The following is a 140,339-nucleotide window of genomic DNA, read 5'->3' as shown; positions in this document are numbered from 1 at the left end:
ACGTTTATCATGATTACATAAACATGATAACATATTATGTTCATGTTTATGTTTATCATATGACATATTATGCTTGTCACCAGAGATTGTCACTAGATTTTGATTCTCAGTTTTTCTGTTGCTTAGTTTCGATTACTGATGGTTAATTTTTCAACAGATAAGTGATTATATACAGATATATAGAGATATAGATATTTTAACAAATATTTATATGTATAAGCTTAAGCCATTCACTTAGAACAATATAAAGTAAAAATATCCATCTGGTCCTCAATACTGCCCTTTGCTCTCCAAAATGGTTAACAACAATGAAGGGCTCTATCAGCATACACCTACTTTATGATGATTTTAAAAAAATACTCACTAGTAGCTGAGCACGAGCAACTCAGTATCCTAACAACTCAGGAGGCTGAGATCACAGTTCAAAGCCAACCTGGGCACGTTCTTATCTCCGATTAGCCAAAAAGCCAGAAGTAGAGCTGTGGCTGAAGTGTCAAAGCTCCAGCTTTCAGAGAGGAAAGAAAAGGAAAACCCAATAATATTGCCCAGTTCCTGAGTTCAAGCTCCCAAACTGGAAAATAATAACAGTACTAATAAGCATTATTATATTTATAAAAATGATAACCACATGCAAGGAAATACTTTGATAAAAAATTATACCTTCATTGGTTTTCAAAAACTGACTATCTGCACTTATGTTGCTGTAATCAATAGTCTGTAAACTTTATATGTTTTACTCTCTGTTCATTACAGATTTGTAATAAACTTGCTCACTTATGGCTTAATACTCAACCTCCAGAACTTGGGAAGTAATACTTTTCTGCTGCAGATTCTCTTTGGTGCCCAGAGCATCCCAGCTAATTGTATAACACTTATTGCACTGAATCACCTGGGCCGTCGAATAAGTCAATTTCTTTTCATGTCCTTTATGGGGACCTTCATTCTGGCTACTGCGTTGGTGCCTCAAGGTAAGGAAAACACACAGAGTAGATAAGAAATATCTAACCAATTTTCTCAAGGGTTCCTAGATGATGTATTTCTGTAATTGTAAAAATAGAGTTCCAACAATTCCCAGCGACCAATCTAGGCATTTAGCTGACATTCTGACATTCAACAGCAGGGAGAGATTTCCTTCATTACAGCTGATATGTATGTAGGTACAGCTGACATTTCTGCCAGCTTTCCTCTAGGCCAGCAATAGACATATTAGGTCTACATCTTGTATTTGGGTCCTACTAAGACCACACTACACTGTCCCTTCCTCTGTCCAGCTCTGTCTTCTTACTTGCTCTTGATTGACAATTCATATTTCCTAAACTCTGTTTATCCACTTATGAATATCATCACAGGGCACTATTTATGTAAATTCAGTTTGCAGAATTATTTCGTGATAAAGTAGATACTACTTGTCTACAAATAAAGAAGAAATACAAGTCACAGTTATGGATCACCTCAGACTACCTTAGAGTCAATTTTACAAAATCAAGTGGACATATGTAATGAGAAAGAAAAGTGCAGGTGGTCACCATGTTTTTCTGAACACATAGAATAGTAGTGTGTTTTGTAAAATCCCAAAACTGATAGGCTCAGATCCTCTTACATGTCAGCCTGGACTTCAGTGTGCTGCTTTGCCTCATTAATGACTCCAATGTCTCATGCTCTCCTTTTGTGAAGAAAACTATGAAATTTCCATCCATTGTTTCTAAAATCTGAAATTCTTACTAAAAGAAGCCTTTACTCAAGATTCTTGACACATAATATAGGTCTAGCTACTCTCCAGGCTTTCCATCCGTGTAGGACTTGCACAGTACTAACCCCGGGTTGTGGGCACATGGGTCATGGCTGTAAACTCCTTGAGGGCCAAGATAGATCCTGCACACACCCTCAGCAGTTTCTCACATGACAGTTCAACATTATGCTTGAAGGGCAGAGGAGACACTGGGCAGAAAAGAGAAAAGTGAACTGTGCTTCAATTCGTCAACCTCTGTCCCTCTTTAGCAAATGTCAGAGATGCAAGGAGACTGAGTACAATCGTTCAGAATCAGTGATCCATCCTAAACCAAACTGTGTAGACAAAGCACATTTCTCACTTGTTATCCACTGCAGGAACTCTGCCTCTGTTTAGTTCCTCTGTGATACACTTTAACGCTGTACACAATTCCAATCAAGGTGTTTGTCATTGTGAGCAGGGAATGCTGATTGTGGCAGCTGGGACTTCCTGACTCTCTCTGGTTCTTCCTCTCCAGAAATGCAAACCCTCCGTCTGGTTCTCTCAACTCTGGGAAGAGGACTTCTATACGCTACCACTACTTGTTCTGTAACCCATGGACAGGAACTAGTCCCCACCGTAATCAGGTACAGAACCTCATCTGTTTGCTGTTAGGATCAGACCTTTCTCAGCACCTTCATTCTTCAAACTAAGTTAAAAAATAAATAAGTAAAAGAACGGGATATTTTGCAAAGGCAAATCATTGCAATGAAAACAATTCCAGCCACAGTTGAGTGAAAGCTTACTTTTGCCGAGGTACTGTGAAATCCACTGAATGTATCGTTCCTCTAGGCCTCTTGCAATCTTGCTGTTGTTTAGATTTTTTTTTTGGTCAGTTGTTGGGCTTGAACTCCAGGCCTGGGCACTGTCCTTGAGCCTCTTTGTGCTCAAGGCTTAGGCTCTACCCTTGAGCCACAGTGCCACTTCCAGTTTTGTGTGGTTAATTGGAGAGAAGAGTCTCATGTGGACTTTTCTGCCCAAGCTGGCCTTGAGTCATGTTCCTAAGTAACTAGGATTAGAGGCATGAGCCATTGCTGCCCTACTCCTTTAATCCTTGGAATCACTTAAAAGTAGATGCCATGAAGAATGGCATTGCTAAATGATACACAGATGTCTATGTATGCTGTGAGGAAATGCTAGCAAAGCAACAGGAATTTCAAAGGCTAGAGTCAGTCCACAATCTCCATATGTCTAAATACACTGCTTCCTCAATCCCATAACATAAGAAATTCACAAAGTGCCACAGTCCACATGAGTATTTCTAACATGTTATTTCTGTATTGTGCTTTGTGCTCTAAGGGCCACAGCTTTAGGAATCATTGGATTTGCTGGTAACCTTGGGTCCTCACTGGCTCCCCTGTTGATGATTCTCGCAGTTTATTCTGCTCCCTTGCCCTGGATCATCTATGGTGCCTTCTCTGTTCTTGGTGGCTTTATAGTCCTCCTCCTTCCTGAAACCAGGAACCAACCACTGCCCGACTTCATCCAAGATGTGGAAAATGAGTGAGTTAAACTTCTGGGTGTTCCTCAGGAAGTCCTGTGCTATGGGTCTGGGAAGAGGAAGGTCAAACACCATTGAGGGCCATGGTTTCCCAAGAGACCTAGAGAGGCTCTTTCTAACCAGTCAGTGCCATTGGTACAGGAAGTATCATATCTATTATGGTTTAGTTTCATCTTATCCATTTATGTGTTTTGTGTTAGGAGGCTTTCTAGATTACACAGAGCGTAACAGCAAGACAAGTACTAAGTAAGGGAAATTTCCTTCTCCCCTATACATCCCAATATGACCCTATCCATTTAGTGTTGGAAGCACACCCCTCCAGTGTCACAAAATGAATAGATAACCAGAAGATAGAGTTTGTCAAGGCATTTTACTTTTGTGTACAAGGGTGATCTGCCACTCTCCCCAGAGCTAGGCCGGTGCCCTGGGCAGAGTGGCCAGCTCAGTTTGGCCTAACCCAAAGGGTAATGCTGCCCCTTCTCCTTTTTGCTAAGGAGTCAGGCTCACATTTTCTTTACAATCGGTTACCAGGGTGATGGGGTAATAAATACAGGAAGTTAGAGAACACTCTAGGCATCAGTGAAAGAACGCTGCTAGGGAATGGGCAAAGGTATACATTGTTCTCATCACAGCTGGCTGGAAATAGGGTTGGGAATAGGGACACTGCTGATGGGCACAGTTGGAGGAGGCTGGTAAGTCAGCACAGAGTTCCCACGTTAAGGAAGAATGTCTACTCTTCAGCCCCATTGGTAAGGACTCCTACTTTTGACATTGCTGGCTGTTTACAAACAGAAGGAAGTTACAATTGAAATGAACAAGTAAATAATTCCAGAATATATTAGTATATAATGGTGACTGGTTATAAGATGGTGACTGGTTATAAGATGGAGACATTTTAGTGTGATTGCAGAGGTTGCTTTTCTCACACTAAATATGGTACATTCAGCAGATAACAAACATTAGCACCCTATAGAACCTTCTAGACACTGGAACCCCTCATCCTAGCAAGTGGTGATAAGATGCTTGCAGTCAGCATTTCCTGTAGCTTCAGATCTGCTCCATCACTTGGGGCAGATCACAGAAAGCTCTAGAAAACCTCTGGCAAGTGACTATGTAGAGTTGGGGAAAAGTGTAATTGTGTTGTCTGTGCGATTCATTGTGAATGAAGGTATTCACAAAAGAGAAGAAGGGAGTGGTAAATAAAGGGTTTCTTTGTTCTTGTGCTTGAACTCAGGGTCTTGACACTGTCCATGAACTCTTTTGCTCAAGATTTGCACTCTACTACATTGAGCCACAGCACCACTTCCAGTTTTCTGGTAGTTAATTGGAGCTAAGGGTCTCAACAACTTTCCTGCCCAGGCTGGCTTTGAAATGCGATCCTCAGATCTCATCCTCCTGGGTAGGTAGGATTATAGGCATGAACCACCAGCACTCAGCTATAAAGGTTTTAAAAGTGAAGAATGAGGAGGATTTTGACCTTGGTATACATCCCAATTTCCCCACACACCCCACTCCTCTTGGACTATGTGAAAATGTATACAATTTGTAGTAGAAATGACCAGAACTACCTTTGCAAATACTTCCAGAGAGACTGGTTTCGAATATTTAGGCAAGGCATTGATATGGCCAATGCCGAGAAATGAAAGATAAGCTTTTCCTAACGAAGGCATGAGATATGTGTTTTCTTGGTGTCTTTTCATTTACATGTGGCCTTGCTGTTTCTCTTGTATCTTTTCCAGGAGGAAAGGCTCAAGACAAGCAAAGCAGGAAGATACCGTCATCAAAGTAACACAGTTTTAAGCAATTCTGGTAATTGTCCTAGATCTACTGAAAGAGCAAGAAAAAGGAAAAACAAAATCAGTATTCTTCCCACATACTAGTACATTTTTTTTTAATGAATCGACATATTAGAAAACATGGATCACATTTAAATGTTTGACACTGAACTACTGTCTATATAATAGCTAGTTTAATCAGAATCAGACAGTTGAAGGAAACTGGAATGTCTTGAAAGGAATCCTGATAGGAAACAGTTTTGTAGCTATATATTGTTTTTACAGGTGAGGTGCCGTTAATTCAGCTTTGTGTGGCTGTGACAAAGCACCTGGGAAAGCACACTGAAAAGGGGCAAAGTGTTATTCAGGGCTTTCAGTCCATAGACCCTTGACTCTTCAGGCCCTGTGCAGACATCTCCCCCCACCCCCCTGCATAATCCTCCGCCCAGTGTCTGTGTTACCTAGGTAACTGGAATACTTGGTAGTATCTGACCTCTGAGGTCACATCCTGGGCTGCCGAGGTCATGCCTACTTTTAGAATGTGAGTGAGACCCAGGCCTTGAGTTCTTATCCAAATCCAGAGTTTCTACACCTTTCCCACTCCTGGCCACATCTTCCCCTGCCCCCCAGTCCCCTGGCCTAGATAAGTCCTGGCCCTGTGGTGGCAGGCCCCTTTTCAGCCCTGTGCTTCTCCACCATGCATATGGGGCAGGCAATTTGGAATAAGTAACTTCTCTTCCTGCCTGGATTCCACAGTGGTGGCATCATTCATTGGGGGCCTACTTTATTTTACCTTACAGTTATACTGCTTCAGAGCTTTGGGGAGGTTGTACCTCATAACAGAAGGGTGTCCTGGAGAAAACCTGTTGAAATCATTGTGGGCAGGAAGGCTAGAAGTAGAAGGGCCGGGAAAGGGAAAGAGAGAGTTGGAGAGAAATAAAAAGAAAGAGAGATTGCAAGGAAAAGAGAAAGGGGAAATACAAAGAAAGAAAGAAGGAAGGAAGGAAAGAAAGAAAGAAAGAAAGAAAGAAAGAAAGAAAGAAAGAAAGAAAGAAAGAAAGAAAGAAAGAGGAGGGAGAGATAGGCAGGGAGACCGCAAAGGAAAGAAGGAAGGGAGGGTGGGGAGAGGCAGTGAGAGTTGGAGGGAAGTAAAAAGAAGGGGAGATTAAAAGGCAGAGAGAAGGGATATACAAAGAAAGAATAAAGAGAGAGAGATAGAGAAAAAGGAAGGGAGAAAGACAGTGCAAAGGATGGAAGGGAGGGAAAGAAATGAAAGAAAAGGAAGGAAGGTAAATATGTGGATGTACAAAAATGTAAACCTCCTTTTATAATTAATATAAAGAAATGCAAAATTAAAAAGTTTTCATGTCTATGTTCATCAGAAGTGTTGATCTTTTTGTGTTGTGTTCTTAAACAGTTTTGCTATCAGAATAATCAGTCGCATAATGGGCCCGTAGCTTATCCCCTTCCTTTTTTATGAAAGGGACATATCTATTAGCTCTTTAGAAGCTATTATAAATCTGCAGTGAACCTGCCTAAAAAATTACTATTGGTTCCTGTTAAGAATGAAATTGACGGCCAGGTGCTGGTGGCTCACGCCTGTAATCCTAGATACTCAGGAGGCTGAGATGTGAGGATCGTGGTTCAAAGCCAGCCCGGGCAGGAGAGACTAGGAGACTCCTATCTCCAATATACCATCAGAAAACCGGAAGTGACGCTGTAGCTCAAGTGGTAGAGCGCTCGCCTTGAGCTGAAGAGCTGAGGGACAGCCCCCAGGCCCAGAGTTCAAGCCCCATGACCGACAAAAAAAAAAAAAAAAGAATGAAATTGAAACATAATAGCTGTTACCAACAGATAGCAATCTGGACAAATTCAACCTTGTGTTCAATAGTAATTTGTAATTATAGTATAAACTTGATTTGTTAATTATTTCCTTTCTGTAATACTTCAAAACTTTCTGGATTTAGAGAACAGCATGTGCCAGATTCACAAACTAAATTCCAAAGTCACTAGAGACAAACACATCCAAAGAAAAGAGAGAGATTGGAGGCATTCCAGTTTGCCATTCCTCGCTTTTTATTCTTTGAGATGGTAGTCCTAGTCATAAAGTCATGGCCTCTGTTTACATCTTCAGGTATTTCCCTCTAGTAGTTCTAAAGTTTCACAGCAAAGTACAAAAAAGTTTCAGATCCATTTTGAATTGATTTTGTTGTTTGTTTGTTTTTTAGTACCAGTCCTGGGACTTAAACTCAAGGACTGAACACTGTCTCTGACCTTTTGTGCTCAAGGCTAGTAGTGCTCTACCACTTTGAGCCTCAGCTCCACCTCTGGTTTTTGAGTTGTTAATTGGAGATGAGACTCACAGGGATTTTCTGACCCAGGGGTGGCCTTGAATGGCAATCCTCAGATCTCAGCCTCCTGAGTAATCAGGTCTCAAAAAACACAAAATGTTTTGGACGTAGAATAATGGGTCACATGTAAAGGAATTGTTGAGAAAATAAAAACTCCTAGCAAGGAGTCCTGTACAAGTAAATTACTCTCCTGGTGTAGGATGGGTTGCTAGACCCTTCTATAGACTTCTGTTACAAAGGAATATAGGAGAGGTGCCCTTCCTTTCCCCAATTCTCTTTACAGACCCTGGAGACTGAGGCCTTCTAGGAAATGGTCAAAGGTCAATTCATAAGCTAATATATCTTGCTAGCTAAGTTGACTAAACATATTCTGTTCTTGGTTATCTCTAAAAGATCCTGGTTGTTGTTGGCAACAATTTTGTGTTTTGTTTTCTATTTGTGTTGCTTAGTCTTTATTTTTCTAGCGATAACCACATTATTCTATTATATTGGGCAAAACAATGTCATTTGCCACTGGAGATCCAGAAAATGTACACAGCCAATTTTTTTTTCTTTTAAAAAAATTATTTTTTTTTGTCAGTCGTGGGGCCTGAACCCTGGGCTTGCTTGGGTGCTGTCCCTGAACTCTTCAGCTCAAGGGTAGCGCTCTACCACTTGAGCCACCTTGCCACTTCCAGCTTTTTCTGCTTATGTGGTGCTATGGAATCAAACCCAGGGCATCATGCATGCAAGGCAAGCACTCTACCACTGAGCCAACTTCGCAGCCCCAATTTTAAGTTGTAAAACCTAAGTGAGCCTTAAACCTCTTGTAAACAAGTATATGTATGTGTGTGTGAACATGTTCACAAGTGTGTGTATGTGTGTGTGAACATGTCCAAATCTGACATTTTAATATATAAATGTCATGGTGTGAGAAAAATAGTCTTTTCTATCTTTTTCTATGTTTTATGTGATTAAATTTTTAGGTATTGGTGAGTCCTGGAATTATTTACTGTTATGACAAGCAACCAAACAAGGAGAGTGACTCTTGTGTGGATAGAGCTAAAAGAACAACCAAGCCAAAGAAGTAAGAAAGCAGAAAGGATAGGAAAGGGGGCTGGGGATGGGCCATGGGATTCAGAACTCACTGCCAGCTTCTGAGTCCTGATATCCCGTTATTATTTTGGGTGGGGTGTGTTGCGGTCATGGGGCCTGAACTCTTGGCCTGGGCACTGTCCCCCAGCTTTTCAGCTCAAGGCTAGCGCTCTACCACTAGAGCCACAGCGCCACTTCCAGCTCTTTTATTTTTGCTTATGGGGTACTGAGGAATCGAACCCAGGGCCTCAGGCATGCAAGGCAAGCGCTCTACCACTGAGCCACCTTCCCAGCCCTCAATGCATCTTTTGAAGTTACAACCATTAAGGAGAAATGGTTTTCATAGAAGTGTTAAGTGACCCCCGTTATTTTAGGAAGCAAAAGGGAGCAATAAACACTCCAACAGAGACTTTTATCTCTAAAGTCTTAAACTTTTGGTACCCAAGCAACTCATACTTAGGGTAGAAAGTTGATCCTTTGTTTTGCTTAGACATTTTTAAAAATCTTTCCAGGGCCCAGCTCTCAGCCTTCTGGGTACTGTTTGAGCTGGCCTTCCAAGCTTTGAACTCTTTCCAGGTCTCACAACTCCACTCTAGAGTTCCCTACAAATTGAAGCATGTAGTGTTTAGGGCTTGCATTGTATCCATTTCGCACAGGATGGTCCCTTCTCTTGTGTGTGGGGTCTTTCACATTAGGATATTTCTCCCTGGTCTCGATGCATCATAAATGTGATGTTAAGACATGAGGATTGCAGGAATCTTCATAACTTGGAGGAAACAAAATTCCTTTGTTTGTAAGCAGAAAAGAAGTGTGCAGTTTTGTTTTGTTTTTTTTTAATGTCACTAAGTATCTTAAAAGCCTATTTCAGTCAGGGGGCACCAGTGGCTCATGCCTATAATCCTAGTTACTCAGAAGGCTGAGGTCTGCCTTATTAAAGTTTCTCATGCTTTCTGGATCTGCCTCTGAAAGGCAACAAGCTTCAAATAGTAGAAGAAGCTCACTCTGAAGCTTTAGCAATGATTCTTGACACGTGAGCTGTCCAACCCCAAACCCAGTAGGTTGGACTGACAGAAACTTTTTTTTCTTTTTTTTCTGTTGTGGGGCTTGAATTCAGGGCCTGGATGTTGTTGCTGAGCTCCTTTTGCTAAAGGCTAGCACTCTAACACTTTGAGCCACAGTGCCACTTCCCATTTTCTGGGGGTTAATTTGGAGACAAGGGTCTAAAGGACTTTGCAAACCATAGATCTCAGCCTCCTGAATAGCTAGAATTACAGGTGTGAGCCTCCAGTGTCCAGCACAAACAGTTTTTAAAAACAAAATACTAGCAATCAGAATGAAACAGCTTATTACACATTATGTACACCAAGTGAGATTTGTCCCAGCCTTTCAAAACAGCTCAACATATGCAAATCAGTAAGTATGACCAATGTCATCAACAGATTGAAGAACACAATATAAAGGAGATCTCAGTAGTTACAGAAAAAAGCAATCAGTGAAATTATAATTAAGACTCTCACTAGGATGACATTGTGCCCAAAAAGAAATATACTCATTACCTGACTTAGGAAATAGTAATGCCTCTGTTCGAGGTCCAAACAATAATACAATTATATTTTTTTAATTCTCAACGAATTAGGTACAGATGGAATACAATGTAGGTAAAGTGAGTGCAGATGGAGCAGAATTTATATAATAAAATACCAATTGATCTTGAAACATTGATAGTTTTTTTTCCCTTAAGATCTGAAATGTGGAAAAGATGAGCACTCACCTCTTTAGCATAAAATGAATATTCATAGCTTGGGTAATTAAGAGAGAAAAGTAAAAATACAAGTTTAGGAAGCAAAAAGTCAAATTGTATCTATTTGTAGATGTAATGTTATATACAAGAAAACATAATTTTTTCAAATCCTCTGAGAACTAAAAATCACTTCTCTTAAGTGAAAGGACACAAAAAAATCAATCTATAAAAATCAATGCAATTTCTCTACACCAGCAACAACCTACCCAAAGAATGAATCAACAAGGCAACAGCTGTAAAAATATAAGATATTTAGGAATTAACTTGACTAAAAGGTAGCACTTCTATGATAAAATTGGTGAAACACTGATGAATGAAATGAAGAAGATTTTATAAGATAACCTGTTATTCATGAATTTGAATTACACCAAAATGTATTGATTTGATCCTAACCCCTCTAAAGGTTTCCTTGGTTGGAGAAACAACAAGAAAATCTAAATTCCAAAGTCTCTACAAAAAATCTATTAAATCAGAGGTAGCTATAATTCAAACACTATCCTTGAGGGTTATAAAAGCTCATGGACAGGAACAGCAACTACACTCTGAGTTCAGGCCCCAGGACCAGTGTGCACACATGCGCGTACACACACACACACAAACACACACACACACACACACATGCACACCTTTCAGAGAGTTATTTGTAAAACAATTCTAGCTAATGGAAATATAATTGTTAATAGATGTTTAGTCTTTTTCAATGACATTTTCTACTGTATTTTATCACCAACTCTTTCCAGTCCATTCTGCATTGAATATCATATATACATACAGACATGTAATATATACTCACATGTATACACAAATATAAACATACATAGATATACATGTGTATAAATACATAGATGTATGCAAAAATATTTATAACAGAATAATTATGTATTTCATTACTTACTAAATTATGAACTTCTTAAAATGTGTCTTAGCCAAGTGCCAATGGTTCCCGCTTGTAATCTTAGCTACCCAGACAGTGAGAGTAGAGAATCATAATCCAGTGTCAGACTGGGTAGAACACTATGAGGCAGACTCTTACCTCCAATTAGCCAGAAAAGGCTAGACTGGAAACCATGGCTCAAGTTGAAAAGGACCAGACATGAGCAAGAAAGCAAGGTGAATGGATGAACCTAAAATACATCATAAATGCAGTAAACCAAGCTCAGAGTGACAAATGGTTTTCTCTCATATGTAAAAGCTAGATATATCTAAAATATACTGAGCCACACAGTGAGATCAAAGGAGAATATTCTTAGGTACAAAGCCTATGTGCCTCTGATAATGAAAACAATATTTATTGAATGAACTCCAAGAAATGAAAACAAAAGTTTTTTCTTTGTTTTTGTTTTCTTATTGTCATGTTTGTTCATTTATCTGTATTTGGGAGGTTAAGGGGGAGCACATAAATGGGGGGACAAAGGGTAAACAAATACAGCAGTGGTACTTACTAGATGCTATGTTGAAAATGAGCTATACAATTTATGTGTGGGGATGGGAGGGAAAAACTGGGAGAGAGTGAGGGAAGAGATGACATTGTCCAAAAAGGTATGTACTCTGTACCTGACTTACATGAATGTAATACCTCTGTACATCACCTTTATAATAACAATTAAAGTATTTATATAAAGAAAGCCAACGGTTTGGGAAGGTGACTCAGTGGTAGAGTGCTAGCCTTGCATGCATGAGGCTATGCGTTCGATTCCTCAGTACAACATAAGCAGAAAGAGCCAGAAGTAGTGCTATGGGTCAAGTGGTGGAGCGCTAACCTTGAGCTGAAGAGCTGAGGGACACAGCCCAGCCCCAGAGGTCAGGCCCCACGACGGACAACAAAAAAAAGAGAGAGAGTATGAGTCCCTGAATTTAAGCTCTACACAAAACAAAAAGCGTGTCTGTAACTTACTCTATTTATGCTATTAGAACAGAAACTGAAATTACTATTTGAATTGATTAATAAAAAAAAAACTATGCAGTTAGAATTGGCTAACTTCTGGCATCATCCAATATTACCACATGGGGAGAAACATAATTTCAAAAAAAAATTTTTGCTATGGTTTGACCAGAAGCAGAAAGTAAGTTATCAATAGGGAAGGAATTTTTTAAATTATGTATTTATTATCTTTAGTAGTATAAAAGGATTCAGCATGTCAGTTTCTGAGTATAATTCATCATGATCAGTAATATTCCTTTCATCATTCTCTCTCATCCCTCTCAACCTCATCCCTCCCCTCCATTTTCCTAGTTTCCTAGAATATGCATTAAATATGATGAATGCATTCTCTCCCACTTCCTGTGTGACTTTATCGACCTCCCTCCCTTTGACCTCTCCCATACACATCTCAAGTATTAGCTGTCTGGTATTCATTTTGTTAGACTGTGAGTTAGTGGTTCTAAAGCGTTCCACCATTTCCATTCTCGAAAATCTAGTTATGTGTTTGCGTACATGTGCATATGATCCCATATGTTTTCCCTTAATATTTACCAATCAGACCTAGCTTCCATATATGAAAAATAATATGCACCCTTTGTTTCTCTGGACCTGACTTATGTCACTCATCATATTTTCCTTTCTTTTTTTCTACAGACTTTCCCTGTTACATTTCTTCATTCCTAGTCTTGTTTAGTGTTTTCCTCTGCAGATTTTCTGAGCATTCTTTGCTCTGCACTGAGACTTTCTTCCTTCCTGTTCTTGAAAGTGGCATGTTGTTCACGGCCAAGAAATCCAAATTCAGCAGAGGATGATTCTGTTGCCACTCATGAGAAAAAATCCCATGTGTTGTTTCCCCAGTGTTCCCATTGCTGTGGTCAAGAAATGTACAGTCCTAGAGTTCCACATCTGATTTTGATACTTTATTGTGTAGACAATATGATAGGCTAAGTCCATGTATTTAAGTACCTGTATTAAATGTATTAGAAGTTCCAGTACTATAACTTATCTCCTGTGGTGTAAATACGAAGTTAAACTACTGTTTACCAATGGGAGAAGCGTCTTTGGTATACACAGGACAGGTTTACGTATATGAAGATCTGTATGGGTTTTTTACCCAACTTCGTTGAGCCTCCTCTATTTTACCTGCCAGTACTGTTTGTTCTGTTTCTGAAGTCACACAAAGAAATGAGTGAGGAGAGTACAATTCAGATTTGAGCAAGAATAAAAACAAATTTCTTGAGTCTCTCATCCCAGGATCCCTTAAGAAAGAGGAAGAAACCTCAAACCTGTGTATAGAGCCTCACTTTGGAAAAGCCTCTGGGAATGGATCAGGATTCAGCCATTCCTAAGGGTTTTAACACTCATTAGAATCCTCTCCCTCTGTGGTCTACATGACCTCAAGCTCTAAGTGCTGCAGAACCACACTCCCCTACACCTAGGAGACCACACCTTTCTACTGTCTCCATCCCTCTATGGTCCTATGGAACCAGGCCCTCTATGTCTTAAGAGACTCTTCCCCTTCTCCTTCCCACAGAGCCACGCCCCTATGTCTTACAAGGCTTCTTCCCTCTACATCCTACATGACTACTCCCTTTCACCTTCTATGGAACTCCGACCCCCTACATCCTCACTAGACTCCCTGCTTGAGCATCGGTTCCATTGGGGTGCCACCGGTCACGCTCCAGCCAGGACAGTCTCTTGGGATGTCTCCTTCTCTTTAGATATTCTACTCAAGCCAAAATGTCTTATAGGGTAGAAAATTGGTCTTAATGGCCCAGTGTTTTGGCTTGTGCCTTCTAGAATGGAACACAGGCTGGATCCCAGGTACCACACCCCCTCTAGGTTCCCTCTCAAAGGCTAGCAATTTCGGGTTGGAAACCAGATCTAAAATCAAAAGAAAAGTATCTGCTTAGAAATTTAGTCTCAGTATCAACTGGACAGTATCAAAGCAAACAAACAAACAAACAAAAACCTAAACTGCTTAGAAACTTGGCCTAAGTACCAATTTAATGAATGCAATCACTGACCCAATAGGTGCCAGGGACTCATGCCTGTAATGCTAGCTACTGAGGAGGCTGTGATCTGAGGATCATGATTCAAATCTAGCCCAGGCAGGAAAGGCCAGGAGACACTTATCTCCAGTAAACTACTCAGAAAAATCCAAGTGGCACTGTGCCTCAAAGTGGTAGAGTACTAGCCTTGAGCAAAAGAAGCTCAGGGACAGCTCAAAGGCCCTGAGTTCAAGCCCCAAGGGCAGCAAAAGAAAAAAAAAGGGTATAAACAGTGCCAGCTGAAGGATGTGTCAAATACAATTAGCCAGGTCTCCCAGGATTATCTCTCCTAAGCCATGAAAAGACAACAAAGAGCCATCCCCATGGCTTGGAGTATTGTGGTTCAAAGCTAGGCAGGCAAGAAGGTCCATGACACACATCTCCAATTAACCAACAAAAAGTCAGATGTGACTCAAGTAGCTTAGCATTAGCCTTGAACAACAACAAAGCCATTGCTGTCGGTTATTTCTGATTATTTGTAGTGTTAAGAAACGTTGTGTTTCTTTGTGCAACAGCTGTTCCAGTTCCCACCATCTAAGCTTTGTCTTTTCCTCAGGTTTGGAAGGAGGCTAATTATGATCATCTGTGTGTTGAATTTGGCCATTGCTGACACATGCGCAGCCTTTGCTCCCACCTTCCTCCTTTACTCTGTCCTGCGCTTTCTGGCTGGTATATCCATCTCAGTCATCCTAACAAACAGTATGGTGCTCGGTAAGTACCTCTTCCCACCATGTGCATTTTCCTCACCTTGAATGTGAACTTAATACTCTACTTTGGTTTGAGATGAAAATTCACTGGTGCTGTCTTTCAGGTGTAGAATGGACAGGACGCAAATTCCAAGCCATAACCGTGCCCTTATTATTATGTTCAGCTGGCTTAGGACAAGTATTGTTGGGAGGCCTGGCTTATTTTGTTCGAAATTGGCAGAACCTTCAGCTTGCGCTGTCTATACCTGTCTTCTTCTTACTTCCATTCACAAGGTATGAGCTTTCTTTTAGAAGAGATCTTGAATGAAGGACATAAGAAATTCATTTGGATCCTTGATCAACTTCTGATATTGTGCTCTCCTTATTCATAGCAATGTCTGACTTGAGCAATGGGACAAAAAGTGTTGTTAGGTAAAATTGAGGAAATTGAATTATGTTTGAAGTTACTATGTCAGCAAATTGCAACAGATGCAGTCATACTAAAAATTATTTATGGGATGAAATTCCAGTTTAAAGGAGGGTTCTAGGACTAACATTGTGTCTTAGTGGTAGAGTGTTGCCTAGTATTTATAAGGCCCTGGGCTCAATTCTTCAATAACACATAAACAAAAAAAATTAAAAAAATAAATACAGGAGGGTTCTGTACTAGATAAAATATATCTCACAATATTCAAATTAGAGATTAAAACATTTTTAGTGTAAGCACATACAAAATTTAGTATCGTTATAAAAAATAGTATAGGCTATTTGAATTTCAAATGTGAATGTGTTTACTCTAATTACTAGAATAAGTAACTGTATGACGCAAAAGTGGCTATGAATCGTCTCCTGAATGTTACAGATCTTCTTGGCTATCCTTGCCAGTAGACATAATTGGTAAGATGGTAATAGAACTTTTGCAAATGTATTTTCCTTCATGAAGAAAACATTTGAGTATGGTATTTCTTTGTCTATGGTTTGCATTTGTATGTACGGTTGGGGAAAAAAACACGATGGTTTTTGTCTTTGGAGGTGATATTAGGTGACAGAATTGAGACGCAAAAGTCCCTCTAGTGCTGTTCAATTATGGAGCAATATGGATTCCTCAGTTGAAAACCATAGGCAGAATGGACAACTTACATCCTTTGTTTTTGGATCCTCTTCCTTTCCTCTCCTTAAAGAGACTTGAGAGAGTTAAAAAGGGCTATGGTGTTAGTTCAGGACAGAAAGCCTGTTGAGTTAGGAGTGATCCTCAGAAGTGACTGTAGATTTCATTAATACTGTGAGCAAAATCCAGATAAAAAGCATGTGTCCTTTAGCAAACTCATCCATTGTAACATTTGTCCTCCACAAATCTTTGTAATTCTGTGTCCTCATTAAACTAAGGCCGGTTTATCTTGCTGGTGTTCCAAAAGTTACCACAGCCATGAGGATCAGAACTGGCTCCCATCTGAATGAGACATTTAGTAAAAATTAATAATAATTAATTGGGGTATCTGTATTTCAGGGAAATATGAGTGTCCCTCATACACCAGCTCTGTGAGCTGGGTAGTCAATTTTCACAGAACTCACCATAGAGTCAGCATGACTCCAGGCCTGCATTCCCGGAAGCCCAGAGTATCATGTGCAGAGGTCATTTCCTGTTTCCCGAGGTATGATGACACATGGCGCATGATGCTAGTTCTTGGTCCACCTGAATAAATGAAGGGATGAGAATGAAGGAGAAAGGAATCTGAAGGTTGAAGGGGGAGTGAAAGTGAGCGTGTGAGAGTTGACTACATTTCCATCATCGTCTTTGGTCAGGTGTCTGGCAGAGTCTGCTCGGTGGCTGATTAGCACCAACAAACCCCAGGAAGCCTTAAAGGAGCTGTGGAGAGCTGCGCGCATAAATGGAATGAAGAATTATAGAGACAAGCTAACTGTGGAGGTGAGTGAGATGGCTGTTGGTTATAAGACACAGGGAAGACATAGCCCAACATGTGTACTCCTTAGTGACAAAGATGAACTGTCTAAAAGCGTTGGACATGTATATTCTTATTTGAAAGAAGTTAAAAGCACTCTGACTCTCGATTCCTTTCCCTTGAATGTAATTTATGAAACACCCACCACAGAATTTTATTGTTACATTTATTTAATTCAGTTAAAATGTTTCGAGTTAAATGCAGTTGTATATGGGATGCTTCCTTGAGCTATTTTCCTACCTGCCCCTGATGTCCTCTGAACAACTTCACCCTCCAACATAATTCAATGTTTAATTGAAAGATAACCTTGTTTGTTTTTTAATTATTACAATGTAATAATATATATGTATACATTTGGCCTTTGTATTCTGAATAAATATACATGTATTGATTATCGAATCATTCAAAGCTGCTAATTGGCCCCCAGCTAATTGACCAGCAGTGCTGCTGTGTCTCAAAGTGGTAGAACACTAGCTTTGAGAGAAAATGCTCAGGGGCAGTGTATCTTATTTTTTGAAAAAAGCCACAGAGAATCTTTGAGAACAGAATGGGAAAGAGGTCTTGGCAGAAAGGTTGGAGCAAAAGGAGGAAACAGAAGAAACAGAACAAGAGTTATTTAAAACTCGGCTAAATAAACAGTAATATGGACAGAGGTCCTGAAATCTGCAAAGCAAACACACACTTAGAAAATTCTCTCATCTCGGGGCTGGGAAGATGGCTCAGTTGTAGAGCGCTTGCCTTTCATGCCTGAGGCCCTGGGTTCGATTCCTCAGCACCACATAAGTAATATTTATATACATATAAAAGACAACCGGACCCCCCCAAAAAAGAAAATACTCTCACCTCCCAGGCATTTGGTCACAACCCAACGGCAGAGAGCCATTGTCTAAGACCTTGTGTGGACATCTCAACCCCCCCCCCCGCCCCCGCATCATTTGGTGTGAGAGAACACAGCAAGGATAGTGGGGGGGGTTGTTGTTTATTTGTGTGCTGACTGGGAAATCTAACATAGCTGCACAGGAAAGCCAGAGAGGCGGGGAGCTCTGCGGGATTGGAAGCTAGTCAAAGTTGTACTGGGTGGTACAAATTGCTTCCCATCTGGGCAGTGGGCTGGGAGGAGGACACACTGCAGGCTAGAGCTCATCCCATGGGGCATTCTGCATCTCTTGTGTACAGCTCAGTTTCCCTATAACCACACACTCTGGTTGGTAGAAAATACAGGAAGCTGAAGTAGCACACATACTGACCTCACCAAACAAAGAAATAACAGTTGGGCCAGGAGCTGGTGGCTGATGCCTGTAATCCTAGCTACTCAGGAGGCTGATGTCTGAGGATCACGGCTCAAAGCTAGACCAGGCAGGAAAATCTGTGAGACTCTTATCTCTAATAAATCCCCAGAAAACCAGAAGTGGTATAGTGGTTTAAGTGGTAGAGCATTAGCCTTGAGCTGAAGTGCTGAGGGACAGCACCCAGGCCCAGAATTCAAGTGCCATAACTGACAAAAGGGGAGGAAGGAAGGAAGAAGGAAAGAAGGAAGGAAGGAAGGAAGGAAGGAAGGAAGGAAGGAAGGAAGGAAGGAAGGACGAACTGTTGGTACTAATGAAGACATTGCTCTGTGGCTCATGAGATTAGCATCCTTACAGGCCTGGAAGTCTAACACATTCTTCATCAAATTTTTCCCTTCTGTTTCTTCCTCCTTTTCCTTGATCGCTTAGTTATTTTATGTGTAAGCTGGTCCTGGGGCTTGAACTCAGGGCCTGAGTACTGTTTCCTGAGCTTTCTGCTAACACTTTATCACTTGAGCCACAGCTCCCCTTCTGGCTCCTATGTTTTTCTTTTTTCCTTTTTTTCCTTTTTTTGTGTGTGGTTAATTGGAGATAATGGTCTCACAGACTTTCCTAACCTTGACCCTCTGATTTTTGTTTCCTGAATAGGATTATAGGCACAGGCCACTGGTGTGTGGATTAATATATGTGGGTCATGTATTTTTAAATTTAGATACTTATTATATGTAAATATAGAGAGAAATATATCCCCTCTTCTTCCTTCTTTCTTCCTCTCCTTCCTTCATTTTTATTTCTTTACATGTTTTTCTTTCTCTATTTCTTATTTTAATTTTACCCTCTTACAACTCTTTATTGTCATAGTTATGCATTGTTTGCTAAGTTTTATTATTCCTTTGTTTTTCATTGTCACTTTATTCTTATTGCATTTGTCTCTCTACTTACATTTCCTTCTTCTAAGTACATTTCCCACATCAGTGGCTTTTTTTTTTCTCTCAGTTGTGGGGCTCGAAATCAGGACCTGAATGCTATCCCTGAGTTCTTCTGCTCAAGTTTAGTACTGCACCACTTTAAACCACAGGTACACTTGGAGTTTTCTGATGGTTAATTGAAGAAAAATGTCTTACCAACTATCCTTCCAGGGAAGGCTTGATTTTGAGATCTCAGCTTCCTGAGTAGCTACAATGACAGACCTAGCCCAACATCACCTGGTTATCTGTTGCCGTTTTTATTTCTCAGTATTTCTTACACTACTGAGTACTGTAATTCCTCCTAATTTCCTTCCATTCCTACCCTTATTTGGTATATTTGTAGTCTTAATGTCTTTGTTTTTTTCCCATTTAATTACTTAACATTGTGTTTCCCTATTGAGTATATCTGTCACTTGTAGTTGTTACAGCAGATAATTCTCTCGCCTCTCACAGGAATTGGGTCCTTTAACACTTGGAGCAAATGAGCAGCTAATGAGCGACACTCCTAGTCCAGTAGTAAAAAATTATACCTGAAACCTGCTATCACTCCCTACCCAGTCATTGGAAATATGTCAACTGAAAAACTTAGTGGATACAAAAATTTCCAATCTAATATGGACAAAAATGCACATCACAAAGTAGAAAAAAATTGGAAATATGAAAAATTGTCAACATGAAGCCTCCAAAAGTCAACCAACTCACAAATAAACATCTGAATGAATCAAAAGAGAACATGAATAAATAATTCCATGAAAGAAGGAAAACAAATCATCTACAAAATGAATGTAATAAAGTAATAATTCTGAAACAGCTTCAAATTTGTCTTATGAAGACAAATAAGAAACCCATTTAAGAGCCTCCATACAAATTGGATCAGAAGAATACAGATTTCCAGGTCTTGTAGATAAGTTCGTACCTTGAGGTCATTGGACAACAATAAAGAAAAACACACAACATACAAGAACTCCATTTAAAGGCCAAACAACAAATGAGCATATAACAAGGAGAAGATGTGCAAGTTGAAACCATAGAACACATTTAATAAAACAATACCAAGACATTCTACCAGTTTTGGGTAGGATGGTTATCAATGGGCAAAGGGCTTTTAGGACACCAAACAGACATGACAAGAAAAGAACTTCCTATATCATAGTGTAATTAAAGGTGTTACATAAACAAAACAAGGAAAAAATATTGAGGGCTTCTAGAAAAGAAATGTCAAACCAGGCGCCAGTGGCTCATGCCTGTAATCCTAGCTACTGAGGAGACTGAGATCGGAGGATCACAGTTCAAAGCCAACCCAGGTAGGAACGTCCATGAGACTCTTATCTCTAGTAAACCACTCTGAAAACCAGAAGTGGCACTGTAGCTCAAGTACCAGAGCACTCGCCTTGAGCTGAAGAGCTGAGGGATAGCATACAGGTCCAGAGTTGGAGCCACACAACCAACAAAAAGAAAGAAAGAAAGAAAGAAAAAGAAATATCAAGTCATTATATAAATGAAGTTCACACTTATGAATGCCTTCAGTAAAATTCAGGGAAATCAGGAATAATCTGTTGAGGAAACTCAATGTCTTGGGAAAACAAGAACAGACCAGTTCCAAAATTAGTAGAAATATAGAAAGAATCATGATCAGAGATAAAATTAATGAAATGGAAGCAATAAATATATGAAGGGACAGATGAAATACAGTATGGTGCTCGGTAAGTAGGTCTTCCCACCATGTGCATTTTCCTCACCTTGAATGTGAACTTAATACTCTACTTTGGTTTGAGATGAAAATTCACTGGTGCTGTCTTTCAGCTGTAGAATGGACAGGACGCAAATTCCAAGCCATAACCGTGCTGTTATTATTATGTTCAGCTGGCTTAGGACAAGTATTGTTGGGAGGCCTGGCTTATTTTGTTCGAAATTGGCAGATCCTTCAGCTTGCGCTGTCTATACCTGTCTTCTTCTTACTTCCATTCACAAGGTATGAGCTTTCTTTTAGAAGAGATCTTGAATGAAGGACATAAGAAATTCATTTGGATCCTTGATCAACTTCTGATATTGTGCTCGCCTTAGTCATAGCAATGTCTGACTTGAGCAATGGGACAAAAAGTGTTGTTAGGTAAAATTGAGGAAATTGAATTATGTTTGAAGTTACTATGTCAGCAAATTGCAACAGATGCAGTCATACTAAAAATTATTTATGGGATGAAATTCCAGTTTAAAGGAGGGTTCTAGGACTAAGATTGTGGCTTAGTGGTAGAGTGCTTGCCTAGCATTTATAAGGCCCTGGGCTCAATTCTTCAATAACACATAAACAAAAAAAATTAAAAAAATAAATACAGGAGGGTTCTGTACTAGATAAAATATATCTCACAATATTCAAATTAGAGATTAAAACATTTTAGTGTAAGCACATACAAAATTTAGTATCATTATAAAAAATAGTATAGGCTATTTGAATTTCAAATGTGAATGTGTTTACTCTAATTACTAGAATAAGTAACTGTATGACGCAAAAGTGGCTATGAATCGTCTCCTGAATGTTCCAGATCTTCTTGGCTATCCTTGCCAGTAGACATAATTGGTAAGATGGTAATAGAACTTTTGCAAATGTATTTTCCTTCATGAAGAAAACATTTGAGTATGGTATTTCTTTGTCTATGGTTTGCATTTGTATGTACGGTTGGGGAAAAAAACACGATGGTTATTGTCTTTGGAGGTGATATTAGGTGACAGAATTGAGACGCAAATGTCCCTCTAGTGCTGTTCAATTATGGAGCAATATGGATTCCTCAGTTGAAAACCATAGGCAGAATGGACAACTTACATCCTTTGTTTTTGGATCCTCTTCCTTTCCTCTCCTTAAAGAGACTTGAGAGAGTTAAAAAGGGCTATGGTGTTAGTTCAGGACAGAAAGCCTGTTGAGTTAGGAGTGATCCTCAGAACTGACTGTAGATTTCATTAATACTGTGAGCAAAATACAGATAAAAAGCATGTGTCCTTTAGCAAACTCATGCATTGTGACATTTGTCCTCCACAAATCTTTGTAATTCTGTGCCCTCATTAAACTAAGGCCAATTTATTTTGCTGATGTTCCAAAAGTTACCACAGCCATGAGGATCAGAACTGGCTCCCATCTGAATGAGACATTTAGTAAAAATTAATAATAATTAATTGGGGTATCCGTATTTCAGGGAAATATGAGTGTCCCTCATACACCAGCTCTGTGAGCTGGGTAGTCAATTTTCACAGAACTCACCATAGAGTCAGCATGACTCCAGGCCTGCATTCCTGGAAGCCCAGAGTATCATGTGCAGAGGTCATTTCCTGTTTCCCGAGGTATGATGACACATGACGCATGATGCTAGTTCTTGGTCCACCTGAATAAATGGAAGGGATGAGAATGAAGGAGAAAGGAATCTGAAGGTTGAAGGGGGAGTGAAAGTGAGCGTGTGAGAGTTGACTACATTTCCATCATCGTCTTTGGTCAGGTGTCTGGCAGAGTCTGCTCGGTGGCTGATTAGCACCAACAAACCCCAGGAAGCCTTAAAGGAGCTGTGGAGAGCTGCGCGCATAAATGGAATGAAGAATTATAGAGACAAGCTAACTGTGGAGGTGAGTGAGATGGCTGTTGGTTATAAGACACAGGGAAGACATAGCCCAACATGTGTACTCCTTAGTGACAAAGATGAACTGTGCTAAAAGCGTTGGACATGTATATTCTTATTTGAAAGAAGTTAAAAGCACTCTGACTCTCGATTCCTTTCCCTTGAATGTAATTTATGAAACACCCAACACAGAATTTTATTGTTACATTTATTTAATTCAGTTAAAATGTTTCGAGTTAAATGCAGTTGTATATGGGATGCTTCCTTGAGCTATTTTCCTACCTGCCCCTGATGTCCTCTGAACAACTTCACCCTCCAACATAATTCAATGTTTAATTGAAAGATAACCTTGTTTGTTTTTTAAGTATTACAATGTAATAATATATATGTATACATTTGGCCTTTGTATTCTGAATAAATATACATGTATTGATTATCGAATCATTCAAAGCTGCTAATTGGCCCCCAGCTAATTGACCAGCAGTGCTGCTGTGTCTCAAAGTGGTAGAACACTAGCTTTGAGGGAAAATGCTCAGGGGCAGTGTATCTTATTTTTTGAAAAAAGCCACAGAGAATCTTTGAGAACAGAATGGGAAAGAGGTCTCGGCAGAAAGGTTGGAGCAAAAGGAGGAAACAGAAGAAACAGAACAAGAGTTATTTAAAACTAGGCTAAATAAACAGTAATATGGACAGAGGTCCTGAAATCTGCAAAGCAAACACACACTTAGAAAATTCTCTCATCTCGGGGCTGGGAAGATGGCTCAGTTGTAGAGCTCTTGCCTTTTATGCCTCAGGCCATGGGTTGGATTCCTCAGAACCACATAAGTAATATATATATATAAGACAACCGGACCCCCCAAAAAAAGAAAATTCTCTCACCTCCCAGGCATTTGATCACAACCCAACGGCAGAGAGCCATTGTATAAGACCTTGTGTGGACATCTCAACCCCCCCCACCCCCGCATCATTTGCTGTGAGAGAACACAGCAAGGATTGTGGGGGGGGGGGGCTGTTGTTTATATGTATGCTGACTGGGAAATCTAACATAGCTGCACAGGAAAGCCAGAGAGGCGGGGAGCTCTGCGGGATTGGAAGCTAGTCAAAGTTGTACTGGGTGGTACAAATTGCTTCCCATCTGGGCAGTGGGCTGGGAGATGGACACACTGCAGGCTAGAGCTCATCCCATGGGGCATTCTGCATCTCTGGTGTACAGCTCAGTTTCCCTATAACCACACACTCTGGTTGGTAGAAAATACAGGAAGCTGAAGTAGCACACATACTGACCTCACCAAGCAAAGAAATAACAGTTGGGCCAGGAGCTGGTGGCTGATGCCTGTAATCCTAGCTACTCAGGAGGCTGATGTCTGAGGATCACGGCTCAAAGCTAGACCAGGCAGGAAAATCTGTGAGACTCTTATCTCTAATAAATCCCCAGAAACCGAGAAGTGGTATAGTGGTTTAAGTGGTAGAGCATTAGCCTTGAGCTGAAGTGCTGAGGGACAGCACCCAGGCCCAGAATTCAAGCGCCATAACTGACAAAAGGGGAGGAAGGAAGGAAGGAAGGAAGGAACGAACGAACGAAGGAACGAAGGAACGAAGGAACGAAGGAACGAAGGAACGAAGGAACGAAGGAAGGAAGCAGTTGGTACTAATGAAGACATTGCTCTGTGGCTCATGAGATTAGCATCCTTAAGGTCCTGGAAGTCTAACACATTCTTCATCAAATTTTTCCCTTCTGTTTCTTCCTCCTTTTTCTTGATCGCTTAGTTATTTTATGTGTAAGCTGGTCCTGGGGCTTGAACTCAGGGCCTGAGTACTGTTTCCTGAGCTTTCTTCTAACACTTTATCACTTGAGCCACAGCTCCCCTTCTGGCTCCTATTTTTTTCTTTTTTCCTTTTTTTTCCTTTTTTGTGTATGGTTAATTGGAGATAATGGTCTCACAGACTTTCCTAACCTTGTCCCTCTGATTTTTGTTTCCTGAATAGGATTATAGGTACAGGTGTGTACCTATATATATATATCCACACACTGGTGTGTGGATTAATATATGTGTGTTATGTATTTTTAAATTTAGATACGTATTATATATAAATATAGAGAGAAATATATCCCCTCTTTTTCCTTCTTTCTTCCTCTCCTTCCTTCATTTTTATTTCTTTACATGTTTTTCTTTCTCTATTTCTTATTTTAATTTTACCCTGTTACAACTCTTTATTGTCATAGTTATGCATTGTTTGCTAAGTTTTATTATTCCTTTGTTTTTCATTGTCACTTTATTCTTATTGAATTTGTCTCTCTACTTACATTTCCTTCTTCTAAGTACATTTCCCACATCAGTGGCTTTTTTTTTCTCTCAGTTGTGGGGCTGGAAATCAGGACCTGAATGCCATCCCTGAGTTCTTCTGCTCAAGTTTAGTACTGCACCACTTTAAACCACAGGTACACTTGGAGTTTTCTGATGGTTAATTGGAGATAAATGTCTTACCAACTATCCTTCCAGGGCAGGCTTGATTTTGAGATCTCAGCCTCCTGAGTAGCTACAATGACAGACCTAGGCCAACATCACTTGCTTATCTGTTGCCGTTTTTATATCTCAGTATTTCTTACACTACTGAGTACTGTAATTCCTCCTAATTTCCTTTCATTCCTACCCTTATTTGGTATATTTGTAGTCTCAATGTCTTTGCTTTTTTCCCCCTTAATTACTTAACATTGTGTTTCCCTATTGGGTATATCTGTCACTTGTAGTTGTTACAGCAGATAATTCTCTCCCCTCACACTGAAATTGGATCCTTTACCACTTGGAGCAAATGAGCAGCTAATGAGCAACACCCCTAGTCCAGTAGTAAAAAATTATACCTGAAACCTGCTGTCACTCCCTGCCCAGTCATTGGAAATATGTCAACTGAAAAACTTAGTGGATACAAAAATTTCCAATCTAATATGGACAAAAATGCACATCACAAAGTAGAAAAAAATTGGAAATATGAAAAATTGTCAACATGAAGCCTCCAAAAGTCAACCAACTCACAAATAAACATCTGAATGAATCAAAAGAGAACATGAATAAATAATTCCTTGAAAGAAGGAAAACAAATCATCTACAAAATGAATGTAATAAAGTAATAATTCTGAAACAGCTTCAAATTTGTCTTATGAAGACAAATAAGAAACCCATTTAAGAGCCTCCATACAAATTGGATCAGAAGAATACAGATTTCCAGGTCTTGTAGATAAGTTGGTACCTTCGGGTCATTGGACAACAATAAAGAAAAACACACAACATACAAGAACTCCATTTAAAGGCCAAACAACAAATCATGAGCATATAACAAGGAGAAGATGTGCAAGTTGAAACCATAGAACACATTTAATAAAACAATACCAAGACATTCTACCAGTTTTGGGTAGGATGGTTATCAATGGGGAAAGGGCTTTTAGGACACCAAACAGACATGACAAGAAAAGAACTTCCCATATCATAGTGTAATTAAAGGTGTTACATAAACAAAACAAGGAAAAAATATTGAGGGCTTCAAGAAAAGAAATATCAAAGCCAGGCACCGGTGGCTCATGCCTATAATCCTAGCTACTGAGGAGACTGAGATCGGAGGAACACAGTTCAAAGCCAGCCCAGGTAGGAAAGTCCATGAGACTCTCATCTGCAGTAAACCAATCTGAAAACCAGACGTGGCACTGTAGCTCAAGTGGTAGAGCACTCGCCTTGAGCTGAAGAGCTGAGGGACAGCATACAGGTCCAGAGTTTGAGCCCCACAACCAACAAAAAGAAAGAAAGAAAGAAAGAAAAAGAAATATCAAGTCATTATATAAATGAAGTTCACACTTATGAATGCCTTCAGTAAAAATTCAGGGAAATCAGGAATAATCTGTTGAGGAAACTCAATGTCTTGGGAAAACAAGAACAGACCAGTTCCAAAATTAGTAGAAATATAGAAAGAATCATGATCAGAGATAAAATTAATGAAATGGAAGCAATAAATATATGAAGGGACAGATGAAATACAGTTTTGGTTCTTTGACAGAATAAATGTAATGGACAGACTCTTGACAAAACTGAGCACCAAAAAAATGAGAAAACACATAAAAAAAATTGGAGACAAAAATGCTGTGGCTCATGCCTCTAATCCTAGCTACTCAGGAGGCTGAGATCTGAGCATCAGGGTTCAAAGCCAGCCTGGGCAGGAAAAACCATGAGACTCTTTTATCTCCAATAAACCACCAGAAAACTGGGCTCAAGCAGTAGAGTGCTAGCCTTGAGCTGAAGAGTTGAGGGACAGTGCCCATGCCCAGAGCTCAAGTTCCATGACCAACAACGACAACAACAACTAATCAACCTAAATGGATCAATAATGAACAAGAATTATCAAAGAGTGAAAAAAAAACTCCCAACAAATTAAAGCCCAAGTGAATAGAGTCACTATTTCATTGTATGCACTCATTAAAAAACTAACATCAATATTCCCGAAACTATTTCATAAAATACAAATTATTACCTTCAAGTTTATTTTACAAATTTTATATTGCTCTGATTCAAATAGATAAGGGCATAAAACAAAAGAAATACTACAGGGAAATTTCCATGATGAGTATAGATGAAAACTTGTCAATAAAATTCTTGTAGCTAGGTACCAGTGGCCCATGACTGTCATCCTAGCCAATCAGGAGGCTGAGTTCTGAGGCCTGAGGTTCCAAGCCATCCCAGGCAGGAAAGCTGTGAGACTCTTATCTCTAATTAACCACCAAATAGTCAGGGTTCAAATGGTAGAGCCCTAGCCTTGAGCAAAAATGCTAAAGGGTAGTACCCCTGAGTTCAAGCCTTAGTACTGGCACACAAAAAAATTCTTGCAAACCAAATTGAGAAACAATTTACAACATGATAAATTGTAATCAGATAGGCTTCATTTCAAAATGTAAGAATGGCTAGATAAATTTGAATTGATAAATATAATAAAGGGCATAATCAAATGCATTGTAACATAGATATCTCCACTTGGGAAAAAAGCCTCTGAAAAAATCTAATATCCTTTTCTGAAAGAATCACCAAAGAGAGTGGAAATATAGTTTCCCCTTCAATATACTAAAAGCAATGCATGATAGACCTATAATCAATAAAATCAAATCCTCTAAAACCAGGAATGAAATAATCATGACCTCCAGGCATTGGTGGCTCACACTTGTAATCCTAACTAGCTACTCAGGAGACTAAGATCTGAAGATCCAGGTTCAAAGCCAGCCCAGGCAAGAAAGTCCATGAGACTTCTTTCCAATTAACCACCAGAAAACCAGAAGAGGTGCTATAGCTCAAAATGGTAGAGTGCTATCCTTGAGGAAAAAAAGCTCAGACACAGCACTCAGGCCTTGAGTTGAAGTCACAGGACAGGTACATGTACACACACACACACACACACACACACACACACACACACACTCACACACACACACACACACACACACACACACACACACACACACACACACAAAACAAAAACAAAAAAACAAAAAGATGCTGGACATCAATGGCTCATCCCTTTAATCTTAGTTACTCAGGAGACTAAGATCTATGGATTGTGATTCAAAACCAGTCCAGTCTATGAGACTTTTTATCTACAGGTAATCATCAAAATGCCAGAAGTGGAGCTGTAACGTAAGTGGTAGAGCACTAGCTGTGAACAAAGAAGCTCAAGAACAACACCCAGGCTTTTATTTCAAGCTTTAGGACTCTCTCTCTCTCTCTATCTCTCTGTCTCTCTCTGTCTCTCTGTCTCTGTCTCTGTCTCTCTCTCTCTCTCTCACACCCACACACACACACACATAGTAGATTAAAAATGTTAATGTAAACCCATAAATTTGAAACTACTAGGGGAAAGCATAAAGAACCTGCTTTAAGATAAATTACAATTCAAATATAAATTCAGATAATTACAATGCAAACAATGGTCTTTCCTTTTAATTAGTTGAAATCTATCATCTGAAATACTTTAATATCTCAATTTTTAATTGAGTAAACAATACAAAATAACCCCAGCATGCCTTGATATATTATTCTGATATTAGATGTGTTTGAAGGCCGGACTCATATTCTCTGGAGCCAACAGATGGCCCAGGTTTAAGGTGTCCTTGGAGCCCATTCTCAAAATAATAATAATAATAACAGTCGAGGGCTTTCAAGCCCAGATGGGAAGATACCCCCGCAATTCCTCCCTAATGAATTTAGGCCCAATACTTTGTTGAAGAGGCTGTTGGGCTACAAGCTAGAAGTGTTTGGTGGTGGTAGGGTTAGAACTCAGTGCTTCATGCTTCTTTGGCATACTCCCTTCTTCTGTCTACCACTTGGGCTACCCTCCAACCTGGCTTTTTGCGGATTGTCTTCAAGATTCAGTCTCATGGGCTTTTCTTCCTAAGATGGCCAGAAATTATGATCCTGTAAATAAATCTATGACTCCTAAGTAACTAGTATTACTATGCCCAGCTCAAGAAGTCATTCCTGATAGTGTAAAAATCTAATTTAGGATAGTATCTTTTCTTTACAGTGCCTCATCAGATATTCTCTCCATGATTTAACTGTTTTATTTGTAGAGGTGGGATGGCAATGTAGCTAATATTTTGTAGCAAGCATTAACTAATAAGAGCCCTGAGCACTACTAGAAATAGTACTGATATACACTCACATCTGCAATAATAACCCTCAGAAAATTATTCTTTTTTTCCCCAAACTGAAAGATATAAGGATTTCTACAACAGGCAACAGTAGAAAATCAAGTTTATTTTTCACATCCTCGTACTTATCAAGTGTATATTGAACACTGGACTATAAAGTTTCATTCCTCATATTTTTGTCTAACATACTCTTCTTTTCGTTATCTTTTCTTTTCTTCTTTTTTTTTTTGTCAGTCATGGGGCTTGAACTCTGGGTCTGGGCGCTGTCCCTCAGCTCTTCAGCTCAAGGTTAGCGCTCTAACTCTTGAGCCACGTCTAGTCTTTCTGATGGTTTATTGGAGATAAGTCTCACAGTGTTTCCTGCCTGGACTGGTTTAAATCGTGATCCTCAAATTTCAGCCTCCTTTTCTCTCCTGCTTAGTTTTTCCTCACTGGAGAAGTTCCCTGAGCTTTCTTTACCCTCTTTGTTACCCTTCTTGCCACTTTTATGCCTGACATTTCTATGTGTGTGTGTGTGTGTGTGTGTGTGTGTGTGTGTGTGTGTGTGTGTATGTGTGTGTGTGTGCGCGGGTGTGCGCGCGCGTGCGCACGTGCACGTGTCTGTCCTGAGCTAGAACGGAGAGCCTGGAAACTGTCACTGAATTATTTTTCACTTAAGGGTCTTGAACTCAGGCCTTTAGCTCTATCCTTGGGCTGTTTTACTCAAGGCTAGCTCTCCACTGCTTTAGGCCACCGCTCCACTTGCACTTTTTAAATGGTTAATTGGAGATAAGAGTCTCACAGGGACTTTCCTGCTCTGGCTGTCTTTGATCATGATCCTTAGATCTCAGTTTCCTGAGGAACTAGGATTACAGATGTGAGCCATTATTTTCCATCTGCCATTTCTTTTTAATTTAATTTAATTTTATTTGTGAACATACTGTACAGAGGAGTTACGATCACATGGGCAAGATAATGCGTACATTTCTTACCAAGCATTGTAGCCTCCTCCTTTGTTTACCCTTCACATCCCTTCCCAGCCTTCCCCCTCCCCCCCAATCCCAATCCTTCTCCTTCCCCGCCTTCCCCCCACACCCCGAACGGACGTTGTAAAGCTCGTTTTGGACATGACAACTTGTACTTCTCATTGTTGCAACAGGTCCACCTGTATCCTTAAACAACTGGTTGCCATTTATTTTTTGATGTCTACATTTTCCCACTGCACAGAAAGGCTTTGCATTGAATTTGTCCTTTGTGAGAGCCTGGTGCTCCCTCTAATGCCCACCAGTTTCTGACAACTGAAGAGTTTCTGTTCTTGTGGTTGAAGGTGGTGAGAGCCACCATGAAGGAGGAGCTAGACGTGGCAAAGAAAAAAGCTGCTCTGCGCGACCTGCTCCATGCTCCTGCCCTGCGTAAGCGGATCTGTCTCTTGGCCTTTGTGAGGTAGGCTTCTCACTGTTCTCATTTCCAGAGGCATGATTTGTATTTCTACTGTTCAACGGCTCAATGTTTGGGAGTGGTCGATTTAGAGCTAAAAGGCAGGGGCAACATGCCCACAATTGCTATGGCTAGGTATACCCAAAGGTTTTTAGAACACCAATATAAGACTAATTACGTTTATCATGATTACATAAACATGATAACATATTATGTTCATGTTTATGTTTATCATATGACATATTATGCTTGTCACTAGAGATTGTCACTAGATTTTGATTCTGAGTTTTTCTGTTACTTAGTTTCCATTACTCGAGGTTAATTTTTCAACAGGTAAGTGAATATATACAGATATATAGAAATATAGATATTTTAACAAATATTTATATGTATAAGCTTAAGCCATTCACTTAGAAAAATATAAAGGAAAAATATCCATCTGGTCCTCAATACTGCCCTTTGCTCTCCAAAATGGTTAACGACAATGAAGGGCTCTATCAGCATACACCTACTTTATGATGATTTTAAAAAAATACTCACTAGTAGCTGGGCATGAGCAACTCAGCATCCTAACAACGCAGGAGGCTGAGACACAGTTCAAAGTCAACCTGGGCACGTTCTTATCTCCAATTAGCCAAAAAGCCAGAAGTAGAGCTGTGGCTGAAGTGTCAAAGCTCCAGCTTTCAGAGAGGAAAGAAAAGGAAAACCCAAGAATATTGCCCAGTTCCTGAGTTCAAGCTCCCAAACTGGAAAATAATAACAATACTAATAAGCATTATTATATTTATAAAAATGATAACCACTTGCAAGGAAATACTTTGAAAAAAAATGATACCTTCATTGGTTTTCAAAAACTGACTATCTGCACTAATGTTGCTATAATCAATAGGACATAGTCTGTAAACTTTTTATGTTTTACTCTCTGTTCACTACAGATTTGTAATATACTTGCTCACTTATGGCTTAATGCTCAACCTCCAGAACTTGGGAAGTAATACTTTTCTGCTGATGATTCTCTTTGGTGCCCAGAGCATCACAGCTAATTGTATAACATTTATTGCACTGAATCACCTGGGCCGTCGAATAAGTCAATTTCTTTTTATGTCCTTTATGGGGACCTTCATTCTGGCTACTGCATTTGTGCCTCAAGGTAAGGAAAACACACAGAGTAGAAAAGAAATATCTAACCAATTTTCTCAAGGTTTCATAGATGATGTATTTCTGTAATTGTGAAAATAGAGTTCCAACAATTCCCAGCGACCAATCTAGGCATTTAGCTGACATTCTGACATTCAACAGCAGGGAGAGATTTCCTTCATTACAGCTGAGAAGTATGTAGGTACATCTGTCATTTCTGCCAGCTTTCCTCTAGGCCAGCAATAGACATATTAGGTCTACATCTTGTATTTTGGTCCTACTAAGACCACACTACACTGTCCCTTCCTCTGTGCAGCTCTGTCTTCTTACTTGCTCTTCATTGACAATTCATATTTCATAAACTCTGTTTATCCACTCATGAATATCATCACAGGGCGCTATTTATGTAAATTCAGTTTGCAGAATTATTTCGTGAGAAAGTAGATACTACTTGTCTACAAATAAAGAAGAAATACAAGTCACTGTTATGGATCACCTCAGACTAACTTAGAGTCAATTTTACAAAATCAAGTGGACATATGTAATGAGAAAGAAAAGTGCAGGTGGTCACCATGTTTTTCTGAATTCATACAATAGTAGTATGTTTTATAAAATCCCAAAATGATAGGCTCAGATCCTCTTACATGTCAGCCTGGACTTCAGTGTGCTGTTTTGCCTCAATAATGACTCCAATGTCTCATGCTCTCCTTTTGTGAAGAAAACTATGAAATTTCCATCCATTGTTTCTAAAATCTGAAATTCTTACTAAAAGAAGCCTTTACTCAAGTTTCTTGACACATCATCATAGATCTAGCCTCTTTGTGCTCAAGGCTAAGGCTCTACCCCTTGAGCCACAGTGCCATTTCCAGTTTTTGAGTGGTTATTTGGAGAGAAGAGTCTCATGTGGACTTTTCTGCCCAAGCTGGCCTTGAACCATGTTCCTAAGTACCTAGGATTAGAGGCATGAGCCATTGGTGCCCCACTCCTGTAATCTTTGGTATTACTTAAAAGTAGATGCCATGAAGAATGGCATTGCTAAATGATACACAGATGTCTATGTATGCTGTGAGGAAATGCTAGCAAAGCAACAGGAATTTCAAAGGCTAGAGTCAGTCCACAATCTCCATATGTCTAAATACACTGCTTCCTCAATCCTGTATTGTAAGATAAGTCACAAGTGCCACAGTCCACGTGAGTATTTCTAACATGTTATTTCTGTATTGTGCTTTGTGCTCTAAGGATCACAGCTTTAGGAATCATTGGACTTGCTGGTAACCTTGGGTCCTCACTGGCTCCCCTGTTGATGATTCTCGCAGTTTATTCTGCTCCCTTGCCCTGGATCATCTATGGTGCCTTCTCTGTTCTTGGTGGCTTTATATTCCTCCTCCTTCCTGAAACCAGGAACCAACCACTGCCCGACTCCATCCAAGATGTGGAAAATGAGTGAGTTAAACTTCTGGGTGTTCCTCACGAAGTCCTGTGCTATGGGTCTGGGAAGAGGAAAGCCAAACACCATTCTGGGCCATGGTTTCCCAAGAGACCTAGAGAGGCTCTTTCTAACCAGTCAATGCCATTGGTACAGGAAGTATCATATCTATTATGGTTTAGTTTCATCTTATCCATTTATATGTTTTGGGTTAGGAGGCTTTCTAGATTACACAGAGGGTAACAGCAAGACAAGTACTAAATAAGGGAAATTTCCTTCTCCCCTATACATCCCAATATGACCCTATCCATTTAGTGTTGGAAGCACACCCCTCCAGTGTCACAAAATGAATAGATAACCAGAAGATAGAGTTTGTCAAGGCATTTTACTTCTGTATACAAGGGTGATCTGCCACTCTCGCCAGAGCTAGGCCGGTGCCCTGGGCAGAGTGGCCAGCTCAGTTTGGCCTAACCCAAAAGGTAATGCTGCCCCTTCTCCTTTTGCTAAGGAGTCAGGCTCACATTTTCTTTACAATCGGTTACCAGGGTGATGGGGTAATAAATACAAGGAAGTTAGAGAACACTCTAGGCATCAGTGAAAGAACGCTGCTAGGGAATGGGCAAAGGTTTACATTGTTCTCATCACAGCTGGCTGGAAATAGGGTTGGGAATAGGGACACTGCTGATGGGCACAGTTGGAGGAGGCTGGTAAGTCAGCACAGAGTTCCCACTTTAAGGAAGAATGTCTAATCTTCAACTCCATTGGTAAGGACTCCTACTTTTGACATTGCTGGCTGTTTACAATCAGAAGTTAGTTACAATTGAAATGAACAAGCAAATAATTCCAGAATATATTAGTATAAAATGGTTGCTGGTTATAAGATGGTGACTGGTTATAAGATGGAGACATTTTAGTGTGATTGCAGAGGTTGCTTTTCTCACACTAAATATGGTACATTCAGGCAGATAACAAACATTAGCACCCTATACAACCTTCTAGACACTGGAACCCCTCATCCCAGCAAGTGGTGATAACATGCTTGCAGTCAGCATTTCCTGTAGCTTCAGATCTGTGCCATCACTTCGGGCAGATCACAGAAAGCTCTAGAGAACCTCTGGCAAGTGACTATTTAGAGTTGGGGAAAAGTGTAATTGTGTTGTCTGTGCGATTCATTGTGAATGAAGGTATTCACAAAAGAGAAGAAGGGAGTGGTAAATAAAGGGTTTCTTGTTGTTGTTGTTGTTGTGCTTGAACTCAGGGTCTTGGCACTCTCCATGAACTCTTTTGCTCAAGATTTGCACTCTACTACATTGAGCCACAGCACCACTTTCATTTTTCTGGTAGTTAATTAGAGCTAAGGGTCTCAACAACTTTCCTGCCCAGGTTGGCTTTGAAATGGGATCCTTAGGACTCAGCCTCCTGAGTAGGTAGGATTACAGGCATGAACCACCAGCACTCAGCTATAAAGGGTTTAAAAATGAAGAATGAGGAGGATTTTGACTTTGGTATGCATCCCAATTTTCCCAACACCCCACTCCTCTTGGACTATGTGAAAATGTATACAATTTGTAGTAGAAATGACCAGAACTGCCTTTGCAACTACTTCCAGAGAGACTGGTTTCGAATCTTTAGACAAGGCCTTGATATGGCCAAGGCCGAGACATGAAAGATAAGCTTTTCCTAAAGAAGGCATGAGATATGTGTTTTCTTGGTGTCTTTTCATTTACATGTGGCCTTGCTGTTTCTCTTGTATCTTTTCCAGGAGGAAAGGCTCAAGACAAGCAAAGCAGGAAGATACCGTCATCAAAGTAACGCAGTTTTAAGCAGTTCTGGTAATTGTCCTAGGTCTACTGAAAGAGCAAGAAAAAGGAAAAACAAATTCAGTATTCTTCCCACGTACTAGTAAATGTTTTTTTTTAATGAATTGACATATTAGAAAACATGGATCACATTTAAATGTTTGACACTGAATTAGAAAACATGGATCACATTTAAACGTTTGACCCGGAACTACTGTCTATATAATAGCTAGTTTAATCAGAATCAGACAGTTGAAGGAAACTGGAATGTCTTGAATGGAATCCTGATAGGAAATACTTTTATAGCTATGTATTGCTTTTCCAGGTGAGGTGCCGTTAATTCAGCTCACTGAAAAGGGGCAAAGTGTTATTTAGGGCTTTTAGTCCATAGACCCTTGACTATTCAGGCCCTGTGCAGACATCTCCTCCCCTCCTGCATAATCCTCTGCCCAGTGTCTGTGTTACCTAGGTAACTGGAATACTTGGTATTATCTGACCTCCTCTGAGGTCACATCCTGGGCTGCCCAGGTCATGCCTCCGTGTAGAATGTGAGTGAGACCCAGGCTTTCAGTTCTCATCCAAATCCAGTGTTTCTATACCTTTCCCAAACCTGGCCACACCTTCCCCTGCCCCCCAGTCTCTTGGCCTAGATAAGTCCTGGCCCTGTGGTGGCAGGCCCCTTTTCAGCCCTGTGCTTCTCCACCATGCAAGTGGGGAAGGCAATTTGGAATAAGTAACTTCTCTTCCTGCCTTGATTCCACAGTGGTGGCGTCATTCATTGGGGGCCTACTTTAATTTTCCTTACAGTTATACTGTTTCAGAGCTTTGGGGAGGTTGTACCTCATAACAGAAGGGTGTCCTGGAGAAAACCTGTTGAAGTCATTGTGGGCAGAAAGGCTAGCAGGAGGAAGGGCCGGGAGAGGGAAAGAGAGAGAGTTGGAGGGAAATAAAAAGAAAGAGAGATTGCAAAGCAAAGAGAAGGAGGAAATACAAATAAAGAAAGAAACAAAGAAGGAACTAAGGAAAGAAAGGAAGGAAGGAAGGAAGGAAGAAAAAGAAAGAAAGAGGGAGGGAGAGAGAGGAAGGGAGACCGCAAAGGAAGGAAGGAAGGGAGGGTGAGGAGAGTCAGTGAGTGTTGTAGGGAAGTAAAAAGAAGGGGAGATTAAAAGGCAGAGAGAAGGGATATACAAAGAAAGAAAAAAGAGAGGGAGGGAGGGAGGGAGGGAGAGAGAAAGGAAGGGAGAAAGACAGAGCAAAGGAAGGAAGGGAGGGAAAGAAATGAAAAGGAAGGCAGGTAAATCTGTGGATGTACAAAAAATGTAAACGTCCTTTTATTATTAATATAAAGAAATGCAAAATTAAAAAGTTTTCATGTCTATGTTCATCAGAAGTGTTGATCTTTTTGTGTTGTGATCTTATACAGTTTTGCTATCAGAATAATAAGTCGCATAATGGGCCGGTAGCTTATTCCCTTCCTGTTTTATGAAAGGGACATATCTATTAGCTCTTTAGAAGCTAGTATAAATCTGCAGTGAACCTGCCTAAAAAATTACTATTGGTTCCTGTTAAGAATGAAATTGAAACATAATAGCTGTTACCAACAGATAGCAATCTGGATAAATTCCACCTTGTGTTCAATAGTAAATTGTAATTATACTATAAACTCGATTTGTTAATTATTTGCTTTCTGTAATACTTCAAAACGTTCTGGATTTAGAGAACAGCATGTGCCAGAGTCACAAGCTAAATTCCAAAGTCACTAGAGACAAACACATCCAAAGAAAAGAAGAGATTGGATGCATTCCAGTTTGCCATTCCTCACTTTTTATTCTTTGAGATGTTAGTCCTAGTCATAAAGTCATGGCCTCTGTTTACATCTTCAGGTATTTCCCTCTAGTAGTTCTAAAGTTTCACAGCAAAGTATAAAAAGTTTCAAATCCATTTTGAATTGATTTTGTTGTTCGTTTGTTTTTTAGACCAGTCCTGGGACTTAAACTCCAGGACTGTCTCTGACCTTTTGTGCTCAAGGCTAGTAGTGCTCTACCACTTTGAGCCTCAGCTCCACCTCTGGTTTTTGAGTTGTTAATTGGAGATGAGACTCACAGGGATTTTCTGACCCAGGGATGGCCTTGAATGGCAATCCTCAGATCTCAGCCTCCTGAGTAATCAGGTCTCAAAAAACACAAAATGTTTTGGACGTGCAATATAGGGCAAATGTAAAGGAATTGTTGAGAAAATAAAAACTCCTCACAAGGAGTCCTGTATAAGTTAAATTATTCTCTTGGTGTAGGATGGGTTGCTAGACCCTTCTATAGACTTCTGTTACAAAGGAATATAGGAGAGGTGCCCTTCCTTTCCCCAATTCTCTTTACAGACCCTGGAGACTGAGGCCCTTCTAGGAAAAGGTCAAAGGTCAATTCATAAGCTAATATATCTTGCTAGCTAAGTTGACTAAACATACTCTGTTCTTGGTTATCTCTAAAAGATCCTGGTTGTACTTGGCAACAATTTTGTGTTTTGTGTTTTGTTTTGTATTTGTGTTGCTTAGTCTTTATTTGTCTAGGGTTAACCACATGATTCTATCATATTGGGCAAAACAATGTCATTTGCCACTGGAGTTCCAGAAAATGTACACAGTCAAATTTTTTTTCTTTTTTAAAAAATTTTTCTTTTCTTGTCAATCGTGGGGCCTGAAATCTGGGCTTGCTTGGGTGCTGTCCCTGAACTCTTCAGCTCAAGGGTAGTGCTGTACCACTTGTACCACAGTGCCACTTCCCGCTGTTTCTGCTTATGTGGTACTATAGAATCAAATCCAGGGCCTCATGCATGCAGGGCAAGCACTCTACCACCTTCCCAGGCCCAATTTTCAGTTGTAAAACCTAAGTGAGCCTTAAACCTCTTGTACACAAGTGTGTGTGTGTGTGTGTGTGTGTGTGTGTGTGTGTGTGTGTGTGTGTGTGTGTGTGTGTGTGAACATGTTCAAATCTGACATTTTAATGTATAAATGTCATGGTGTGAGAAAAGTAGTCTTTTCTATCTTTTTCTATGTTTTGTGTGATGAAATTTTTAGGTATTGATAATTCCTGGAATTATTTACTGTTATGACAAGCAGCCAAACAAGTAGAGTGACTCGTGTGGATAGAGCTAAAAGAACAACCAAGCCAAAGAAATAAGAAAGCAGAAAGGATAGGAAAGGGGGCTGGGGATGGGCCATGGGATTCAGAACTCACTGCCAGCTTCTGAATCCTGAGATCCCGTTATTTTTGTATTTTTATTTAGTTCAGTACAGAGGAGGTGACCACTGGTAGGGGCAGAGACTAGGGTATCAATGCATCTTTTGAAGTTACAACCATTAAGGAGAAATGGTTTGCATACAAGTGTTAATTGACCCCCGTTATTTTAGGAAGCCTCGGAAGCAATAAACACTCCAACAGAGACTTTTATCTCTAAAGTCTTAAACTTTTGGTACCCAAGAAACTCATACTTAGGGTAGAAAGTTGATCCTTTGTTTTGCTTAGACTATTTAAAAAATCATCCCAGGGCCCAGCGCTCAGACTTCTGGGCACTGTTTGAGCTGGCCTTCCAAGCTTTGAACCCTTTCCAGGTCTCACAACTCCACTCTAGAGTTCCCTACAAATTGAAGTATGTAGTGTTTAGGGCTTGCATTGTATCCATTTCCCACAGGATGGTCCTTTCTCTTGTGTGTGTGGTCTTTCACATTAGGATATTTTTAGGGACTCATTTCTCCCTGGTCTCGATGCATCATAAATGTGATGTTAAGACATCAGGATTGCAGGAATCTTCATAACTTGGAGGAAACAAAATTCCTTTGTTTGTAAGCAGAAAAAAAGTGTGCAGTTTTGTTTTGTTTTTTAATGTCACTAAGTAGCTTAAAAGCCTATTTCAGTCACGGGGCACCAGTGGCTCATGCTATAATCCTAGTTACTCAGAAGGCTGAGGTCTGCCTTATTAAAGTTTCTCATGCCTTCTGGATATGCCTCTGAAAGGAAACAAGCTCTAAGTAGTTGAAGAAGTTCACTCTGAAACTTTACCAATGATTCTTGACAAGTGAGCTGTCCAACCGCAAACCCAGTAGGTTGGACTGACAGAAACTTTTTTTTTCTTTTTTTTCTGTTGTGGGGCTTGAATTCAGGGCCTGGATGTTGTTGCTGAGCTCCTTTTGCTAAAGGCGAGCACTCAAACACTTTGAGCCACATTGCCACTTCCCATTTTCTGGGGGTTAATTTGGAGACAAGGGTGTCAAGGACTTGGCGACCCATATATCTCAGCCTTCTGAGTAGCTAGGATTACAGGTGTGAGCCACCAGAAAAATTTTTTAAAAAACAAAATACTAGGAAGTGGCGCTGTAGCTCAAGTGGTAGAGCGCTCGCCTTGAGCTAAAGAGCTGAGGGACAGCGCCCAGGCCCAGAGTTCAAGCCCCACAACCGACCAAAAAAAAAAAAAAATAAAAATAAAAAAAAAAAAATAAAAAACAAAATACTAGCAATCACAATGAAACAGCATATTACTTATTATGTACACCAAGTGAAATTTATCCCAGGCTTCAAAACAGCTCAGCATAGGCAAATCAGTAGTATGACCAATGTCATCAACAGATTGAAGAACACAATATAAAGGAGATCTCAGTAGATACAGAAAAAAAGCAATCAGTGAAATTATAATTAAGACTCTCACTAGGATGACATTGTGCCCAAAAAGAAATAGACTCATTACCTGACTTAGGAAATAGTAATGCCTCTGTCCGAGGCCCAAACAATAATACAATTATAAATTTTAAATTCTCAATGAAGTAGGTACAGATGGAACACAATGTAGGTAAACTGGGTGCAGATGAAGCAGAATTTATAAAATAAAATAACAATTGAACTTGAAACACTGATAGTTTTTTTCCCTTAAGATCTGAAATGTAAAAAAGATGAGCACTCCCCTCTTTAGCATAAAATAAATATTCATAGCTTGGGTAATTAGGAGAGAAAAGTAAAAATACAAGTTTGGAAAGCAAAAAGTCAAATCGTATCTATTTGTAGATGTAATGTTATATACAACAAAACAATTTTTTTAAATCCTCTGAGAACTAAAAGTCACTTCTCTTAAGTGAAAGGACACAAAAAAATCAATCTATAGAAATCAATGCAATTTCTCTACACCAGTAACAACCTACCCAAAGAATGAATCAACAAAGCAACAGCTTTAAAAATATAAGATATTTAGGAATTAACTTGACTAAAAGGTAGCACTTCTATGATAAAATTGGTGAAACACTGATGAATGAAATGAAGAAGATTTTAAAAAGAAAACCTGTTATTCATGAATTTGAATTACCCCAAAATGTATTGATTTGATCCTAACCCCCTCCAAACATTTCCTTGGTTCCAGAATCAACAATAAAATCTGAATTCCAAAGTCTCTACAAAAAGCTATTACATCAGATGTAGCTCTAACTCAAACACTAGCCTTGAGGGATATAAAAGCTCATGGACAGGAACAGCAGCTACACTCTGAGTTCAGGCCCCAGGACCAGTGTGCACATGCACGCGCGCGGGCTCACACACACATATGTACATTCACACCTTTCAAAGAGTTACTTATATAGTAAAACAATTCTAGCTAATGGAAATATAATTGTTAATAGATGTTTAGTGGCACTGATGGCTCATATCTGTATTCCTAGCTACTCATGAGGCTGAGATCATGGTTCAAAGCCAGCCTGGGCACAAAAGTCCATGAGACTTTTATCTCTAATGAACTACTCAGAAAACTGGAAGTGGGGCAGTAGCTCAAGTGGTAGAGCGCTAGCCTTGAGCTGAAGAGCTCAGGGGCAGCGCCCAGGCCCAGAGTTCAAGCCAACAAAAAAATAAAAAATAAAAATTTAAAGCACTTCATTTTGGAATCTTATAAATTATGTATTTGTGAAAGACTACATATCAATGGTAGATCTGTTCTGGTTTGTTACTGGGAACCTGGAGATCAATGTCCACAAGTGAATGTGAAACATTGTTCAAGACACAATTATTTTCCAGAAAGTTGATCTTTAACAGATAAAATTAGAGAAAGCCAACCAGTCGAACATTTCTGTGACTTGAAAAATAATCACGAGAGGATACTCATTCTACCGCCTGGCTACAGAACAGAAAGGAAGTTGGTTCAGGACCAACCTCCCATCATGTATCCCGTGAAATGGCACTAATTTTCCTTAAGCAGTCTAGATTTTATACTTTTGCCTCCCACTAGAGATATTTATTTATCCCCCATGGCCTTTCAGGAAATTCTGGATCAAGTTGGAAGCCTGGGAAGATTCCAGATCCTTCAGTTGGTTTTCCTTATAATATGTAATATCTTGGTTTACGCTCATGTTGCCTTGGAGAACTTCACGGCAGCCGTGCCTGAGCACCGCTGCTGGGTGCGCATCCTCGACAATGGCACGCTCTCTGACAATGGCACTGGGCTCCTCAGCCAGGAGGACCTCCTGAGAATCTCCATCCCACTCGACTCCAACCTCAGGCCAGAGAAGTGCCGGCGCTTTGTCCATCCCCAATGGCAGCTCCTCCACCCGAACAGCACCTTCTGGAACCTGAGTGAGGCAGAAACAGAGCCCTGTGTGGACGGCTGGGTGTATGACCGCAGCTCCTTCGTCTCCACCATCGTGACCAAGGTAGGAAGCTTCATTTTCAGGTTAGGAGTTCAGGATTTGGGTGTTTAGAAATAACACAAATCCTTCCCACACTTTAAGGTGATTCTTCTTTCTTTTAGTCAATATTGACTGTATCTTCATTAAGTATAAGACACATATACAATGAGTCTAATGAATTTGACAGTAGATAGTAAATAGACACTATTAATACAGTGCATGAGCAACTCATGTGTTTCATTATGAATGTTAGACTCAGTCCATGTTACACAAATGTGTTTATACATTAGCAACTTCCTGGAGATTGAGCAAATCTATATGCTCACAATGTTCTTTTAGAGAATCATCTAGAGGATCTAATGTGATAGTCAGGATTCAGAAAATGCTTTAAGGTCCCCCAGTGAAATCAACATGGATTAAAGGGGATCATTTCCATAGTAAACCTATTCGTTTAAAGGAAGTTTGCTGGAGACACTTAAGTTTTAACCTAAATGAGAGAAGTCTTGTTAGGTTGAAAAAGGAAATGTGTAGGTCATGTTAGGCAGATTTGCTCAGATTACACTGAAAGACTATAAGCTCTGCTGTGCTCATTTCCTTCTCTTTCAGTGGGACCTGGTGTGTGAATTTCAATCACTGACTTCAATAAGTAAATTCATATTGACACTTGGGATTTTGTTGGGAAACCTGCTATGTGGCCATTTAACAGACAGGTGAGTTTCTGGTTCACAGTACTCTCTGTTAGAGAACATGAAGATCTTACATGGAAGCTGGGCACTGATGGTTCATGCCTGTAATCCTAGCTACTCAGGAGCATGAGATATGAGGATGACAATTCAAAGAGAGTCCAGGCAGGAATGTCTGTGAGATTTATCTTCAATAAACTACTTAGAAAAAGCCAGAAGTGGTGCTGTGGCTCAAGTAGTAGTGTGCTAACTTCAGAAAAGAAGCTCAGAGACAGTGCCCAGGCCCTCAGTTCATGAATAAGCCAAAAAAAGGAAATCTTACATGCACACATTGGAGAAGCTTCAACTCAGAGTAAATTTGTCTGCCAGAAGTTCTTATGTTAAAAAAAATCAGCCTGCCAAACCATGTCTTTGAACATTCAAAGAAACACGTGTCAAAAGTTTAGATGAACATGATCAGAAGGACAAAAGTCTTTAGTGCTCACAATGACAAGGAGTAGTCTGCAGAATAAGGTTGGTAAAGTCACAGGCAATATAAAATTCTATATCTTTGCACAATAGGAAACACACACACAGAGACACACACACACAGAGAAAACTATGTGAAAGACAGAGGATCAACATTCCCAAATCTCTCTATCATATTAACCAAATGTTTTCAAAAACAACCAGATCACAATGTATAAAGAAGAAAAATAGTCCACTCAAAGAAAACTATCCCCCAAGGTGTCTGAAGCAGCACAGACATCCAACTTCTTAGAGAAACACTGCCAAACAAGTATTTTAAGCATATTCAAAAATATAAGTGAGAAGATGTATGAAGACATAAAGACATAACAATGTATGAAAAGTAGTAATATCAATACTAAGGGAAGAATTGTAGAGAGGCATGTACTAGAATCTGAGATCAAAACTTGAAATGAATCGATTAAAATTGTCACTAGAGAGATTCAGTGGAAGCTGAGACCCAGTATAAGAATCCAGGGATAGACTTGAAAAAACAAAGCAGTAGAAATGATCAAGCAGTTAATGTTGGGTGCTGGTGGCTCATACCTGTAATCCTAGCTACTCAGGAGGCTGAGATCTGAGGATCATGGTTCAAAGCCAGCCTGGGCAGGAAAGTCCATGAGACTTATCTTCTGTAAACTATTCAGAAAAAGCCAAAGTGGTATTGTGTGGTTCAAGTGGTAGAGCACTAGCCTTGAGAAAAAGGATCTCAGGGACAGTGTACAGGCCCTGATTTCAAGACCCAGGACTGACCAAAAAAAAGGAACAGAAAAGAAGGCTAATCCACCAAAGAAGGTTAAAGGTGGCTAGCACACAAAGGACTCATGTATAGCATGAGGCTGACCTACATATATGTTATGATAGTCTCAGAAGAAGAGAGAAATGGATAGAGATTTGAAGAAAATGCGCCCTATCAGTGGGAAACCACATATAAATCCAAAAAGGCTCAATAAAATCTAAGTCAGTAATGTCTATAACCTATACTGAGATATATCATAAGCAAAAAAATATTAGAAATTAAACATAGAATCTTGAATGAGGAAAAATGCTTATATAATAAATTGTTGGCTGAATTTCCTTATCACCTAACATAGCATTCCAGCATCCTCCTGTCAAGAAGGGGTTCTTCTAGTGTTTTCCCTATGCTGTTCTAAACTAATGTGTAGTTTCTCAAGTATAGCTTGCTTTCTTTCTTGCGTTTTTATGACAGTACTGGGATTTGAGTTCAGGGCCTGAATGCTATCCCTGAGCATTATTTTTGCTCAAGGGTTAGTGCTCTACTCTTGAGTCACACCTCCACTTCTGGCTTTTTATGGTTCAGTGGAGATAGGCTCATGGACCTTCCTGGCTGAATAGGCTTTGAACTGTGATTCTCAGATCTCAGCCTCTTGAGCAGCCATAAGTATAGGTATAAGTCATCGACATGCGAATCTATACATATTTGCATTTTGACTGAAACTGTTTTGTGACTTCCTATAAGTCTATGAAAGTCAGAACTCCATTTTCCTTTCTTTTTTTCTACAGACTTTCCCTGTTATATTTCTTCATTCCTCGTCTTGTTTAGTGTTTTCCTCTGTAGATTTTCTGAGCATTCTTTGTTCTGCACTGAGATTTTCTTCCTTCCTGTTCTTGAAAGTGGCATGTTGTTCACGACCAAGGAATCCAAATTCAGCAGAGGATGATTCTGATGCCACTCATGAGAAAAAATCCCATGTGTTGTTTCCCCAGTGTTCCCATTGTTGTGGTCAAGAAATGTACAGTCCTAGAGTTCCACATCTGATTTTGATACTATATTGTGTAGACAATATGCTAGGCTAAGTCCATGTATTTAAGTACCTGTATTAGATGTATTAGAAGTTCCATTATTATAACTTATCTCCTATGGTGTGAATGAGTAGTTAAACTACTGTTTACCAATGGGAGAAGCACCTTTGGTATACACAGGTCAGGTTTACGTATATGAAGATCTGTGTGGGGTTTTTTTTTTTCCAACTTCGTTCAGCCTCCTCAATTTTATCTGCCAGTACGATTTGGTCTGTTTCTGAAGTCACACAAAGAAATGAATGAGGAGTATGCATTATCCTGCCAATGTAATTGTAACCCCTCTGTACAGTATGTTCTCAAATAAAATAAAATTAAATTTAAAAAAAAAGAAATGAATGAGGAAAGTACAATTCAGATTTGAGCAAGAATAAAAATAAACTTCTTGAGTCTCTCATCCCAGGATCCCTTAAGAAAGAGGAAGAAACCTCAAACCTGTGTATAGAGCCTCACTTTGGAAAAGCCTCTGGGAATGGATCAGGCATCACCCATTCCTAAGGGTTTTTTTTTTTTTTAATTTTTTTTATTGTAAAGATACTATACAGAGGGTTACAGTTACATGAGTGAGGCAATGAGTACACTTCCACTTCCTCTTGAACATTGTTAACCCCTCCATTGTTTTCCCCCTACCATCCCCTCCCTCCCTCCCTTCCCCAAGGTTCTTTTTTTTTTTGATTGTGATTAAGTGATTACTTAATTTCCGGAAATTCACAGTATTGTGGAATAATGATGCTCATTTAAAGTCACAAGTTCATTCTAACTTTCCTGGAGTAAATTGTCTATCACAGTCTGTAATATATAACGGTGCTCATATGTTATATACCATATATGTGATCAGCAGCATGGGGATATTTAGTAGTGGTTCACCCAGATGAGTGGGAGTTCTTTGTTTCTTAAGTCCTGTTAGTTTTGTCATATCACCTAACATTTTGGATTAATCATCCACTTATCAGGGAGACCATGTACTGTTTGTCTCTTCATTCTTGGCTTACCTCGCTCAACATGATTCCTTCTAGCTCCATCCATTTCCCTGCAAATGCCATTATTTTGTCATTTCTAATGGCTGCATAATATTCCATTGTGTATAGATACCACAATTTTTGGATCCATTCATCTGTGGTGGGGCATCTAGGTTGTTTCCATATCCTAGCTATTGCGAACAGTGCTGCAATAAACATGGAGGTGCACGTGTCCTTGTATATTGGTTCCTGTTGTTCAGGGTAGATGCCTAGAAGTGGTATGACTGGGTTGTAAGGGAGGTCAATCTTTAGCTTTCTAAGGACCCTCCAGACTGCTTTCCAAAGTGGTTGTATGAGTGTACATTCCCACCAGCAGTGTAATAGCGTTCCTCGTTCTCCACATCCCCTCCAGCATTTGTCGTTGGCTGATTTGTGGATGTGGGACATTCTGACTGGGGTAAGATGGTATCTCAGGGTTGTCTTTATTTGCATTTCCTTCACCACCAGGGATGATGAACATTTCCTCATGTGTTTCTTTGCCATTTTTATTTCTTCATTTGAGAAGTCCCTCTTTAGTTCCCTTGCCCATTTAGTAATTGGTTTGTTGGGTTTGGGAGGGATTAGTTTCTTGAGTTCCCTGTATATACAGGATGTTAACCCCTTGTCTGATATATTGCTGGTAAATATTTTTTCCCAATTAGTTGGTTGTCTTTCTAGCTTGGTTGTGATAGCTTTATCTGTGCAGAAGCTTTTTATTTTAAGGTAGTCCCATTTGTCGAGTCTCTCTCCAATTTGTTGTGACCCTGGGACTCTGTTCAGGAAGTTCCTTCCTGTGCCTATTAGTTCAAGTGTCTCTCCTACTCTGTCCTGCAGTAGTTTCAGAGATTCAGGTTTAATGTTAAGGTCTTTAATCCATTTTGAGTTGATGTTGGTGCATGGTGATAGGCTGGGGTCCACTTTTAGTTTTCTGCATGTGGCTGCCCAGTTTTCCCAGCACCAGCGGTTGAAGAGGCTGTGTTTCTTCCATTGTATGTCTTTGGCTCCTTTGTCGAATATCAGCTGGCTGTAGGCCTGTGGATTTGTTTCTGGATCTTCTATTCTGTTCCATTGGTCTTCGGGTCTGTTTTTGTGCCAGTACCATGCTGTCTTTGTTATTATAGCTCTGTAGTAGAGTTTGAAGTTCGGCATGGATAGCCCTCCCATATTGTCTTTATCCCCTAGAATTGTTTTGGCTATTCTAGGTCTTTTGTTGTTCCATATGAATTTTTGGACTGTTTTCTGTATTTCAGAGATTTACGTCATTGGGATTTTAATAGGAATTGCGTTGAATTTGTATATTAGTTTTGGAAGTATTACCATCTTTACTATATTAAGTCGGCCTATCCAGGAGCATGGGAGGTCTTTCCATTTCCTAGTGTCTTCTGCAATTTCTTTCTTTAACTTTTTATAGTTCTCATTAAATAGTTCTTTTACATCTTTGGTTAGGTTAATTCCTAAATATTTTATTTTTCGGGAGGTTATTGTGAATGGGGTTGCTCCCTTTATTTCCCTCTCTTCCTGTACATTATCAGTGTATAGGAAGGCAACTGATTTTTGTGGGTTTATTTTGTATCCTGCTATTTTGCCGAAGTGATTTATGATTTCTAAGAGTTTGGGGATGGAGTTTTTGGGATCGTGGAGGTATAGTATCATGTCGTCTGCAAAAAGGGATAGTTTAACTTCTTCTTTCCCTATGCGGATCCCTTTAATGTCTTTTTCTTGCCTTATTGCCCTGGCTAAGGGTTCTAGGACTATATTGAAGAGGAGTGGAGACAGTGGGCATCCTTGCCTAGTTCCTGATTTTAGGAGAATTGGTTGTAGCTTTTCCCCATTAAGTATAATATTGGCTATTGGTCTGTCATAAATGGCTTTTATTGTTTTTAGAAATGTTCCTTCTATTCCTATTTTCTCCAGAGCTTTTAGCATGAATGAATGTTGAATTTTGTCAAAGGCCTTTTCTGCATCTGTAGCGATAATCATGTGATTCTTGACCTTGGCTCTGTTGATATGTTGGATTACATTTATTGACTTACGTATGTTAAACCATCCCTGTGTCTCTGGGATGAAGCCTACTTGGTCATAGTGAATTATTTTTTTTATGTGTTTCTGGATTCTGTTAGCTAGAATCTTGTTAAGGATCTTTGCATCTGTGTTCATCAAGGAGATTGGCCTGTAATTCTCCTTTTTGGTTGGGTCTTTGCCTGGTTTGGGGATGAGTGTGATATTGGCTTCGTAGAATGAGTTTGGGATAGCTCCTTCCTTCTCTGTTTCTCTGAAGAGCTTGAGGAGTATGGGTATTAGTTCTTGTTTAAAGGTCTTATAGAATTCTGCTGTGAATCCATCTGGTCCTGGGCTTTTTTTTTGTTGGAAGACTTTTGATAGCTTCCTGTATCTCATTATAGGATATTGGCTTATTTAATTGGTTAACTTCTTCTTTGCTCAGTTTGGGCAACTTGTATTTCTCTAAAAATGCATCCATTTCTGCCCGATTTTCTTCTTTTAGAGAGTATAGCTTTTGAAAGTAGTCTGTTTGAATTGTTTGGATATCTTGGGTACGTGTGGTGATGTTTCCCGTGGCATCCCTAATCCTATTAATATGGGTTTCCTCTCTTCTTTTTTTAATTAATCTAGCCAATGGGCCATCAATTTTGTTTATTTTTTCAAAGAACCAGCTTTTTGTTTGGTTTATTTTGGTTATGGTTTTCTGATTTTCTAATTGGTTAATCTCTGCTTTTAATTTGGTTATCTGGCTTCTTCTAGTAGCTTTAGGTCCCATTTTTTCCTGTTTTTCTAGCTGTTTTAATTGCAACATGAGATTATTTACTTGGTCTGTCTCCATTCTCTTGATGTGGGCACTGAGGGCAATAAATTTGCCCCTCAGGACTGCTTTTGCTGTGTCCCACAAGTTTCTTTGTGAGGTGTTTTCATTTTCATTGAGTTGTAGGAAATGCTTTATTTCTTCTCTGATCTCTTCTGTTATCCAGGCATTGTTAAGGAGTGTGCTGTTCAATTTCCATGTATTGGAGAAATTTCTGCAGTATGCTTTGTTATTGAGAGCTAGCTTGATTCCACTGTGGTCAGATAGGATACAGGGGATTATGTCGATCCCTTTGTATTTGCTTAAGTTCCTTGCATGAACTATGATATGGTCTATTTTGGAGAAAGTTCCGTGAGCTGCTGAGAAGAATGTGTACTGTGTTGTTTTAGGGTGAAATACTCGGTAGATGTCAGTTAATTCCGCTTGAAGTATGGCCTCTCTTAATTCGGTAGCTTCTTTGCCAATCCTCTGGTTGGTAGACCTGTCCTTTGGTGAGAGTGGTGTGTTAAAGTCTCCTAGTATTATCGTATTGGGATCTATTTTATTCTGTAAGTTTGAGAGCATTTGTTTGACATATCTGGGTGCACCAATATTTGGAGCATATAAGTTGATGATGGTTATATCCTCCTCTTGGATTGTTCCCTTTATTAATATGTAGTGTCCGTCCTTGTCTTTCTGTACTGATTTTAATGAAAAGTTTATTTTGTCAGATATCAGGATAGCTACACCTGCTTTCTTACTGGGGGCGTTTGATTGGTAGATCCTTTTCCACCCCTTCACTCTGAGTTTGTTTGTATGTTTGGCTGAGAGGTGGGTCTCCTGAAGGCAACAGATGGATGGGTCTTGTTTTCTTATCCAGTCCTCAGTTCGTTTTCTTTTAATTGGCGAATTCAGCCCATTTATATTAAGAGAAAGTATAGAGAGATGCATTGTTGTCCCTGCCATTCCGTTTTCCTAAGTTTTTCTTTTTTCCTTTCCTCCTGTGCTTGCTCAGTTAGACTTTGAGTAACGCCTGTTTGGGGTAGGCCCCAGTTCCTGGCTGCTTTCTTCAGGTTGTGTCCCCCATCTTAGAATTCTTTGTAATGCTGGCTTAATGTTTATGTATTCATTTAGTTTTTCTTTGCTATTAAAAGTTTTCAGTTCTCCATCAAATGTGAATGCTAGCTTTGCCGGGTAGATCAGTCTGGGTTGGCAGTTATTAGCTCTCAGGGCTCGTATGGTGCTTTCCCAGGCTTTTCTTGCATTCATTGTTTGTGTGGAGAGATCTGCAGTAATTCTTTTTTTTTTCCCATTGTAGTATAGCTCCTTCTTCATTTTTGCTGCATGCAGGATTGTTTCCTTATTATTCAGATCTATCATTTTTACTATAATGTGTCTAGAAGTGTTTCTCCTGGGGTCTTGCTTGTTGGGTGTTCGATAAGCTTTTGTGATGTAGTTAAGATGGTCATTTTTGAGGTGGGGAAAATTTTCATTGATTATATTGTTAAATAGGTGTTGCATTCCCTTGCTCTGGAATTCCTCACCTTCGTCCACTCCAATTATGCGAAGGTTAAATTTTTTAGCATTATCTGCTTGCTCTTGAATATCCCTTTGGTTTAATTTGAGTGATTTTTCCATATCTGTCACTTTTTGGTCCAGTTGGTGTATTCTGTCTTCTGTATCTGACACTCTACCTTCCATTTCATTCACTCTGTTGACAGTGGCTTCTATTGTGGTTTGCATGGAGGAAATGGATCCCTTTATGGATTCAATGTTGGTTCTCAGAGTACTGATCTCACCTCTCAATGAGGTATGCATTACCTCTAATTTGGCGTTTATCTCACTTCTTACTGAGGTTTGTGCAGCTTCTATTTTTGCATGCATCTCTTGTTTGATACCCTGTATCTCTTTGGATAGTTCATCCTTGTGCTCTTTCAATTTCTGATCAATTTCTCGCTTTATTTCTTGAGTCATTGCCTCCAGCAACCCTTGGAAGTAGCCTTTGTCTTCCATTCCTGCTTTGCTCCCACTGGGACTCTCCCCTGTGTGGCTGCTGGCTTTTGAGGTGAGCTTGCTGTCCTGGGTGGTAGTAAACCTTGTGATTTTTCTCTGTGATTTTCGCATGGAGGTTCAGGAGACTGCTCTTCAATTTTGTTTTGGTGTGTCTGTCTTTGCTTGGTTGCTGATTCTGTATTGGTGGAGAGAGTCTGTGCCTGATCTGGGTTCTGTTGGGAGCCTATTTCCAGCTGCTATTCTGACTTACTTAGGATTCTCAGCTCTCTGCTGTAGATTGCTGGCAGTTCCCGCCTTTGGAAGGGTTGAGCAGCCTAGACTGCTTGTGTTTGCTCCTACGGGTGCTCTTGTGAAGAACAGATGCTCTGGATGCACTCTCCCAAATGCTGGAGTCTGCTATGGGCTCCTGATGTGTTTTTGTTTATTTGTTTTGGGCTGGTTGTGGGCTTGAACTCTAGGTTTGGGTGCTGTCCCTCAGCTTTTCAGCTCAAGGCTGGCACCCTACCGTTTGAGCCACAGCACCACTTCTGACCCTTTTTGCTTTTGTGATGCTGAGGAATCAGATCCAGGGCCTCATACATCCAAGACTATCACTCTATTGCTGAGCCGCCTTAACAGTCTGAGCTCCTGCTTACTATCAGGTGCTGGCAGCCTGTGTTGCCCAATTCCCAGTCTAGGGTATATGGGTGAAGTTTTGGTGGGGTTTGGGCTTCTCTTGTCCTGGGCCTCCAGGTCTTTTGTTGTCACAGGCGTGCTTCCCGGGGGAGTGTTGTTTCCTGGTTTTCTCCCCTCTGTTGAGGCGTATGCTCAGCTTTTTACTTCAATTGGGAGGAGTTGGTTGTGTTGTTCAGGCGCCGGATCCCCGGGCCTGGTTCCGGCCCCAGCCTGGAGCGCGCTTGTTAGGCCTGTGCTGATGTGTATACCACCTAGGTTATGCAGCCTGGAGCGCACTCGTTAGGCCTGTGCTGATGTGTATACCACCTAGGTTATACAGCCTGGGGGACACAGTTCAAATTTCTCCTACTGTTGGTAGTCTTGACCCAGGGGCGCTGTTCCTGGCTTGGGCATTTAAGCTCCCTTCCAGGGGTGCTCTTGCTCTAGCCTGGCCAGCTGAGTGTGCTCCACGGGCTGGTGGAGCTCTCAAACAGTTCCCAGTTTTAGTGGGTCCTGTGGTCCGGGTGCTGGGGTAGGGAGTCTAGGTCAGGGTCTGGGGATTCCCTCCAGCTCTGGTCTCCCTTGAGGGATACACTTCCCCTGTGGGGTACTCACCCTGGAGCTGGTTGTTTCTGTGTGGTGTAGGTCGTCAGTTGTTGTTGCAATCCGGGCTGGGTTGGGCGGTGGTGGCTCTGTGTGATTCTTTTCTGTCTCTGCCTCTGTCGAAGCTGTCGGGTCAAGAGTGTCCACGCTCAGGCAGCTTCTTCTCGGTACCTCTGGGGCCCGAGTGACCACGCCGGGTCGTTGCGATCGTGATCGGGCGGGCGGGTGGTCTGCAGACAGGACCCTTTGCCAGCGCTGCTGGCGCCGAGCGGCTTTGGCGGGATGGAACCTCTCTGCTCGGGTGGAGAGTGCTGGATCGTTGCGATCGCGATCAGGCGGGCCGGGTGGTCTGCCGACAGGTCCTTTTGTCACTCTGCTGATGCCGAGCGGCTTTGGCTGGATGGAGCCTCTCTGCTCGGGTGGAGAGTGAGGGGTGGGGGTGGGATCCTCGTGGAGACTCCTGGCTGGTAGGTTTCTCTGTTCCTGGCGATCTGCTGTTCTGCAAACCAGTACCTGATGTTCTGAAAGCGGCCCCCTGTGTCTCTGCTGTGTCTCTTGGGGCTCCCCCAGCCCCCGCCGGGCTGGCTGGCCAGCGGCTTGGCGCACTGCCGCGCGGCCAGTAAAGGTTGGGGGAGGGGTCTTCGCTTTTCTCTGTTTTGAAATTCTTCTTTTCCTCTCTTTCTTTTTTTGTTATTCTCCGCCTCTGGTTTTTCTCTGAGTGTGTCTTTTTGTTGTTGTCGGTCTCGTGGGGAGATTAAGCGTTGGAACTCGAACTCTCTTTTTGGTTGGAGAGGGCTGTGGCGTTTCCCTACTGCCCCATCGCCATCTTGGTCCCCCTCCTCCTAAGGGTTTTAACACTCATCAGAATCCTCTCCCTCTGTGGTTTACATGACCTCAAGCTCTAAGTGCTGCAGAACCACACTCCCCTACACCTAGGCGACCACAAATTTCTACTGTCTCCATCCCTCTATGGTCCTATGGAACCAGGCCCTCTATGTCTTAAGAGACTCTTCCCCTTCTCCTTCCCACAGAGCCACGCCCCTATGTCTTACAAGGCTTCTTCCCTCTACATCCTACATGACTACTCCCTTTCACCTTCTATGGAACTCCCACCTCCCACATCCTCACCAGACTCCCTGCTTGAGCATCTGGTTCCATTGGGGTGCCACCGGTCAAGCTCCAGCCAGGACAGTCTCTTGGGATGTCTCCTTCCCTCTTTAGATATTCTACTCAAGCCAAAATGTCTTATAGGGTAGAAAATTGGTCTTAATGGCCCAGTGTTTTGGCTTGTGCCTTCTAGAATGGAACACAGGCTGGATCCCAGGGACCACACCCCCTCTAGGTTCCCTCTCAAAGGCTAGCAATTTGGGGTTGGAAACCAGATCTAAAATCAAAAGAAAAGTATCTGCTTAGAAATTTAGTCTCAGTATCAACTGGACAATATCAAAGCAAACAAACAAACAAACAAAAACCTAAACTGCTTAGAAACTTGGCCTAAGTACCAATTGAATGAATGCAATCACTGACCCAATAGGTGCCAGGGACTCATGCCTGTAATGCTAGCTACTGAGGAGGCTGTGATCTGAGGATCATGATTCAAATCTAGCCCAGGCAGGAAAGGCCAGGAGACACTTATCTCCAGTAAACTACTCAGAAAAATCCAAGTGGCACTATGCCTCAAAGTGGTAGAGTACTAGCCTTGAGCAAAAGAAGCTCAGGGACAGCTCAAAGACCCTGAATTCAAGCCCGAAGGCCAGCAAAAAAAAAAAAAAAAGCAAAAAAAAAGAAGGGTATAAACAGTGCCAGCTGAAGGATGTGTCAAATACAATTTAGCCAGGTCTCCCAGGATTATCTCTCCTAAGCCAGCAAAACACAACAAAGAGCCATCCCCATGGCTTGGAGAATTGTGGTTCATAGCTAGGCAGGCAAGAAGGTCCATGACACACATCTCCAATTAACCAACAAAAACTCAGATGTGACTTAAGTAGCTTAGCATTAGCCTTGAACAACAACAAAGCCATTGCTGTTGGTTATTTCTGATTACTTGTAGTTTTAAGAAACTTTGTGTTTCTTTGTGCAACAGCTGTTCCAGTTTCTACCATCTAAGCTTTGTCTTTTCCTCAGGTTTGGAAGGAGGCTAATTATGATCATCTGTGTGTTGAATTTGGCCATTGCTGACACATGCGCAGCCTTTGCTCCCACCTTCCTCCTTTACTCTGTCCTGCGCTTTCTGGCTGGTATATCCATCACAGTCATCCTAACAAACAGTATGGTGCTCGGTAAGTACCTCTTCCCACCATGTGCATTTTCCTAACCTTGAATGCGAACTTAATACTCTACTTTGGTTTGAGATGAAAATTCACTGGTGCTGTCTTTCAGGTGTAGAATGGACAGGACGCAAATTCCAAGCCATAACGGTGCCCTTATTATTATGTTCAACTGGCTTAGGACAAGTATTGTTGGGAGGCCTGGCTTATTTTGTTCGAAATTGGCAGATCCTTCAGCTTGTGCTGTCTATACCTGTCTTCTTCTTCCTTCCATTCACAAGGTATGAGCTTTCTTTTAGAAGAGATCTTGAATGAAGGACATAAGGAAATCATTTGGATCCTTGATCAACTTCTGATATGGTGCTCTCCTTATTCATAGCAATGTGTGACTTCAGCAACGGGACAAAAAGTGTTGTTAGGTAAAATTGAGGAAATTGAATTATGTTTGAAGTTACTATGTCAGCAAATTGAAACAGATGCAGTCATACTAAAAATTATTTATGAGATGAAATTCCTGTTTAAAGGAGGGTTCTAGGACTAAGATTGTGGCTTAGTGGTAGAGTGCTTGCCTAGCATTTATAAGGCCCTGGGTTCAATTCTTCAATAACACATAAACAAAAAAAATTAAAAAAATAAATACAGGAGGGTTCTGTACTAGATAAAATATATCTCACAATATTCAAATTAGAGATTAAAACATTTTAGTGTAAGCACATACAAAATTTAGTATCGTTATAAAAAATAGTATAGGCTATTTGAATTTCAAATGTGAATGTGTTTACTCTAATTACTAGAATAAGCAACTCTATGACCCAAAAGTGGCTATGAATTGTCTCCTGAATGTTACAGATCTTCTTGGCTGTCCTTGCCAATACACTTAATTGGTAACATGGTAATAAAACTTTTGCAAATGTATTTTCCTTCATGGGGAAAACATTTGAAGATGGTATTTCTTTGTCTATGGTTTGCATTCGTATGTGTGCTTTGGGAAAAAAAACACGGTGGTTATTGTCTTTGGAGGTGATATTAGGTGACAGAATTGAGACACAAATGTCCCTCTAGTGCTGTTCAATTATGGAGCAATATGGATTCCTCAGTTGAAAACCATAGGCAGAATGGACAACTTACATCCTTTGTTTTTGGATCCTCTTCCTTTCCTCTCCTTAAAGAGACTTGAGAGAGTTAAAAAGGGTTATGGTTTTAGTTCAGGACAGAAAGCTTGTTGAGTTAGGAGTGATCCTCAGAACTGACTGTAGATTTCATTAATACTGTGAGCAAAATCCAGAGAAACAGCATGTGTCCTTTAGCAAACTCATCCATTGTAACATTTGTCCTCCACAAATCTTTGTAATTCTGTGTCCTCATTAAACTAAGGCCGGTTTATCTTGCTGGTGTTCCAAAAGTTACCACAGCCATGAGGATCAGAACTGGCTCCCATCTGAATGAGACATTTAGTAAAAATTAATAATAATTAATTGGGGTATCTGTATTTCAGGGAAATATGAGTGTCCCTCATACACCAGCTCTGTGAGCTGGGTAGTCAATTTTCACAGAACTCACCATAGAGTCAGCATGACTCCAGGCCTGCATTCCCGGAAGCCCAGAGTATCATGTGCAGAGGTCATTTCCTGTTTCCCGAGGTATGATGACACATGGCGCATGATGCTAGTTCTTGGTCCACCTGAATAAATGGAAGGGATGAGAATGAAGGAGAAAGGAATCTGAAGGTTGAAGGGGGAGTGAAAGTGAGCGTGTGAGAGTTGACTACATTTCCATCATCGTCTTTGGTCAGGTGTCTGGCAGAGTCTGCTCGGTGGCTGATTAGCACCAACAAACCCCAGGAAGCCTTAAAGGAGCTGTGGAGAGCTGCGCGCATAAATGGAATGAAGAATTATAGAGACAAGCTAACTGTGGAGGTGAGTGAGATGGCTGTTGGTTATAAGACACAGGGAAGACATAGCCCAACATGTGTACTCCTTAGTGACAAAGAGGAACTGTGCTAAAAGCGTTGGACATGTATATTCTTATTTGAAAGAAGTTAAAAGCACTCTGACTCTCGATTCCTTTCCCTTGAATGTAATTTATGAAACACCCACCACAGAATTTTATTGTTACATTTATTTAATTCAGTTAAAATGTTTCGAGTTAAATGCAGTTGTATATGGGATGCTTCCTTGAGCTATTTTCCTACCTGCCCCTGATGTCCTCTGAACAACTTCACCCTCCAACATAATTCAATGTTTAATTGAAAGATAACCTTGTTTGTTTTTTAATTATTACAATGTAATAATATATATGTATACATTTGGCCTTTGTATTCTGAATAAATATACATGTATTGATTATCGAATCATTCAAAGCTGCTAATTGGCCCCCAGCTAATTGACCAGCAGTGCTGCTGTGTCTCAAAGTGGTAGAACACTAGCTTTGAGGGAAAATGCTCAGGGGCAGTGTATCTTATTTTTTGAAAAAAGCCACAGAGAATCTTTGAGAACAGAATGGGAAAGAGGTCTTGGCAGAATGGGGGAGCAGAAGGAGGAAACAGAAGAAACAGAACAAGAGTTATTTAAAACTGGGCTAAATAAACAGTAATATGGACAGAGGTCCTGAAATCTGCATAGCAAACACACACTTAGACAATTCTCTCATCTCGAGGCTGGGAAGATGGCTCAGTTGTAGAGCGCTTGCCTTTCATGCCTGAGGCCCTGGGTTGGATTCCTCAGCACCACATAAGTAATATGAAAAAAAAAAAGACAACCGGACCCCCCAAAAAAGAAAATTCGCTCATCTCCCAGGCATTTGGTCACAACCCAACGGCAGAGAGCCATTGTATAAGACCTTGTGTGGACATCTCAACCCCCCCCCCGCCCCCGCCTCATTTGGTCTGAGAGAACACAGCAAGGATGGGGGGGGGGGAGCTGTTGTTTATTTGTGTGCTGACTGGGAAATCTAACATAGCTGCACAGGAAAGCCAGTGAGGCGAGGAGCTCTGCGGGATTGGAAGCTAGTCAAAGTTGTACTGGGTGGTACAAATTGCTTCCCATCTGCGCAGTGGGCTGGGAGGAGGACACACTGCAGGCTAGAGCTCATCCCATGGGGCATTCTGCATCTCTGGTGTACAGCTCAGTTTCCCTATAACCACACACTCTGGTTGGTAGAAAATACAGCAAGCTGAAGTAGCACACATACTGAACTCACCAAGCAAAGAAATAACAGTTGGGCCAGGAGCTGGTGGCTGATGCCTGTAATCCTAGCTACTCAGGAGGCTGAGGTCTGAGGATCACGGCTCAACGCTAGACCAGGCAGGAAAATCTGTGAGACTCTTATCTCTAATAAATCCCCAGAAAAGTAGAAGTGGTATAGTAGTTTAAGTGGTAGAGCAGTATTCTTGAGCTGAAGAGCTGAGGGACAGTACCCAGGCCCAGAATTCAAGCCCCATAACTGACAAAAGGTGAGAAGGAAGGAAGGAAGGGAGGGAGGGAGGGAGAGAGGGAGGAAGAAAGGAAGCAAGGAAGGAAGGAAGGAAGGACGAACAGTTGGTACTAATGAAGACATTGCTGTCTGGCTCATGACATTAGCATACTTAGGGGCCTGGAAGTCTAATATATTCTTCATCAAATTTTTCCCTTCTGTTTCTTCCTCCTTTTTCTTGATCGCTTAGTTATTTTATGTGTAAGCTGGTCCTGGGGCTTGAACTCAAGGCCTGAGTACTGTTTCCTGAGCTTTCTGCTAATACTTTATCACTTGAGCCACATCTCCACTTTTTTCCTATTTTTTTCTTTTTTCCTTTTTTTCCTTTTTTTGTGTGTGGTTAATTGGAGATAATGGTCTCACAGACTTTCCTAACCTTGACCCTCTGATTTTTGTTTCCTGAATAGGATTATAGGCACAGGCCACTGGTGTGTGGATTAATATATGTGTGTTACATATTTTTAAATTTAGATACGTATTATATGTAAATATAGAGATATATATATCCCCTCTTCTTCCTTCTTTCTTCCTCTCCTTCCTTCATTTTTATTTCATTACATGTTTTTTCTTTCTCTATTTCTTATTTTAGTTTTACCCTCTTACAACTCTTTATTGTCATAGTTATGCATTGTTTGCTAAGTTTTATTATTCCTTTGTTTTTCATTGTCAATTTATTCTTATTGGATTTGTCTCTCTACTTACATTTCCTTCTTCTAAGTACATTTCCCACATCAGTGGCTTTTTTTTTCTCAGTTGTGGGGCTGGAAATCAGGACCTGAATGCTATCCCTGAGTTCTTCTGCTCAAGTTTAGTACTGCACCACTTTAAACCACAGGTACACTTGGAGTGTTCTGATGGTTAATTGGAGATAAATGTCTTACCAACTATCCTTCCAGGGCAGGCTTGATTTTGAGATCTCAGTCCCCTGAGTAGCTACAATGACAGACCTAGGCCAACATCACCTGGTTATCTGTTGCCGTTTTTATTTCTCAGTATTTCTTACACTACTGAGTACTGTAATTCCTCCTAATTATCTTCCTTTACTACCCTTATTTGGTATATTTGTAGTCTCAATGTCTTTGCTTTTTTCCCCCTTAATTACTTAACATTGTGTTTCCCTATTGGATATATATGTCAGTTGTAGTTGTTAAGCAGATTATTCTCTCGCCTCTCACTAGAATTGGATCCTTTACCACTTGGGGCAAATGCGCAGCTACTGAGATACACCCCTAGTCCAGTAGTAAAAAATTATACCTGAAACCTGCTATCACTCCCTGCCCAGTCATTGGAAATATGTCAACTGAAAAACTTAGTGGATACAAAAATTTCCAATCTAATATGGACAAAATGCACATCACAAAGTAGAAAAAAATTGGAAATATGAAAAATTGTCAACATGAAGCCTCCAAAAGTCAACCAACTCACAATAATGCCAGGGAAGTGATAAAATCCAAGACTAAAAGTTCACAAGAATGATTAAAAGAAATGAAATGACCAAAAGAAATGAAAGAGCATCCAAATAAACATCTGAATGAATCAAAAGAGAACATGAATAAATAATTCCTTGAAAGAAGGAAAACAAATCATCTACAAAATGAATGTAATAAAGTAATAATTCTGAAACAGCTTCAAATTTGTCTTATGAAGACAAATAAGAAACCCATTTAAGAGCCTCCATACAAATTGGATCAGAAGAATACAGATTTCCAGGTCTTGTAGATAAGTTCGTACCTTGAGGTCATTGGACAACAATAAAGAAAAACACACAACATACAAGAACTCCATTTAAAGGCCAAACAACAAATCATGAGCATATAACAAGGAGAAGATGTGCAAGTTGAAACCATAGAACACATTTAATAAAACAATTCCAAGACATTCTACCAGTTTTGGGTAGGATGGTTATCAATGGGCAAACGGCTTTTAGGACACCAAACAGACATGACAAGAAAAGAACTTCCCATATCATAGTATAATTAAAGGTGTTACATAAACAAAACAAGGAAAAAATATTGAGGGCTTCAAGAAAAGAAATATCAAAGCCAGGCACCGGTGGCTCATGCCTGTAATCCTAGCTACTGAGGAGACTGAGATCGGAGGATCACAGTTCAAAGCCAGCCCAGGGAGGAAAGTCCATGAGACTCTTATCTCTAGTAAACCACTCTGAAAACCAGAAGTGGCACTGTAACTCAAGTGGTAGAGCACTCGCCTTGAGCTGAAGAGCTGAGGGACAGCATACAGGTCCAGAGTTTGAGCCCCACAACCAACAAAAAGAAAGAAAGAAAAAGAAGTTCACACTTATGAATGCCTTCAGTAAAACTTCAGGGAAATCAGGAATAATCTGTTGAGGAAACTCAATGTCTTGGGAAAACAAGAACATACCAGTTCCAAAATTAGTAGAAATATAGAAAGAATCATGATCAGAGATTAAACTGATTAAATGGAAGCAATAAATATATGAAGGGACAGATGAAATACAGTTTTGGTTCTTTGACAGAATAAATGTAATGGACAGACTCTTGACAAAACTGAGCACCAAAAAAATGAGAAAACACATTAAAAAATTGGAGACAAAAATGCTGTGGCTCATGCCTCTAATCCTAGCTACTCAGGAGGCTGAGATCTGAGCATCACGGTTAAAGCCAGCCTGGGCAGGAAAAACCATGAGACTCTTTTCTCTCCAATAAACCACCAGAAAACCAGGCTCAAGCAGTAGAGTGCTAGCATTGAGCTGAAGAGTTGAGGGACAGTGCCCATGACCAGAGCTCAAGTTCCATGACCAACAACAACAACAAAAAGATCATTTTCTACATGCATATGGCATAACCAAAATTAAACTAATGAACCTAAATGGATCAATAATGAGCAAGAATTATCAAAGAGTGAAAAAAAAACTCCCAACAAATTAAAGCCCAAGTGAATAGAGTCACTATTTCATTGTATGCACTCATTAAAAAACTAACATCAATATTCCCCAAACTATTTCATAAAATACAAATTATTACCTTCAAGTTTATTTTACAAATTTTATATTGCTCTGATTCAAATAGATAAGGGCATAAAACAAAAGAAATACTACAGGGAAATTTCCATGATGAGTATAGATGAAAACTTGTCAATAAAATTCTTGTAGCTAGGTACCAGTGGCCCATGACTGTCATCCTAGCCAATCAGGAGGCTGAGATCTGAGGCCTGAGGTTCCAAGCCATCCCAGGCAGGAAAGCTGTGAGACTCTTATCTCTAATTAACCACCAAATAGTCAGGGTTCAAATGGTAGAGCCCTAGCCTTGAGCAAAAATGCTAAAGGGTAGTACCCCTGAGTTCAAGCCTTAGTACTGGCACACAAAAAAATTCTGGCAAACCAAATTGAGAAACAATTTACAACATGATAAATTGTCATCAAATAGGCTTCATTTCAAAATGTAAAAATGGCTAGATAAATTTGAATTGATAAATATAATAAAGGGCATAATCAAATTCATTGTAACATACATATCGCCACTTGGGAAAAAAGCCTCTGACAAAATCTAATATCCTTTTCTGAAAGAATCCCCAAAGAGAGTAGAAATATAGTTTCCCCTTCAATATACTAAAAGCAATGCATGATAAACCTATAATCAATAAAATCAAATCCTCTAAAATCAGGAATGAAATAATGATGACCTCTAGGCATTGATGGCTCACACCTGTAATCCTAACTAGCTACTCAGGAGACTAAGATCTGAAGATCCAGGTTCAAAGCCAGCCCTGGCAAGAAAGTCCATGAGACTTCTTTCCAATTAACCACCAGAAAACCAGAAGAGGTGATATAGCTCAAAATGGTAGAGTGCTATCCTTGAGGAAAAAAAGCTCAGACACAGCACTCAGGCCTTGAGTTCAAGTCACAGGACAGGTATACACACACACACACACACACACACACACACACACACACACACACACACACACACACACACACACACACACACACACACACACACACACACACACACACACACACACAAAGATGCTGGACATCAATGGCTCATCCCTTTAATCTTAGTTACTCAGGAAACTAAGATCTATGGATTGTGATTCAAAACCAGCCCAGTCTATGAGACTTTTTATCTACAAGTAATCATCAAAATGCCAGAAGTGGAGCTGTAACGTAAGTGGTAGAGCACTAGCTGTGAACAAACAAGCTCAAGAACAACACCCAGGCTTTTATTTCAAGCTTTAGGACTCTCTCTCTATATGTCTCTGTCTCTCTGTCTCTCTGTCTCTGTCTGTCTCTCTCTCTCTCACACACACACACAAACACACATAGTAGATTAAAGATGTTAATGTAAACCCTTAAATATGAAACTATTAGAGGAAAACATAAAGAACCTGCTTTAAGATAAATTACAATTCAAATATAATTTCAGACAATTACAGTGCAAACAATGATCTTTCCTTTTAATTAGTTGAAATCTATAATCTGAAATACTTTAATATCTCAATTTTTAATTGAGTAAACAATGTAAAATAACCCCAGCATACCTTGATATATTATTCTGATATTGGATGTGTTTGAAGGCCAGACTCATATTCTCTAGAGCCAACAGATGGCCCAGGTTTAAGGTATCCTTGGAGCCCATTCTCAAAATAATAATAATAATAATAATAATGGCAGTCGAGGGCTTTCACGCCCAGATGTGGAAGATACCACCACGACTCCTCCTTAATGAATTTAGACCCAATACTTTCTTGAAGAGGCTGTTGGGCTACAAGCTAGAAGTGTTTGGTGGTGGTAGGGTTAGAACTCAGTGCTTCATGCTTCTTTGGCATACTCCCTTCTTCTGTCTACCACTTGGGCTATCCTCCAACCTGGCTTTTTGAGAATTATCTTCAAGATTCAGTCTCATGGGCTTTTCTTCCTAAGATGCCCAGAAATTATGATCCTGTAAATAAATCTATGACTCCTAAGTAACTAGTATTACTATGCCCAGCTCAAGAAGTCATTCCTGATAGTGTAAAAATCTAATTTAGGATAGTATCTTTTCTTTACAGTGCCTCATCAGATATTCTCTCCATGATTTAACTGTTTTATTTGTAGAGGTGGGATGGCAATGTAGCTAATATTTTGTAGCAAGCATTAACTAATAAGAGCCCTGAGCACTACTAGAAATAGAATTGATATACACTCACATCTGCAATAATAACCCTCAGAAAATTATTCTTTTTTTCCCCAAACTGAAAGATATAAGGATTTCTACAACAGGCAACAGTAGAAAATCAAGTTTATTTTTCACATCCTCATACTTATCAAGTGTATATTGATCACTGGACTATAAAGTTTCATTCTTCATATTTTTCTCTAACATACTCTTCTTTCTGTTATCTTTTGTTTTCTTTTTTTCCTTTTCTTTTCTTTTTTTCTTTTGTGAGTCATGGGGCTTGAACTCTGGGCCTGGGTGCTGTTCCTCAGCTCTTCAGCTCAAGGTTAGCGCTCTAACTCTTGAGCCAGTTCTGGTTTTCTGGTGGTTTATTGGAGATAAGAATGTTTATTGGAGATAAGTGTTTCCTGCCTGGACTGGCTTTAAACCGTGATGCTCAAATTTCAGCCTCCTTCTGTCTCCTGCTTAGTTTTTCCTCACTGGAGAAGTTCCCTGAGCTTCCTTTACCCTCTGTGTTACCCTTCTTGCCACTTTTATGCCTGACATTTCTTTGTGTGTGTGTGTGTGTGTGTGTGTGTGTGTGTGTGTGTGTGTGTGTGTGTGTGTGTGTGTGTGTGTGTGTGTGTGTGTGTGTGTGTGTGTGTGTGTGTGTGTGTGTTAGTGTATGTGTGTGCGCGCGCGCGTGCCTGTCCTGAACTAGAACTCAGAGCCTGGAAACTGTACTGAATTATTTTTCACTTAAGGGCCATGAACTCAGGCCTTGAGCTCTGTCCTTGGGCTATTTTACTCAAGGCTAGCTCTCCACTGCTTTCAGCCACAGCTTCACTTCCACTTTTTGAATGGTTAGATCTCAGTCTCCTTAGGAGCTAGGGTTACAGATGTGAGCCATGATTTTCCATCCTCCATTTATTTTTTGATGTCTACATTTTCCCACTGCACAGAAAGACTTTGCATTGAATTTGTCCTTTGTGAGAGCCTGGTGCTCCCTCTAATGCCTACCAGTTTCTGACAACTGAAGAGTTTCTTGTTGTTCTTGTGGTTGAAGGTGGTGAGAGCCACCATGAAGGAGGAGCTAGAGGTGGCAAAGAAAAAAGCATCTCTGCGCGACCTGCTCCATGCTCCCACCCTGCGTAAGCGGATCTGTCTCTTGGCCTTTGTGAGGTAGGCTTCGCCCCGTTACCATTTCAAGAGGCATGATTTGTATTTCTCCTGTTCAATGGCTCAATCTTTGGGAGTGGTCCATTTAGAGATAAAAGGCAGGGGCAACATGCCCACAATTGCTATGGCTAGGTGTACTCAAAAGTTTTAAAGACACCAATATAAAAATAATTACGTTTATCATGATTATATAACCATGATAACATATTATGTTCATGTTTATGTTTATCATATGACATGCTATGCTTGTCACCAGAAATTGATGCTGAGAAATTTAATCACAACTAGATTTTGATTCTGAGTTTTTCTGTTGCTTAGTTTCCATTACTCCAGGTAAATTTTTGAACAGGTAAGTGAATATATACAGATATATAGAGATATAGATATTTTAACAAATATTTATATGTATAAGCTTAAGCCATTCACTTAGAACAATATAAAGGAAAAATATCCATCTGGTCCTCAATACTGCCCTTTGCTCTCCAAAATAGTTAACAACAATGAAGGGCTCTATCAGCATACAACTACTTTATGATGATTTTTTTTAAAAATACTCACTAGTAGCTGGGCATGAGCAACTCAGCATCCTAACAACCCAGGAGGCTGAGATCACAGTTCAAAGCCAACCTGGGCACGTTCTTATCTCCAATTAGCCAAAAAGCCAGAAGTAGAGCTGTGGCTGAAGTGTCAAAGCTCCAGCTTTCAGAGAGGAAAGAAAAGGAAAACCCAAGAATAGTGCCCAGGTCCTGAGTTCAAGCTCCCAACCTGGAAAATAATAATAACAATAATTATAAGCATTATTATATTTATAAAAATGATAACCACTTGCAAGGAAATACTTTGATAAAATATTATACCTTCATTCGTTTTCAAAAACTGACTATCTGCATTAATGTTGCTATAATCAATAGGACATAGACTGTAAAGTTTATGTGTTTTACTCTTTGTTCACTACAGATTTGTAATATACTTGCTCATTTATGGCTTAATACTCAACCTCCAGAACTTGGGAAGTAATACTTTTCTGCTGATGATTCTCTTTGGTGCCCAGAGCATCCCAGCTAATTGTATAACACTTATTGCACTGAATCACCTGGGCCGTCGAATAAGTCAATTTCTTTTCATGTCCTTTATGGGGACCTTCATTCTGGCTACTGCGTTGGTGCCTCAAGGTAAGGAAAACACACAGAGTAGAAAAGAAATATCTAACCAATTTTCTCAAGGGTTCATAGATGATGTATTTCTGTAATTGTAAAAATAGAGTTCCAACAATTCCCAGTGACCAATCTAGGCATTTAGCTGACATTCTGACATTCAACAGCAGGGAGAGATTTCCTTCATTACAGTTGATATGTATGTATGTATGTACAGCTCACATTTCTGCCAGCTTTCCTCTAGGCCAGCAATAGACATATTAGGTCTACATTTTGTATTTTGATCCTACTAAGACCACACTATACTGTCCTTTCCTCTGTCCAGCTCTTCATTGACAATTCATATTTCATAAACTCTGTTTATCTACTTATGAATATCATCACAGGCACCATTTATGTAAATTCAGTTTGGAGAATTATCTCCTGAGAAAGTAGATACTACTTGTCTTCAAATAAAGAAGAAATACAAGTCACTGTTATGGATCACCTCAGACTACCTTAGAGTCAATTTTACAAAATCAAGTGGACATATGTAATGAGAAAGAAAAGTGCAGGTGGTCACCATGTTTTTCTGAACTCAAGAATAGTAGTGTGTTTTGTAAAATTCCAAACTGATGGGCTCAGATCCTCTTACATGTCAGCCTGGACTTCAGTGTGCTGCTTTGCCTCAATAATGACTCCAATGTCTCATGCTCTCCTATTGTGGAGAAAACTATGAAATTTCCATCCATTGTTTCTAAACTCTGAAATTCTTACTAAAAGAAGCCTTTACTCAAGATTCTTGACACATCATCATAGATCTAGCTACTCTCCAGGCTTTCCATCTGTGTAGGACTTGCACAGTACTAACCTCATGTGTGGGCACATGGGTCATGGCTGTAAACTCCTTGAGGGCCAAGATAGATCCTGCACACACCCTCAGCAGTTTCTCACATGACAGTTCAACATTATAATAAGGACAGAGGAGACACTGGGCAGAAAAGAGAAAAGTGAACTCTGCTTCAATTCCTCAACCTCTGTCCCTCTCTAGCAAATGTCTGAGATGCAAAGAGACTGAGTACAAGCATTCAGAGTCAGTGATCCATCCTAAACCAAACTGTGTAGAGAAGGCACATTTCTCACTTGTTATCCACTGCAGGAACTCTGCCTCTGTTTAGTTCCTCTGTGATACACTTCAAGCCTGTACACAATTCCAATCAAGGTGTTTGCCATTATGAGCAGGGAATGCTGGTTGTGGCAGCTGGGACTTCCTGACTCTCTCTGGTTCTCCCTCTCTCCAGAAATGCAAACCCTCCGTCTGGTTCTCTCAACTCTGGGAGGAGGACTTCTATGTGCTACCACTACTTGTTCTGTAACCCATGGACAGGAACTAGTCCCCACCGTAATCAGGTACAGAACCTCATCTGTTTGCTGTTAGGATCAGACCTTTCTCAGCACCTTCATTCTTCAAACTAAGTTAAAAAGTAAATAAGTAAAAGCACAGGATATTTTGCAAAGGCAAATCATTGCAATGAAAACAACTCCAGCCAGAGTTGAGTGAAAGGTTGCTTTTGCCAAGGTACTGTGAAATCCACTGAATGTATCGTTCCTCTAGGCCTCTTGCAATCTTGCTGTTGTTTAGATTTTTTTTTTGGTCAGTTGTTGGGCTTGAACTCCAGGCCTGGGCACTGTCCATGAGCCTCTTTGTGCTCAAGGCTTAGGCTCTTCCCTTGAGCCACAGTGCCATTTCCAGTTTTTGAGTGGTGAATTGGAGAGAAGAGTCTCATGTGGACTTTTCTGCCCAAGCTGGCCTTGAACCATGTTCCTAAGTACCTAGGATTAGAGGCATGAGCCATTGGTGCCCCACTCCTGTAATCTTTGGTATTACTTAAAAGTAGATGCCATGAAGAGTGGCATTGCTAAATGATACACAGATGTCTATGTATGCTGTGAGGAAATGCTAGCAAAGCAACAGGAATTTCAAAGGCTAGAGTCAGTCCACAATCTCCATATGTCTAAATACACTGCTTCCTCAATCCCATATTGTAAGATAAGTCACAAGTGCCACAGTCCACATGAGTATTTCTAACATGTTATTTCTGTATTGTGCTTTGTGCTCTAAGGGCCACAGCTTTAGGAATCATTGGAATTGCTGGTAGCCTTGGGTCCTCACTGGCTCCCCTGTTGATGATTCTCGCAGTTTATTCTGCTCCCTTGCCCTGGATCATCTATGGTGCCTTCTCTGTTCTTGGTGGCTTTAGTCCTCCTCCTTCCTGAAACCAGGAACCAACCTCTGCCTGACTCCATCCAAGATGTGGAAAATGAGTGAGTTAAACTTCTGGCTGTTCCTCACGAAGTCCTGTGCTATGGGTCTGCGAAGAGGAAGGCCAAACACCATTCAGGGCCATGGTTTCCCAACAGACTTACAGAGGCTCTTTCTAACCAGTCAGTGCCATTGGTACAGGAAGTATCATATCTATTATGGTTTAGTTTCATCTTATCCATTTATGTGTTTTGTGGTAGTTTTTGCTTGTCCCAGGAAGCTTTCTAGATTACACAGAGGGTAACAGCAAGACAAGTACTATATAAGGGAAATTTCCTTCTCCCCTATAAATCCCAATATGACCCTATCCATTTAGTGTTGGAAGCACACCCCTCCAGTATCACAAAATGAATAGATAACCAGAAGATAGAGTTTGTCAAGGCATTTTACTTCTGTATACAAGGGTGATCTGCCACTCTCCCCAGAGCTAGGCCGGTGCCCTGGGCAGAGTGGCCAGCTCAGTTTGGCCTAACCCAAAGGGTAATGCTGCCCCTTCTCCTTTTTGCTAAGGAGTCAGGCTCACATTTTCTTTACAATAAGTTATCAGGGTGAAGGGGTAATAAATACAAGGAAGTTAGAGAACACGCTAGGCATCAGTGAAAGAACGCTGCTAGGGAATGGGCAAAGGTATACATTGTTCTCATCACAGCTGGCTGGAAATAGGGTTGGAAATAGGGACACTGCTGATGGGCACAGTTGGAGGAGGCTGGTAAGTCAGCACAGAGTTCCCACGTTAAGGAAGAATGTCTAATCTTCAACTCCATTGGTAAGGACTCCTACTTATGACATTGCTGGCTGTTTACAAACAGAAAGTTGTTACAATTGAAATGAACAAGCAAATAATTCCAGAATATATTAGTATATAATGGTGACTGGTTAAAAGATGGTGACTGGTTATAAGATGGAGACATTTTAGTGTGATTGCAGAGGTTGCTTTTCTCTCACTAAATATGGTACATTCAGGCAGATAATGAACATTAGCACCCTATACAACCTTCTAGACACTGGATTCCCTCATCGCAGTAAGTGGTGATAAGATGCTGGCAGTCAGCATTTCCTGTAGCTTCAGATCTGTGCCATCACTTGGGGCAGATCACAGAAAGCTCTAGAAAACCTCTGGCAAGTGACTATGTAGAGTTGGGGAAAAGTCTAATTGTGTTGTCTGTGCGATTCATTGTGAATGAAGGTATTCACAAAAGAGAAGAAGGGAGTGGTAAATAAAGGGTTTCATGTTGTTGTGCTTGAACTCAGGGTCTTGGCACTCTCCATGAACTCTTTTGCTCAAGATTAGCACTCTACTACATTGAGCCACAGCACCACTTCCAGTTTTCTGGTACTTAATTGGAGCTAAGGGTCTCAACAACTTTCCTGCCCAGGCTGGCTTTGAAATGGGATCCTCAGATCTCAGCCTCCTGAGTAGGTAAGACTACAGGCATGAACCACCAGCACTCAGCTATAAAGGGTTTAAAAATGAAGAATGAGGAAGATTTTGACCTTGGTATGTATCCCAGTTTTCCCACACACCCCACTCCTCTTGGACTATGTCAAAATGTATACAATTCGTAGTAGAAATGACCAGAACTACCTTTGCAAAAACTTCCAGAGAGACTGGTTTCGAATCTTTAGACAAGGCATTAATATGGCCAATGCCAAGACATGAAAGATAAGCTTTTCCTAAAGAAGGCATAAGATATGTGTTTTTGTGGTGTCTTTTCATTTACATGTGGCCTTGCTGTTTCTCTTGTATCTTTTCCAGGAGGAAAGGCTCAAGACAAGCAAAGCAGGAAGATACCGTCATCAAAGTAACACAGTTTTAATCAATTCTGGTAATTGTCCTAGATCTACTGAAAGAGCAAGAAAAAGGAAAAACAAGATCAGTATTCTTCCCTCGTACTAGTAATTTTTTTAATGAATTGACATATTAGAAAACATGGATCACATTTAAATGTTTGACACTGTATTAGAAAACATGGATCACATTTAAATGTTTGACACGGAACTAATGTCTATATAATAGCTAGTTTAATCAGAATCAGACAGTTGAAGGAAACTGGAATGTCTTGAAAGGAATCCTGATAGGAAATACTTTTGTACCTATGTACTGCTTTTCCAGGTGAGGTGCTGTTAATTCAGCTTTTTGTGGCTGTGACAAAACACCTGAGAAAGCTCACTGAAAAGGGGCAAAGCGTTATTCAGGGCTTTCAGTCCATAGACCCTTGACTATTCAGGCCCTGTGCAGACATCTTCCCCCATCCTGCATAATCCTCCACCCAGTGTCTGTGTTATGTAGGTAACTGGAATACTTGGTATTATCTGACCTCCTCTGAGGTCACATCCTGGGCTGTCCAGGTCATGTCTCCTTTTAGAATGTGAGTGAGACCCAGGCCTTAAGTTGTCATCCAAATCCAGTGTTTCTACAGCTTTCCCACACCTGGCCACACCTTCCCCTGCCCCCCTGGCCTAGATAAGTCCTGGCCCCAGGGTGGCAGGCCCCTTTTCAGCCCTGTGCTTCTCCACCATGCAAGTGGGGAAGGCAATTTGGAATAAGTAACTTCTCTTCCTGCCTGGATTCCACAGTGGTGGCGTCATTCATTGGGGGCCTACTTTAATTTACCTTACAGTTATACTGCTTCAGAGCTTTGGGGAGGTTGTACCTCATAACAGAAGGGTGTCCTGGAGAAAACCTGTTGAAGTCATTGTGGGCATGAAGGCTAGAAGGAGGAAGGGCCGGGAGAGGGAAAGAGAGAGAGTTGGAGGGAAATAAAAAGAAAGAGAGATTGCAAGGCAAAGAGAAAGGGGAAATACAAAGAAAGAAAGAAACAAAGAAGGAAGGAAGGAAGGAAAGAAAGGAAGAAAGAAAGAAAGAAAGAAAGAAAGAAAGAAACAGGGAGAGAGAGGAAAGGAGACCCCAAAGGAAGGAAGGAAGGGAGGGTGAGGAGAGTCAGTGAGTGTTGTAGGGAAGTAAAAAGAAGGGGAGATTAAAAGGCAGAGAGAAGGGATATACAAAGAAAGAAAAAAGAGAGGGAGGGAGGGAGGGAGAGAGAAAGGAAGGGAGAAAGACAGAGCAAAGGAAGGAAGGGAGGGAAAGAAATGAAAGAAAAGGAAGGAAGGTAAATCTGTGGATGTACAAAAATGTAAACCTCCTTTTATAATTAATATAAAGAAATACAAAATTAAAAAGTTTTCATGTCTATGTTCATCAGAAGTGTTGATCTTTTTGTGTTGTGATCTTATACAGTTTTGCTATCAGAATAATAAGTCGCATAATGGGCCGGTAGCTTGTTCCCTTCCTGTTTTATGAAAGGGACATATCTATTAGCTCTTTAGAGGCTAGTATAAATCTGCAGTGAGCCTGCCTAAAAAATTACTATTGGTTCCTGTTAAGAATGAAATTGAAACATAATAGCTGTTACCAACAGATATAGCAATCTGGACAAATTCCACCTTGTGTTAAATAATAATTTGTAATTATACTATAAACTTGATTTGTTAATTATTTCCTTTCTGTAATACTTCAAAACTTTCTGGATTTAGAGAAAAGCATGTGCCAGAGTCCAAAGCTAAATTCCAAAGTCACTAGAGACAAACACATCCAAAGAAAAGAGAGAGATTGGATGCATTCCAGTTTGCCATTCCTCACTTTTTATTCTTTGAGATGTTAGTCCTATTCATAAAGTCATGGCCTCTGTTTACATCTTCAGGTATTTCCCTCTAGTAGTTCTAAAGTTTCACAGCAAAGTACAAAAAAAGTTTCAGATCCATTTTGAATTGATTTTGTTGTTTGTTTGTTTTTTAGTACCAGTCCTGGGGCTTAAACTCAAGGACTGAACACTGTCTCTGACCTTTTGTGCTCAAGGCTAGTAGTGCTCTACCACTTTGAGCCTCAGCTCCACCTCTGGTTTTTGAGTTGTTAATTGGAGATGAGACTCACAGGGATTTTCTGACCCAGGGGTGGCCTTGAATGGCAATCCTCAGATCTCAGCCTCCTGAGTAATCAGGTCTCAAAAAACACAAAATGTTTTGGACATGGAATAATGGGGCACATCTAAAGGAATTGTTGAGAAAATAAAAACTCCTCGCAGGGAGTCCTGTATAACTTAAATTACTCTCTTGGTGTAGGATGGGTTGCTAGACCCTTCTATAGACTTCTGTTACAAAGGAATATAGGAGAGGTGCCCTTCCTTTCCCCAATTCTCTTTACAGACCCTGGAGACTGAGGCCCTTCTAGGAAATGGTCAAAGGTCAATTCATAAGCTAATATATCTTGCTAGCTAAGTTGACTAAACATATTCTGTTCTTGGTTATCTCTAAAAGATCCTGGTTGTTCTTGGCAACAATTTTGTGTTTTGTGTTTTGTTTTCTATTTGTGTTGCTTAGTCTTTATTTGTCTAGGGTTAACCACATGATTCTATCATATTGGGCAAAACAATGTCATTTGCCACTGGAGATCCAGAAAATGTACACAGCCAATTTTTTTTTCTTTTAAAAAAATTTTTTTTTTTTTTTGTCAGTCGTGTGGCCTGAACCCTGGGCTTGCTTGGGTGCTGTCCCTGAACTCTTCAGCCCAAGGGTAGTGCTGTACCACTTGAGCCACATTGCCACTTCCGGCTTTTTCTGCTTACGTGGTGCTATGGAATCAAACCCAGGGCATCATGCATGCAAGGCAAGCACTCTACCACTGAGCCACCTTCGCAGCCCCAATTTTCAGTTGTAAAACGTAAGTGAGCCGTAAACCTCTTGTAAACAAGTGTATGTATGTGTGTGTGAACATGTTCACAAGTGTGTGTATGTGTGTGTGAACATGTTCAAATCTGACATTTTAATATATAAATGTCATGGTGTGAGAAAAGTAGTCTTTTCTATCTTTTTCTATGTTTTATGTGATTCAATTTTTAGGTATTGGTAAGTCCTGGAATTATTTACTGTTATGACAAGCAACCAAACAAGGAGAGTGACTCTTGTGTGGATAGAGCTAAAAGAACAACCAAGCCAAAGAAGTAAGAAAGCAGAAAGGATAGCAAAGGGAGCTGGGGATGGGCCATGGGATTCAGAACTCGCTACCAGCTTCTGAGTCCTGATATCCCGCTATTATTTTTGGGGGGGGGGGGTGTTCCGTTCATGGGGCCTGAACCCTGGGCCTGGGCACTGTTCCCCAGCTTTTCAGCTCAAGGCTAGCACTCTACCACTTGAGCCACAGCGCCACTTCCAGCTCTTTTCTTTTTGCTTATGTGGTGCTGAGGAATCGAACCCAGGGCTTCAGGCATGCAAGGCAAGCACTCTACCACTGAGCCACCTTCCCAGCCCTCAATGCATCTTTTGAAGTTACAACCATTAAGGAGAAATGTTTTGCATACAAGTGTTAAGTGACCCCTGTTATTTTAGGAAGCAGAGGGGAGCAATAAACACTCCAACAGAGACTTTTATCTCTAAAGTCTTAAACTTTTGGTATCCAAGCAACTCATACTTAGGGTAGAAAGTTGATCCTTTGTTTTGCTTAAACATTTTTAAAAATCTTTCCAGGGCCCAGCGCTCAGCCTTCTGGGTACTGTTTGAGCTGGCCTTCCAAGCTTTGAACTCTTTCCAGGTCTCACAACTCCACTCTAGAGTTCCCTACAAATTGAAGTATGTAGTGTTTAGGGCTTGCATTGTATCCATTTCCCACAGGATGGTCCCTTCTCTTGTGTGTGGGGTCTTTCACATTAGGATATTTTTAGGGACTCATTTCTCCCTGGTCTCGATGCATCATAAATGTGATGTTAAGACATCAGTATTGCAGGAGTCTTCATAACTTGGAGGAAACAAAATTCCTTTGTTTGTAAGCAGAAAAGAAGTGTGAAGTTTTTGTTTTTGTTTTTTTTAATGTCACTAAGTAGCTTAAAAGCCTATTTCAGTCAGGGGGCACCAGTAGCTCATGCTATAATCCTAGTTACTCAGAAGGCTGAAGTCTGCCTTATTGAAGTTTCTCATGCTTTCTGGATATGCCTCTGAAAGGCAACAAGCTCCAAGTATTTGAAGAAGTTCACTCAAACTTTACCAATGATTCTTGACAAGTGAGCTGTCCAACCCCAAACCCAGTAGGTTGGACTGACAGAAACTTTTTTTCTTTTTTTTCTGTTGTGGGTCTTGAATTCAGGGCCTGGACGTTGTTGCTGAGCTCCTTTTGCTAAAGGCTAGCACTCAAACACTTTGAGCCACAGTGCCACTTCCCATTTTCTGGGGTTAATTTGGAGACAAGGGTCTCAAGGACTTTGCAACCCATAGATCTCAGCCTTCTGAGTAGCTAGGATTACAGGTATGAGCCACCAGTGTCCAGCAGAAACACTTTTTTAAAAAACAAAATACAATCAGAATGAAACAGCATACCACATATTATGTACACCAAGTGAGATTTATCCCAGGCTTTCAAAACAGTTCAACATATGCAAATCAGTAAGTATGACCAATGTCATCAACAGATTGAAGAAAACAATATAAAGGAGATCTCAGTAGATACAGAAAAAAAGGAATCAGTGAAATTATAATTAAGACTTTCACTAGGATTGAAAGATTAAAAATTAGAATTACAGCCGGGCGCTGGTGGCTCACGCCTGTAATCCTAGCTACTCAGGAGGCTGAGATCTGAGGATCGCGGTTCAAAGCCAGCCCGGGCAGGAGAGACCGTGAGACTCCTATCTCCAATAAACCACCAGAAAACCGGAAGTGGCGCTGTAGCTCAAGTGGTAGAGCGCTCGCCTTGAGCTGAAGAGCTGAGGGACAGCGCTCAGGCCCAGAGTTCAAGCCCCACGACCGACAAAAAAAAAAAAAAAAAAAAAAAAAAATTAGAATTACATTTTACAATTGCTAACTGCTGATTTCACTTTTGTAAACTTGCTCGCCCTAGCACTAACCCCCATCCCCTTTCTGGAAATAAGGAATTGAGTAAAAAGTCTCGGAGCCCAGATGCCGGCCCCAGGACAAGGTCTGTGGGCATAAATAAAGAACAAGTAAATTCCCCAAGTGGTCAAATTGGACCCAAGAATAGGACCCAAGAATGGGACTCAAGATAAGGACCCAAGATAAGGACCACCTGGCAAGTCCAGCCAACTAGGCCAAATGTTAATCAATCACAAGCCTGTAACTATGTAAACTCCCCTAACCCTTACCTCCCAGAGTGATTACCTCCTTTAGATCACCCGCGCCAATTGTTCTATTACAAAGAGTGTTATAAACTTCCCCTAAAAAATGATTGCTGGAGTATATAGTGACCTCTAAACGGGCCAATCCGCAGACACCTTGTGTTATATGACAATCTTGGGGTTTCTGCCTTTAAAAATGCCTGTAACCGCTGCTCGGGGCTCTGTCCCTTGCCAGGGCAGAGAGACCCTTTGCGCAAATGCTGAATAAACTCCTCTTGCTTGTTGCATCTACTGGTTTGGAGTCTTGGTTTCTGGGGTGCCCTCCCTTAGACGAAAGTATCCCAGGAGTCTGGGGTCTTTCAAGATGACATTGTGCCCAAAAAGAAATACACTCATTACCTGACTTAGTAATGCCTCTGTACAAGGCCCAAATAAAAATACAATTATATATTTTAAATTCTCAATGAAGTAGGTACAAATAGACACAATGTAGGTAAAGTGGGTGCAGATGAAGCAGAATTTATATAATAAATACCAACTGAACTTGAAACACTGATAGTTTTTTTTCCCTTAAAGTCTGAAATGTGAAAAAGATGAGCACTCACCTCTTTAGCATAAAATGAATATTCATAGCTTGGGTAATTAGGAGAGAAAAGTAAAAATACAAGTTTGGGAAGCAAAAAGTCAAATCGTATCTATTTGTAGATGTAATGTTATATACAACAAAACAATTTTTTTAAATCCTCTGAGAACTAAAAGTCACTTTTCTTAAGTGAAAGAAAGGACACAAAAAAATCAATCTATAAAAATCAATGCAATTTCTCTACACCAGCAACAACCTACCCAAAGAATGAATCAACAAAGCAACAGCTGTAAAAATATAAGATATTTAGGAATTAATTTGACTAAAAGGTAGCACTTCTATGATAAAATTGGTGAAACACTGATGAATGAAATGAAGAAGATTTTAAAAAGATAACCTGTTATTCATGAATTTGAATTACCCCCAAAATGTATTGATTTGATCCTAACCCCCTCCAAACGTTTCCTTGGTTCCAGAATCAACAATAAAATCTGAATTCCAAAGTCTCTACAAAAAGCTATTACATCAGATGTAGCTCTAACTCAAACACTAGCCTTGAGGGATATAAAAGCTCATGGACAGGAACAGCAGCTACACTCTGAGTTCAGGCCCCAGGACCAGTGTGCACACGCACCCGCGTGGGCTCACACACACATATGTACATTCACACCTTTCAAAGAGTTACTTGTATAGTAAAACAATTCTAGCTAATGGAAATATAATTGTTAATAGATGTTTAGTCTTTTTCAATGACATTTTCTACTGTATTTTATCACCAACTCTTTCCAGTCCATTCTGCATTCAATATCATATATACATACAGACATGAAATATATACTCACATGTATATACAAATATAAACATACATAGATATGCATGTGTATAAATATATAGATGTATGCAAAGATATTTATAACAGAATAATTATGTATTTCATTACTTACTAAATTATGAACTCCTTAAAATGTGTCTTAGCCAAGTTCCAGTGGTTCCCACTTGTAATCTTAGCTACCGAGAGAGAGAGAGAGAGAGAGAGAGAGAGAGAGAGAGAGAGAGAAGAGAGAGAGAGAGAGAGAGAGAGAGAGAGAGAGAGAGAGAGTAGAGAATCATAATCCAGTGTCAGACTGGGTAGAACACTATGAGACAGACTCTTACCTCCAATTAGCCAGAAAACGCTAGACTGGAAACCATGGCTCAAGTTGAAAAGGACCAGACATGAGCAAGAAAGCAAGGTGAAAGGATGAACCTAAAATACATCATAAATGCAGTAAACCAAGCTCAGAGAGACAAATGGTTTTCTCTCATATGTAAAAGCTAGATATATCTAAAATATACTGAGCCACACAGTGAGATCAAAGGAGGATATTCTTAGGTACAGAGCCTATGTGCCTCTAATCATATAAAACAATATTTACTGAAATGAACTCCAAGAAATGAAAACAAAAGTTTTTTCTTTGTTTTTGTTTTCTTTTTGTCTTGTTTGTTCATTTATCTGTATTTGGGAGGATAAGGGGGAGCACATAAATGGGGGGACAAAAGGTAAACAAATACAGCAGTGGTACTTACTAGACGCTATGTTGAAAATGAACTATACAATTTGTGTGTGGGGACAGGAGGGAAAAACTGGGAGAGAGTGAGGGAAGAAATGACATTGTCCAAAAAGGTATGTACTCTGTACCTGACTTACATGACTGTAATACCTCTGCACATCACCTTTATAATAACAATTAAAGTATTTATATAAAGAAAGCCAACGGTTTGGGAAGGTGACTCAGTGGTAGAGTGCTTGCCTTGCATGCATGAGGCTATGCGTTCGATTCCTCAGTACCACATAAGCAGAAAGAGCCAGAAGTAGTGCTATGGGTCAAGTGGTAGAGCGCTAGCCTTGAGCTGAAGAGCTGAGGGACACAGCCCAGGCCCAGAGGTCAGGCCCCACGGTGGACTAAAAAAAAAAAAAGAGAGAGTATGAGTCCCTGAATTTCAGCTCTATACAAAACAAAAAGTGTGTCTTTAACTTACTCTATTTATGCTATTAGAACAGAAACTGAAATTACTATTTGAATCGATTAATAAAAAAAAAAACTATGCAGTTAGAATTGGCTAACTTCTGGCATCGTCCAATATTACCACATGGGGAGAAACATAATTTCAAAAAAAAATTTTTGCTATGGTTTCACCAGAAGCAGAAAGTAAGTTATCAATAGGGAAGGAATTTTTTAAATTATGTATTTATTATCTTTAGTAGTATAAAAGGATTCAGCAGGTCAGTTTCTCAGTATAATTCATCATGATCAGAAATATTCCTTTCATCATTCCCTCTCATCCCTCTTAACCTCATCCCTCCCCTCAATTTTCCTAGTTTCCTAGAATATGCATTAAATATGATGAATGCATTCTCTCCCACTTCCTGTGTGACTTTATCTACCTCCCTCCCTTTGACCTCTCCCATACACATCTCAAGTATTAGCTGTCTGGTATTCATTTTGTTAGACTGTGAGTTAGTGGTTCTAAAGCGTTCCACCATTTCCATTCTCGAAAATCTAGTTATGTGTTTGCGTACATGTGCATATGATCCCATATGTTTTCTCTTAATATTTACCAATCAGACCTAGCTTCCATATATGAAAAATAATATGCACCCTTTGTTTCTCTGGAGCTGACTTATGTCACTCATCATATTTTTTTCAGGTCTGTTCATTTTGTTGCAAATGATGTAATATCATTCTTCCTTATGCATGAGAAAATTCCACAAGCTATGTATACTACGTTTTCTTGATCCATTCATCCATCGAGGGCATCTGGACTTGTTTCCATATCTTGGCTCTCATGAATAATGCAGCAATGAACATGGTTGTGCATGCTGCTTTCCTGTATCCATATTTGTAATCTTCTGGCTAAAGGCCCAAGATTAGTATCAAAGGATCATAGGATAATTCTGTTTAATTTTTTTAGGAATCTCCAAACTGTGTTCCAGAGTGGTTACACCAGTTTACATTCCTACTAACAATGTATTAGGGTTCCTTTTCCCCACCTCCATGCCAGCATTTGGTTTTGTCTATGTACTTGATGATGGCCATTCTAACTGGGATGAAATGGAAACTCAGTGTTGTTTTGGTTTGCTAATTTCTCAACAAAAAGAATTGTACCCCGAGATGGTTTTCATGAGCTCTTTTTAATAAAATTCAGTCCTTTCAAAATATTTTCTACCATTTAAGAAATATTAAAAATTATTTAAAAAATTACTGGGCACTGATGGCTCATGTCTGTAATCCTAGCGACTCAGGAAGCTGAGATCACGGTTCAAAGCCAGTGTGGGCACAAAAGTCCATGAGACTTTTATCTCTAAGGAGCTACTCAGAAAACTGGAAGTGGCCCAGTAGCTCAAGTGGTAGAGCGCTAGCCTTGAGCTGAAGAGCTCAGGGGCAGCGCCCAGGCCCAGAGTACAAGCCAACAAAAAAATAAAAAATAAAAATTTAAAGCACTTCACTTTTGAGTCTTATAAATTATGTATTTGTGAAAGACTACATATCAATAGTTGGTCTGTTCTGGTTAACAAACAAACAGGGAACCTGGAGATTAATGTCCACAGGTGAATGTGAAACATTGCTGAGGACACAATTATTTTCCAGAAAGTTAATCTTTAACACATAAAATTAGAGAAAGCCAACCAGTCGAACATTTCTGTGACTTGAAAAATAATCACGAGAGGATACTCATTCTGCCACCTGGCTACAGAAGTGAAAGGAAGTTGGTTCAGGACCAACCTCCCGTCATGTATCCCGTGAAATGGCACTAATTTTCCTTAAGCAGTCTAGATTTTATACTTTTGCCTCCCACTGGAGGTATTTATTTAGCCCCAATGGCCTTTCAGGAAATTCTGAATCAAGTTGGAACCCTGGGAAGATTCCAGATGCTTCAGTTGGCTTTCCTTATCATATGTAATATCTTGGTTTCAACTCACGTTGTCTCGGAGAACTTCACAGCAGCCATGCCTGAGCACCGCTGCTGGGTGCGCATCCTCGACAATGGCACGCTCTCTGACAATGGCACTGGGCTCCTCAGCCAGGAGGACCTCCTGAGAATCTCCATCCCACTCGACTCCAACCTCAGGCCAGAGAAGTGCCGGCGCTTTGTCCATCCCCAATGGCAGCTCCTCCACCTGAACAGCGACTTCTGGAACCTGAGTGAGGCAGAAACAGCCCTGTGTGGATGGCTGGGTGTATGACCGCAGCTCCTTCGTCTCCACCATCGTGACCAAGGTAGGAAGCTTCATTTTCCAGTTAGGAGTTCAGGATTTGGGTGTTTAGAAATAACACAAATCCTTCCCACACTTTAAGGTGATTCTTCTTTCTTTTAGCCAATACTTTATTAAATCTTTATTAAATATAAGACACATATACAATGAGTCTAATGAATTTGACAATAGATAGTAAATAGACACTATTAATACAGTGCATAAGCAACTCATGTGTTTCATTATGAATGTTAGGCTCAGTCCATGTTACACAAATGTGTTTATACATTAGCAACATCCTGGAGATTGAGCAAATCCACATGCTCAAAATTTTTGTTTAGAAGAAATATCTGGAGGCTCTACTGTGATAGTCAGGATTCAGAAAATGCTTTAAGGTCCCCCAATGAATTCAAGAAGGATTAAAGGGGATCATTTCCATAGTAAACCTATTCATTTAAAGGAAGTTTGCCGGAGACAGTTAAGTTTTAACCTAAATGAGAGAAGTCTTGTTAGGTTGAAAAAGGAAATGTGTAGGTCATGTTAGGCAGATTTGCTCAGATTACACTGAGAGACTATAAGCTCTGTTGTGCTCATTTCCTTCTCTTTCAGTGGGACCTGGTGTGTGAATTTCAGTCACTAACTTCAATAAGTAAATTCATATTGATACTTGGGATTTCGTTGGGAAACCTACTATGTGGCCATTTAACAGACAGGTGAGTTTCTGGTTCACAGTACTCTCTGTTAGAGGACATGAAGATCTTACATGAAGCTGGGCACTGATGGTTCATGCCCGTAATCCTAGCTACTCTGAAGGATGAGATATGAGGATGACAATTCAAAGAGAGCCCAGGCAGGAATGTCTGTGAGATTTATCTTCAATAAACTACTTAGAAAAAGCCAGAAGTGGTGCTGTGGCTCAAGTAGTAGTGTGCTAACCTTCAGAAAACAAGCTCAGAGACAGTGCCCAGGCCCTCAGTTCATGAATAAGCCAAAAAAAGGATATCTTAAATGCACACATTTGAGAAGCTTCAACTCAGAGTTAAATTTGTCTGCCAGAAGTTCTTATGTTAAAAAAAATATCAGCCTGCCAAAAAATGTCTTTGAATTTTCAAAGAAACACGTGTCAAAAATTTAGATGAACATGATCAGAAGGACAAAAGGCTTTAGTGCCCACAATGACAAGGAGTAGTCTGCAGAATAAGGCTGGTAAAGTCACAGGCAATATAGAATGCTATATCTTTGCACAATAGGAAACACACACACAAAGACACACACACACAGAGAAAACTATGTGAAAGACAGAGGATCAACATTCCCAAATCTTTGTATCATATTAACCAAATGTTTTCAAAAACAACCAGATCACAATGTATAAAGAAGAAAAACATTCATAAAGAAGCACAGACATCCAACTTCTTAGAGAAACACTGCCAAACAAGTATTTTAAGCATATTCAAAAAGATAAGCTAGAAGATGTATGAAGACATAAAGACATAACAATGTATGAAAAGTAGTAATATCAATACTAAGGGAGGAATTGTAGAGAGGCATATACTAGAATCTGAGATCAAAACTTGAAATGAATCGATTAAAATTGTCACTAGAGAGATTCAGTGGAAGCTGAGACCCAGTATAAGAATCCATGGATAGACATGAAAAAACAAAGCAGTAGAAATGATCAAGCAGTTAATGTCCGGTGCTGGGGTCTCACACCTGTAATCCTAGCTACTCAGGAGGCTGAGATCTGAGGATCATGGTTCAAAGCCAGCCTGGGCAGGAAAGTCCATGAGACTTATCTTCCGTAAACTATTCAGAAAAAGCCAAAGTGGTATTGTGTGGTTCAAGTGGTAGAGCACTAGCCTTGAGAAAAAGGATCTCAGGGACAGTATACAGGCCCTAATTTCAAAACCCAGGACTGACCAAAAAAAAGGAAAAGAAAAGAAGGCTAATCCACGAGAGAAGGTTGAAGGTGGCTAGCACACAAAGGACTCATGTATAGCATGAGGCTGACCTACATATATGTTATGATAGTCTCAGAAGAAGAGAGAAATGGATAGAGATTTGAAGAAAATGCGCCCTATCAGTGGGAAACCACAAATAAATCCAAAAAGGCTCAATAAATTCTAAGTAGATAATGTCTATATCCTACACTGAGATATATCATAAGCAAAAAAATATTAGAAATTAAACGTAGAATCTTGAATGAGGAAAAATGCTTACATAATAAATTGTTGGCTGAATTTCCTTATCACCTAGCATAGCATTCCAGCATCCTCCTCTCAAGAAGGGGTTCTTGTAGTGTTTTCCCTATGCTATTCTAAATTAATGTGTAGTTTCTCAAGTATAGCTTGCTTGCTTTCTTTCTTTTTTATGACAGTACTGGGATTTGAGTTCAGGGCCTTAATGCTATCCCTGAGCATTATTTTTGCTCAAGGGTTAGTGCTCTACTCTTGAGTCACACCTCCATTTCTGGCTTTTTATGGATCAGTAGAGATATGCTCATGGACCTTCCTGGCTAGATAGGCTTTGAACTGTGATTCTCAGATCTCAGCCTCTTGAGCAGCCATAAGTATAGGTATAAGTCATCAACATGCGAATCTATACATATTTGCATTTTGACTGAAACTGTTCTGTGACTTCCTATAAGTCTATGAAAGTCAGAACTCCATTTTCCTTTCTTTTTTTCTACAGACTTTCCCTGTTATATTTCTTCATTCCTCATCTTGTTTAGTGTTTTCCTCTGTAGATTTTCTGAGCATTCTTTGTTCTGCACTGAGACTTTCTTCCTTCCTGTTCTTGAAAGTGGCATGTTGTTCACGACCAAGAAATCCAAATTCAGCAGAGGATGATTCTGATGCCACTCATGAGAAAAATTCCCATGTGTTGTTTCCCCAGTGTTCCCATTGCTGGTCAGGAAATGTACAGTTCTAGAGTTCCACATCTAATTTTGATACTTTATTGTGTAGACAATATGCTAGGCTAAGTCCATGTATTTAAGTTCCTGTATTAAATGTATTAGAAGTTCCAGTATTAAAACTTATCTCCTATGGTGTAAATACGTAGTTAAACTACTGTTTACCAATGGGATAAGCGCCTTTGATATACACAGGTCAGGTTTACATATATGAAGATCTGTGTGGGGTTTTTTTTTCCAATTTTGTTCAGCCTCCTCTATTTTACCTGCCAGTACTATTTGTTCTGTTTCTGAAGTCACACAAAGAAATGAGTGAGGAGAGTACAATTCAGATTTGAGCAAGAATAAAAATAAACTTCTTGAGTCTCTCATCCCAGGATCCCTTAAGAAAGAGGAAGAAACTTCAAACCTGTGTATAGAGCCCCACTTTGGAAAAGCCTCTGGGAATGGATCAGGCATCAGCCATTCCTAAGGGTTTTAACACTCATCAGAATCCTCTCCCTCTGTGGTCTACATGACCTCAAGCTCTAAGTGCTGCAGAACCACACTCCCCTACACCTAGGAGACCACACCTTTCTACTGTCTCCATCCCTCTATGGTCCTATGGAACCAGGCCCTCTATGTCTTTCAAGAGACTCTTCCCCTTCTCCTTCCCACAGAGCCACGCCCCTATGTCTTACAAGGCTTCTTCCCTCTACATCCTATATGACTACTCCCTTTCACCTTCTATGGAACTCCCACCCCCCACATCCTCACCAGACTCCCTGCTTGAGCATCTGGTTCCATTGTGGTGCCACCGGTCACGTTCCAGCCAGGACACACTCTTGAGATGTCTCCTTCTCTCAAGCCAAAATGTCTTATAGGGTAGAAAATTGGTTTTAATGGCTCAGTCTTTTGGGTTGTGCCTTCTAAAGTGGAACACAGGCTGGATCCCAGGGACCCCCCACCCCTCTAGGTTCCCTCTCAAAGGCTAGCAATTTGGGGTTGGAAACCAGATCTAAAATCAAAAGAAAAGTGTCTGCCTAGAAATTTGGTCTCAGTATCAACTGGACAATATCAAAACAAACAAACAAACAAAAATCTATACTTCTTAGAAATTTGGCTTAAGTACCAATTGAATGAATGCAATCACTGACCCAATAGGTGCCAGGGACTCATGCCTGTAATGCTAGCTACTGAGGAGGCTGTGATCTGAGGATCATGATTCAAATCTAGCCCAGGCAGGAAAGGCCAGGAGACACTTATCTCCAGTAAACTACTCAGAAAAATCCAAGTGGCACTGTGCCTCAAAGTGGTAGAGTACTAGCCTTGAGCAAAAGAAGCTCAGGGACAGCTCAAAGACCCTGAATTCAAGCCCCAAGGCCAGCAAAAAAAAAAAAAAGAAGGGTATAAACAGTGCCAGCTGAAGGTTGTGTCAAATACAATTAGCCAGGTCTCCCAGGATTATCTCTCCTAAGCCAGCAAAACACAACAAAGAGCCATCCCCATGGCTTGGAGAATTGTGGTTCATAGCTAGGCAGGCAAGAAGGTCCATGACATACATCTCCAATTAACCAACAAAAAGTTAGATGTGACTCAAGTAGCTTAGCATTAGCCTTGAACAACAACAAAGCCATTGCTGTTGGTTATTTCTGATTACTTGTAGTTTTAAGAAACTTTGTGTTTCTTTGTGCAACAGCTGTTCCAGTTCCCACCATCTAAGCTTTGTCTTTTCCTCAGGTTTGGAAGGAGGCTAATTATGATCATCTGTGTGCTGAATTTGGCCATTGCTGACACATGCGCAGCCTTTGCTCCCACCTTCCTCCTTTACTCTGTCCTGCGCTTTCTGGCTGGTATATCCATCACAGTCATCCTAACAAACAGTATGGTGCTCGGTAAGTACGTCTTCCCACAATGTGCATTTTCCTCACCTTGAATGTGAACTTAATACTCTACTTTGGTTTGAGATGAAAATTCACTGGTGCTGTCTTTCAGGTGTGGAATGGACAGGACGCAAATTCCAAGCCATAACGGTGCTCTTATTATTATAATCAACTGGCTTAGGACAAGTATTGTTGGGAGGCCTGGCTTATTTTGTTCGAAATTGGCAGATCCTTCAGCTTGTGCTGTCTATACCTGTCTTCTTCTTACTTCCATTCACAAGGTATGAGCGTTCTTTTTGAAGAGATCTTTTATGAAGGACATAAAAAATTCATTTGGATTCTTGATCAACTTCTGATATGGTGCTCTCCTTATTCATAGCAATGTGTGACTTGAGCAACGGGACAAAAAGTGTTGTTAGGTAAAATTGAGGAAATTGAATTATGTTTGAAGTTACTATGTCAGCAAATTGCTACAGATGCAGTCATATTAAAAATTATTTATGAGATGAAATTCCTGTTTAAAGGAGGGTTCTAGGACTAAGATTGAGGCTTAGTTGTAGAGTGCTTGCCTAGCATTTATAAGGCCCTGGGTTCAATTCTTCAATAACACATAAACAAAAAAAATTTAAAAAATAAACACAGGAGGGTTCTGTACTAGATAAAATATATCTCACAATATTCAAATTAGAGATTAAAACATTTTAGTGTAAGCACATACAAAATTCAGTATCGTTATAAAAAATAGTATAGACTATTTGAATTTCAAATGTGAATGTGTTTACTCTAATTACTAGAATAAGCAACTGTATGACCCAAAAGTGGCTATGAATCGTCTCCTGAATGTTACAGATCTTCTTGGCTGTCCTTGCCAATACACTTAATTGGTAACATGGTAATAAAACTTTTGCAAATGTATTTTCCTTCATGAGGAAAACATTTGAGGATGGTATTTCTTTGTCTATGGTTTGCATTTGTATGTACGGTTGGGGAAAAAAACAGGATGGTTATTGTCTTTGGAGGTGATATTAGGTGACAGAATTGAGACACAAATGTCCCTCTAGTGCTGTTCAATTATGGAGCAATATGGATTCCTCAGTTGAAAACCATAGGCAGAATGGACAACTTACATCCTTTGTTTTTGGATCCTTTCCCTTTCCTCTCCTTAAAGAGATTTGAGAGAGTTAAAAAGGGCTATGGTGTTAGTTCAGGACAGAAAGCCTCTTGAGTTAGGAGTGATCCTCAGAAGTGACTGTAGATTTCATTAATACTGTGAGCAAAATCCAGATAAAAAGCATGTGTCCTTTAGCAAACTCATCCATTGTGACATTTGTCCTCCACAAATCTTTGTAATTCTGTGCCCTCATTAAACTAAGGCCGGTTTATCTTGCTGGTGTTCCAAAAGTTACCACAGCCATGAGGATCAGAACTGGCTCCCATCTGAATGAGACACTTAGTAAAAATTAATAATAATTAATTGGGGTATCCGTATTCAGGGAAATATGAGTGTCCCTCATACACCAGCTCTGTGAGCTGGGTAGTCAGTTTTCACAGAATTCAGCGTGGAGTCAGCATGACTCCAGGCCTACATTCCCGGAAGCCCAGAGTATCATGTGCAGAGGTCATTTCCTGTTTCCCGAGGTATGATGCCACATGACGCATGATGCCAGTTTTTGGTCCTCCTGAATAAATGGAAGGGATGAGAATGAAGGAGAAAGGAATCTGAAGGTTGAAGGGGGAGTGAAAGTGAGCGTGTGAGAGTTGACTACATTTCCATCATCGTCTTTGGTCAGGTGTCTGGCAGAGTCTGCTCGGTGGCTGATTAGCACCAACAAACCCCAGGAAGCCTTAAAGGAGCTGTGGAGAGCTGCGCGCATAAATGGAATGAAGAATTATAGAGACAAGCTAACTGTGGAGGTGAGTGAGATGGCTGTTGGTTATAAGACACAGGGAAGACATAGCCCAACATGTGTACTCCTTAGTGACAAAGATGAACTGTGCTAAAAGCGTTGGACATGTATATTCTTATTTGAAAGAAGTTAAAAGCACTCTGACTCTCGATTCCTTTCCCTTGAATGTAATTTATGAAACACCCACCACAGAATTTTATTGTTACATTTATTTAATTCAGTTAAAATGTTTCGAGTTAAATGCAGTTGTATATGGGATGCTTCCTTGAGCTATTTTCCTACCTGCCCCTGATGTCCTCTGAACAACTTCACCCTCCAACATAATTCAATGTTTAATTGAAAGATAACCTTGTTTGTTTTTTAATTATTACAATGTAATAATATATATGTATACATTTGGCCTTTGTATTCTGAATAAATATACATGTATTGATTATCGAATCATTCAAAGCTGCTAATTGGCCCCCAGCTAATTGACCAGCAGTGCTGCTGTGTCTCAAAGTGGTAGAACACTAGCTTTGAGAGAAAATGCTCAGGGGCAGTGTACCTTATTTTTTGAAAAAAGCCACAGAGAATCTTTGAGAACAGAATGGGAAAAAGGTCTTGGCAGAAAGGGGACGCAAAAGGAGGAATCAGAAGAAAAAGTACAAGAGTTATTTAAAACTGGGCTAAATAAACAGTAATATGGACAGAGGTCCTGAAATCTGCATAGCAAACACACACTTAGAAAATTCTCTCATCTCGAGGCTGGGAAGATGGCTCAGTGGTAGAGCGCTTGCCTTTCATGCCTGAGGCCCTGGGTTGGATTCCTCAGCACCACATAAGTAATATGAAAAAAAAAAAAAAAGACAACCGGACCCACCAAAAAAGAAAATTCTCTCACCTCCCAGGCATTTGGTCACAACCCAATGTCAGAGAGCCATTGTATAAGACCTTGTGTGGACATCTCAACCCCCCCCCGCCCCCCCATCATTTGGTGTGAGAGAACACAGCAAGGATTGTAGGGGGGGGGCTGTTGTTTATTTGTGTGCTGACTGGGAAATCTAACATAGCTGCACAGGAAAGCCAGAGAGGCGGGGAGCTCTGCGGGATTGGAAGCTAGTCAAAGTTGTACTGGGTGGTACAAATTGCTTCCCATCTGGGCAGTGGGCTGGGAGGAGGACACACTGCAGGCTAGAGCTCATCCCATGGGGCATTCTGCATCTCTGGTGTACAGCTCAGTTTCCCTATAACCACACATTCTGATTATGCATTGTTTGCTAAGTTTTATTATTCCTTTGTTTTTCATTGTCAATTTATTCTTATTGGATTTGTCTCTCTACTTACATTTCTTTCTTCTAAGTACATTTCCCACATCAGTGGCTTTTTTTTTTCTCAATTGTGGGGCTCGAAATCAGGACCTGAATGCTATCCCTGAGTTCTTCTGCTCAAGTTTAGTACTGCACCACTTTAAACCACAGGTACACTTGGAGTGTTCTGATGGTTAATTGGAGATAAATGTCTTACCAACTATCCTTCCAGGGCAGGCTTGATTTTGAGATCTCAGCTTCCTGAGTAGCTACAATGACAGACCTAGCCCAACATCACCTGGTTATCTGTTGCTGTTTTTATTTCTCAGTATTTCTTACACTACTGAGTACTGTAATTCCTCCTAATTTCCTTCCTTTCCTACCCTTATTTGGTATATTTGTAGTCTCAATGTCTTTGCATTTTTCCCCCTTAATTACTTAACATTGTGTTTCCCTATTGGATATATCTGTCACTTGTAGTTGTTAAGCAGATAATTCTCTTGCCTCTCACTAGAATTGGGTCCTTTACCACTTGGGGCAAATGCGCAGCTACTCAGCTACACCCCTAGTCCAGTAGTAAAAAATTATACCTGAAACCTGCTATCACTCCCTGCCCAGTCATTGGAAATATGTCAACTGAAAAACTTAGTGGATACAAAAATTTCCAATCTAATATGGACAAAAATGCACATCACAAAGTAGAAAAAAATTGGAAATATGAAAAATTGTCAACATGAAGCCTCCAAAAGTCAACCAACTCACAAATAAACATCTGAATGAATCAAAAGAGAACATGAATAAATAATTCCATGAAAGAAGGAAAACAAATCATCTACAAAATGAATGTAATAAAGTAATAATTCTGAAACAGCTTCAAATTTGTCTTATGAAGACAAATAAGAAACCCATTTAAGAGCCTCCATACAAATTGGATCAGAAGAATACAGATTTCCAGGTCTTGTAGATAAGTTGGTACCTTCGGGTCATTGGACAACAATAAAGAAGAACACACAACATACAAGAACTCCATTTAAAGGCCAAACAACAAATGAGCATATAACAAGGAGAAGATGTGCAAGTTGAAACCATAGAACACATTTAATAAAACAATACCAAGACATTCTACCAGTTTTGGGTAGGATGGTTATCAATGGGGAAAGGGCTTTTAGGACACCAAACAGACATGACAAGAAAAGAACTTCCCATATCATAGTGTAATTAAAGGTGTTACATAAACAAAACAAGGAAAAACTATTGAGGGCTTCAAGAAAAGAAATGTCAAAGCCAGGCGCCAGTGGCTCATGACTGTAATCCTAGCTACTGAGGAGACTGAGATTGGAGGGTCACAGTTCAAAGCCAGCCCAGGTAGGAAAGTCCATGAGACTCTTATCTCTAGTAAACCACTCTGAAAACCAGAAGTGGCACTGTAGCTCAAGTACCAGAGCACTCGCCTTGAGCTGAAGAGCTGAGGGACAGCATACAGGTCCAGAGTTTGAGCCCCACAACCAACAAAAAAGAAAGAAAGAAAGAAAGAAAAAGAAATATCAAGTCATTATATAAATGAAGTTCACACTTATGAATGCCTTCAGTAAAAATTCAGGGAAATCAGGAATAATCTGTTGAGGAAACTCAATGTCTTGGGAAAACAAGAACAGACCAGTTCCAAAATTAGTAGAAATATAGAAAGAATCATGATCAGAGATAAAATTAATGAAATGGAAGCAATAAATATATGAAGGGACAGATGAAATACAGTTTTGGTTCTTTGACAGAATAAATGTAATGGACAGACTCTTGACAAAACTGAGCACCAAAAAAATGAGAAACACATTAAAAAATTGGAGACAAAAATGCTGTGGCTCATGCCTCTAATCCTAGCTACTCAGGAGGCTGAGATCTGAGCATCACGGTTCAAAGCCAGCCTGGGCAGGAAAAACCATGAGACTCTTTTATCTCCAATAAACCGCCAGAAAACCGGGCTCAAGCAGTAGAGTGCTAGCCTTGAGCTGAAGAGTTGAGGGACAGTGCCCATGCCCAGAGCTCAAGTTCCATGACCAACAACAACAACAACAACTAATCAACCTAAATGGATCAATAATGTGCAAGAATTATCAAAGAGTTAGAAAAAAACTCCCAACAAATTAAAGCCCAAGTGAATAGAGTCACTATTTCATTGTATGCACTCATTAAAAAACTAACATCAATATTCCCCAAACTATTCCATAAAATACAAATTATTACCTTCAAGTTTATTTTACATATTTTATATTGCTCTGATTCAAATAGATAAGGGCATAAAACAAAAGAAATACTACAAGGAAATTTCCATGATGAGTATAGATGAAAACTTGTCAATAAAATTCTTGTAGCTAGGTACCAGTGGCCCATGACTGTCATCCTAGCCAATCAGGAGGCTGAGATCTGAGGCCTGAGGTTCAAGCCATCCCAGGCAGGAAAGCTGTGAGACTCTTATCTCTAATTAACCACCAAATAGTCAGGGTTCAAATGGTAGAGCCCTAGCCTTGAGCAAAAATGCTGAAGGGTAGTACCCCTGAGTTCAAGCCTTAGTACTGGCACACAAAAAAATTCTTGCAAACCAAATTGAGAAACAATTTACAACATGATAAATTATCATCAAATAGGCTTCATTTCAAAATGTAAGAATGGCTAGATAAATTTGAATTGATAAATATAATAAAGGGCATAATCAAATGCATTGTAACATAGATATCTCCACTTGGGAAAAAAGCCTCTGACAAAATCTAATATCCTTTTCTGAAAGAATCCCCAAAAAGAGTAGAAATATAGTTTCCCCTTCAATATACTAAAAGCAATGCATGATAAACCTATAATCAATAAAATCAAATCCTCTAAAACCAGGAATGAAATAATGATGACCTCTAGGCATTGATGGCTCACACCTGTAATCCTAACTAGCTACTCAGGAGACTAAGATCTGAAGATCCAGGTTCAAAGCCAGCCCAGGCAAGAAAGTCCATGAGACTTCCTTCCAATTAACCACCAGAAAACCAGAAGAGGTGCTATAGCTCAAAATGGTAGAGTGCTATCCTTGAGGAAAAAAAGCTCAGACACAGCACTCAGGCCTTGAGTTCAAGTCACAGGACAGGTGTACACACACACACACACACACACACACACACACACACACACACACATAAACAAAACAAAAAGATGCTGGACATCAATGGCTCATCCCTTTAATCTTAGTTACTCAGGAAACTAAGATCTATGGATTGTGATTCAAAACCAGCCTAGTCTATGAGACTTTTTATCTACAAGTAATCATCAAAATGCCAGAAGTGGAGCTGTAACGTAAGTGGTAGAGCACTAGCTGTGAACAAACAAGCTCAAGAACAACACCCAGGCTTTTATTTCAAGCTTTAGGACTCTATATATCTCTCTGTCTCTCTGTCTCTCTGTCTCTGTCTGTCTCTCTCTCTCACACACACACACACACACATAGTACATTAAAGATGTTCATGTAAACCCTTAAATTTGAAACTACTAGAGGAAAACATAAAGAACCTGCTTTAAGATAAATTACAATTCAAATATAATTTCAGACAATTACAATGCAAACAATGGTCTTTTCTTTTAATTAGTTGAAATCTATCATCTGAAATACTTTAATATCTCAATTTTTAATTGAGTAAACAATACAAAATAACCCCAGCATACCTTGATATATTATTCTGATATTGGATGTGTTTGAAGGCCGGACTCATTCTCTGGAGCCAACATATGGCCCAGGTTTAAGGTATCCTTGGAGCCCATTCTCAAAATAATAATAATAATAATGGCAGTCGAGGACTTTCACGCCCAGATGTGGAAGATACCACCACAATTCCTCCCTAATGAATTATGGCCCAATACTTTGTTGAAGAGGCTGTTGGGCTACAAACTAGAAGTGTTTGGTGGTGGTAGGGTTAGAACTCAGTGCTTCATGCTTCTTTGGCATACTCTCTTCTTCTGTCTACCACTTGGGCTACCCTCCAACCTGGCTTTTTCCGGATTGTCTTCAAGATTCAGTCTCATGGGCTTTTCTTCCTAAGATGCCCAGAAATTATGATCCTGTAAATAAATCTATGACTCCTAAGTAACTAGTATTACTATGCCCAGCTCAAGAAGTCATTCCTGATAGTGTAAAAATCTAATTTAGGATAGTATCTTTTCTTTACAGTGCCTCATCAGATATTCTCTCCATGATTTAACTGTTTTATTTGTAGAGGTGGGATGGCAATGTAGCTAATATTTTGTAGCAAGCATTAACTAATAAGAGCCCTGAGCACTACTAGAAATAGTACTGATATACACTCACATCTTCAATAATACCCCTCAGAAAATTATTCTTTTTTCCCCAAACTGAAAGATATAAGGATTTCTACAACAGGCTACAGTAGAAAATCAAGTTTATTTTTCACATCCTCATACTTATCAAGTGTATATTGAACACTGGACTATAAAGTTTCATTCTTCATTTTTTTCTCTAACATACTCTTCTTTTCCTTATCTTTTCTTTTCTTTTTTTTTTCCTTTTCTTTTCTTTTTTTCTTTTGTGAGTCATGGGGCTTGAACTCTGGGCCTGGGTGCTGTTCCTCAGCTCTTCAGCTCAAGGTTAGTGCTCTAACTCTTGAGCCAGTTCTGGTTTTCTGGTGGTTTATTGGAGATAAGAATGTTTATTGGAGATAAGTGTTTCCTGCCTGGATTGGCTTTAAACCATGATGCTCAAATTTCAGCCTCCTTCTGTCTCCTGCTTAGTTTTTCCTCACTGGAGAAGTTCCCTGAGCTTCCTTTACCCTCTGTGTTACCCTTCTTGCCACTTTTATGCCTGACATTTCTCTGTGTGTGTGTGTGGATGTGTGTGTGTGTGTGTGTGTGTGTGCGCGCGCGCGCATGCGGGCGCATGCACACACGTGCACGCACTTTTCTTTCCTGACCTAGAAAGCAGAGCCTGGAAACTGTACTGAATTATTTTTCACTTAAGGGCCATGAACTCAGGCCTTGAGCTCTGTCCTTGGGCTGTTTTACTCAAGGCTAGCTCTCCACTGCTTTCAGCCACAGCTCCACAGCTCCACTTCCACTTTTTGAATGCTTAATTGGAGATAAGAGTCTCACAGAGACTTTCCTTAGATCTCAGTCTCCTTAGGAGCTAGGATTACAGATGTGAGCCATGATTTTCCATCTGCCATTTATTTTTTGATGTCTACATTTTCCCACTGCACAGAAAGGCTTTGCATTGAATTTGTCCTTTGTGAGAGCCTGGTGCTCCCTCTAATGCCCACCAGTTTCTGACAACTGAAGAGTTTCTTGTTCTTGTTGTTGAAGGTGGTGAGAGCCACCATGAAGGAGGAGCTAGAAGTGGCAAAGAAAAAAGCTTCTCTGCGCGACCTGCTCCATGCTCCCACCCTGCGTAAGCGGATCTGTCTCTTGGCCTTTGTGAGGTAGGCTTCGCCCCATTACCATTTCAAGAGGCATGATTTGTATTTCTCCTGTTCAATGGCTCAGTCTTTGGGAGTGGTCCATTTAGAGATAAAAGGCAGGGGCAACATGCCCACAATTGCTATGGCTAGGTGTACCCAAAGGTTTTTTAGACACCAATATAAAACTAATTAAGTTTATCATGATTATATAACCATGATGACATATTATGTTCATGTTTATGTTTATCATATGACATGCTATGCTTGTCACCAGAAATTGATGCTGAGAAATTTAATCACAACTAGATTTTGATTCTGAGTTTTTCTGTTGCTTAGTTTCCATTACTCCAGGTAAATTTTTGAACAGGTAAGTGAATATATACAGATATATAGAGATATAGATATTTTAACAAATATTTATATATATAAGCTTAAGCCATTCACTTAGAACAATATAAAGGAAAAATATCCATCTGTTCCCAATACTGCCTTTTGCTCTCCAAAACGGTTAACAACAATGAAGGGCTCTATCAGCATACACCTACTTTATGATGATTTAAAAAAAATATTCACTAGTAGCTGGGCATGAGCAACTCAGCATCCTAACAACGCAGAAGGCTGAGATCACAGTTCAAAGCCAACCTGGGCACGTTCTTATCTCCAATTAGCCAAAAAGCCAGAAGTAGAGCTGTGGCTGAAGTGTCAAAGCTCCAGCCTTCAGAGAGGAAAGAAAAGGAAAACCCAAGAATATTGCCCAGTTCCTGAGTTCAAGCTCCCAAACTAGAAAATAATAATAACAATAATTATAAGCATTATTATATTTATAAAAATGATAACCACTTGCAAGGAAATGCTTTGATAAAAAATTATACCTTCATTGGTTTTCAAAAACTATCTACACTAATGTTGCTGTAACCAATAGGACATAGTCTGTAAAATTGATAGGTTTTACTCTCTGTTCACTACAGATTTTTAATAAACTTGCAGACTTATGGCTTAATACTCCACCTCCAGAACTTGGGAAGTAATACTTTTCTGCTGATGATCCTCTTTGGTGCCCAGAGCATCCCAACTAATTGTATAACACTTATTGCACTGAATCACCTGGGCCGTCGAATAAGTCAATTTCTTTTCATGTCCTCTTTTCATGTCCTTTATGGGGACCTTCATTCTGGCTACTGCGTTGGTGCCTCAAGGTAAGGAAAACACACAGAGTAGAAAAGAAATATCTAACCAATTTTCTCAAGGGTTCATAGATGATGTATTTCTGTAATTGTAAAAATAGAGTTCCAACAATTCCCAGCGACCAATCTAGGCATTTAGCTGACATTCTGACATTCAACAGCAGGGAGAGATTTCCTTCATTACAGTTGATATGTATGTAGGTACATCTGACATTTCTGCCAGCTTTCCTCTAGGCCAGCAATAGACATATTAGGTCTACATCTTGTATTTTGGTCCTACTAAGACCACACTACACTGTCCCTTTCTCTGTCCAGCTCTGTCTTCTTACTTGCTCTTCAATGACAATTCATATTTCCTAAACTCTGTTTATCCACTTATGAATATCATCACAGGGCATCATTTATGTAAATTCAGTTTCGAGAATTATCTCCTGAGAAAGTAGATACTACTTGTCTTCAAATAAAGAAGAAATACAAGTCACTGTTATGGATCACCTCAGACTACCTTAGAGTCAATTTTACAAAATCAAGTGGACATATGTAATGAGAAAGAAAAGTGCAGGTGGTCACCATGTTTTTCTGAACTCAAGAATAGTAGTGTGTTTTGTAACATCCCAAACTGATAGGCTCAGATCCTCTTACATGTCAGCCTGGACTTCAGTGTGCTGCTTTGCCTCATTAATGACTCCAATGTCTCATGCTCTCCTTTTGTGGAGAAAACTATGAAATTTCCATCCATTGTTTCTAAACTCTGAAATTCTTACTAAAAGAAGCCTTTACTCAAGATTCTTGACACATCATCATAGATCTAGCTACTCTCCAGGCTTTCCATCTGTGTAGGACTTGCACAGTACTAACCTCATGTGTGGGCACATGGGTCATGGCTGTAAACTCCTTGAGGGCCAAGATAGATCCTGCACACACCCTCAGCAGTTTCTCACATGACAGTTCAACATTATTCTAAGGACAGAGGAGACACTGGACAGAAAAGAGAAAAGTGAACTCTGTTTCAATTCCTTAACCTCTGTCCCTCTTTAGCAAATGTCAGAGATACAAGGAGACTGAGTCTAATCATTCATAATCAGTGATCCATCCTAAACCAAACTGTGTAGAGAAGACACATTTCTCACTTGTTATCCACTGCAGGAACTCTGCCTCTGTTTAGTTCCTCTGTGATACACTTTAACCCTGTACACAATTCCAGACATCTCCCCCCCTCCTGCATAATCCTCTGCCCAGTGTCTGTGTTACCTAGGTAACTGGAATACTTGGTAGTATCTGACCTCTGAGGTCACATCCTGGGCTGCCGAGGTCATGCTTCCTTTTAGAATGTGAGTGAGACCCAGGCCTTGAGTTCTCATCCAAATCCAGTGTTTCTACACCTTTCCCACTCCTGGCCACATCTTCCCCTGACCCCCAGTCCCCTGGCCTAGATAAGTCCTGGCCCTGTGGTGGCAGGCCCCTTTTCAGCCCTGTGCTTCTCCACCATGCACGTGGGGCAGGCAATTTGGAATAAATAACTTCTCTTCCTGCCTGGATTCCACAGTGGTGGCATCATTCATTGGGGGCCTACTTTATTTTACCTTACAGTTATACTGCTTCAGAGCTTTGGGGAGGTTGTACCTCATAACAGAAGGGTGTCCTGGAGAAAACCTGTTGAAGTCATTGTGTGCAGGAAGGCTAGAAGGAAAAAGGGCCGGGAGATGGAAAGAGAGAGAGTTGGAGGGAAATAAAAAGAAAGAGAGATTGCAAGGCAAAGAGAAAGGGGATATACAAAGAAAGAAAGAAGGAAGGAAGGAAAGAAAGAAAGAAGGAAAGAAAGAAAGAAAGAAAGAAAGAAAGAAAGAAAGAAAGAAAGAAAGAAAGAAAGAAAGAAAGAAGTAGGAGGGAGAGAGAGGAAGGGAGACCGCAAAGGAAAGAAGGAAGGGAGGGTGGGGAGAGGCAGTGAGAGTTGGAGGGAAGTAAAAAGAAGGGGAGATTAAAAGGCAGAGAGAAGGGATATACAAAGAAAGAATAAAGAGAGGGAGGTAGAGAAAAAGGAAGGGAGAAAGACAGTGCAAAAGAAGGAAGAGAGGGAAAGAAATGAAAGAAAAGGAAGGAAGGTAAATCTGGATGTACAAAAATGTAAACCTCCTTTTATAATTAATATAAAGAAATGCAAAATTAAAAAGTTTTCATGTCTATGTTCATCAGAAGTGTTGATCTTTTTGTGTTCTGATCTTATACAGTTTTGCTATCAGAATAATAAGTCACATAATGGGCCGGTAGCTTATTCCCTTCCTGTTTTATGAAAGGGACATATCTATTAGCTCTTTAGAGGCTAGTATAAATCTGCAGTCAACCTGTCTAAAAAATTACTATTGGTTCCTGTTAAGAATGAAATTGACGGCCGGGCGCTGGTGGCTCACGCCTGTAATCCTAGCTACTCAGGAGGCTGAGATCTGAGGATCGAGGTTCAAAGCCAACCGGAGCAGGAGAGACCATGAGACTCATATCTCCAATATACCACCGGAAAACCGGAAGTGGCGTTAGACTGGAAACCATGGCCAAGTTGAAAAGGACCAGACATGAGCAAGAAAGCAAGGTGAATGGATGAACCTAAAATACATCATAAATGCGGTAAACCAAGCTCAGAGTGACAAATGGTTTTCTCTCATATGTAAAAGCTAGATATATCTAAAATATACTGAGCCACACAGTGAGATCAAAGGAGGATATTCTTAGGCGGGGAACACAAGGTACAGAGCCTATGTGCCTCTGATCATATAAAACAATATTTATTGAATGAACTCCAAGAAATGAAAACAAAAGTTTTTTCTTTGTTTTTGTTTTCGTTTTGTCTTGTTTGTTCATTTATCTGTATTTGGGAGGATAAGGGGGAGCACATAAATGGTGGGACAAAGGGTAAACAAATACAGCAGTGGTACTTACTAGACGCTATGTTGAAAATTAACTATACAATTTGTGTGTGGGGACAGGAGGGAAAAACTGGGAGAGAGTGAGGGAAGAGATGACATTGTCCAAAAAGATATGTACTCTGTACCTGACTTACATGACTGTAATACCTCTGTACATCACCTTTATAATAACAATTAAAGTATTTATATAAAGAAAGCCAATGGTTTGGGAAGGTGACTCAGTGGTAGAGTGCTTGCCTTGCATGCATGAGGCTATGCGTTCGATTCCTCAGTACGACATAAGCAGAAAGAGCCAGAAGTAGTGCTATGGGTCAAGTGGTAGAGTGCTAGCCTTGAGCTGAAGAGCTGAGGGACACAGCCCAGGCCCAGAGGTCAGGCCCCACGGCGGACAAAAAAAAAAAGAGAGAGAGTATGAATTCCTGAATTTAAGCTCTACACAAAACAAAAAGTGTGTCTTTAACTTACTCTATTTATGCTATTAGAACAGAAACTGAAATTACTATTTGAATCGATTAATAATAAAAAAAAAACTATGCAGTTAGAATTGGCTAACTTCTGGCATCATCCAATATTACCACATGGGGAGAAACATAATTTCAAAAAATTTTTTTGCTATGGTTTGACCAGAAGCAGAAAGTAAGTTATCAATAGGGAAGGAATTTTTTAAATTATATATTTATTATCTTTAGTAGTATAAAAGGATTCAGCAGGTCAGTTTCTCAGTATAATTCATCATGATCAGTAATATTCTTTTCATCATTCTCTCTCATCCCTCTCAACCTCATCCCTCCCCTCAATTTTCCTAGTTTCCTAGAATATGCATTAAATATGATGAATGCATTCTCTCCCACTTCCTGTGTGACTTTATCTACCTCCCTCCCTTTGACCTCTCCCATACACATCTCAAGTATTAGCTGTCTGGTATTCATTTTGTTAGAGTGTGAGTTAGTGGTTCTAAAGCGTTCCACCATTTCCATTCTCGAAAATCTAGTTATGTGTTTGCATACATGTGCATATGATCCCATATGTTTTCCCTTAATATTTACCAATCAGACCTAGCTTCCATATATGAAAAATAATATGCACCCTTTGTTTCTCTGGACCTGACTTATGTCACTCATCATATTTTTTTCAGGTCTGTTCATTTTGTTGCAAATGATGTAATATCATTCTTCCTTATGCATGAGAAAATTCCACAAGCTATGTATACTACGTTTTCTTGATCCATTCATCCATCGAGGGCATCTGGACTTGTTTCCATATCTTGGCTCTCATGAATAATGCAGCAATGAGCATGGTTGTGCATGCTGCTTTCCTGTATCCATATTTGTAATCTTCTGGCTAAAGGCCCAAGAGTAGTATCAAGGGATCATAGGATAATTCTGTTTAATTTTTTGAGGAATCTCCAAACTGTGTTCCAGAGTGGTTACACCAGTTTACATTCCTACTAACAATGTATTAGGGTTCCTTTTCCCCACCTCCATGCCAGCATTTGGTTTTGTCTATGTTCTTGATGATGGCCATTCTAACTGGGATGAAATGGAAACTCAGTGTTGTTTTTGTTTGCTAATTTCTCAACAGAAAGAATTGTACCTCGAGATTGTTTTCATGAGCTCTTTTTAATAAAATTCAGTCCTTTCAAAACATTTTCTACCATTTAAGAAATATTAAAAATTATTTTAAAAATTACTGGGCACTGATGGCTCATGTCTGTAATCCTAGCTACTCAGGAAGCTGAGATCACGGTTCAAAGCCAGCCTGGGCACAAAAGTCCATGAGACTTTTATCTCTAATGAGCTACTCAGAAAACTGGAAGTGGCGCAGTAGCTCAAGTGGTAGACTGCTAGCCTTGAGCTGAAGAGCTCAGGGGCAGCACCCAGGCCCAGAGTTCAAGCCAACAAAAAAATAAAAAATAAAAATTTAAAGCACTTCACATTTGAGTCTTATAAATTATTTATTTGTGAAAGACTACATATCAATAGTAGGCCTGTTTGTTACAGGGAACCAGGAGATCAATGTCCACAGGTGAATGTGAAACATTGCTCAGGACACAATTATTTTCCAGAAAGTTGATCTTTAACAGATAAAATTAGAGAAAGCCAACCAGTGAAACATTTCGGTGACTTGAAAAATAATCATGAGAGGATACTCATTCTACCACCTGGCTACAGAAGAGAAAGGAAGTTGGTTCAGGACCAACCTCCCGTCATGTATCCTGTGAAATGGCACTAATTTTCCTTAAGCAGTCTAGATTTTATACTTTTGCCTCCCACTAGAGATATTTATTTAGCCCCAATGGCCTTTCAGGAAATTCTGGATCAAGTTGGAAGCCTGGGAAGATTCCAGATCCTTCAGTTGGCTTTCCTTATGATGTGTAGTTTATTGGCCTTCATTCATGTTCTATTGGAGAACTTCACGGCAGCCGTGCCTGAGCACCGCTGCTGGGTGCGCATCCTCGACAATGGCACGCTCTCTGACAATGGCACTGGGCTCCTCAGCCAGGAGGACCTCCTGAGAATCTCCATCCCACTCGACTCCAACCTCAGGCCAGAGAAGTGCCGGCGCTTTGTCCATCCCCAATGGCAGCTCCTCCACCTGAACAGCACCTTCTGGAACCTGAGTGAGGCAGAAACAGAGCCCTGTGTAGACGGCTGGGTGTATGACCGCAGCTCCTTTGTCTCCACCATCGTGATCAAGGTAGGAAGCTTCAATTTTCAGTTGGGAGTTCAGGGTTTGGGTGTTTAGAAATAACACTTTAAAGTGATTCATCTTTGTGTCAGTATTGACTGCATCTTTATTAAACGTAGACACATATATGATGCGTCTAATGAATTCAACAGCAGATAGAGCCCTCCTAGTATAGTGCTTTTATTTTTGTAAACACAAGTGTTTAAACAAATAACTTGTGTTTCATTTTAAATATTTGGCTCAGTCCATGTTATAGGAACTTGGTTACAAATTAGCAACTTCCTGGAGATTGAGCAAATCCACAATGCTCCCAATTTTCTTTTAGAGGAGTCATCTGGAGGATCTCCTGTGATAATCAGAATTCAGAAAATGCTTCAAGGTCCCCCAATGAATTCAACATGGATTCAAAGCAATCATTTCCTTAAGAAACCTATTGATTTAAAGTAAGTTTGCTGGAGAAAGTTAGGTGGTAACCTAAAGGAGAGAAGTCTTGTTAGGTCGAAAGCGAAAAGTGGTGTCATTCAACTTGTAGATCAACTTAGTGAGTTTTGCTCAGATTATGCTGAGAGTATAACCTCTGTTGTGCTCATGTCCTTCTCTTTCAGTGGGGCCTGGTGTGTGAATTTCAGTCACTGAATTCAATAAATAAATTCCTGTTGACAGCTGGGATGTTGGTGGGAAATGTTCTGTGTGGCTGTTTATCAGACAGGTGAGTATCTGGTGCACAGTGCTCTCTGCTACAGGGTATGATGATCCTAAATGCAACACAGGTGCGAGTGGCTCATACCTGTAATCCTAGCTACTTAGCAGACTGAGAAAAGCCAGCTCAGGGAGGAAAGTCTATGAGACACTAATTTCCAATAAACTACGCAGAAAAAGCCAGATGCAAACTGTGGCACAAGTGATAGCACACTAGCCTTGAGCACAAAGAGTCTCAGGGACAGCACTCAGGCCCTGAGTTCAAGGTCCATGGGGAAAAAAAAAGATTTTCAATGCACACATTGGAGAAGCTCCAGCCTCAGAGTAAATTTGTCCGCCAGAAGTTCTTATTTAAAAAAAAAATCAGCCTGCCACAAAAGGTCTTTGAGCATTCAAAGAAACACGTGTCAAAAGTTTAGATGAACATGATCAGAAACACAAAGGCTTTAGTGCCTACAAATGACAAAAAGTAGTCTGCAGAATAAGGCTGGTAAAGTCACGGGCAATATAGAATGCTACATGTTTGCACAATAGGAAACACACACACACACACACACACACACACACACATACACACACACAGAGAGAGACAGAGAGAAAACTATGTGAAAGATAGAGGATCAACATTCCCAAATCTCTGTATCATATTAACCAAATGTTTTCAAAAACAACCAAATCACAATATATAAAGAAGAAAAACAGTCCATTCAATGAAAACTATGCCCCAAGGTCTCTGAAAAGCACAGACATCCAATTTCTTAGAGAAACACTTCCAAACAAGTATTTTAAGCATATTCAAAAAGATAAGCTAAAAGATGTATGAAGACATAAAGACATTATGACAATAATGTATGAAAAGTAATAATATCAGTACTAAGCTAGGAATTGTAGAGAGGCATATACTAGAATCTGAGATCAAAACTTGAAGCTGGGTGCCAGTGGCTCACGCCTGTAATCCTAGCTACACAGGAGGCTGAGATCTGAGGATCACAGTTCAAAGCCAGCCCAGGCAGGAAAGTCTGTGAGACTCTTATCTCCGATAAACTACTAGAAAACGAAAGTGGAGCTTTGGCTGAAGTGGTAGAGCACTTGCTTTGAGTTGAAGAGCTGAGGGACAGCGCCCAAGCCCAGAGTTCAAGCCCCACAACAGACCAAAAAACAAAAACTTGAAATGAATCGATTAAAATTGTCACTAGAGAGATTCAGTGGAAGCTGAGACCCAGTATAAGAATCCAGGGATAGACATGAAAAAACAAAGCAGTAGAAATGATCAAGCAGTTAATGTCAGGTGCTGGTGTCCTGTAATCCTCGCTACTCAGGAGGCTGAGATCTGAGGATCATGGTTCAAAGCCAGCCTGGGCAGGAAAGCCCATGAGACTTATCTTCTGTAAACTACTCAGAAAAAGCCAAAGTGGTATTGTGTGGTTCAAGTGGTAGAGCACTAGCCTTGAGAAAAAGGATCTCAGGGACATTGTACAGGCCCTAATTTCAAGCCCCAGGACTGACCAAAAAAAAAAAAAGGAAAAGAAAAGAAGGCTAATCCACGAAAGAAGGTTAAAGGTGGCTAGCACACAAAGGACTCAGGGATAGCATGAGGCAGACCTACATATATGTTATGATAGTCTCAGAAGAAGAGAGAAATGGATAGAGATTTGAAGAAAATGCGCCCTATCAGTGGGAAACCACAAATAAATCCAAAGAGGCTCAATAAAATCTAAGTAGATAATGTCTATATCCTACACTGAGATATATTATAAGCAAAATATTAGAAATTAAAGGCAGAACTTTTTGTTGTTGTTGGTTGTGGGGCTTGAACTCTGGGCCTGGGCGCTGTCCCTGAGCTCTTTAGCTCAAGGGTAGCGCTCTACCACTTGAGCCACAGCACCACTTCCGGTTTTCTAGTAGTTTATTGGAGATAAGAGTCTCTTGGACTTGGGGCTGGGAAGGTAGCTCAGCGGTAGAGTGCATGCCTTGCAAGCATGAGGCCCTGGGTTCGATTCCTCAGCACCACATAAACAGAAAAAGCCCGGCAAAAAAACAAAGAGTCTCACGGACTTTCCTGCCCAGGCTGGCTTTGAACCCCCATCCTCAGATCTCAGCCTCCAGTGTAGCTAGGATTACAGACATGAGCCAGCGGCGCCCAGCTTAAAGACAGAATCTTGAATGAGAAAAAAAGTAAATATTATATATATTATATTATTATATATCATATAATTACATACATTATAGTATATATTATATGTAATATAATAAATATAATAAATTGTTGGTTGAATCTCTTTATCACCTAACATAGAAGCATTCCAGCCTCTTCCTCTCAAGAAGGGGTTCTTCTAGTGTTTTCCCTATGCTGTTCTAAACTAATGTGTAGTTTCTCAAGTATAGCTTGCTTGCTTGCTTGCTTGCTTTTTTATGACGGCACTGGGATTTGAGTTCAGGGCCTGAATGCTATCCCTGAGCATTATTTTTGCTCAAGGTTTAGTGCTCTACTCTTGAGTCACACCTCCACTTCTGGCTTTTTATGGATCAGTAGAGATAGGCTCATGGGCCGTCCTGGCTGGATAGGCTTTGAACTGTGATTCTCAGATCTCAGCCTCTTGAGCAGCCATAAGTATAGGTATGTCATCGACATGCGAATCTATACATATTTGCATTTTGACTGAAACTGTTTTGTGACTTCCTATAAGTCTATGAAAGTCAGAACTCCATTTTCCTTTCTTTTTTTCTACAGACTTTCCCTGTTATAGTTCTTCATTCCTCATCTTATTTAGTGTTTTCCTCTGCAGATTTTCTGAGCATTCTTTGCTCTGCACTGGGACTTCCTTCCTTCCTGTTCTTGAAAGTGGCATGTTGTTCACGACCAAGAACTCCAAATTCAGCAGAGGATGATTCTGATGCCACTCATGAGAAAAAATCCCATGTGTTGTTTCCCCAGTGTTCCCATTGCTTTGGTCAAGAAATGTACAGTCCTAGAGTTCCACATCTGATTTTGATACTTTATTGTGTAGACAATATGCTAGGCTAAGTCCATGTATTTAAGTACCTGTATTAAATGTATTAGAAGTTCCAGTATTATAACTTACCTCCGATGGTGTGAATGAGTAGTTAAACTACTGTTTACCAATGGGAGAAGCACCTTTCATATACACAGGTCATGTTTACAAACATGGACAGTGGCACTTCTTTTTGCAATTTAAATTTGAACTTACTTCAGCCTCCTCTATTTTACCTGACAGTACTATTTGTCCTGTTTCTTAAGTCACACATAGATATGAATGAGGAGAACACAATATCAAGTGTTGATCAAGAATCAAAATAAATTTCTTGTGTCTCTCATCATAGGGTCCCTGAAGAAAGAAGAAAGCTTATGCCTTGTGAACAGAAATAAGGAAAAGATAGCTGGGTGCAAGGGATTCATGCCTGTAATCCTAGCTACTCATGAAGCTGAGATCAGAGGATCATGGTTCAAAGCTAGCACAGGCAGGAAAGTCCGCGACATGCTTATCTCCTGTAAACTACTCAGAAAAAAACCAGAAGTGGCGCTGTGGCTCAGAATGGTAGAGCACTACCCTTGAGCAAAAGAAGCTTGGGGAAAGCTCCCAGGCTCTGAGTTCATGCCCAAGTGTCAGGGGAAAAAAAAAAGATGGGCATAAACAGTGCCAGCTGAAGGATGTGTCAATCTCGAATAAAATAAGCCAAGTCTCCCAAGATTTTCTGTCCTAAGCCAGCAGAACACAATGAAAGAGCCATTCCCATGGCTTGGAGAATTGTGGGTCATAGCTAGCCCAGGCAGGAAGGTCCATGGCATGCTTATCTCCTATTAACCATCAAAAAGTCAGATGTGGTTATTTCTCATTATTTGTGGTTTTAAAAAAAACTTCCCTTGGTAAGGTGGCTCAGTGGTAGTGTACTTGCCTTGCATGCATGAGGCCCAGGTTGGATTCCTCAGCACCACATAAGCAGAAGCCGGAAATGGCGCTGTGGCTCAAGTGGTAGAATGCTAGTCGAACTGAGGAGCTGAGGGACAGCGCCCAGGCCCAGAGTTCAGGCCCCATGACTGACCAAAAAATAACAAAAACTTCCCTTGTGGCTGGGAAGGTGGCTCCGTGGTAGGGTGCTTGCTTTGCATGCATGAGGCCCTGGGTTCAATTCCTCAGTACCACATAAAGAAGAAACGTCAGAAGTGGCACTGTGGCTCAAGTGGTAGAGTGCTCGCCTTGAGCTGAAGAGCTCAGGGACAGCGCCCAGGCCCAGAGTTCAAGCCCCCACTGACCAAAAACAAACAAACAAACAAACAAACAAACCAACTTTCTTTGTGTTTCCTTATGCAACAGCTGTTCCAGTTCCCACCATCTGAACTTTATCTTTTCCTCAGGTTTGGAAGGAGGCTAATTATCATCAGCTGTGTGTTGAATTTGGCCATTGCTGACACATGCGCAGCCTTTGCTCCCACCTTCCTCCTTTACTGTGTCCTGCGCTTCCTGGCTGGTGTGTCCAGCATGGGCATCTTGATGAACAGCTCCATGCTCGGTAAGTATGTCTTCCCACCATGAGCATTTTCCTTGCCTTGAAGGTGAACTTAATACCCTACCATGGTTTGGGATGAAAATTCACTTGTCTTTCAGTTGTAGAATGGACAGGACGCAAATTCCAAGCCATGGCGATGGTCCTCTTAACCTGTTCTGCCAGCTTAGGACAAATATTATTGGGAGGGCTGGCTTATTTTGTTCGAAACTGGCACATCCTTCAGCTTGCACTGTCTATACCCATCTTCTTCCTACTTCTGTTCACAAGGTATGAACTTTCTTTTGTTTTCCATTTTTCTTTTTTTTTCTTTCTTTCTTTTTTTTTTTTTTTTGTTGTTGTTGTTGTTGGTTGTAGGGCCTGAAATCTGGGCCTGGCACTGTCCCTCAGCTCTTCAGCTCAAGGCTAATGCTCTGCCACTTGAGCCACAGTGCCACTTCTGGCTTTTTCTGTGTATGTGGTGCTGAGGAATCGAATCTAGGGCCTCATGCATGCAAGGCAAGCACTCTACCACTGAGCCACCTTCACAGCCCTGAACTTTCTTTTTTAAGAGATCTGAGATCCTGGATGAGAGATACAAGAAATTCAATTGGATTCTTGATCAACTTCTGATATTTTACTCTCCTTATTCATAGCTATGTGTGACTTGAACATTGGAACAAAAAGTATTATAAGCCAGGTGCTGGTTGGCTCATGCCTGTAATCCTAGCTACTCAGGAGACTGAGATCTGAGAATCACAATTCAAAGCCGGCCCTGGCAGGAAAGTCTGTGAGACTCTTATCTCCAATAAAAACCACTAGAAAACTGGAAGTGGCATTGTGGCTCAAGCGGTAGAGCGCTGGCCTTGAGTGAAGAGCTGAGGGACAGTGCCCAGGCCCAGATTTCAAGCCCCAGGACCGACAAAAAAAAGTATTATACTTCACTTTACTATTATAAGCAAATACCTTTGTGAAACTGTATCTGCATATTGCAAGAGATACAGTTATCCTAAAAATGATTCAAGACTGGGTGGGGGGGCATGGGGAAGATGGGAAGGGATGGGAAGGGGAAACAAAGGAGGAGGCTACAATACTTGATAAGAAATGTACTCATTATCTTGCCCATGTAATTGTAACCCCTCTGTACAATATTTTCACAATAAATATATATATAAAATAAAAAATTTAAAAATTAAAAAAAAAGTTTTATGCTGAAAAAAATGATTCAAGAGATAAAATTCCTGTGTAAAGGGCTGGGATTGTGGCTAATAAAATTCAAAAAACTAAATAATGGAAGATTCTGTAATAGATAAAATATATCTCACTATTTTCAAATTATAAAATTTAATTTAGTATAAGCACATATAAAATGCAGTATGGTTATAATAATATACTCTAATTACTAAAAAATAAGCAATTCTATGGACCAAAAGTGTTAAGATGGTAATTGAACTTTTGCAAATGTATTTTCCTTCATGGGGAAAACATTTGAGGATGGTATTTCATTGTCAGTAGTTTTCATTTGTATATGTGGTTTGGGAAGGAAAACATAATGGAAACCTTAATGATTATTGTCTTTGGAGGTGATATTAGGTGACAGAATTGAGAAGCAAATGTCCCTCTAGTACTGTTCAATTATGGAGCAATATGGATTCCTCAGTTGAAAACCATAGGCAGAATGGATAACTTACATCCTTTGTTTTTGGATCCCTTCCTTTCCTCTCCTTAAAGAGATTTCAGAAGGTTTAAAAAGAGCTATGATTGGGGGCTGGGAAGGTGGCTCAGTGGTAGAGCGTTTGCCTTGCAAGCATGAAGCCCTGGGTTCAATTCCTTGGCACCACATAAGCAAAAAGAAAAAAAGCCAGAAGTGGTGCTGTGGCTCAAGTGGTAGAGCGCTAGCCTTGAGCTGAAGAGCTGAGGGACAGCACCCAGGCCCAGAGTTCAGGCTCCACGACCGGACCCAAAAAAAAAAAAAAAAGAGCTATGGTGGGAAGTGGCATTGTGGCTCAAGTGGTAGAGCGCTAGCTTTGAGCTAAAAAGCTCAGGGACAGCGCCCAGGCCCAGAGTTCAGGCCCCATAACTGATGATAAATAAAAATAAATAAACACATAGCCGGGCACCAGTGGCTCATGCCTGTAATCCTAGCTACTCAGGAGGCTGAGATCTGAGGATCACAGTTCAAAGCCAGCATGGACAGGAAAGTCCTGAAACTCTTTTATCTCCAATAAACCACTAGAAAACCAGAAGCAGCACTGTGGCTCAAGTGGTAGAGCACTACCCTTGAGCTGAAGAGCTGAGGGACAGCACCCAGGCCCAGAGTTCAAGCCAATGGGGGAATGGGGGGCGGGGGGAGGGAAGGGTTATGGTGTTAGTTCAGGACAGAAAGCCTATTGAGTTAGGAGTGATCCTCAGAAGTGACTGTAGATTTCATTAATACTGTGAGCAAAATCCAGATAAACAGCATGTGTCCTTTAGCAAACTCATCCATTGTGACATTTGTCCTCCACAAATCTTTGTAATTCTGTGCCCTCATTAAACTAAGGCCGGTTTATCTTGCTGGTGTTCCAAAAGTTACCACAGCCATGAGGATCAGAACTGGCTCCCATCTGAATGAGACATTTAGTAAAAATTAATAATAATTAATTGGGGTATCCATATTTCAGGGAAATATGAGTGTCCCTCATACACCAGCTCTGTGAGCTGGGTAGTCAGTTTTCACAGAACTCAGCATGGAGTCAGCATGACTCCAGGCCTGCATTCCCGGAAGCCCAGAGTATCATGTGCAGAGGTCATTTCCTGTTTCCCGAGGTATGATGACACATGACGCATGATGCTAGTTCTTGGTCCACCTGAATAAATGGAAGGGATGAGAATGAAGGAGAAAGGAATCTGAAGGTTGAAGGGGGAGTGAAAGTGACCGTGTGAGAGTTGACTACACTTCCATCATCGTCTTTGGTCAGGTGTCTGGCAGAGTCTGCTCGGTGGCTGATTAGCACCAACAAACCCCAGGAAGCCTTAAAGGAGCTGTGGAGAGCTGCGCGCATAAATGGAATGAAGAATTATAGAGACAAGCTAACTGTGGAGGTGAGTGAGATGGCTGTTGGTTATAAGACACAGGGAAGACATAGCCCAACATGTGTACTCCTTAGTGACAAAGATTGTCCCGACCCGAAGGACTTCAACGAGGGCAATGAACCTAAGCAAGAGGGAATGAAGGGACAAGAGACATGAAGAATGACAGCAAGACAAGGATTCTGATCAAGCTGCAAATTTTTATTTTTCACACAGGGGTATTTATATGCTTAGAATAAGGAAGCTTGTTCATTGGCCGTTAAGAAAGCTTTTTCATTGGCCGTAGCAGCTGCAGGATGTTTGCTTAGGGCAGGGTGAAAAGGTGGTCCTTAGCAGCTACAGGGTGTTTGCTTGGGGCAGGATGAAAAGATCGGATTCTGTTAACAGCCTCAAGATGTTCCAGTGAGATAGTCAAGCCTATCATGTTGAAAGACTCCCTTTTGGCTTCCGACATCTCCCCCTTTCTTATTTAGAAAGTTTACCATCAATTGTAGGGTGCTCTTTTTAAGGGGGTGACAGAGGCTCTATTCCTCTAAGGGCCCAGGGTTTTTCTCTGCTCCCAAGTGAGCGTCCTCACTCGGGGAGGGGAATTTTACAGGCCCTGGCATGTTTTTTGAGGAGACGGCTTGTGGGTATGCATGCCAACCGTCATGCACCAGAGCTTGCCACTCAGGGGTCTTGGGTTTTGGGGTCTCGCGGATCCATCCCCCTGCAGTCTTACCTGAACCCTTGATTTGAGCATTTTTTCTTCCTCCCATAGGTGCATCCTCCCCCAAGCGGAGGGGCCTATAGGAGGAGGGGCGAACCTATCCCTTATGGCAAGTGCGCAATAGGTCTTGCCCGTTGAATGGTCAGGAGTTATGAATAAGGAGAAGGGTTTTCTAAATAAGAAAAAGGAAGGGAGGGGTTCCCACTGGAACAAGCTCATGGCAAAACACTAATTAAAAGCCTGGGGTAAATCCTAGATCTCAATGCCTTGGTCTGCCATGTCAAGGCAATGGTGATGAACCTGTATGGGCTTAGAAGCCAAAAGATTAATCTGTTATTTAATAAATTCAAACAGGAGGGTCCACATCTGGAGTTCTACCTGCATCTGTAAGAGAAAAGGCATCATTCTCGGGGGGGGGGGGGGGGGAGGAGAAAGGTTTCCCCTGGGTTGTGATAAGCCAATCATCTGTTTTATCAAGCGTTCTGGCAGCCACCTTGGGGCCGATACTAAAAATCCGAATACCCAAGCCCATGTTTATCTGTTTTTTGGGTAGTTTGGATGGGCTCAATGATTCCTTGGCCTGATTTTCCAAGACCCGTACCAGGGACAAAATCCATACGGAGCATTTGATGTGTAACCACAGAATTGGGACTAGCAAGAATAACTTCCATCTGGGTCAAGATACCCTGGCCCCATAGGTTAACAGGGAGGTCAGGAACAACAAAAGGAGTAACAGTTCCCCTGTTGCCCTCTTTGTCAGTCCAATTAAGAACCCTGGAGCTGACCAAAGGGTTTTTTGACTGCCCTATACCTTTAAGGTCAGTTAGGGACAAGGTAAGGGGCCAACTTGGTGGCCAATATTTTTGGGAAATAACTGTGGCATCTGCACCAGTATCCAAAATTTCCTGAAACTCCTTTCCTTCAATTCATAGGGTGAGGGTGGGTCTTTTTTGAGTGATAGGCTGAACCTAATACACATCAGAAGACCCCAAAGAAGCAGTTCCTCGCGGTGTGGTCTGAGCAGTGGAAGAACCCCCTGAATTTAATGGGAGCAGTACCAATTGTGCAAGCCTAGTTCCACTGGAATAACTGCAATTCCATTAATGGCCATGGCCAAAATTTTTATTTCTCCTGTATAATCATTATCAATAATACCAGGAAAAACTTGGACACCTTGTAAGGTAGCAGAGGCTCTTCCAAGAATAAGGGCACACATATCAGCCAAGGCCAGTGTGCAGAGTTCATAATCAAGGGACCGCAGTTCTTTTAAAAGTTGAAGGTGTTCACGCCTATGTTGAAGGGACTCGCGTAAAGGGGCCAGGTTAGGTAAAGCGGGGAGAGAAAAAACATCTGGATCTGGAGGGGCAGTGGGCCCTTGAAGGGCCAGGCTACAAAAGGAAGGGGGCGCATAGGAAGGATGCGGAATATTTGGGATAGAGCATTTAGTCTGAGGTAGGGGGTGACTGAGTAAGGGGGCCAATCAGACTGACGATATTGGGCCGCCTCCTCTTCCAGGGTGGCCTTCTCCTCGGGATTTAAATTATCCTGAGGGGAACGGGCAGCCTGGAGTACAGGATAAAAATGTTCATCTACCTTTTGAGAGGGAGTTTCAAGATATTTTAGGGAGGTTTTAGATTTTTGAACAGGATTTTCAGTAAATTGACCAGCAGGCATATCTAATACAACCGATGGGCAAGCCGCGGGGGGGGGGGGGGGGGGGGGCGAGAGGCATGTTGGAGAACCTCCTCGCCCGTTTTTACAAGTTTTAAAATTCCATTATCAAATAGAGAACATTTTAAAATGTCATTAATCAAATTCCAATAGGAAAAGGCGGTCGCAGGAACCTTTTCCGAACCAAAGATTTCATAATAATCTGTTAAACAATCTCCTACTCTTTGCCATCTTTTTGCATCTATGATTCCTTCAAAGGGGAACCAAGGACACACGTCCTCTATGAATGAGAAAAATAATTCTAAATCCTTTTTCTTAATCTGCGTTCCCCGTGTCTTGAGGGCCTCCTTGAGGTCTGACAGAAATAGATCATGTAACGATATTGCTTGTCCCATGGTGGGTCACTCACCTTGCTTCGTCTTCACTACCTCCTGGATCTGTCTCTCGGCGGGGTCTGTCGAGGCGATCTCGGACTGTACTTGGCCAAGTTTTCCCGGAGGACGGCGTTCCTTCCTTAGTCAGAGGCTCGTGCCCCACGTTGGGCGCCAGTTGTCCCGACCCACAGGACTTCAATGAGGGCAATGAACCTAAGCGAGAAGGAATGAAGGGACAAGAGACACGAAGAATGACAGCAAGACAAGGATTCTGATCAAGCTGCAGATTTTTATTTTTCACACAGGGGTATTTATATGCTTAGAATAAGGAAGCTTTTTCATTAGTTGTTAAGGAAGCTTTTTCATTGGCCGTAGCAGCTGCAGCATGTTTGCTTAGGGCAGGGTAAGAAGGTGGTCGTTAGCGGCTACAGGGTGTTTGCTTGGCCAGGATAAAAAGATGGGATTCTGTAAACAGCCTCAAGATGTTCCAGTGAGATAGTCAAGCCTATCATGTTGAGAGACTCCCTTTTGGCTCCCTACAAAAGATGAACTGTGCTAAAAGCATTGGACATGTATATTCCTATTTGAAAGAAGTTAAAAGCACTCTGACTTTTTATTCCTTTCCCCTGAACATAATTGATGAGAGGCCCACCACAGAATTTTATTGTTACATTTATTTAATTCACAACTCTACTTGCAGTTTTCTGGTGGCTAATTGGAGATAAAAGTCTCACCAACTACTTTGCCTGGGCAGGCTTTGAACTTCAGTCTTCAGAGTAGCTAGACTCATAGGTGTGAGTCACCACCACCAGGCTATCTATTGCCATTTTTATTTCTCAGTATTTCTTACACTACTTAGTGCTGTAATTCCTCCTAATTTCCTTCCATTCCTACCCTTATTTGGTATCTTCATAGTCTCAATGTCTCTTTGCTTTCTTTCCCCCTCTAAGATTAGTATAGTTGGTGGTGGTTGTTTTTAATTACTTATTATTGTATTTCCCTAGTGGTTTTATCTATCCATTGTAGTTGCTTCAGCAGATCAATCTCTCCCCTCTCACAAAACTGGGCCAAGTCCCTTCACCACTTGGGGCAAATATACAGCTACTGAGCTACACCCCCAGTCCAGTAGTAAAAAACTATACCTGAAATCTGCTATCACTCCATCCTGCCCTGTCATTGAAAATACTTCAACTGAAAAATGGACATTAAAGCCTCTAACCTGTAACTGTAACCCCTCTGTATAGCATCTTTTTTCTTTTTTTTTCCAATCATGGGGCTTGTACTTTGGGCCTGGGCGCTGTCCCTGAGCTCTTCAGCTCAAAGCTAGTGCTCTACCATTCGAGCCACAGTGCCACTTCCGGCTTTTTCTGCTTATGTGGTGCTGAGGAATCAAACCCTGGACCTCATGCATGCAAGGCAAGCACTCTACCACTGAGCCACCTTCCCAGCCCTTGTATAGCATCTTTACAATAAAATTTTTAACCATTTAAAATCTTCTAACCTAAAATTGCGCAAAAACATGCAAAGCAGCAAAAAATTAGAAATATGAAAGATTGTCAACATGAAGCCTCTAAAAGTCAACCAATCCACAATAAAGGACACTAATGCCGGGAATTGATGGAATTCAAGACTAAAAATTCACAAGGATGATTAAAAGATTGGTCAATGGAATCAAAGAGCATCCAGATAACACATCTGAATGAATTAGAATATGAACAAACAACTCCTTGAAATAAGGAAAATAAATCATGTATTAAATGGGAATATAATAAAGTCAAAAAATTCTGAAACAGCTTCAAACTTTGAAAATGAAAAGTTGTTTTGTTGTTTGTTTGGTTTGTTGTTGTTGTTGTTTTTGCAGGTCCTGGCTTGAGCTTAGGGCCTGAGCTCTGTCCCTGAGCCTAGCCTCTCTGTGCTCAAGGCTAGCATTCTACCACTTGAGCCACAGTGCCACTTCTGGCTTTTTCTGTTTATGTGGTAATGAGGAACTGAACCGAGGGCTTCATGCATGCTAGGCAAGCCCTCTATCACTAAGCCACATTCCCAGCCTGAAAAGTTGTTTAAGGCAAATAAGAAACTCATTTAAAAGCCTCAATACAAAATTAGATCAGACAGTTGTAATTCAAACAATGGTGTTTCCTTTGAAATTAGTTGGAATCTATCATCTGAAACACTCTGAATATCTCAAAATTTCAATGTTGTCTTAGACCCCAGAAAACTAGCAAAAATGAGTAAACACTACAGAACAATCCCAGCTCACCCTGATATGTGATTCTGACATTGAATATATCTGAAGGCCAGACTCATCCACTGCAACCAACGGATGGCCCCCAAGTTTAAGGTCTCCTTAGGAGCCCATTCTCAAATAACAACAATAGTAGTACTAGTAGTACTAGTAGTAGTAGTAGTAGTAGTAGTAGTAGTAGTAGTAGTAGTAACATCAAGGGATTTCACAATCAAATGTGGAAGATACCACCTCGCTTAATGAAATTAAGTCCTGTATTTTGTTCTGGAGTCTGTTGGGCACTGAGCTGGAAGTGTTTGGTGGTGGTAGGGTTAGAACTCAGTGCTTCAGGCTTCTTTGGCATACTCCCTTCCTCCATCTACCACTTAGGCTATCATCCAACCTGGCTTTTTGCTGATTGTCTTCAAGATTGTTTAGTTTTCCTCACTGAGAAGTTCCCTGAGCTTCCTTCACCCTCTATGTTACGCTTCCCACCACTTTTATGCCTGCCATTTCTCTGCGCGCGCGCACTGCTCCTGGAGCTAAACTCAGATCCTGGGCACTATCCCTTAGATTTTTTGTTTTGATTGTTGGGCTTGAACTCAGGGCCGAGGCACTGCCCTTACCTCTTTTGCTCAAAGCTAGCTCTCTACTACTTTGAGCCACAGCTCCATTTCTGGTTTATGAGTCATTAATTGGAGATAAGAATCTCACAGGGACTTTCCTGCCCCAACTGGCTTTGAACCTCAATCTTCAGATCCTCAACCCTCAGCCTCATGAGTAGCTAGGATTACAGGTGTGAGCTGCTGGCACCTGGCTTTTCTCTGAGGTTCTTTGCTCAAGTCTAGCACTCTGCCACTTGAGCCACAGCTCCACTTCTGGCTTGTTGGTTGTTAATTGGAGCAAAGAGTCTCATGGTCTTTCCTATGCAGGTTGGCTTTGACCATGATCCTCAGATCTCAGTCTCCTGAGTAGCTAGGATTACAGAGGCGAGTCATGATTGTCCAGCTTCCAATTATTTTTTTTTTTTATTTTTTGTCAGTCGTGGGGTTTGAACTCTGGGTCTAGGCACTATCCCTCAGCTCTTCAGCTCAAGGCTAGCACTCTACCACTTGAGTGACTTCGGGTTTTCTGAGTGGTTTATTGGAGTTAAGAGTCTCACAGACTTTTCCTGCCCTGAGTGGCTTTGAACTGTGATCCTCAGATCTCAGCCTCCTGAGAAACTAGGATTGCAGGTGTGAGCCATGATTGTCCATCTGCCATTTATTTTTTGTTTGTTTGTTTTTTGGGGGGTCCGGTCATGGGGCCTGAACTCTGGGCCTGGACACTGTCACTCAGCTCTTCAGCTCAAGGCTAGCACTCTACTGCTTGAGCCACAGCACCATTTCCGGCTTTTTTCTTTTTGCTTATGTGGTGCTGAGGAATCAAACCCAGGGCCTCAGGCATGCAAGGCAAGCAGTCTACCACTGAGCCACCTTCCCAGCCCCTGCCATTTATTTTTTGATGTCTACATCTTCCCACTGCACAGAAAGGCTTTGCATTGAATTTGTCCTTTGTGAGAGCCTGGTGCTCCCTCTAATGCCCACCAGTTTCTGACAACTGAAGAGTTTCTTGTTCTTGTGGTTGAAGGTGGTGAGAGCCACCATGAAGGAGGAGCTAGAGGTGGCAAAGAAAAGAGCTTCTCTGCGCGACCTGCTCCATGCTCCCTCCCTGCGTAAGCGGATCTGTCTCTTGGCCTTTGTGAGGTAGGCTTCGCCCCGTTACCATTTCAAGAGGCATGATTTGTATTTCTCCTGTTCAATGGCTCAATCTTTGGGAGTGGTCGATTTAGAGATAAAAGGCAGGGGCAACATGCCCACAATTGCTATGGCTAGGTATACCCAAAGGTTTTGAAAACAGATACAAAACTAATTTTAGCATGAAATATTATGTTTATCATATGACATGCCATGCTTGTCACCAGAGATTGATGCTAAGAAATTTAAGCACAACCAGATTTTGATTCTGAGTTTCTCTGTTGCTTTTTTTCCCCATTACTAGATGTAAGTTTTTGAACAGCTAAGTGAATATATATAGACATATAGAGAAGTACATATCTTGACAAATATTTCTATGGATAAGTTTAAGCCATTCACTTGGAACATGATACAGGAAAAATCTAAAACCCTAGAAAGACTCATCATGTCCCTTTGCCCTCTAAAATGCTTAACAATAATAAAGGGCTCCTTCTGCATACAACTACTTTATGATGATTTAAAAATATAATCATTTGTATCCAAGCACCAGCAAACCCAGCATCCTAACTGTTAGGTTTTTAAAAAGAGGTAGCCGAGTAAGAACAGCAGCACACACGTGGTATTCAGGTAAGGGGTAGGTTTATTCAGTAGACCTGCTGGGACCAGGCAAGGTTGGAACTCCACGTGGCTGGGAAAGGCCTGGGAATGAGAGACAGCTGGGAAAGAGAGGAAAGAGCTAGAAAAGAGCAGCAAGAGCAGAGAGAGCTAGAAAAGAGCAGCGAGAGAGATCCTCTGGGCCTGGGCTAGGCCTTCTCTTGGGTATGGGCAGAGAAAGGTGTGGCCATATCAAATTCAGACGTGACCTCAGTGGATGCAGATGTGACCTCTTCCAGGTGTCCCAGTTGCCTAGGTAACACAGGTACTGGGTGGAGACTTTGCTGCGAGGAGGGTGGAGTCTGCTAGCCATCCAGGAGCGGACCTTACACTAACAACCTGGGCAGGAAAGTCTATAAGGCTCTTCTCTCCAATTAACCACCAAAAAAGCCAGAAGTGGAGCTGTGGTTCAAATGAGAGAAAGCTCCAGCCTTAAGGGCAGAAAAAAAGAAAAACTAAAAATAGTGCCCAGGTCCTGAGTTCAAGCCACGAACTGGCACATAATAATAAATATTAAAATTATTATTAGAAAGAAAAGAAATAAAGCTGGGCACCGGTGGCTCACACCTGTAATCCTAGCTACTCAGGAGGCTGAGATCTGAGGATCACGGTTCCAAGCCAGCCCGGGCAGGAAAGACCATGAGACTCCTATATCCAATAAATCACTAGGAAACCGGAAGTGGCACTGTGGCTCAAGTGGTAGAGCACTCACCTTGAGCTGAAGAGCTGAGGGACAGTGCCCAGGCCCAGAGTTCAAGTCCCATGACCGACAAAAAAAAAGAGAAGAAAAGAAATAAAGTGACAAAGAAAATAGAAAGAAAATAAAGTGATAAATATGTCTTTGTTTTCCAAAACTGACTACCTCAACCTATGTTGTTGTAATCTACAGGACATAGTCTGTAAACTTTGTGATATATGATTTATTCTCTATTCACTACAGATGTGCATCATTCTTGTCAAGATATGGCCTGCTGCTCAACCTCCAGCACTTGGGAACTAATACTTTTCTGCTGCAGATTCTCCTTGCTGTACTGAGCATTCCAGTTAATTTTGTATCACTTATTTCACTGAATCACCTGGGCCGTAGAATAAGTCAGTTTTTTTTTATGTTCATTGTCGGGACCTCCATTCTGGCTACCATGCTTGTGCCTCACGGTAAGGAAAACACACGTGGTAGAAAAGAAATATCTAGATGACACATTTCTAAAATGTTCCAACAATTCCCTGCAAGCAATCTGGGCATTGAGGTGACATTCTGACATTTATGTGCAGGGAGAGGAGCCAAGAATAACTTTATTTTGGTTCTAACATAATTTTCTTCATTATATTTGATAAGTATGTAGGTACAGCTGTCATTTCTGCCAGCTTTCCTCTAGGCCAGCAATAGACATAGTAGGTCTACATCTTGTATTTTGGTCCTACTAAGACCACACTATACTGTCCTTTCCTCTGTCTAGCTCTTCATTGACAATTCATATTTCCTAAACTCTGTTTGTCCACTTATGCACCATTTATGCAAATTCAGTTTGGAGAATTATCTTGTGAGAAAGTAGATACTACTTGTCATCAAATAAAGAAAAAATACAAGTAACAGTTATGGATCACTTCAGACTACCTTAGAGTCAATTTTACAAAATTAAATGGACATATATAATGAGAAAGAAAAGTGCAGGTGGTCACCATGTTTTTCTGAACTCACAGAATAGTAGTGCGTTTTGTAAAATCCCAAACTGATAGGCTCAGATCCTCTTACATGTCAGCCTGGACTTCAGTGTGCTGCTTTGCCTCAATAATGACTCCAATGTCTCATGCTCTCCTTTTGTGGAGAAAACTATTGTTTCTAAACTCTGAAATTCTTACTAAAAGAAGCCTTTACTCAAGATTCTTGACACATCATCATAGATCTAGCTACTCTCCAGGCTTTCCATCCATGTAGGACTTGCACAGTACTAACCCCATGTTGTGGGCACATGGGTCATGGCTGTAAACTCCTTGAGGGCCAAGATAGATCCTGCACACACCCTCAGCAGTTTCTCACATGACAGTTCAACATTATGCTTGAAGGGCAGAGGAGACACTGGGCAGAAAAGAGAAAAGTGAACTCTGCTTCAATTCCTCAACCTCTGTCCCTCTTTAGCAAATGTCAGAGATGCAAAGAGACTGAGTACAATCATTCAGAATCAGTGATCCATCCTAAACCAAACTGTGTAGAAAAGGCACATTTCTCACTTATTATCCACTGCAGGAACTCTGCCTCTGTTTAGTTCCTCTGTGATACACTTTAAGCCTGTACACAATTCCAATCAAGGTGTTTGCCATTATGAGCAGGGAACGCTGATTGTGGCAGCTGGGACTTCCTGACTCTCTCTGGTTCTTCCTCTCTCCAGAAATGCAAACCCTCCGTCTGGTTCTCTCAACTCTGGGAGGAGGACTTGGGAGTGCTTCCCTTTCCAGTTTGCTAACCCATGCACAGGAACTAGTCCCTACCGTAATCAGGTACAGAACCTCATCTGTTTGCTGTTAGGATCAGACCTTTCTCAGCACCTTCATTCTTCAAACTAATTAAAAAAATAAAAAAGGGGGGCAGGATATTTCACAAAGGCAAATCATTGCAATGAAAACAACTCCAGCCACAGTTGAGTGAAAGCTTGCTTTTGCCAAGGTACTGTGAAATCCACTGACTATATCATTCCTCTAGGCCTCTTGCAATCTTCTTGGTGTTGTTTGGAGTTTTTTTTTGTTTTGTTTTTTTTTTTGTCAGTTGTCGGACTTGTACTCGGGGCCTGGGCACTGTCCCTGAGCCTCTTTGTGCTCAAGGCTAAGGCTCTACCCCTTAAGCCACAGTGCCATTTCCAGTTTTTGAGTGGTTAATTGGAGAGAAGAGTCTCATGTGGACTTTTCTGCCCAAGCTGGCCTTGAACCATGTTCCTAAGTACCTAGGATTAGAGGCATGAGCCATTGGTGCCCCACTCCTGTAATCTTTGGTATTACTTAAAAGTAGATGCCATGAAGAGTGGCATTGCTAAATGATACACAGATGTCTATGTATGCTGTGAGGAAATGCTAGCAAAGCAACAGGAATTTCAAAGGCTAGAGTCAGTCCACAATCTCCATATGTCTAAATACACTGCTTCCTCAATCCCATAACATAAGTCACAAGTGCCACAGTCCACGTGAGTATTTCTAACATGTTATTTCTGTATTGTGCTTTGTGCTCTAAGGGCCACAGCCTTAGGAATCATTGGAATTGCTGGTAGCCTTGGGTCCTCACTGTCTCCCCTGTTGATGATTCTCGCAGTTTATTCTGCTCCCTTGCCCTGGATCATCTATGGTGCCTTCTCTGTTCTTGGTGGCTTTATAGTCCTCCTCCTTCCTGAAACCAGGAACCAACCACTGCCCGACTCCATCCAAGATGTGGAAAATGAGTGAGTTAATCTTCTGGCTGTTCCTCACGAAGTCCTGTGCTATGGGTCTGGGAGGAGGAAGGTCAAACACCATTGAGGGCCATGGTTTCCCAACAGACCTAGAGAGGCTCTTCCTAACTAGTCTATGCCATTGGTACAGGAAGTATCATATCTATTATGGTTTAGTTTCATCTTATCCATTTATGTGTTTTGTGTTAGGAGGCTTTCTAGATTACACAGAGGGTAACAGCAAGACAAGTACTAAGTAAGGGAAATTTCCTTCTCCCCTATATATCCCAATATGACCCTGTCCATTTTAGTGTTGGAAGCACACCCCTCCAGTGTCACAAAATGAATAGATACCCAAAAGATAGAATTTGTCAAGGCATTTTCTTCTGTGTACAAGGGTGATCTGCCACTCTCCCCAGAGCTAGGCCGGTGCCCTGGGCAGAGTGGCCAGCTCAGTTTGGCCTAACCCAAAGGGTAATGCTGCCCCTTCTCCTTTTTGCTAAGGAGTCAGGCTCACATTTTCTTTACAATCGGTTACCAGGGTGATGGGGTAATAAATACAGGAAGTTAGAGAACACTCTAGGCATCAGTGAAAGAACGCTGCTAGGGAATGGGCAAAGGTATACATTGTTCTCATCACAGCTGGCTGGAAATAGGGTTGGGAATAGGGACACTGCTGATGGGCACAGTTGGAGGAGGCTGGTAAGTCAGCACAGAGTTCCCACTTTAAGGAAGAATGTCTAATCTTCAACTCCATTGGTAAGGACTCCTACTTTTGACATTGCGGGCAGTTTACAAACAGAAGGTAGTTACAATTGAAATGAACAAGCAAATAATTCCAGAATATATTAGTATAAAGTGGTTACAAGTGAAGGGTCCCACATATCCGTGCCACGGGACTGGCAGGTAGGCAGGCACAGGAGAAAGATTATTACAAGGTTCATTAGAGGAGCCATATTTGCCCCAAGCAGGAGTCCATGGCACCTGTCCCTGTCCAGGTAGCAGGAGGGTCTGAGGGTCTGAAGTGAGGTAGAGGGGAGCCCAGGTGGAACTGGGCAGAGAAAGGAAGGGGCCAGCTGTAAGGAGGGAACTCCAGGGATGGGAGCGGCTCAGGTCTGGGTAGAGCTGAGGACCAAAGTTGAGCATAATACTAACATTCCCCACCGTGTTGTTTAATAAAAACAGGGGATACCAGGCCAGGGGGTATGGGCAGAGGTTGTTTCCTCTGGAGCTACTTCCTGCTGTAAAAGGGTGAAGTAGTCAGAGGTCCCTTTTTCATTGCTGGGCCAGGAAGCATCTGCTTGACAATGGTTGGTAAAGATCCTCCTTTTTGAAAGACAATAGTTATCTAAATGTAAGACAGAACTAATAAAAGGCAAAAAAATTGTTGTCAGTACCCCAAGAGAGGAGTATGTCATGGAGGGATTGATTTCCAGAAGGGACAATCAAAGACCTGAAATTGCCTTTTCTGTTTCGGATTGGAAACTGACTCCGGGCATCCTGGAGGAGGGAGAATAAGACTTTTCCTGCTTGGATCACAGTAATCTGAGAAGGAGGTAGCAGAGATATTTAAAGGCACCAGAACCAATAGGTGTCTTGGGCTCTTTTGGCTACTTTCTGCTGGCCTGGGAGCATCAAGGAATCCCTGGAGCTGGGTCTTTAGGGTCCAGGTCTTGTTGAAAGAGACTTTTAGAAAGGTCAGGCAAAAGCTGACAAGGTGGCACGGTCAGTAAACATGAATGGCATAGGAGAACACACATTGGCCATGGGCCGGAAAAGTTAAGCCCAGTTGTGGCACATTACAGGGAAGGAGGAATAACTGGGCTCAGGGCAGGAAGGTGGCAGGAATGGGGTATCTAGGGTCTTTTGGGCAACTGGGTAAGGGAGAGTATAATGGACTGGTTGGGAGTACCAGTCAGAAGCTACTATAAATACAAATAGCAGGTAACAAAGGCAAGACAAGGGCTGGGAAGGTGGCTCAGTGGTAGAGTGCTTGCCTTGCATGCCTGAGGCCCTGGGTTCCATTCCTCAGCACCACATACGCAAAAAGAAAAAACCCAGAAGTGGTGCTGTGGATCAAGTGGTAGAGTGCTAGCCGTGAGCTGAAGAGCTGAGGGACAGTGCCCAGGCCCAGAGTTCAGGCCCCACAACTGGACCAAAAAAATAAATAAATAAATAAATAAAAATAAAATTGGCTGTTTCAAGTTTTGGAATTTTAGTGGTATTACTTTGCCCAATTATGATGGAACCATGTGATCAGTTTAAAATACAAAACTTTGTCAACAACAAGAAACTTCTAGTAAACAGGAGACATGAACAGATACATGGCATAGTATAATGGCGCCACTGGACAAGTCAGCGTGGGGAGGGTCACAGAATCAGTTGAATTACCATGATGCCAAGATGGTGCATCCACCACATGCTCAATGCTAGTGAGAAGATTTAACAGAATTTAATCATCTCCATGCTTACTAATAATCAAAAACCTTTTATCTAAACTTTTTGTTTAAAACAATGTAATAATTTTTTTTTTTTTTTTGGGTCCGGTCATGGGGCCTGAATTCTGGGCCTGGGCGCTGTCCCTCAGCTCTTCAGCTCAAGGCTAGTGCTCTACCACCTGAGCCACAGCGCCACTTCCGGCTTTTTTCTTTTTGCTTATGTGGTGCTGAAGAATCGAACCCAGGGCCTCAGGCCTGCAAGCAAGCGCTCTACCACTGAGCCACCTTCCCAGCCCCAATGTAATAATTTTTTACACTTTTGGTAGTATCCAAACTTGTTGACCTTTTTATGGAATTTAAAGTTAAACTCATCCATTTTTTTAATTTAATGAGTATAAACCAACTATTTCTGGGCTACATTCTTTCAGGGATTTACCAAGGCATTTAGTTTATCTAATACTTGTATGGAAGAGTGCTGGGGGGGAGGGGATTCCCAGGGGCCCAAAATTTGACCAACTTTGACCCACCCAGTACTCAACTCTAGTTTTGTCCCAATAGTTTAGAGCATTTTACCTATCAATTGACCTTTGGATACCTTTAGTTGGAAGAAGGGAGAGGTTACCAGAAGCTAATTTTAGAACAGCAAATGCAGAGTTTAAGGGGAGAAAGTGTTTTACTTGCCCGAGAGCTTACAGTAGTGGAGTTTTAAATTTGGGACCAAATTTGACTCTGATGGGGGGCTCAGCAGCACCCCCCTCCCAAGGCCCAGGTGGCCTTAATGTAAAGAAATTTAGTTGGTGTCCTTTCCATGGTAGTAGTGGCCAAGAGCCAAGTGCTCGCCACAGAGCATCCCATGTGGTGGTGAAGTACCCCGTTTTCGGTTGCCCCCTCACAGACCACCAGAGACCACGATCAATGCAAACAGCAAAGAGTCGTTTATTGCAAGTTCGAGCTTGGTCCTCTGCGCACTCATTAACCGCTGATGCTAAGAGGTCCCGAGCATAGAAACAGCACAGTTTTTATAGTATTGGACAAACAACTTTAAGGAACTTTTACATAAGAAATTACATGATTGGTTAACATTTAAAGCAAGCTAAGCTGGGCAAATATGATTGGTTGACCTTTACAGAAAAATGTCCTTGGTCCATACCTTGACAAAAAAAAAAACAGTTTTGAGTCACACCTGGACCAACAGAATTCATGGCATGTCTCACCCTGGGCTCTGAAATTTATCAGAAAATTATCGGAACCGAAACTCTTAGCCCTAGGTCGCTGGGGGGCAACGCCACTTGGGAGCTAACACCTGCCTTAAGCAAACGCCATCTATGGCGCCAAGAATTGTGCATGGCTTTCTGTCATAAATTCCTAGCATTGTGGCTAAAGTGGGCCACGAGTTAAGTCACAGAACTGAGATGGGGTCTTAAGTAAAATGGAATTGCTTAGGTTTTCATTTTCAATTCTCTATTCTTCTAGAGCATCAGGAACCAATCATGGTCCCCTAATTGGCACAGTCTTTTATATTTACAGTTTGGTATTGGGATCTCAGAACTAATAGATGGACTGCACCATCTCTTTTTTTACAAGGTCCGATCGTGAGTAACAAAATTAACAGTACCAAAGGCCCTTACATTTTTTTTCCACCAGTCCTGACTCCATATATCACAGCTAACTTAATTTTATACCAGCTGTACTCGTACGCTCCAATTTTTTAGACATACTCATACCATTTGTTACATACTTAAACTTTCTGAGGTCTGTCTTCCTTTTTTAATAAACATTTTAAGATAATCCTTACTTTTTAAACCCCTTCTTATCCAGAGGATAACAATTGCTTCCCAAATCTTTCCCAAGGCTTTCTTTACTACCCTCCTCTTCTTTACAATTCCTTGAGCTTCTTTGTGGCTAGAATTTAAAACTGCTTCTCCCCACCCCCCCCCCCACCCCCACCCCCCCCCCCCCCCCCCCCGTGTGGAACCAAGTTATCTCAGAACAGCCTCAAGGCACCACTGTGATACAGAAGCTTGCTAGATTTTAAGGCTAAGAGCAGGGCTGGGTCTCATTCCTTTCACTACCTATACTGATAACACACTCAGCAGGTAATCACCATACCAGAGCCAAACTAGGCTGTGGCTATACGAGTGGATTTCCAGTCACTATGCACTGAAGTGTCTAAGGCAAGCAAACCAGTGATATCCTTGTCCCCAATGTCCACTATGGGAATAGAGAGGGTTTCTGGATATCACCCAAAAGAATGTCCCACAAGATTTCAGTTTCAGCAGCTTTCAACCAGGATGCAGTCTCAAGTGATGGAACCAGGCAGTTCAGTCTACTTTTACCATGGTGGAGGTAGTCTAGGTGACGATGTAGATTTCCTCCAGGTAACTGTCAGGCTGTCATCGAACTTTACCCATTAGGGTGTGCTGCAGCAGCAGCAGCAGCAAGCAGGGTCTCTCAGTGGCTCCAAGGGACTGTCACACTTTGCGCTGGGCTGCACATTTCTACACAGACTGGTTAAGGATACATTACATAGGCTTGGCCTCGTTGGTTTTCAAGACTGTTTAGACAATAGCCCAGGACAATTTACCAAAATGACAACTTTTTTTACTAACCAGATATTTTTGTAAACAGACACAAAAGGCTTAGTCTTACAACCATCTCCAACAGATGTAGTCTCTACACTTGCACACCTGTGGTATTTGGCTCGTAATAGCAGGGGGTGGGGGGCACCAGAGAGAAATGTCGCCCTTGGCCACGGTAGGCCCTAGCAGAGAGTTCTGGGCACTTGGCCAAGATTTCAGTCAGATGGCAGGGGTGGGGCTTGGTTAGCCCACGAAGACCTAGGTGGCCTTACAGACAGAACTACAGAAATTGGAAACCCAGAACTCCAGTTACTGGTTACTAACCTGAGTAGGACTTAATTAGCAGTGTTGGATGGGCAGGTAGAGTACTCGGTCAGGAGAAAGTTACCTTGGTGGTCTTCTGGCAACCAGAGTATAGGATATTGGGACAGGTCCCGGGGCAGGTGGTCAGACCTCCTTCTGAAGTAGAGGGGGAGCAAATTCACTGGGGAGCCTATCACCGTATGGGCCACCACGAATGAAGGGTCCCACACATCCATCCCACGGGAGCACACAGAGGCAGACAGGCACAGGAAAAAGATTATTACAAGGTTTATTAGAGGAGCCGTATTTCCCCAAAGAGAAAGCACATGGCACCTGTCCCTATCCAGGCAGCAGGAAGGCCTGAGGGTCAGAATGAGGTAGATTGGAGCCAGGTAGATCTGGGCGGAGAGAGGGAGAGGCCAGCTGTATGGTGGGAACTCCAGGGATGGGAGGGGCTCAGGTCTGGGTGGAGCTGAAGACCAAAGGTGGGCATAATACTAACAAGATGGAGACATTTTAATTTGATGGCAAAGATTGCTTTTCTCGCATTAAATATGGTACAAACATGCAGATACAAACATTAGCACCCTGTACAACCTTCTAGACACTGGAACCTCTCATCCCAGCAAGTGGTGATAAGGTGCTTGCAGTCAGCATTTCCTGTAGCTTCAGATCTGCTCCATCACTTGGGGGAGATCACAGAAAGCTCTAGAGAACCTCTGGCAAATGACTATGTAGAGTTGGGGAAAGGTCTAATTGTGTTGTCTGTGCGATTCATTGTGAATGAAGGTGTTCACAAAAGAGAGGAAGGTGAAAGACCCTAGTTCCTTAGGATACTTTCGTCAACGGGAGGGCGCCCCAGAAACTCAGACTCCAGGCCGGGAGATGCAATAAGCAAGAGGAGTTTTATTCAGCGTTTGCGCAGCAAACGGTCTCTCTGCCTCGGCAAGGGAGAGAGCCCCGAGCAGCGGTTACAGGCTTGTGATTGATTAACATTTGGCCTAGTTTGCTGGACTTGCCAGGTGGTCCTTATCTTGGGTCCCATTTGGCCACTTAGGGAATTTCCAAACAGAAACTAGAAAAACATATACCTGTTTGTTCTTTATCTATGACCACAGACCTTGTCCCGGGGCCGCATCTGGACTCCAAGACTTTTTACTCAATTTCTTATTTCCAGGAAGGCGGGAGGGGGGGGAGGGGAGGGGGGTGCTAGCACGAGCAAGTTTACAAAAGCGAAATCAGCAGTTAGCAATTGTAAAATGTAACTCTAATTTTTAATCTTTCAGAAGGGAGTGGTGAATAAAGGATTTCTTTTTTTTTCTTTTTGTTCTTGTTGTGCTTGAACTCGGGGTCTTGGCACTGTCCATGAACTCTTTTGCTCAAAGTTAGCACTCTACTACATTGAGCCACAGCACTACTTCCAGTTTTCTGGTAGTTAATTGGAGCTAAGGGTCTCAACAACTTTCCTGCCCAGGCTGACTTTGAAATGGGATCCTCAGATCTCAGCCTCCTGAGTAGGTAGGATTACAGGCATGAACCACCAGCACTAGCTATAAAGGGTTTAAAAATGAAGAATGAGGAGGATTTTGACCTTGGTATGCATCCCAATTTTCCCACACACCCCCCTCCTCTTGGACTATGTCAAAATGTATACAATTTGTAGTAGAAATGACCAGAACTGCCTTTGCAACTACTTCCAGAGAGACTGGTTTCGAATCTTTAGACAAGGCATTGATATGGCCAAGGCCGAGACATGAAAGATAAGCTTTTCCTAAAGAAGGCATGAGATATGTGTTTTCTTGGTGTCTTTTCATTTACATGTGGCCTTGCTGTTTCTCTTGTATCTTTTCCAGGAGGAAAGGCTCAAGACAAGCAAAGCAGGAAGATACCGTCATCAAAGTAACGCAGTTTTAAGCAATTCTGGTAATTGTCCTAGATCTACTGAAAGAGCAAGAAAAAGGAAAAACAAGATCAGTATTCTTCCCACGTACTAGTAAATGTTTTTTTTAATGAATTGACATATTAGAAAACATGGATCACATTTAAACGTTTGACACTGAACTACTGTCTATATAATAGCTAGTTTAATCAGAATCAGACAGTTGAAGGAAACTGGAATGTCTTGAAAGGAATCCTGATAGGAAATACTTTTGTACCTATGTACTGCTTTTCCAGGTGAGGTGCTGTTAATTCAGCTTTGTGTGGCTGTGACAAAACACCTGAGAAAGCTCACTGAAAAGGGGCAAAGTGTTATTCAGGGCTTTCAGTCCATAGACCCTTGACTATTCAGGCCCTGTGCAGACATCTCCTCCCCTCCTGCATAATCCTCCACCCAGTGTCTGTGTTACCTATGTAACTGGGATACTTGATAGCAGTCATCTCCCCTCCTCTGAGGTCACATCCTGGGCTGCCCAGGTCCTGCCTCCCAGCAGAATGTAGGTGGGTCCCAGGCTCATAGATCTCATACAAATCCAGTGTTTCCACACCTTTCCCACAACTGGCCACACCTCCCCTCCCTACCCTCCCCCACACACACAGATAAGTCCTAGATAAGTCTTGGCCCTGGGGTGGCAGGCCCCTTTTCAGCCCTGTGCTTCTCCACCATGCACGTGGGGCAGGCAATTTGGAATAAATAACTTCTCTTCCTGCCTGGATCCCACAGTGGTGTTGTCATTCATTGGGGACCTATTTTAATTTACCTTACAACTATACTGCTTCCAGGCTTGTGGTGAGTCTGTACCTCATAGCAGAAGGGTGTCCTAGAGAAGAGTTGCTCTATTCATGGTGGGCAGGAGGGCTGGGGGGGGGGAGAGAAAGAGGGGGGGAGGAGGAGTAAGAGAGAGGGAGGAAGTTGGAGGGAAGGAAAAAGGGATATTGAAAGACAGAGAGGGGGATAGACAGAAAGAGCGAGGAAGGAGGGAAAGAGAGAGGGAGAGGAGAATGAGAAGAATCACTGGATACAATGTCCCTTTCCAAGGCGTGCCCCTAGTGATCTACTTCCTCTTACTAGACTTCATCTTCTAAAATGTCATTCCCCTCCCAGTCACACCAAGATCTAGAGAAGTTTTTAACAAATGAGACTTTGGGGGATATTCCAACTAGCATGGAAGATAGGACAGGTTTCTGTTTTTTAAATTTATTGTTATTCTAGAGGTGATGTACAGAGGAATTACTGTGAGAGCTGGTAAAACCAAGCTGTGAGACCTGAAAGGATTGCAAGCTTGGAAAGCCTTCTTCCAACATACTCACAGACACTGACAGTTTCCTGAAAAGGCCAATCAGTCCTGGCTTAACTAAAATTCAGATTTCTATCCTAGGTGTAGGCTAATTGGACCCTAAACTGCCCCAGAGCCTGGAGGTGTAGACCAAAGTTTATGCAAATTGTAAGCTCTTTACTGTTTAGCTCTAGTTCTGGAGATGAAGAAGTCATCTACCACTTGCATACAGAATATTGTCATGTTGATGTTTATATCTTACTATCTGCACATACTTCCCTGTATGAAACACAATAAAAACTTTGGTGAATGAAACCTTGGAATCTGAAGCTGGCAGAAGGCTACAGATCCCCTGATACCCCAATTCCAATACCCCAATCCTCAATTCCATGGCCCGGTCTCCATTACTGCCTCATCCCCAGTCCCAGCGGGCGGGTTGAGACAAATAATAATTACATGAGTCGGGTAATGAGTACATTTCCTTTCATACAGTATCTTCTGTTCATTCGTTCATTCTCAGGCCCTCCCTCCCATCTCCGTCCACTAGTTGGATAGTTCACTTTTATCAATGTCCAGTGCACTCTATACTGTACTTTTTCACCCTTTTTCCCCCGAGTTCTGCGCCCTGCCCCAAACTCTCCCAAAGATGTACTCATGAATATGCCATACATAAAGAAAAGAAGGCAGTTGTCATAAAAACTAAAAAAAAAAAAGGTGGGGGGAGAAGTCTCTTGTTTCTATATCTTGGTGTTCATTTCAGTATATTTATTATTTTATATAAAGATAAAGAGGCACTTAGGCATTGTAATTTTGTGTTCTCTCCTAAGTGTATGCTCTTTTGGCCTTACTGTGTGTACATATCTAGAATCCTGTATAATTTGTCATTTCCCAGTGCATTTTAGATCTAACTTCCACATATCAGAGAGAACATGAATTATTTGTCTCTCTGAGCTTGGCTTATCTCACTTAACATGATTTGTCTATTTCCCTGCAAATGACTTTATTTTATTCTTTCTACTGGCTGTGTAAAAGTCCATTGTGTAAGAGTTTTGTTTTTTTTTTTTGGGGGGGGGGGTGTCCAGTCAGGGGGCCTGAACTCTGGGCCTGGGCACTGTCCCTCAGCTCTTCAGCTCAAGGCTAGCGCTCTACCAGTTGAGCCACAACACCACTTCCGGCTTTTTTCTTTTTTGCTTATGTGGTACTGAGGAATCAAACCCAGGACCTCATGCATGCAAGGCAAACGCTCTACCACTGAGCCACCTTCCCAGCCCCGTAAGAGAGGTTTTTAAACAAGTCTTCTTTTCAAACTGATGGAGTAAAGACAGTTTTTTAAGTCACACTTTTTGAGACAAATTGAAAAATAATTCCACATTTATTTAAAGATGATACTAATATTTTAGTCCAGTGTTCGTCACATTGCTAAAACACCTAAGATTTAAAAAAAAAAAAAAAAAAAAAAACCTTGAGAGGAAAGTTTGACTTCTCACAGTTTTAGACGTTTCAGTCCAGTGTTACTTGATCCATTGTCTTGTCCTCTGCAAAGACAGAGCAGAAAGCAAAGAGATGAATGGGCCAGAGTCCCCATGTCCCTTAAAGACCACACCAACGACGGAACCTCCCCCAACAGATGGCACAACCTAAATTTCTACCACATTCCAATAGTGCCACCTGCTGGCAGCCAAGCCTGAAGCTCATGAGACTGTGGGACAACCCAGCTGAGAAGTTTAACATTCCACCCCGACTCTAAAGTTCATTCTACCTCACAAGGCACTATACATTCAGTTCATCACTAAGAGTCCCCATTTTTCATTATGCTTAGCGCATGATCAAATTATTAACCATTGAACTATAATAAACTAGTTAATACTACTTATTAGTCATTTATTCAAACCATTAACCTAGGTTGCCCAAATTGTCTTGCTAACGCTACCTGGATTAACCTTAAACCATGATTCTCCTAACTCTACTTCCTACATAGCGAGGATCACAGGCATAGATAACTGGCTGACCCTGATTTCTTTTTTTTTTTTTTAATGGGACATTAAACACAAAATTAACAAGCAGTATTTACTTGGGCAAATCCGTCGCTCTATAATAGTGACCTTCTTACAGGAGTAGTTTCCCACTCTATTGGAGCATGAACACTTGTTCATGGTGACTGTGAAACTTCTTCAGGTTTATGATTAATGAAGAACCATTGCCTTTGAGCTCTGGAAGAAATAGACTAATGAACAGGACTGAATAAAGTCCTCTTGAGCTTTCTGCCAAGGAGCATAGAGAATTCTTGGCAAAGTAAAATACACACACAAACACCACACAAGCACAAACTTTTTTAAAAAAATCAATTTAAAAAATCAATTCCAGGACAGATCCACCTGAACTAGATTTTTAGTTCTACATCCATCCACTTCTCAATCTCACTATATTTCAGTGGGGTGGCTGAAGGGTTTCTTTAACAAGCCTTCTATTTGTAATCTCAAAGGCCTGAGAACCTATGGGACCTTCTCTGCTCTGAATAAACAGATTGCATTTGCTGGCTAGTACTCTTTGAAGTGGAAGAGAATAGTTGATTCTGTGTGGTCCTTTTCATAATGGGTCATCACACACACAACATTATGAGGAAGGAGAAACCAATCATCTTCATTATGAATAATTTCCTGGCGTTCCCTTTGTCTCTCTTCTTTTTTTGTTTTGTTTTGTTTTGTTTTTATTAGTCGTGGGGCTTGAACTCTGGGCCTGGGTACTGTCCTTTAGCTCTTCAGTTCACGGTGAGCACTCTACCACTTGAGTGACAGCACCACTTCCAGTTTTCTGGTGGTTTATTGGAATCTCACAAACTTTTTTTTTTTTAATTTAATTTTATTTTTTTTGTGAACATACTGTACAGAGGGGTTACAATTACATGGGCAGGATAATGCATACATTTCTTATCAAGCATTGCAGCCTCCTCCTTTGTTTACCCTTCACATCCCTTCCCAGCCTCCCCCCCCACCCCACCCCCCAATCCTCCCCCCCTCCCCCCCACCAACGTTGTAAAGCTCGTTTTCGACATGACAACTTGTACTTCTCATTGTTGCAACAGGTCCACCTGTATCCTTAAACGACTTGTTTTTCCCCATCTCTTCCACAAGTTATACTGACATCAAATATAGTGAAAGCAGGGGTTATACTGTGGGGGAGGGACATACAAAGCAACAAAGAGATAATCTTATAAATGCTTTAGAAACAAATGCATGAAAGAAAAAAACATTAAAATACATATCTAAGGATTCATTTTCCTAACATCACATTATCTGACCTTTTCCGCTTGACTCATACCTATACTAGATATTGCAAATAAGGGAAACCATGGGACCTATGTTTCTTTGGGCCTGGCTTACTTCACTTAATATAATTTTTTCCAAGTTTTTCCATTTCCTAACAAATGGGTCAATGTCATTCTTTCTGATGGAGGCATAGAATTCCATTGTGTATATATACCACATTTTCTTGATCCATTCATCTACTGAGGGGCATCTGGGTTGGTTCCATATCTTAGCTATGGTAAATAATGCTGCAATAAACATAGTTGTGCTGGTAGCTTTAGTGTGGTCTTGTTTGTAAACATTTGGGTAAATGCCCAAAAGTGGGATTGCTGGGTCATAGGGGAGCTCTATGTGAAGTCTTTTGAGGAACCTCCATACTGCTTTCCAAAGTGGTTGAACAAGTTTACATTCCCACCAACAATGAAGTAAGGTTCCCTTCTGTCCACATCCCCTCCAGCATCTGTTGTTGTTAGAGTTCTTGATTTTTGCCATTCTAAATGGAGTGAGGTGGTATCTCAATGTTGTTTTGATTTGCATTTCTTTTATGGCTAGGGATGTTGAGCATTTCTTCATGTGTCTATTGGCCATCCTTCTTTCTTCTTCAGAGAAGTTTCTCTTTAAGTCTTTAGCCCGCTTATTTATTGGGCAGTTGTTTCTTTGAGGATTTGTTGTTGGGGGATTTAATTTTTTGAGTTCCAAGTGTATTTTAGATATGAGACCCTTGTCTGTTGTATGGCTAGTGAAGATCTTCTCCCAATCCGTGGGCTTTCTATTGATCTTGCTAGCTATGTCCTTTGCCATGCAGAAGCTCTGCAACTTCATGCAATCCCATTTGTCCAACCTTTCTTTGATTTGTTGTGTTTCCGGGTCTCTATTCAGAAAATTTCGGCCTGAGCCAAGGAGACCTAGGGTTTTTCCTATTCCATCCTGTAATGTTTTCAGAGTGTCTGCTTTGACTTCGAGGTCTTTGATCCATTTGGAGTTGATTCTGGTGCAGGGTGATATATAAGGATCTAGCTTTAGTTTTCTACAAGTAGCTAACCAATTTTGCCAGCACCATTTACTGAAGAGGCTGTCTTTCTTCCATTCTATTGTTTTAGCTCCCTTATCGAAGATTAGATGGCTATAGGTCTGTAGGTTCATTTCTGGGTTTTCAATTCTATTCCATTGGTCCTGGGGTCTGTGCTTATGCCAATACCAAGCTGTTTTGATTACTATGGCTTTATAAGTAGAGTTTGAAATTTGGTATTGATATTCTTCCAGCAGTGTTCTTTCCATTGAAGAGCGTTTTTGCTATTTGGGGTCTTTTATTGTTCCATATGAATTTTTGGATTGCCTCTTCTATTTCCTTGAAGAATGAGGTTGGAATTTTGATAGGTATCGCGTTGACTTTGTAGATAGCTTTGGGAAGTATTGCCATTTTCACCATGTTAATCTTTCCAATCCAGGACCATGGGAGGTTTTGCCATTTTCCAAGTTCTGTTTTGATTTCCTTTTTCAAGATTTTAAAGTTTTCATCATAGATGTCCTTCACTTCTTTGGTTAATTCCTAGGTATTTTATTTTTTGTGGGGCTATTACAAATGGAGTTTCTTTCCTAATTTCAGCCACACTTTTCTCATTGTTGGCATACAGAAAAGCCATTGATTTTGGGGGGTTAATTTTATACCCTGCTACTTTGCCAAAGTTTTGAATCAGCTTGAGTAATTTGGGAGTGGAATCTATGGGATTCTTTAAATACAAGATCATGTCATCTGCAAAGAGGGAGAGTTTTATTTCTTCTTTCCCTATTTGGATCCCCTTTATGTCTGCATCTTGTCTTATTGCTGTAGCTAGGCAGTCTAATACTAGATTGAAGAGAAGTGGAGAGAGTGGACATCCTTGTCTTGTTCTTGAGTTAAGAGGAAATGGCTTTAGTTTTTCACCATTAAGTATAATGCTGGCTGTAGGTTTGTCATATACAGCCTTTATTGTATTGAGGAATGTTCCATGGATTCCTAATTTTTCCAAAACCTTCATCATAAAGGGGTGTTGGATCTTGTCGAATGCTTTTTCTGCATCTATTGAGATAACCATGTGGTTCTTATTCTTGCTCCTGTTGATGTGATGAATAATATTAATTGATTTGCATATATTGAACCAGCTTTGCATCCCTGAAATGAATCCTTTTGATCGTGGTGTATGATTTTTTGGATGAATTGTTGAAGTCGATTGGCCAAAATTTTGTTGAGAAGTTTTGTATCAATGTTCATCAAAGAAATGGGTCTATAGTTCTCTTTCTTTGATGAGTCCCTGCCTGGTTTTGGGATGAGGGTTATGATGGCTTCATAGAATGTGTTCGGTAGTGAACTTTCTCTTTCAATTTCATTGAAGAGTTGGAAGAGTATTGGTGTGAGCTCTGCTTTGAAGGCCTTGTAAAATTCCACTGTAAAACCATCTGGTCCTGGACTTTTCTTAGCTGGGAGGTCTCTTATTGCTGTTTCTATTTCAATGCTTGATATGGGCATGTTAAGATGGTTTAACTCATCTTGGTTTAGTTTTGGCATGTCAATGTTTGCTAGGAAAAGGTCCATTTCTGTCAAGTTCTCAAACTTATTAGCATAAAGTTTTGAGAAGTATTCCCTTATAATGTTCTGAATCTTGGTTGTTTCCGTGGTGATGTTTCCATTCTCATCTCTGAGTTTATTTATTTGGGTGTGTTCTCTTCTTTTTCTGATAAGATTTGCTAAGGGTCAATTTTGTTAATTTTGTTAATTTTTTCGAAGAACCAACTCTTTGTTTTGTTGATTCTTTCTATAGTTTTTTTGGATTCTAATTCATTTAATTCTGATTTAATTTTAATTATTTCTTTCCGTCTACTGGATTGGGGTTTATCTTGCTGCTCTTTTTCAAGGAGATTTAGATGTGTCATTAAATTGTTGGTTTCAGATCTCTCCAATTTGTTGATGTACGAGCTCAGAGCTATAAACTTGCCTCTGAGTACTGCCTTTGCTGTGTCCCAGAGGAGGTGGTAATTTGTGTGTTCATTTTTGTTGAATAGCATGAACATTTGAATTTCCTTTCTAATCTCTTCCATGACCCACTTGTGATTCAGCAGTGTGTTGGTCAGCCTCCATGTGATACCAGACTTTCTTTGGTGGCTTTTCGTGTTGAGTTCTAATTTTATTTGCTTGTGGTCAGAGAGAATGCAAGGTATAATTTCAATGTTTCTGAATTTAGACAAGTTTGCTTTGTGGCCTAAAATATGGTCTATTTTAGAAAATGTTCCATGTGCTGCTGAGAAAAACATGTATTCTGATGCTGCTGGGTGAAATATTCGGTAGATGTCTGTTAAATCTAGTTGATCTATGCAGCTGTTTAGATCTGCGGTTTCTCTGTTGAGTTTTTGCCGAGTTAATCTATCTAGTGGGGAGAGTGGTGTGTTAAAATCCCCACCAATTAATGTCTTTGGATCTATATGGGATTTGAGGGAAAGTAGTGTTTCTTGGATAAATTTGGGTGCTCCATTGTTTGGATATTTAGAATTGTAATATCCTCCTGAAGGAGAGATCCCTTAATTAGTATGTAGCGACCTTCTTTATCTCTTCTCACGAATTTTAATTTGAAGTCTATTTTATCTGATATTAGGATTGCAACTCCCGACTGTTTATGGGGACCGTTTGCTTGGTAGATTTTGTTCCAGCCTTTCACATTGAAAATGTGTTTGTTGGGCTGGGAAGGTGGCTCAGTGGTAGAGCGCTTGCCTTGCATGCCTGAGGCCCTGGGTTCGATTCCTCAGCACCACATAAGCAAAATGAAAAAAAGCCGGAAGTGGCGCTGTGGCTCAAGTGGTAGAGCACTAGCCTTGAGCTGAAGAGCTGAGGGACAGTGCCCAGGCCCAGAGTTCAGGCCCCATGACCGGACAAAAAATATATATATATATAAAAAAAAAAAGAAAATGTGTTTGTTTCTACGGGCAAGATGTGACTCCTGAAGGCAGCAAATAGAAAGGTCTTGCTTTTTAATCCAACTAGACAGTCTATGTCGCTTAATTGGAGAGTTAAGTCTGTTAATGTTAAGAGATAGGACTGAGAGGTATTTGGGAGTTCCTGACATGTTATCCACCTTCTTGGGGGCTGCGAAAACTGGGTTCTTCCTGTGGTTCTTGGATTCTCAGTTTGGGTGCAGTTTCTTGGCCTTTATTGTGGTCTTGTTGGTTTTCTATGTGTAGGACATCTTTAAGAATCTTTTGTAGGGCTGGTTTGGTGGAGATGTATTGTTTCAATTTTTCTTTGCTATGGAAGGTTTTTATTTGGCCTTCAGTTATGAAGGAGAGTTTAGCTGGGTACAGTATTCTTGGTTGATAGTTGTTTGTTTTTAGGGCATGGCATACATCATTCCAGGCTCTTCTTGCTTGATTGTCTCTGCTGAGAAATCTGAGGTGATTCTAATTGGTTTCCTTTTATAGGTGATTAATATTTTCTCCTTGACAGCTTTAAGGATCTTGGTCTGTGTGGATTATAATGTGACGGTGGGATGTCCTATTCTGGTCTGGTCTATTTGGGGTTCTAAAAGCTTCTTGTATCTGAATAGGCCTATCTTTTTGCATGTTTGGGAAGTTCTCTGCTAGGATCCTGTTAAACAAATTTCCTAGACCATTAACTTCTGTTTCTAGGTGCTCCTCTACACCTATTATCCTTAGATTAGGCCTTCTGATGGTGTCTTCCAAGTGTTGGATAGATCTATCATATTTCTTGGACTTGTCTTGGATGGTTGTATGTTCTTTCTCTATAATTGTCCCGACCCGCAGGACTTCAACGAGGGCAATGAACCTAAGCGAGAAGGAATGAAGGGACAAGAGACATGAAGAATGACAGCAAGACAAGGATTCTGATCAAGCTGCCAAATTTTATTTTTCACACAAGGGTATTTATATGCTTAAAATAAGGAAGCTTTTTCATTGGCCATAGCAGCTGCAGGATGTTTGCTTAGGGCAATGTGAAAAGGTGGTTGATAGCAGCTACCTGGTCTTTGTTTGGGGCAGGATGAAAGGACCAGATTCTGTAAACAGCCTCGAGAGATGTTCCAGCGAGATAGTCAAGCTTATCAGCAGAGAGACTCCCTGCAGGGCTCTCAACATATAATATCTAGGCTGTCTTCAATCCCTGAGATTCGATCTTCTGCATGGTCTAACCTGCTGTCAAGACTTTCTACTTTGTTTTTTATCTCTTTTCCTTCTAATTGCTCAGCTTTGATGGCTTCAAATTCTTTGTTGAAGCTTTGTTTTAGATCTTGTATGAACTTCTTTACTTCCTTAATTTGGTGTTCAGTGTTTATTCTCAAATCACTTAGTTGATGGGTTATGGTTTCCTTGGACTCCCATTCCTTCTGTTGGGTTCCATTCAGCATTCCCTTTGTGGTCTCCCTGACTTCCTTCAGCTCTTTGTTAATGGATTCCATGAATGCCTTTAGTGATCTTTGTATATTCTCTTCCTGCTCTCTCAATTCCTGTATTACTCTTTGATTAGCTTCCTCCCATTCATGGGATTCCTGTAGTTCTCTTTGAGTGTTTTCAGCCTGCTCACACCATTCCTGCCTTTCTCTTTGAGTATACTCAAGCTGCTCACGCAAATCCTGTATCAGCTTTTGAGTAGCTTCCTCACACTTATGATATTCTGGTATAAACTTTTGGATTGCCTCCTCTCTCTCCCTATCACGCTCATACAGAGTTCTTTGTATGTTTTCAATCTTTTCATTTATCATGTTTGCCAGCAGTGTTTGTAGAGCTATTTGGGAACTCTCCTCTGGATTATTCATTATCTGTTCTGTCCCCTGATTATCAAGATTGGGAATTGAGATACCCGGATTTGCCATTTTTCTTGTGTTTTTCCAGCTTACTCTGCCCATTTGAGATGAAAATAGCACCAGTTTTGTGCTAGAACACTATCTTAAGGCAAGCATCAACCAAAATCTGAATTTGCACAGTCAATAGTCTACAGATACAATCTAGTTCAACAGATACATCTATTCAACATCAAACAACTATATGTTAATGGGCTACGAACCTCAAAGAAGAATTTGGAAAACCAGAAATTATTAGGGTTAGGGAGAGATGTGGGTAAAAAATAGGAATAGATTGATGTGGGGAGGCACAGGGAGAGTTAACTAAGTCCTAATCTCAAAGCAGGAAATAGGTTGGGTAGGATGAAAGTAGAGGGAGAGGAAAAAAGGAAAAAGAGAAAGGGAAAAGAGACCAGAAAACATAGAAAAGTAAAAATTAATAATATTATGCAGACGAAAACAATCTATTTAGAGAAGAACGTGAATATATTGAGAGAAGGGGAGGGATATAAAGGAGATGTGAAAAACTTAAAAATAAAAATGCTTAAAATATTATATAGGTATAAAGAGGTAGTACTGCTATTAAGGAATTTAAGTCTCAGAGGTTTTGAATTGAGTAATAAATTTGTGGATTAAGTGTGTACACAATGGGGGATAGGGTCTAATAGTCAACTACGGGTTTATCTGAGGATGTGCAGGACAAGAATTAAGTCACATAAAGAAGAACGAAAGAGAGGAAAAGGATAAGAAAGGAAGAAAAAAGATCAGAAGTTCAGTAGAGCTAAACAAAAAACAAAAAGATAATTAAAAAAGAAAAAAGAGAAAGAAAACAAAAAAAGAAAGAAAAACGCACACTCACGTATCCCTAAAATAAAAATTATAAGAGGAAAAAACAGTTACTGGAAAACAATTTTTTTCAAAAAAGGCTAAAATTAAAGATTAAAAAAAGTTTTAGAAAAGAAAAAAAATTTATATAAGGAAGAAGAAAAAGGAGGAGGAGGAGGAGGAGGAGGAGGAGGAGGAGGAGGAGGAGGAGGAGGAGGAGGAGGAAGAAGAAGAAGAAGAAGAAGAAGAAGAAGAAGAAGAAGAAGAAGAAGAAGAAGAAGAAGAAGAAGAAGAAGAAAGAAAAAAAGAAGAAGAAGTAGTTCTTTGATTTTTTTGGGAGGGGTGGGAAAAATCCTGTATCTCCCTTGTGTCCGTAACCAGCCTCTTGTTGGAGTCTCTGGTCTGCTTGTGGTCCTGTGGCTTGGTTGGTTTCTTAAGTCAGTTTGTTCAAACAGGCAGAAAAATGCTCTGCTTTACCCAGGATTTTGCGATCCTCCTCCCAGGCTAGTTCAATGGGAGGCAGATCTGCTTTGAGTATCACAAAAGAGGGGGATGCAGTGATGAGGCTAGGTTCTGGGTAGAGTTGAGGCCTTTCAACGAACAGTAGCTTTTCCCAGGGGCTAGTTTGTGAAAAACTCACAGAGCCCAGCCTGGAGCCATTCTCAGGGTTTCTGTTTACTGAATTTCAATTGATTGTCGAGGCTGCTAGAGGGAGGGGCAGCGTCTGGCTCTCATTACCCAGTGAAGAAAGCCACTCCTAGGGCTGGCGCCCGAGCTGGGTGACTTTTCCCTGGGTGAAGCTGAGTCTGGCAGGTCACGCCGCCGTTAAGTTCTTGTGACCTGCTAAATGACTCGTTTTATTCCAAGGCTTGAGTTGGAACTAGCAGCTCCGCCGAGCTTTGTCGGTATCCAAGATGGAGATCTCCCCGGTACTGGGGGGTGGAGGGGTGGCCTTCCCTCCTCTGCTCCCTGAGAAGGAGTGAGGCCATCAGGCTTCTACTCACAGCCAGTCTTGGTTCCTGGGTCGTCTCTGGTCTGCGAACTGCAGGATGAAGATGTCCACTCCTTGTTGGTTCTTGCTGGTGTTGAGTAGAATCCGCTCACCCGCTGCGTCTGGCTCCTTCGTCCTGGACTCTCTGTGGCTCAGGTATGGCGCCTGCGATCGCCACTGCCACCACCACTGCCGCCGCCGCAGCGGCTGCTGGCAAGAGCTCAGAAGTGTCTCCTTGCCTGGATTTTCCCTCTCTGGCCTGACTCTCTGTCCTGTGATGGCACACTTGGTGTGATTCTCTGGCTTAGGACTGTTCACTGGAACTCTAAAACTGCTTTCTATGTGAGAGCTTGTTTAGACTCCAGCTTCTCCTCCGCCATCTCTCTAGAATCTCACGAACTTTCCTGCCCAGTTTGGCTTTGAACAGAGATCCTCAGATATCAGCCTCCTGAGTAGCTAGGATTACAGGCCTGAGCTACCAGGGCCCGTCTCCCTTTGTCTCTCTTCTACATTCCACATTACTTCGTCGTCGTCTTTTTGGTTTTTGGTGTGTTTTTTTTGGGTCCGGTCGTGGGGCCTGAACTCTGGGTCTGGGTGCTATCCCTCAGCTCTTCAGCTCAAGGCTAGCACTCTACCACTTGAGCCACACAGCACCACTTCCAGCTTTTTTTCTGTTTATGTGATGCTGAGGAATCGAACCCAGGGCCTCATGCATGCAAGGCAAGCACTCTACCACTGAGCCACCTTCCCAGCCCATGAGGTTATTTTGTTTTTTGTTTTGTTTTTTTTTTCGTCATTGTCTTTTTTTTTGTTTGTTTGTCAAAAGCTAAAGTTTACAGGGTACATAAGTTGAGTACCAGAGCATTCAACTTCAACAGAAGCAGAGGACTTCAAGCAGTGTAATTGCTAAGAGCTCAGCAGGCGGAACCAAATTTCAGGTAAGTTTTCTGGAAATTTCTAACCAGAAAGCTGATGACAATGGTATTTGTCTTACACCATCCTGTCTCTTGCTGTCTCTGGAATCCATATGTCTTTGCTTGTAAAAGAGCTGCAGAAATAACCTACCAAACTAATCAATTTGCATTCCCACCAATCCGGACTGAAAAGGAAGCCCAAAATAAAGTTTTGTTGCTGGTAGAAACTAAAATTGTCATGTCACACATCTGCACACATTATTTGATGCCTTTGTCTGCATTATTTTTCTGTTGTTTCATTCCTCATGTAGAACGATTGCTCATTGAATTAAACAGTTTAAAGTTTCTGATAATAACACCATTTTGTGTTTTCAAGAGCTTATAGCATGTATCTTTTGGTAATCTCAACATCAGGTAATCAATGTTGGTTTTATTGCCCTCTCATAACCCTCTCATTGCTGCCCTTTCCTTGATATCCTCTCATTGATAATTAGCACAATTAGTCTTCTGGAAAGCTTAAGCAATTACATTCCAGCTTATTATGTAGCTTTAATTTTTAATGACTTCATATGGGTTTTCTTGATCATATGTCTATTTTCTTGGAAACATTGTGTTCTTGCCTTTTGTCTATTTCATCATTGAATTGTAAATACTTTTTTTTTTTTTTTTTTTTTTGTCGGCCGTGGGACTTGAACTCTGGGCCTGGGCACTGTCCCTCAGCTCTTCAGCTCAAGGCGAGCGCTCTACCACTTGAGCTACAGCACCACTTCCGGTTTTCTGGTGGTTTATTGGAGATAGGAGTCTCACGGTCTCTTCTGTCCGGGCTGGCTTTGAACCACGATCCTCAGATCTCAGCCTCCTGAGTAGCTAGGATTACAGGCGTGAGCCACCAGCGCCCAGCATTGTAAATACTTTTTAATGTTTATTATGATAGTACCTCATTGCTGAGATCAAATTCCAACTTAGCTACAAATCATCTAACAAAGCCAGAAGTGGTGCTGCAGCTCAAGTGGTAGAGCGCTAGCCTTGAGCTGAAGAGCTGAGGGACAGTGCCCAGGCCCAAAGTTCAGACCCCACTACCGACAAAAACAAAAACAAATCATCTAAAAAGCAAGCATTTTGTATTATCTCACATGGTTTCTGTGCATTGAGAATTCCTACGAAGCCCTTAGCAGAAGATAGTTATATAAAGGCTTCACTAGTGCCACAGCATTTATTTCCTGCACAGAGCCCTCATTGGCTAGTATATACACAGACCATGAGGATTTCTCCTAAGGGATATATTCAATATAATTAGCCATGCAAGGCAGAGACAGAGAGACAGAGGGAGAAAGCTTCTAATATAT

The 140,339-nt window shown here is 40.9% G+C and overlaps 3 protein-coding genes and 2 pseudogenes across 7 annotated transcripts in view; all 5 read left to right on the top strand.

The window, feature by feature from the left end:
* LOC138814858 (organic anion transporter 7-like) overlaps nt 1-6,422 on the top strand; it is a 22,264-nt gene extending 15,842 nt beyond the window's left edge. Inside the window, exons 7-10 of the mRNA XM_070003947.1 lie at nt 754-968; nt 2,247-2,355; nt 3,068-3,271; nt 5,009-6,422. Of these exons, the coding sequence (XP_069860048.1) occupies nt 754-968; nt 2,247-2,355; nt 3,068-3,271; nt 5,009-5,069 (589 nt within the window). The 3' untranslated portion in view covers nt 5,070-6,422. The remainder of the gene's footprint in view (nt 1-753; nt 969-2,246; nt 2,356-3,067; nt 3,272-5,008) is intronic.
* Nucleotides 6,423-8,391: 1,969 nt separating this feature from the next.
* LOC138814865 (steroid transmembrane transporter SLC22A24-like) lies at nt 8,392-19,677 on the top strand. The gene is made up of 5 exons (XM_070003956.1): nt 8,392-8,461; nt 14,799-14,953; nt 15,054-15,222; nt 16,732-16,945; nt 19,597-19,677. The coding sequence occupies exons 2-5, from the start codon at nt 14,818-14,820 to the stop codon at nt 19,675-19,677; spliced, it is 600 nt and encodes a 199-aa protein (XP_069860057.1). The 5' UTR covers nt 8,392-8,461; nt 14,799-14,817.
* Nucleotides 19,678-41,309: 21,632 nt separating this feature from the next.
* Nucleotides 41,310-71,731, top strand: LOC138814857 (organic anion transporter 7-like; annotated as a pseudogene).
* A 6,995-nt stretch (nt 71,732-78,726) lies between these two features.
* On the top strand, nt 78,727-96,130 carry LOC138814856 (steroid transmembrane transporter SLC22A24-like; annotated as a pseudogene).
* A 102-nt stretch (nt 96,131-96,232) lies between these two features.
* Nucleotides 96,233-126,676, top strand: LOC138814855 (organic anion transporter 7-like). Of its 5 annotated transcripts, none has more exons than XM_070003942.1 (11): nt 96,233-96,527; nt 99,169-99,558; nt 100,155-100,258; nt 104,624-104,778; nt 104,880-105,042; nt 107,712-107,835; nt 114,431-114,546; nt 116,132-116,346; nt 117,579-117,687; nt 118,413-118,616; nt 125,778-126,676. In XM_070003942.1, exons 1-11 carry the CDS (start codon nt 96,426-96,428, stop codon nt 125,836-125,838), a joined length of 1,743 nt encoding a protein of 580 aa, XP_069860043.1. In that variant the 5' UTR covers nt 96,233-96,425; the 3' UTR covers nt 125,839-126,676. The 5 variants fall into 5 exon arrangements, with proteins under 5 accessions (XP_069860043.1, XP_069860045.1, XP_069860042.1 ...); XM_070003944.1 differs by having other exon boundaries at nt 104,874-105,042; nt 118,490-118,616; XM_070003941.1 differs by having other exon boundaries at nt 104,874-105,042.
* Nucleotides 126,677-140,339: the final 13,663 nt, after the last annotated feature.

Source organism: Dipodomys merriami, unplaced genomic scaffold, assembly GCF_024711535.1.
Source record: "Dipodomys merriami isolate MVZ:Mamm:240054 unplaced genomic scaffold, mDipMer1.0.p SCAF_617, whole genome shotgun sequence".
NCBI classification, from domain to species: domain Eukaryota; kingdom Metazoa; phylum Chordata; class Mammalia; order Rodentia; family Heteromyidae; genus Dipodomys; species Dipodomys merriami.
The sequence above is the reverse complement of the archived record's forward strand: the minus strand, read 5'-3'. Positions and strand labels throughout refer to the sequence as shown.

Bases quoted from the DNA above. Each gene is read 5' to 3' on its own strand.
- LOC138814865 (XM_070003956.1), top strand. From the start codon at position 14,818: ATGATCATCTGTGTGTTGAATTTGGCCATTGCTGACACATGCGCAGCC. The intron at 15,223-16,731 runs GTATGAGCTTTC...GTCTTTGGTCAG, and splicing joins TTCTTACTTCCATTCACAAG to GTGTCTGGCAGAGTCTGCTC. The intron at 16,946-19,596 runs GTTGGACATGTA...CGCCTCTCACAG, and splicing joins AAGATGAACTGTCTAAAAGC to GAATTGGGTCCTTTAACACT.
- LOC138814855 (XM_070003941.1), top strand. From the start codon at position 96,426: ATGAGACTCATATCTCCAATATACCACCGGAAAACCGGAAGTGGCGTT. The intron at 116,347-117,578 runs GTAAGGAAAACA...TCCTCTCTCCAG, and splicing joins TACCATGCTTGTGCCTCACG to AAATGCAAACCCTCCGTCTG. The intron at 118,617-125,777 runs GTGAGTTAATCT...TATCTTTTCCAG, and splicing joins ATCCAAGATGTGGAAAATGA to GAGGAAAGGCTCAAGACAAG.